Source organism: Hyla sarda, chromosome 2, assembly GCF_029499605.1.
Source record: "Hyla sarda isolate aHylSar1 chromosome 2, aHylSar1.hap1, whole genome shotgun sequence".
NCBI lineage: Eukaryota > Metazoa > Chordata > Amphibia > Anura > Hylidae > Hyla > Hyla sarda.
The window spans coordinates 427,813,458-427,957,636 of NC_079190.1; the positions used below are offsets into that span (position 1 = coordinate 427,813,458).

At 43.7% G+C, this 144,179-nt stretch overlaps 2 protein-coding genes across 12 annotated transcripts; one reads left to right on the plus strand and one right to left on the minus strand.

Moving 5' to 3' along the window:
- Nucleotides 1–33,945: 33,945 nt before the first annotated feature.
- Nucleotides 33,946–100,015, minus strand: CRYBA1 (crystallin beta A1). 8 transcript variants are annotated; one of them, XM_056559036.1, is made up of 7 exons: nt 58,240–58,254; nt 39,604–39,747; nt 37,445–37,509; nt 35,627–35,745; nt 34,682–34,823; nt 34,365–34,507; nt 33,946–34,279 (listed from the first exon to the last, which is right to left on the minus strand). In XM_056559036.1, exons 3-7 carry the CDS (start codon nt 37,487–37,489, stop codon nt 34,132–34,134), a joined length of 597 nt encoding a protein of 198 aa, XP_056415011.1. In that variant the 5' UTR covers nt 37,490–37,509; nt 39,604–39,747; nt 58,240–58,254; the 3' UTR covers nt 33,946–34,131. The 8 variants fall into 8 exon arrangements, with proteins under 8 accessions (XP_056415011.1, XP_056415014.1, XP_056415013.1 ...); XM_056559039.1 differs by lacking the exons at nt 39,604–39,747; nt 58,240–58,254 and adding an exon at nt 99,935–100,015; XM_056559038.1 differs by lacking the exons at nt 39,604–39,747; nt 58,240–58,254 and adding an exon at nt 76,708–76,739.
- On the plus strand, nt 37,013–120,601 carry LOC130356901 (beta-crystallin B1-like). Of its 4 annotated transcripts, XM_056559042.1 has the most exons (7): nt 72,760–72,827; nt 98,435–98,474; nt 113,852–113,937; nt 114,285–114,403; nt 115,298–115,430; nt 117,013–117,155; nt 119,533–120,601. In XM_056559042.1, exons 3-7 carry the CDS (start codon nt 113,872–113,874, stop codon nt 119,699–119,701), a joined length of 630 nt encoding a protein of 209 aa, XP_056415017.1. In that variant the 5' UTR covers nt 72,760–72,827; nt 98,435–98,474; nt 113,852–113,871; the 3' UTR covers nt 119,702–120,601. The 4 variants fall into 4 exon arrangements, with proteins under 4 accessions (XP_056415016.1, XP_056415015.1, XP_056415017.1 ...); XM_056559041.1 differs by lacking the exons at nt 72,760–72,827; nt 98,435–98,474 and adding an exon at nt 37,013–37,036; XM_056559040.1 differs by lacking the exons at nt 72,760–72,827; nt 98,435–98,474 and adding an exon at nt 52,068–52,118.
- The last annotated feature ends 23,578 nt before the right edge of the window (nt 120,602–144,179 follow it).

Genomic DNA, 144,179 nt, shown 5'->3' on the forward strand with positions numbered 1-144,179 from the left:
GAATATCAACAGATTGCACATGACCGTCGTGTTGAAAACCTCCATGGCTCTCACAGGGGTCTGATTACATATATATATATTTTTAAGTGTATGCTTCTAAAAATCTCTATGAATCTTTTTATAATTTTGAGTGCCCTTTTTGTATGAAGGACATTACTGGAAGCAGGACTTAAGCAATAAAGGTATTGACCCTTTCCATTAAGAGAGCGGCCTGCATTCCATTGGAAGCTACTGGGAGATTAGGTGCAGTATATGCACATGTTGGGAGTGCTACTCCTCAGTTGCTCACTGTCTTTTTGTCTTCAAGCAATGTCCTCCATGCTTGTTTGCTTTGTTACCTATATCACTCGTACAGAGCACACAGCATTGGGCTTCTATGCAGCCAACAGTGGTGAGTGCCTGTGCAACAAAACAACTGTTATTTAGAATCGAATGGTGCTATAAATATATATATATTTAGAAATCACATTGTTTTATCATGTTGCGGGCCCCTTCAATGTTTGATATCTAAGTTTCAAAAGGTCCTCTCAATAAGACCCCACATCTAGAGATAATTTAACCATTGGTTTCTGGCACGATCAGCAAGCAGAATGGACTTTACATATCCAACTAAAGACATTTCATTAGAAAGGCTATTTGTTTAATTTGTTGCCAGAATTTTTTTTTTTTTTCTAAATGTTTAAATAATACATATCAACCCATTCTCACATGGAATTTATTTATTTTACTGCAGGACGTATGTACAAAATGCTACACAGTTGAGAATATAGTTTAACTTTTTCTCCTTCACAATGTTGTTTTTTTTCTTTTTATATATTTCTTTTTGCCTCTGTGGATACATACCAGATGCAGAAAAACTACCAAGCACCAACTGTTTAGGTTGCCTAAAGTTTATGATTACATGATTTTTTATTTTGTGACTTTATCTTAGTGGTATGGTATTGCACTGTGAATGGCCACATACAGGTATTCTACTTCTGTTATAAAATATACCACCTTTTATTTTGTTGTTCTGTTGTGCAATCTGTATATTTGTCTAACATGATCCTAGAATTTAAAATACAGCATTGAAGGGGTACTCCACTGCTCAGCATTTGGAACAAACGCTGGAGCCGGCGCCGGGAGCTTGTGATGTCATATCCCCGTCCCCTCATGACGTCACACCTGATCCCTCGATGCAAGTCCATGGGAGGGGGCGTGACAGCTATCACGCCCCCTCCCATAGGCTTGCATTGAGGAGGCAGGCCTTACGTCATGAGGGGGTGGGGCTATGACATCACAAGCTCCTGGCTCCAGCGTTCGGAACAGTTTGTTCCAAAAGTTGAGCAGCGAAGTACCCCTTTTAAGACTAGGTTTACACATTGCGTAAATTATAATAAAACTTCCTTTTCGAGGGAACCTTTGTCCTCTTGGCTCATCCACTTTGGATTTGCAAAAATAACTTAAGCAAAAAAAAAAAAATGTTTAGAATTAATTCATATGGAAAAAAAATGCCCTGCAAAAATATGCACAACAATATTGTACGGCAAGCGGATATTTTTTATATTTTTTACACAGTTAACATATGGAAATATATATATATATATTGTTTTTTTTACTCTGTCAACTGCTATCTCTCCCCGTAAACATAAATGTTCGACACAGGTATAGAAGTAAATTATATACGGAAGAACAGAGAAAAAGCAAACTACTGCATAAAATACTTCCATTTTATTTAAATTATGAAGTAAAATCACGGAGGAACACGGAAAAATCATGCCAGTGTTCAGAAAGATAATCAAATGCTGACCTATGACCTGTCCAATGTAAATCATACAGTATCTCATCCTATCTGGGTAGCTAACATTAAAATACAGGGTCTGGGGAGGGAAACACTCCATGTACTAAAGAGCACAAAGTTTGCTGTAAAAAGGCACTTTGGCCATCCCTACCACTGATTTTGGCTACGGAATACGTAGGCTCAATTCCCCCAAATTAAGACCCCCTCACTTGAGAACATGTTGCTCACCCATTTTGTCACCTATCCTGCCAGCCCCGTCAGACGGTCTGTAGAAAAACTTTATCCAGTTAGCTACCCAGATAGGATGAGCTCCTGTGTGATTTAACATTGCACATGTCATAGGTCAGCATTTTATGTGACTATCTTTCTGAATACCGGCACCTGATTTTTCTGTGTTTCTTTGTAAGTTAAATAAAAAGGAATAATTTTTATGCAGTGGTTATGCTTTTTCGCTGTTCTTCTGTACATAACATTTTGTGAGCTACACTGCTTAGTATAGTATGGAGTCTAGGGGACCTCTATCTGATACTGGTGCTGCATGTAAGATGGAATAGGGGTCTATGGGAACTTTTGTTGATAATAAGGTATAGAAGTAAAGCAGTATTTTCCAACTAGTTTGCCTACAGCTCCCAGCAAGGCTATACAGGGCATGCTGGTAGTTGTAGTTTTGCAACAGCTGAAGGCACAATGGTTGGACCTTGTCTTAAGGGGACCCAAGAACTTCAGAAACGCAATGTGTAAATCTGGCCTTCAGGTTATCTGCCTTTATGTGCAGCTTGTTGATGCAGGCTCCTGAGGCCTTAGACTCTGTTACCACTGTTTTATGAACAGGATTTGGACACATTTGCATGAAAGCCAAACCACTACCATATATTCAGAGCAGTGTGATATGTACATACTAAAGTTTAGTGCATTTTTTTTTTTTTTTTTTTTTTGTTTCTTGAAATTATTTTTTTTTTTTTTGAAAAAACAGCTCATGCTTATTTAATGTATTAAATGAGATTTTGTATGCTGCAAATTTTATCCCATTAAAGTCTACCTGTCATTATAAACTTTTCACATGTTACATCTTTTTCAGTCGGGGTCTGAATTTTCACTCAGACAGCAACCGAACCCTACCCAGTAGAACAAACAGGGAGAGAAGAATGTCTGTGTCAGCAGGATGGATCCATAGACATATATATTGTGACCATCCTGGTTACCTGACAGAGCAGGAAAGAATGATTTAAGCGTGCTTCTTCCAGCTCATTCTACGGATCGGTTTGGGGTCTGAACATTTAGAAAAAAAATTCTGATGAAAACTTATGGTCTCTGACACAGTGTTACTCAACCAGGGTGCCTCCAGATGTTGCAAAACTACAACTCCCAGCATGCCTGGACAGCCTTTGGCTGTCCAGGCATGCTGGGAGTTGTAGTTTTGCAACATCTGGAGGCACCCTGGTTGGGAAACACTGCTCTGACATATGGAATGTCTTTTATAATGATGGGTACACTTTACAGGGGTAATATGGCAATTTAATTATTATAATTTTTTTTTATTTTTTTTTTATCATGTGCTTACAATGTCACGTCTCAGCCAGTGAGTTGGCTGTATTACTGTGATGTACTGTCTGCAGCTCCTGAAAATGTAATAAGTAATCTTTCTCTGGATAACCTCTTTTAAGGTCAGTTGAGCATAAAGAAAAATATACATTGTAAATGCTGTGATAAAAAAAAAAAAAAGAGAAAGGCCTCAAGCTGTAACTGCATTGTAACATCAGTGCTGTCTGAATCTGTGATCACTGTATGTGCCCATTGTACTGTGAAGCACTGCATCAACAATATGCCCATCAGGTCAGCCAAAGATTCATTTTAATAGTCCTAAAAGGAAAAAATACACCAAAATCTAAAAAAACTGCCTAAATAAATTACGAGTTTGTGGCTTAGAAAACAGACGTTAGATACCCTTCCTTATACTTCTCTTTCTGGCCACTTATTCGAAGTAATAAACATTTCCTTGGATGAATGAAGTTTAGATTTGGGTGAATTTTACTTAAGTCACTAAACCTTAAACACATGTTGCTGAAAATTTATTTTAAGAAATGTAATTACACAGTGCAGTTTTGATGCAGTGTTTGGTGTCCCACCTCCGTTTCTACTAGTCGTTTTTTCATTTTATTTTATTTTTTTCATTTAAGGACATTGGTCAATGAAGTTTAGTGCTCAAGCTATGGTGAAGTATGGGTATGTTCACACTAGGGAGATTCTGTCTGGCGGCCACTGCTGAAAGGCTTCGGTGTTAGGACTGCACTGACATGTGACGTCACCATTGGTGGCAATGCAGTCCGCGTGTAATTCCTCCAAAAGAATAAACATAGGCAGATCTGTTTCAGCAGCGGAATTCACCACCGTTAAGTATGAATAGGTCCGCAGAAGGCCCATTCACACCAGTGTTAAGGGTTAAGGGTCACACAGCAAAATTCCTGAGCACAATGACAAATTCTGTAGTGTGAACATACCCTAAGTGTTCAAGGTTGATTCTGGTTCTCATTGAAGAGATACAGCTGGTGTATATAGATTTGCAGGCATTGCTCCTTGTGAAAAAAGAATTTGTATAGTCTTAGGAGCTCTTATTTTGCCACATACCATATATTGGTTCATATCTGATGAAAAGGCTTTGTTAGTAGTCTGTCACATATTCCTTGTGACAGGAAAAGTGGTGCATGCAGCCAAAAATGGACACCACAGTGGAACCCAGCAAAAAGTCAGTAAAGGTTATTAGGCAAAGCTGGTGTGGTATGGTATTATAAACCAAGGCCCTACTGATAAACTCATTGTAGACTATAAAACAATGGGCCCTGAAACACAGCCATGTTTTAGACATCATGGTTTACAGTTCTGTAATGGGAAATTTGAAAACTTTCAAGATATATAATTGGCACCATACAATGCATTAATTTCTGATATGTACATAGCTGGTTTTTCTACTTTCTTTTCAAAAATGTGTTACTTGATCCAGACTGTATCTATAGATATGTACATGTAGATGAACTTAAGTTACATAAGCAGAAGTGCCATATGCGAAAAACTGCTAGCACAGGCAATAGAATTATTGATAACTGCACTGATGTTGCAGAATTAAAAAAATTAAAAATAATTTTAGGGTAGGGTAACACGTGCTTTTTTTGCCTTTTATTTGCTGTTGCGGATTCTTTTACCCGTTGAAGTCAGTGGGTAGCAAAATCAGCTGCAGAAAATATGATGAAAAATACGGCACGTCTGACCCTACACTTAAAGTGCTATGCTGCTCAGCGTTTAGAACAAACTGTTCCGAATGCTGGAGCCAGCATCGGGAGCTCGTGACGTCATAGCCCCGCCACCCCCTCAATGCAAGTCTATGGGAGGGGACATGACAGCTATGATGTCACGAGCTGCCGGCTCCAGCATTCGGAACAGTTTGTTCCAAACACTGAGCAGCGGAGTACCCCTTTAAGCAATTCTAGAAAGCAACCTTAGAATTATTTCAATAGACTATGACATGTCCAGAGCTGAGTTTTCAGAGCTGTCTCAATAGTTGTACAGACTGATTTGAATTCTTGGAGATGGTTATTCCAGGCGTTGTAATCTAAGAGATTTACACTTACCCTGCAGCTCAGCTCTGCTCACATCCCTATTTTTTTATTCAAAATATATTTAGTGTTAACACTATGTAAGCTCTAAAGGACACGCTAAACTTGCCCATAGGCTTCCATTGTCACACTGAGGTCTGAAGTGTCCTTTAAAGGGGTATTCCAGGCCAAAACTTTTTTTTTATATATATCAACTGGCTCTGGAAAGTTAAACAGATTTGTAAATTACTTCTATTAAAAAATCTTAATCCTTCCAATAGTCATTAGCTTCTGAAGTTGAGTTGTTTTTTTCTGTCTAACTGCTCTCTGATGACTCTCATCCCGTGAGCTGTGCAGTTCCTATGGGGATATTGTCCCATCATGCACAGCTCCCGGGACGTGACATCATCATTGAGCAGTTAGACAGAAAACTTCAGAAGTTAATAACTTTTGGAAGGATTAAGATTTTTTAATAGAAGTAATTTACAAATCTGTTTAACTTTCCAGAGCCAGTTGAGATTATATATATATATATATATATATATATATATATATATATATATATATATATATATATATATATATATATATATATATATATTTTATATATATTTTTTATATATATTTTTTATATATATTTTTTATATATATTTTATATATATATTTTATATATATATTTTATATATATATATATAAAAGGTTTTGCCTGGAATACCCCTTTTAAGCCTCAGAGTAGCCGGTATGCAAGTATACTAACAACTAGAGATGAGCGAACTTACAGTAAATTTGATTCGTCACGAACTTCTCGGCTCGGCAGTTGATGACTTATCCTGCATAAATGAGTTCAGCTTTCAGGTGCTCCCGTGGGCTGGAAAAGGTGGATACAGTCCTAGGAGACTCTTTCCTAGGACTGTATCCATCTTTTCCAGCCCACCGGAGCACCTGAAAGCTGAACTAATTTATGCAGGATAAGTCATCAACTGCCGAGCCGAGAAGTTCGTGACTAATCGAATTTACTGTAAGTTCGGTCATCTCTACTAACAACAAAAAAATAATAATGGAATAATGTTGATTATGATTTTATAAAATGGTTATCTACTTAAAAAGTATACACAAGCTGTTAGTATTTTCATTCCTCCAAAGATGATTACTGATTCCAGTGACAACTAGCATAGTTGTGAATATTTGTTGATGCAATAAAACATACTAAAACTCAAATGATTAAAATAATTGTGTATCTACACAATGTACTTTATTACAACAATATTTCCATATTTTCCATCTGTATCTGGACACAATGGTGTGACTCTTACTGGTCTACTAAATTAAACTGGGTTCATAGTATGGATCTTTTGGATCTATGTTTAATTCAGTAGAGCTGAAGAATGTTTATGCCATTACACTGATGCTAAAATTTGACCATGTTGCAATTTATTTTTTTATTTTTTTTGATTTGTTGAAAATGCCACTGCGAAAATTCAAAATTCTGGACTCCACCGAAAGAATAAACATGTTTTATTCTTTCAGTGGAATCTGCTCGGATATGCATTGCTGTCAATGGTGACGACGCATGTCCTATTGCTCCTAGCACCTGAATCAGCCGGTGCTTGCTGTGCATGGAATGTCCATCCCGAATATTAGATTCTACTTAAGATGTGGTGACTGTGTCTAATCTGTCTGCTCGGCCATTCAGTAGCCTTGGCCAGTTACCACGTGACAGGAAGAAGTCAAGAGCTAGTAGGAATGCAGGGAATCAGAATATGGAGCATGCTTTCATATATATATACATATATATATATATATATATATATATTCATTCTTTTCATCCCCATACAACCCCATTTTGCGGCATTGAAGTCGAATATATACATATATCCTTTTAAATGTAAGTCTTGAGCACCAATAGGTTAACAAGTCAAGTCTTCATAGTAATTCTTCTTATAGGTCCAAATTCCTTACACAGACAGTTAAATGATAGATTTGTCCTCATGCACCAGTGCATAGTGTTTATACATGAAGATCAATAATGCTACAGCATGCAGTACGCTCCCCATATTGATGGCTGCAGGCAGACAATACTTTATCATTTAACTCTGTGTATGAAATTTGGTGCTTTGCATCAGAAAAAACTGAGCTCTTGTTAAGATGTATTAAGAAATCAGTCTGCTCCAATGGATGGACCTAAAAGCCGTCATTGTATTCAAAGCTGGATATTCACTGTAAGCCTGATTTTGTCTTTAAAGGGAAACTGACAGCAGGGTCATCCTCATTAAACTGAATATACAGGTAGATGACCCTGTCTCTATCGTGCGGTGACCCCGTCTCTAACGTGTCTTACCGGGTGAAAATTTGTGCAGCCGTTCAGAAGATCTTGTTGCTAGTATGATATTTTCTTAACAGCAATGGAGGCGGGCTGCTGTTCTAATGTACAATCCTTCCTCCCACCCTCTCTGGCCAATAACCCCTTCCCTGACCTGAGGAAAAAGGAATGAATATTTATAGATGGGGGCAGGGTTATCAGCTAGAGTGGGCGAGAGAAAGCTTTGCACATATATTAGCAGCTGCCTCCAGTGCAGCGTTTAATATACCTGTATATTAAAGGGGTACTCCGCTGCCCCAGCATTCAGAACATTTAGTTCCAAATGCTGGGTGGGGGTCGTGACGTCTTGGCCACGCCCCCTCTATGCAAGTCTATGGGAGGGGGTGATGCAGCCACAATGCCCCCTCCCATAGACTTGCTTTGAGGGAGCGTGGGCGTGACATCATGACCCCCGCACCCAGCGTTCGGAACTAAATGTTTGGAACGCTGGGGCAGCGGAGTACCCCTTTAAGGTTAGTGTGGGGACTCTACTGTCAGTTTCCCCTTTTAAGTGTTCCTGTAATGTAAAGTTTTCCTATAGTCAGATTTCTCTTCTGTTTCTCACCCACAAAGGGTGTTCATTTTCAAACATTGCATCTCTAATGACTGTGCGGAAATTATAAACTGCAAAAAAAAAAAAATTGTCATAATTCTGCTGTGAGTGATGTCTAATACTTTTATATGGCAGCATGTGTTTTGGTTTAGTGGTCTTTTAAAAGGCCAGTAACACAGTTGTTGGGCATCTGAAACCAGTTCATATCTGTAAAACAATGTAGTGTAGTATTTCACACGTTCTTAGGTTTATCCAATCAGGGAGAAATATTTGGGTAGACAATTGCTTCTGTCAACAAGTCTTAAGTTGCCAAAAAATTCATGACCATGTTTTATTTGATGACTAGGAACGTTCTGTATTATGTGGTTACTTGGCCTTTTAATGCAGGAAATGTTTTATTGTTTTTCTCACAACCCTTATGTTAGATCACTCAGCTGCAGTGATGTCACTTTTTTTTTCTTTCAGTTTGTTAATATGAGGTTTATACATCACACTTTGTACATCCTGTCCAGTATTATTCTTTAATTCGATAACTTGTTAATAAAACATTTCTCTGCAGTTGAATGAACATGATTTCGTATTGTCGCAGCTGTTGAATTGTACCACAAAGCAGGTTTTTGGGCTTACATTTGGTGGGTAAAATGTTCAACATAAAGTCCTCATTATTGTGCCATTGAAATGAGGTTTTGTGATAAAGAGCACCTCTCATCAAACCTATATTTTCTAAACTAACTCTGATTATATTCCCTAACTACTCCTAACACTCCTCCTGCCCTTAAAACATTTTTCCGAGCTTAAAAAAAGCTGTGTATCATACCTTTCCCCTTGCTCACATTGTGTGAGCTCCCGGCAGGAGAAAGTGGGCGTTTCGTCACTGAATCCTGCGAGGGCTGTGCCTCACCTGCACGCACTTCCTGAGTTTGGTCCTGCCAAGACGGGAGGAGACCAAACTAACTGTTAGACGTACCGCAGGGAACAGAACAGAGCCACCTAGTGGCTGTCTTTTCAATCACATTAAAAACATATAAAGTTTAAGAATTTTAACAGCAAGTAAATAGTAAAGTGTCTTTTAATTTACATAAGGAACAATATATTAAAAGTTTAGTTTGGTGACGGGTACTCTTTAAAAATTGCCAGTGCCACTCAGGGTTTTATTGATTTTAAATAAATAAGCTAATAAATAAACTTGGTGTTCACACTTGTCAGAGCTCAGATATCAACAATTAGCATAATATGTGTATCTTCATGTACCCAAGTTGGTTGTATCTTCATGTACCCAAGCCGTAGCTCTACTTCTGGCTCTTTGCATTCTGTCTGCAGGAGCAGCCTGGAGGATTACTAGCAATTGCACATCCCACTAGATGGTTGCAATTTTTCTACTGTCAACGAAAAGTATCTCTAGATTGCTACTATTGAGTGGCACAGGCACAATATAGTAAAGGTATCACATCTTTGCAAAAATTAAAAAGACAGATTTTTGACTTTGACTTCCCTAAATGTAAAATGTAGCTTCTTTAAATCACATACTAGTTGATGGACTTATCCTTTTTTTAAATGGTCACTATATTTTCAACAAACCTAAATAAATGAATAGTATACAAAAATACAAGAAACTTTGTAATATCTTATTAGAGAAAAATAACTACTTCCTAGGCTGCTTTCTTCCTTCCTTTTACTCCTAAACTAATCATTCATTCTGAAAAACTGCTGAAAGGTTGGTAAAAAAAAAAACTCTGTGGCCCAGATTTATCAAATTGTGTGAGAGTAAAACTGGAGTGATTTTACCATAACAACCAATCTCAGCTCAGCTAATGAGCTCTGGTAAAGTGAAAGCTGAGCTATGTTTGGTTGCTGTGGGAAAATGACTCCACTTTTACTCTCACACAGTTTGATAAATCTGGGCCAGTGTATGCGGCCCATAGTAGTCTATAGGGACTGTGAGGAGGAGTTTGCTGCAAATTGATAGAGGGGGCAATTGAAAGCTCTAATAAGTGTTATATCACCCTTCAGTTCCAGACTCAAGCTTACACTGCTCAATATTGCTGTCACTTTGGAGGGTGTACTAATATATAGATATAGGGGAGCAATTAATCACATTTTTCTGTGTGTATGAGACATCATAGCAGCTGGTCTTCACACAATAGTGCAGGGACAAATAAAATTACTGATGAAGCTCACAGAAAGGGAAAAACTTCTAAAAATGTTATATAATAGCCAGACTTAGTGCTATTCGTGTATACACACTATAGGTTATCCCGAAAACTTTGATGTGCTATTAGACCAAATGGCACAGAATAGGGAAAAAGAAACAGATCAGTGAGGGTCCAACTGATGGGACCCGTGCTGATTATGAGTGGGGGCAGAATTGTCCCCAGAATCAATGGAGCAGACTGCATGTGTGGCCACGGTTCCATTTATTCTCTGCACTTATTTCAGAGTTCAAACTTTCAGCAGCCTCATAAACAGTAGAGCTGTGCCTGCTAAGGGGCAATCCACATCATTGTTTCTGGGTAAAATTATGGCCTGTCCCCACAGCTATAAGATTAAACACCGCAGACTCCTAATATTGATGTTTATAATAAGGGGTACTCTGGTGGAAAACTTACTATTTTTTTTTTTTTTTTAATCAACTGGTGCCAGAGAGTTAGATTTGTAAATTACTTCTATAAAAAAAATAAAATCTTAATCCTTCTAGTACTTATTAGATTCTGAATACTACAGAGGAAATTCTTTTCTTTTTGGAACACAGAGCTCTCTACTGACATCATGACCATCATGCGCTCTGCTGACATCTCTGTCCATTTTGGGAACTGTCCAGAGTAGAAGAAAATCCCCATAGCAAACATATGCTGCTCTGGACAGTTCCTAAAAAGAAAGAAAGGAATTTCCTCTGTAGTATTAAGCAGCTAATAAGTAGTAGAAGGATTAGGATTTTTTTAATTGAAGTGATTTACAAATCTGTTTAACTTTCTGGCACCAGTTGATTAAAAAAAAAAAATTTAAAAAAGTTTTCCACCTGAGTACCCCTTTAACCCCTTAAGGACCAGGCCATTTTATACCTTAAGGACCGGAGCGTTTTTTGCAATTCTGACCACTGTCACTTTAAACATTAATAACTCTGGAATGCTTTTAGTTATCATTCTGATTCCGAGATTGTTTTTTCGTGACATATTCTACTTTAACTTAGTGGTAAAATTTTATGGTAACTTGCATCCTTTCTTGGTGAAAAATCCCAAAATTTGATGAAAAAAATGAAAATTTTGCATTTTTCTAACTTTGAAGCTTTCTGCTTGTAAGGAAAATGGATATTCAAAATATATTTTTTTGGGTTCACATATACAATATGTCTACTTTATGTTTGCATCATAAAATTTATGAGTTTTTACTTTTGGAAGACTCCAGAGGGCTTCAAAGTTCAGCAGCAATTTTGAAATTTTTCACAAAATTTTCAAACTCACTATTTTTCAGGGACCAGTTCAGTTTTGAAGTGGATTTGAAGGGTCTTCATATTAGAAATACCCCATAAAAGACCCCATTATAAAAACTACACCCCCTAAAGTATTCAAAAAAACATTCAGTAAGTATATTAACCCTTTAGGTGTTTCACAGGAATAGCAGCAAAGTGAAGGAGAAAATTCAAAATCTTCATTTTTTACACTCGCATGTTCTTGTAGACCCAATTTTTGCATTTTTGCAAGGGATAAAAAGGAGAAAATTTTTACTTGTATTTGAAACCCAATTTCTCTCGAGTAAGCACATACCTCATATGTCTATGTTAATTGTTCGGCGGGCGCAGTAGAGGGCTCAGAAGGGAAGGAGCGACAAATGGTTTTTGGGGGGCATGCCGCATTTAGGAAGCCTCTATGGTGTCAGGACAGCAAAAAAAAACACATGGCATACCATTTTGGAAACTAGACCCCTCAGGGAACGTAACAAGGGGTAAAGTGAACCTTAATACCCTACAGGTGATTCCCGACTTTTGCATATGTAAAAAAAATATATATTTTTTTTACCTAAAATGCTTGGTTTCCCAAAAATTTTACATTTTTAAAAAGGGTAATAGCAGAAAATACCCCCCACAATTTGAAGCCCAATTTCTCCCGATACAGAAAACACCTCGCATGGGGGTGAAAAGTGCTCTGCTGGCGCACTACAGGTCTCAGAAGAGAAGGAGTCACATTTGGCTTTTTGAAAGCAAATTTTGCTCTGGGGGCATGCCGCATTTAGGAAGCCCCTATAGTGCCAGAACAGCAAAAAAAAAAAAAAAAAAAACATGGCATACCATTTTGGAAACTAGACCCCTCGGGGAACGTAACAAGGGGTAAAGTGAACCTTAATACCCTACAGGTGATTCACGACTTTTGCATATGTAAAAAAAATATATATTTTTTTTACCTAAAATGTTTGGTTTCCCAAAAATTTTACATTTTTAAAAAGGGTAATAGCAGAAAATACCCCCCACAATTTGAAGCCCAATTTCTCCCGATACAGAAAACACCTCGCATGGGGGTGAAAAGTGCTCTGCTGGCGCACTACAGGTCTCAGAAGAGAAGGAGTCACATTTGGCTTTTTGAAAGCGAATTTTGCTCTGGGGGCATGCCGCATTTAGGAAGCCCCTATGGTGCCAGGACAGCAAAAAAAAAAAACATGGCATACCATTTTGGAAACTAGACCCCTCGGGGAACGTAACAAGGGGTAATTTGAACCTTAATACCCTACAGGTGTTTCACGACTTTTGCATATGTAAAAAAATATATTTTTTTTTTACCTAAAATGCTTGTTTTCCCAAAAATTTTACATTTTTTAAAAGGGTAATAGCAGAAAATACCCCCCAAAATTTGAAGCCCAATTTCTCCCGAGTACGGCGATACCCCATATGTGGCCCTAAACTGTTGCCTTGAAATACGACAGGGCTCCAAAGTGAGAGCGCCATGCGCATTTGAGGCCTAAATTAGGGACTTGCATAGGGGTGGACATAGGGGTATTCTACGCCAGTGATTCCCAAACAGTGTGCCTCCAGCTGTTGTAAAACTCCCAGCATGCCTGGACAGTCAACGGCTATCTGGCAATACTGGGAGTAGTTGTTTTGCAACAACTGGAGGCTCCGTTTTGGAAACAGTGGCGTACCAGACGTTTTTCATTTTTATTGGGGAGGGGGGTTGTATAGGGGTATGTGTATATGTAGTGTTTTTTACTTTTTATTTTATTTTGTGTTAGTGTAGTGTAGTGTTTTTAGGGTACAGTCGCACGGGCGGGGGTTCACAGTAGTTTCTCGCTGGCAGTTTGAGCTACGGCAGAAAATTTGACGCAGCTCAAACTTGCAGCCGGATACTTACTGTAATCCTCCGCCCATGTGAGTGTACCCTGTACGTTCACTTTTGGGGGGGGGGTGGGAAATCCAGCTGTTGCAAAACTACAACTCCCAGCATGTACGGTCTATCAGTGTATGCTGGGAGTTGTAGTTTTGCAACCGCTGGAGGCTCCGTTTTGGAAACAGTGGCGTACCAGACGTTTTTCATTTTTATTGGGGAGGGGAGGGGGGCTGTGTAGGGGTATGTGTATATGTAGTGTTTTTTACTTTTTATTTTATTTTGTGGTAGTGTAGTGTAGTGTTTTTAGGGTACAGTCACACGGGCGGGGGTTCACAGTAGTTTCTCGCTGGCAGTTTGAGCTGCGGCAGAAATTTTGCCGCACCTCAAACTTGCAGCCGGATACTTACTGTAATCCTCCGCCCATGTGAGTGTACCCTGTACGTTCACATTGGGGGGGGGGAACATCCAGCTGTTGCAAAACTACAACTCCCAGCATGTACGGTCTATCAGTGCATGCTGGGAGTTGTAGTTTTGCAACAGCTGGAGGCACACTGGTTGTGAAACACAGAGTTTGGTAACAAACTCAGTGTTTTGCAACCAGTGTGCCTTCAGCTGTTGCAAAAGCTACAACAACCCCCAGCATGTACGGACAGCGGAAGGGCATGCTGGGTGTTGTAGTTATGCAACAGCTGGAGGCATACTACTTTGGCTGGGGATGCTGGGGATTGTAGTTATGCAACAGCTGGAGACACACTGGTTTGCTACTTAACTCAGTGTGCCTTCAGCTGTTGCAAAACTACAACTCTCAGCAGTCACCGACAGCCAACAGGCATGCTGGGAGTTGTAGTTATGCAACCACCAGATGCACCACTACAACTCCCAGCATGCACTTTAGCTGATTGTGCAAGCTGGGAGTTGTAGTTACACAACAGCTGAAGGTACACTTTTCCATAGAAAGAATGTGCCTCCAGCTGTTGCAAAACTACAAGTCCCAGCATGCCCATAAGGGCATGCTGGGAGTTGTGGTGGTCTGCCTCCTGCTGTTGCATAACTACAGCTCCCAGCATGCCCTTTTTGCATGCTGGGAGCTGTTGCTAAGCAACAGCAGGAGGCTGTCACTCACCTCCAACGATCCTTGCTGCACCAGGTCAGTCCCTCGTCGTCTCCGCCGCTGCTCCTGGGGCCCCGATCCCAACAGGGGCGCCGGGGATCGGGGTCCCCAGCACCCGGGGTGCACGTCCCGCACCCGCTCACGTCCTCCGGAAGAGGGGCGGAGCGGCTTGCGGGACTGACACCCGCAGCAGGCGCCCTGATTGGTCGGCCGGTAATCCGGCCGACGAATCAGGGCGATCGTGAGGTGGCACCAGTGCCACCTCACCCCTGCTGGCTCTGGCTGTTCGGGGCCGTCTCTGACGGCCCCGATCAGCCAGTAATTCCGGGTCATCGGGTCACTGGAGACCCGATTGACCCGGAATCCGCCGCAGATCGCTGGACTGAATTGTCCAGCGATCTGCGGCCATCGCCGACATGGGGGGGCATAATGACCCCCCTGGGCGATATGCCCCGATGCCTGCTGAACGATTTCAGCAGGCATCGGGGACCGGCTCCGCTCCAGATGGTTGCGGGGGGCCGGTAAAACACATGACGTTCTCATACGTCATGTGTCCTTAAGGACTCGGGAATGGAGACGTATGAGAACGTCATGTGTCCTTAAGGGGTTAAAACACCCCTTAAGGACCCAGCCATTTTGCACCTTAGGACCCGGCCATTTTTTTGCACATCTGACCACTGTCACTTTAAACATTAATAACTCTGGAATGCTTTTAGTTATCATTCTGATTCTGAGATAGTTTTTTCGTGACATATTCTACTTTTAACATAGTGGTAAATTTTTGTGGTAACTTGCATCCTTTCTTGGTGAAAAAATCCCAAAATTTGATGAAAAATTTGAAAAATTAGCATTTTTCTAACTTTGAAGCTCTCTGCTTGTAAGGAAAATGGATATTCCAAATACATTTTTTAATTCACATATACAATATGTCTACTTTATGTTTGCATCATAAAATTGACATGTTTTTACTTTTGGAAGACACCAGAGGGCTTCAAAGTTCAGCAGCAATTGTTCACAAAATTTTCAAACTCATTATTTTTCAGGAACCAGTTCAGGTTTGAAGTGGATTTGAAGGTTCTTCATCTTAGAAATACCCCACAAATGACCCCATTATAAAAACTGCACCCCCCAAAGTATTCAAAATGACATCGTTAGCGTTTTAACCCTTTAGTTGTTTCACATGAATAGCAGCAAAGTGAAGGAGAAAATTCACAATCTTCATTTTTTACATTCGCTCTTGTAGACCCAATTTTTGAATTTTTACAAGGGGTAAAAGGAGAAAATGTATACTTATATTTGTAGCCCAATTTCTCTCGAGTAAGCACATACCTGATATGTCTATGTAAATTGTTCGGTGGGCGCAGTAGAGGGCTCAGAAGGGAAGGAGCGACATTCAGAGTACATTTTTCTGAAATGGTTTTTGGGGGGCATGTTGCATTTAGGAAGCTCCTATGGTGCCAGAACAGCAAAAAAAAAACAACCTACATGGCATACCATTTTGGAAACTAGACCCCTTGAGGAACGTAACAAGGAATAAAGTGAGCCTTATTACCCCCACAGGGGTTTCACGACTTTTGCATATGTAAAAAAAAATAGCAGAAAAGAACCCACCAAAATTTGTAACCCCATCTCTTCTGAGTATGGAGGCTCCCCATAAGTGGACCTGAAGCGCACTACGGGCGAACTACAATGCTCAGAAGAGAAGGAGTCACATATGGCTTTTGGAGAGCAAATTTTGCTCGGAAGGCATGTCGCATTTAGGAAGACCCTATGGTGCTAGGACAGCAAAATAACCCCCACATGGCATACCATTTTGGAAACTAGACCCCTTGAGGAACATAACAAGGGGTACAGTGAGCATTTATCCCCCACTGGTGTCTGTCAGATCTTTGGAACAGTTGGCTGTACAACATTTTTAATTTGCACAGCCCACTGTTCCAAAGATCCGTCAGACACCTGTGGGGTGTAAATTCTCACTGCACCCCTCATTACATTCCGTGAGGGGTGTAGTTTCCGAAATGGGGTCACATGTGGTTTTTTTTTTTGCGTTTGTCAAAACCGCTGTAACAATCAGCCACCCCTGTGCAAATCACCTCAAATGTACATGGTGCACTCTCCCTTCCGGGCCTTGTTGTGCGCCCCAGAGCACTTTGCCCCCACATATGGAGTATCTCCATAGTCGGGAGAAATTGCATTACAAATTTTGGGGGGCTTTTTTTCCCTTTTACCTCTTGTCAAAATGAAAAGTATAGGGCAACACCAGCATGTTAGTGTAAAAAATAAATTTTTTTTACACTAACATGCTGGTGTAGACCCCAACTTCACCTTTTCATAAGGGGTGAAAGGAGAAAAAGCCCCACAAAATTTGTTAGGCAATTTCTCCCGAGTACGGCGATACCCCATATGTGGCCCTAAACTGTTGCCTTGAAATACGACAGGGCTCCAAAGTGAGAGAGCGCCATGTGCATTTGAGACCTGAATTAGGGATTTACATAGGGGTATTCTACGCCAGTGATTCCCAAACAGGGCGCCTCCAGCTGTTGCAAAACTCCCAGCATGCTTGGACAGTCAACGGCTGTCCGGCAATACTGGGAATTGTTGTTTTGCAACAGCTGGAGGCTCCATTTTGGAAACAGTGGTGTACCAGACATATTTTTAATTTTTATTGGGGAGGGGGAGGGGTATGTGTATGTTTTTTTTTTTTTTTTACTTTTTATTTTATTTTGTGTTAGTGTAGTGTTTTTAGGGTACAGTCACACGGGCGGGGGATTAAACGAAGTTTCCCGCAGCGACTTTGAGCTGCTGCGCAAAATTTGCTGCATCGCAAATATGCAGCCTGATACTCACTGTAAGCCCCCTGCCCATGTGAATGTACACAAAACTACAACTCCCATCATGCACGGTCTATCAGTGCATGCTGTTATAGTTTTGCAACAGCTGGAGGCACACGGGTTGGGAAACACTTAGGAAACAGACAAAGTTTCCCAATCAGTGTGCCTCAAGTTGTTGCAAAACCACAACTCCCAGCATGCCCAGACAGCCGAAGGGCCTAATTGGGAGTAGTAGTTATGCAACAGCTGGAGTAGAACCGTTTGGGGACCACTGTGTAGTGGTGTCCAAGCTGTAGCCCTCCAGATGTTGCAAAACTACAACTCCCAGTATGCCAAAACTGTCCAGGCATGCTGGGAGTTGTAGTTCTGCAACATCTGAAGGGCCAGATGTTACAGAACTACAACTCCCAGTATGCCTGGACAGTAAGGGCATGCTGAGGATGTGTAGTTTTGCAACATCTGGAAGGGCACAGTGGTCTCCAAACTGTGGACCTCCAGATGTTGCAAAACTGCAACTCCCAGCATGCCCAGACGCCAAGGGCTGTCTGGGCATGCTGGGATTGTAGTGTAAGGGGACCAGATGGAGCAGTCCAGATCGCTTTACGGTGGTCTGGACTGCTGCAAAGGTCCTGCGCCGCCGCCGTCTCCGCCGCCGGGATCTGGGTCTTCAGGGATGAGGTAAGTACCGGGGCCGGGGCCGGGCCCCAGCACTCCCCTGTCCCCCGCCGCGTCCTCCGGTCTTCCTCCCGTTCTCTCCAGAATTCCAGGGGCAGGGCGGGAGGAAGTAACCGCCCCCACCTCTGCGATTGGTGGTTAGTTCTAACCGAGGAATCGCAGGGGAGAGGAGGAGGTGTCAGGCTTGCCACCTCGCTCCTATACTTCAGCATGGTCCTGGCTTTCTGTGACAACCGGGATCATGCAAAATTACCGGGCGGTCGGGTCCTGGAGACCCGATCAGCCCGGTATCGCCGCAGATCGCAGGGGTGATTTTCCTCGCGATCTGCGGACATGGCCCCCCTCTGCGTTTGCCCTGGATGCTTGCTGAAGCATTTCAGCAGGCATCCGCTTTCGATCTCTGCCCAGTGCGCGGCAGGGACTGGAAAACGCCAGGACGTCCTGGGTCCTTTAAAGCCCAGGGTGCCAGGACTTCCTGGGTCCTTAAGGGGTTAATGGTTGTTCATTTGTTCCACTCATGTTTTGCAGTGTCTGACAGGTTTGATGTCTTTTGATTTGGCATTTCCCCAAGAAAGCTGTCTGCTTGGTAACAGCACTAAGGTCACAATTCTTATCCCAGTTAGTCATAACAGAAATAGATCTTTTCTTTACCTCTTCCCATCTTTCCTTATCATCTATTTCAATGTTTTTTGCCCTTCACCTTGTTTTACTTGGGTATTCTGAGTTTAGGGATGTAAGAAGATGTGCTAAACTAATGTAAGCACTGAGATGTTGACAATGACATGTCATGTTTTCTCATGTATATGCTGCCAAAGCAAAGGTATTCAATAAATATATATGTAAAAACAATAGGGTTAAAACTAAACATATTCAATGTTTCAATTACTAACTTGTTTTTTAAGTAACCATTAACTTCTCACATCATGATCGTCCTCATTTGTTTTCTTGCAAAGGATTTCTGAAATTCACAGTGAACCTGACACTTATACAAATTGAATGTTGATATTGGTACTAATGTGCTCTGAACAGCATGAACTACTTAGTCCCAAAAATACTATTCTGGATTAAAATGTGGGGACTTTGGAGGCCAGAAAATAAGGAAAACTTGCTGTCCTATTCCTGGAAATAAATGTTGACTACACGACTCTTGTAGCATGGTGCATTGTTCTGCTAAAAGTGTCCTCCCATAGGGTGAATAGACATCGGACCTTGCAGGTGTCTTCTGGCCTGGAGGGAAAGTGTACGTTTGCTGTTTTTTTTTTTTTGTGAGTGCTTACTCTTTTTCTTGCACTTGGGTGATGGAGAGCACATTTCTCAGTTCTTAATAGAATTTGAAAGGATGATCCTCAGTGAAAATGCTTAGATAAACCCTAATGTTCAGAGCCATCCACAAGTATAAGAGGACCCAGCTTGTGCTAATAACACATTTTCCATACTATTATATAATTTCTAGCATCTTACACTGTTGACATATACAGTGGGGATCAAGAGTTTGGGCACCCCAGGTTAAAATTTGTATTAATGTGCATAAAGAAGACAAGGAAAGATGGAAAAATCTCCAAAAGGCATCAAATTACAGATTAGACATTCTTATAATATGTCAACAAAAGTTAGATTTTATTTCCATCATTTACACTTTCAAAATAACAGAAAACAAAAAAGTTATGTCTGCAAAAGTTTGGACACCCTGCAGAATTGATAGCATGCACTGCCCCCTTTGCAAAGCTGAGACCTGCCAGTGTCATGGATTGTTCTCAATCATCATCTGGGAAGACCAGGTGATGTCAATCTCAAAGGTTTTAAATGCCCAGACTCATCTGACCTTGCCCCAACAATCAGTACTATGCAGTTGTCTAGAAATCTGAAACTGAAAATAGTTGGCGCTCGCAAAGCTTGAGAACAGTGGAAGTTAAAGCAAGATCTGGAAGACCAAGAAAAATATCAGACAGAACAGCTCGCAGGATTGTGAGAAAAACAATTCAAAACCCACGTTTGACTGCACAATCCCTCCAGAAAGATCTGGCAGACACTGGAGTTGTAGTACACTATTCCACTATAAAGAGATACTTGTACAAATAGGGTCTTCATGGAAGAGTCACCAGACGAAAACCTCTTCTACGTCCTCACCACAAAAATCAGCGTTTGAACTTTGCAAATGAACATATAGACAAGCCTGATTCATTTTGGAAACAAGTTCTGTGGACCGATGAGGTTAAAATTGAACTTTTTGACCGGAATGAGCAAAGGTACGTTTTGGAGAAGAAGGGGAACAGAATTTAATGAAAAGAACCTCTGTCCAACTGTTAAGCATGGGTGTGGATCAATCATGCTTTGGGGTTGTATTGCAGCCAGTGGCACATGGAACATCTCACGAGTAGAAGGGAAAATGGATTCAATAAAATTTCAGCAAATTTTGGTTGACTTCTACAAATGGATAATGATCCTAAACACACCTCAAAATCCAAGGGGAATTACATCAAGAGGCGTAAACTGAAGGTTTTGCCATGGCCTTCACAATCTCCTGACCTCAACATAATTGAAAATCTATGGATAGACCTTAAAAGAGCAGTGCATGACAGACAGCCCAGAAATCTCAAAGAACTGGAAGATGTTTGTAAGGAAGAATGGGCAAAGATACCTCAAACAAGAATTGAAAGACTCTTGGCTGGCTACAAAAAGCGTTTACAAGCTGTGATACCTGCCAAAGGGGGCAGTACAAGATATTTACTCTGCAGGGTGCCCAAACTTTTGCAGACGACCATTTTTTTGTTTTCGGTTATTTTGAAAGTGTAAATGATGGAAATAAAATCTAACTTTTGTTGACATATTATAAGAATGTCTAATCTGTAATTTGATGCCTTTTTGGAGATTTTTCCATCTTTCCTTGGCTTCTTTATGCACATTAATACAACTTTTTACCTGGGGTGCCCAAACTTTTGATCCCCACTGTATCAGTAGAGTGTTTATCGATTCATGCAGCTTATGCATACTTCAGACCTTCCCATAAGCATGGTACAACAGCTGACCTGGCAATACTTTCCACCACTTGGAAAAATAGCTCAAAAATGGATCTTTCTAATTTGGATTTTTTTTTTGTTTCCCTTAGACAACAATAACATGTGAACTGGTGTTCTGCTGTTATAGCTCTTCTGTGACAAGTTGTACATTCAGACATATTACTTAGAGCATCTATGTTGGATTCAGCTGCATATTACTTAGAGCATCTATGTTGGATTCAGCTGCTCGATCTCCACATTCTCTATGTACTCTCCACGCTATATACTCTGTCAAAGAACACCCTGCAAGGTTGGCAATTGTTAAAACCCTGACCCTGGTGAGTTTAGCACCAGTGACCAACCTTTACTCAAAGTCACTTAGAATAGATGACTAGTTTTAGTTTTTTTTCACCTATGTCGATTCACACCAAAACTAGTCTATGGAAAACGTAATAATTTGATTCACGCTGCATGCTGGGTTTATGTGTCTAATTTCGTTAAAGGTAAGTTGAAATCCTGAAAGGGCAGGTGCCTTTAATAAACTGACTATTTAGTATCACTGCATATCATATTGTAATAGACACTTGACTGTCTATCCCACCCACGGCAATGTGCACTCTACACTTTTCCTCTGTTCCCGTCAGAAGTGCCTAGCAGTGGGTTGTCTTTAACTCTTATTTGACATAAATTCAAGTGCTCAACAAAATGCAGCGCTGTTCACCCTGTGTTTGGAGTGTTTAGAGGAAGTACATGTTTTTGTTATAAGACATAAATGGAGAAGACCTGGTCGAAATCTACATCGTGCACAAAGATCCTGTGCTCATCGTGTTTGTGTGTGTTTTTAAATATATATATAATGCACACAGATTGTTAGTGTACATTATAATTATAATGTGCTAGCCCCATCATGGCCATCTAGCGGGTTTCCTAACATAACATGGCGTGGCTCTATGAGGTGAGCACCACAAAGCCAGTGTCTATGAACCGCCCAGTGGCAGAGCAGCCCCATTGCTGCCTGATCTAGCCCCAGCCTTTGGGTCGCTTCCAAACCCCCCGCATCCCTTCTCCCAGGCGCGGCATCTTAGCTGCAGTGATTGCCACACAGCGCCACACCAGTGCTCAGCGCCAATGAGCCATTTTATGTTAGGAACACGCCCCCACAGTTAAGCATTTTATTGAAACAAAAACCACTGTTCATAGTCTACTGAATCTGAAGTAGTCCTCCGCATTCACGTAACAGAAACAAGAATAAAAGAAAAACTAAAAATGGGTTAGTACATTTTGGGTGCTCACATTTTACGTTTTTTATATGCCTTTGACAAAAAGGCATGCTAAAAACACAATGGCCAACATTTATCATTGTCTTTAGACTGTTTTTTTTTTTTTTGTGTGTAGAAAAGGCGCAAAAACACATTTCTGATGATTTTTGAGTTGCAATCCACTGATTTTGGCAATACAAATGATATGGAAGGGTTTTATGAACTGCATTCTCTAAAACTACACCAGCCCAGACTTAGCTTTTTGGTGTATGTGAAGAGAGAAATTTCAGAAAATGTGACCTGCACAAAATTTATCAAATGCTCTGAGACCATTTAAGAAATTTGGTTCTCCTACACATTATCAGCAAACAAAAAAAGGTGTAGAAAAATGCCTCACTTACACTACAATGATAAATGACGGCCAATATGTGAACAAAGCCTGACTCACCACCCTAATGTCTGTCTCTCATTTTTCTTTGTAGTCCTTGTCCTAGTGACACCAGAACTAAAGGCAGGTCTACACAGCAACAGGTCGGAGCCATCTTTATACCAATCCCCCCCCCCCCCCCCCCCCCCCCCCCAAGGAGTTAACCAGTGAGATTTTAAATTTTTACTACTGGGTTGGTGCGGAGCACTTAGCCCAACAAGGAGTTACACTAAACCAGCACTCTATACAGATTGGTACTTTACTCTATTCTGGCCAGCCTGATAAACTTTGTATAGACGTTTGCTTTGCTAAAGTTGCACATAGGGATAAGATATTGAAGGCTTATGCTGATCCAGTCCCTAAGTCTCCCAACTAGGGTTTGTATTATCTTCAATCCTGGCACTCCTACAATACCAATAAGACCTGCTTCTGTTCACACCTTCACCTAAACTTTTTTAATTACTCTATACCTCTGACACAACCCCCACTAAATTGGTATTCATCATGTCCCTGAGCCTCTGTTCTCTGATTACTTAGGCCGGTATCACACAAGCGGAACTTGTCCAGAATGTTCTCACAAGTATTCCACACAGACATTCCGCTGCAGCAGAGTCCCATTGATTTCAATGGGATTTTGCTGCACTGTTCACACAGCAGAGTTTTGGAAATTCAGATTCCAGCGTAGAAAGAATAATCATGTCTATGCTGTCTGCAGCTTCCGCAAGGAAATGCATTGCTGTCTGAGACAGCACATTTCCGAACGGTCCTAGCGCCTGCCGGTTAGTCTAATGTGCGGAATGTCCGCCTTTATTTTCTAGGTGGACATTCTGTACAGAATTTGCTGTGTGAACATGGCCTAAGTTGGAGCAACAGTTTTTTTCTGTCTGTACTCCACAACCAAAAACAAAAATTTTTTTTTTTCTGTACATCATGGGGAATTCATCAAAAGTTGGCCATAACAACCAACCAATTGTTTTTTTTTAAATATACTGTGTGTGTGTATATATATATATATATATATATATATATATATATATATATATAATATCTTATATGCTTAAAAGTGGTGCAACTTAAAAGAAAATAAACTTGTCCGCCCAAAACCATCCAAAAATACAGCATTGTCTAAAAAGCAAAAATAACTTGGCCGCCTCAAGGCCCAAAATAGCTGCTGTGTCATGGAGTTAATGTGCTGTGATTTTGTCCTATTTTCTGATTAATTTAAACACTATAAACCACCTAAGGTGGTCAATAAATCCTTATTTACCAACCGTTACTAAAATATACATCTATTTAGATATCTTTATTGAAAAATCAAAAAAAGGGAGAAGACATGACACACTCTTTGAAAACCGTGCAATGTGGCTATTCCCTCATCTATTGTTGACTGGAGAATAATCTGTGTAGCTGTATTAGGCTACTCATGAGAACTACCGTGTATCCCTGAAAATAAGACATACCCATAAAATAAGCCATACTAGGAGTTCTATGTATTTTCTCAATATAAGCCATACCCCTGAAAATAAGCCATAGTGGTAGTCGTGGCTTATTGAAGGTAATGAAGACGGTCAGCCCTTCTCATCTGCCCCATCTTGACAGGTACCGTAGGGATGTCCAGATCCCATGTCCCAGCTGATCAGTGTGGGGACACAACATTTGTGCGGCGTCGGCTCCCAAGTCCCTGCAGTTGCCTAGCACTGGGAGGAAGTTAAAGCCACTTCCTCCCAGTACTTTATGGTGCATCCGCATGGGAAGGAGAGCAGGCCAGGTGGGTATGGTCCATGAAATGGGGAAGAAATTCAGTGAACATAAACTAAGGGGTGGGGAATGGGCATTTGAGGAGGAATAAAAATGAGAGGACTGGGCATATAACAGTATTTCCAAACCAGTGTGACTCAAGCTGTTGCATAAAAAGAAAAAAAAAAGACATCCCCTGAAAATAAGCCATAGTGTGTCTTCTTGAGGAAAAAATAAACATGACAGTGTTCTATTTTCGGGGAAGCACAGTAGGTGTGCACTGTACATGACCCCTCTGCAGTAGGTGCCTGTATATAGGGGGAGATTTATCAATAGCAGTGCAAAGGAAAAGTTGCCCATAGCAACCAATCAGATCGCTTCAAGGCCTTGTTAAAAATGAAAGAAGTGAGCTGATTGGTTGCTCTTGGCAACTTTGCCTCTGGGTAGGTTTTGATAAATCTCCCCCATAGTCCTTACCATACTACTGCATTAAAAACACACACAACACAAAGCCCTCACCTCCACGTTCCACCACATCTGTGGCTTTGTCAAGAGGTAATCGGGCTGTGATGTGGTGAAATGTCAAGGAGAGGGCAATGGATACAGACCTGTTGCACACCTCGGGTATGTCCACACGGTTCTGCCTTAATTTGCGGTGTTCATGATTTAAATGGGATTCCACAGTCCAATTCAGACAGCAGGATTTCTGCGGCGGGCATTCCTCCGCTGAAATTCTGATTTTGGCATTCCACAAAGATACACAGAAATCAATGGGGCTTGAATTACTGTGGAATTCTGTGTTCTTAGAACACAGAAATTCTGCCACAATTCCATTGCAATTCCAGAGGAAATCCGCAATTCCTTTTCAGCAAGCTTTGCTAAATGGAATTTCCACGGAATTGCAAAACTTCCACCCTGTGAACATACCCCATACACTGACTGCTGTATGGATAGAACACATGGGATATGTCCCTATAGATGAACTTACAACCCCATCTATATGGGGCAAATACTATTATGAATTGTTAGATATTCAGATTTACATAATCTAGTACAATGTTTCCCAACCAGTGTGGCTCTAGTGTTTCCCAACCAGTGTGGCTCCAGACAGCTGCCCAGGCATGCTGGGAGTTGTAGTTTTGCAACAGCTGGAGGCGCACTGGTTGGGAAACACTGATCTAGTAGAAAGGTCTGTCCTTTAGTTGCCTGCAAATTCCTGGCAAGGGAAAAGGAAAGTGAGAAGGCATATTTTAAATTTTTGTTTTTTGTTTTACCATCCTACACAAGGGTTAATATTTCAAAGAGCCAAAATTGTTTTCCCGTTTGACCTGTGTCATTGACATCCGCTGTTTTTCTCTAGAGAAAAAGAAAATCGTAATTTTGCTTACAAATCAGTTATTTTATTTTCAAGCAGGGTTTTTAAGTGTCAGCGAATATGGTTTTAACCCCTTCAGGGACACACATTTTTTATATGTTATTTTTTCTCTTGCTGCTTTCAGAAAGCCATAACATCAGTGTATAGTTACCATGGCTCGTGTTTTGTGTGTATTTTTTTTTCTTTTTTCTTTTTTCCCATTTCCCTTTCCATGGCATCCTTTTGGGATACATACAATGCACTAAAAAACAACAATTATGGTTTGTGATTTTGTTGTTTTTATTTTTATACAACCTTTGCCATTCCTGTTAAATAACATGATGCTTTTTTTTATGTTGGTCATTACAGACACAGCAATATCAAATATGTATGTAGTTATTTAATTTTTTTAATTTTATATATGATAAAGAAATGTGTAGGGGGCAAAACAATAAAGTTTTTTTATATTATTTATAGTTTTTAAAATTTATATTAACTTCCTTTCATATGCCCACATGCAATGCCCAATTAGGGCACACTGTTGCCGCAATATCAGCAACATCTTGGGTCACTGCATATGGATGTGTTTTAGTGATGATCCCTATATGGCACAGACTCCACCCTGTCTCCGAAGTTAGGCTATGTTCACACGGCGGAATTTCCACAATTTTGCACAAGCTCCATTCAGCAGAGCGGAATTCTGGAGGAATTAAGGCAGAATTTCTGTGTTCTCAGAACACAGAATTCCGCCGAAATTCAAGTCCCATTGAGTTCAATGGGATTCCAATACAGAATTCTGCAAAATGTAAGACTGGTATTGTGGCAAAATACCTGCCACAAGAAATTCACAGGATAGGAGATAAGTGTCTGATCACCAGGGGCAAAACGCTGGGACCCCCCCGCAATCTCCTGTGCGGCGCCCTGGCTCTACCGTGGCTCTGTCTGTGTAGGAGGCGTGTCGGCCACAGCATGAGACCGCAGACGTCACACCCCCTTCCATGTATCTCTATGGGAGGGGCGGAGATGCAGCATTCGTGCATCCCCACCTCGCCCATAGAGCTGAATGGAGGGAGCATGTCTGTCAACCTCTTAATGAGGTCAACGACACGTGAATTAGCCACGCAGAGCCACGGCAGCTACGGGGCCCCATACAGGAGATCGCGGGGGTCCCAGCGGTCAAACTGCTGCAATCAGACACTTATCCCCTATCCTGCAGCTAGAGGATAAGTTGTCTATGGCTGCAGTACTCCTTAAATCAGCTTTGTGTTGGTGCTACCTCTTTTATGCTCCAAGTTGGATTCATTTCTTTCTATGGCGACATTAATTTCTTAGTTGGTGTTCCTCTAGAGAACATGGCAGTAATATCTTATCGCCCTTTAGGGGAAAGAAGACTGTTATCTTTGTTTAGGGATGGGACAGATGAGAGAGGTTTTTCCATCTGAGACATTTATAACACATCCATAGGCCAGTTTATGTAACTACCATAGAGGTTACTGGGAGTAGCGTAAACAGAATTGCACCATGAGCTTTGTTGTTTCTATAACTTGGAAATTACAAAAATAGCCTAGCTCTCAGCAGGGCTGCCATCAAAAATTTTGGGGCCCCTTACACAGCTCAAAGCCTGGGCCTCCGACCACCCAACCTTTTGTAGCCGCCCCCAGGCCACTACTGCCATCTTCCTCATCATCCATAAATTTTTTTTAAACATACCATCATACTGTTACTGACCAAATCCTGTATACTACAGAACTTAAGCCCTTAAAGACAAGGACATAAATATTCATCCTTGAGCAGAGGTACTTCTACATCAGGACATACATTTACGTCCTGTGTATGACCGCAAGCATCGGAGCGGTGCTCGCAGCATACACAGCAGGTCCCGTCTGCTAGATGTCTGTCAATAACCACATCAGATCAGCTAAGATGGCAGACAGAGGTTCCCTCACCTGCCTCTGCTGCCTTCCAGGGGTCTTCTGCACTGATCTGCCTTCCAGCAGGCCAGTGCAGAAGATCGCCGATAATACTGATCAATGCTATGCATATGCATAGCACTGAACAGTATTGGCAAGCTAATGATTGCCATGAGTAGTCCTTTATGGGGACATAATAAGTAAAAAAAAAGTTAATTAAAAAATAAAAATAAAAAGTGAAAAATCCCCCCCCCCCCTATCAACTTTCCCCAATTTTACCCCTAAAAAGCATAAAAAATCATAATTATTAAACATATTTGGTATAGAAGCTTGCGTAAATGTTTGATCAATCAAAATATAATTTTAATGATGACGTACAGTGAACGGCGTAAACGTTATAAAAAAAAGTCCAAAATGGCTGCTTTTTAGTCACTTCACATAAAAAAATTTTTTTATAAAAAGTGACCCACAGAATAAAGAAAACATGACATTTTTACCATAAAGTGCACAGTTTGAAAACGGAACCATCCAAAATATTCAAAATTGTGGTTTTTATTAAAATGTCCTCGCTTAAAAAAATGTTTGGGTTCTTTGTACATTTTATGGTAAAATGAGAGCTATCAATACAAAGTACAATTGGTCACGCAAAAAACAAGCCCTCACATGGGTCTGTGGATGGAAATATAACAGAGTTATGTGCTTTAGAAGGCAAGGAGGGAAATACTAAAACGTAAAAATTAAATTGGCCTGGTCCTTAAAGAGGTACTCCGGCTCAAAATATGTCCTCCCCTATCAAAAGGATAGGGGATAAGATGTTAGATCGTGGGGATCCCACCACTGGGCGGGACCCCCCCCGACCCCCCCATAATTTAACATCTTATCCCCAATTCTTTTGATAGGTGATAAGACGTTTTGCACTGGAGTACCCCCAGTAAAGGGGTACTCCCCTACCCTACTTCTTATCCCTATACACAGGATATAGATCATAGTGTCCCACAATCGCAATGCCTGTTTTATACTGGGCGTGGTTTGGCAGCCAAAAACTGATTACAGGTTCCCTTCAACTGTAAGAAACTATATTAAAAAAATTCTTAAAATACAATAAACAACTTAAATAAAAAAAAAAAAAGAGAAACAAAGTGCCCCCTCCCTCACACAGTAGTAACAGCAGATCTTCACTCCAAAGACCCCCCCCCCTATAGCAGGTCTCCCTTCTCCAGCCCCCCCCCCCCCTCCACTCACACATAGCAGGACTCTAAGCTCCCCACATAAGAGCCCACCCCATTCAGTTCCCCTTCACACATAGCAGGACTCTAAGCCCCCCTTTCCTCCACACAAGAGCCCCCCTGTCCAGTCCCCACCTAACACATAACAGGACTCTTATGCCCCCTTCCTCACATAGTCATGAGGTCAGGTTCTTCTCTTACCCAGTGTAGCAGATCTTCCCCTGAGTAGCTCCTGTTCCTGTGTGCTGTCAGCAGGAGGAGCCAGAACCAGTGAGGAGGAGGCAGACAGTAGAGGCAGCAGTGAGCGTCCTGTCTCTACAGTATTTAGTACAGACGTTGTAGCCTCCAGACCTCTGCTCACTGTGCCAGCCTGTCAGTCTCAGGCAGGACCAGGGCCGTTTAAAGGAATTTGGGGGCCCCAAGCAAAATGGACATGGAGGCCCCCGACACACGTCACGCTCTAGGGCCGGCCCTTGAATTCTGGGAGCGCAACGTGAGCAAACGTCGATACGAGGCCCCCACATTAGGTGCAGCAGTGTTCCCCCCCCCAGATTAGGTGCAGCAGAGTTCCCCCCACACTAGGTAGGATGTGTTCCCCCCACATTAGGTGCAGCATAGTTCTCCCCACATTAGGATGGCAGTGTCCCCCCCCACATTAGGTGCAGCATAGTTCCCCCCACATAAGGTGCAGCAGTGTTCCCCCACATTAGGTGCAGCATAGTTCTCCCCACATTAGGTCGGCAGTGTTCCCCCCACATTAATTCGGCAGTGTTCCCCCCACATTAAGCAGGCAGTGTTCCCCCCACATTAGGTGCAGCAGTGTTCGCCCCACATTAGGTGCAGCGATTTACCCCCCACATTAGGTGCAGCGGTGTTCCCCCCACATTAGGTGCAGCAGTGTTCCCCCCACATTAGGTGCAGCAGTGTTCCCCCCCCACATTAGGTGCAGCAGTGTTCCCCCCACATTAGATGCAGCAATGTTCCCCCCACATTTGGTGCAGCAGTGTTCCCTACCCATACCCCCTGTCCAGACCCCCCCCCCCCCAGGGACATGTTTTTGGTGGGGGTCTGACTGCTGAGACCCCCACCGATCACCTCGGTTGAAGTGGTTCTCCAGCTGTTGAATAGCTAAAACTCCTATCATGTCTGAAGAGCCTCTTGCAATGGGAGTTGTAGTTTTGTAACAGCTGAAGAAACACAGATTGGACACAGTTTTACCCATCATCACTGCAGAACTTAGAAGTGACTACAGCTCTGATGGGACAGTCAGGAGAATACACAATGATATCAGTGACCTGAGTGACGTCTTCTGACGAGTGATATCTTCTCTGTTATCTTTTCTTCTTCATCTGGTCCAGGGACCAGGTCTTCCAGGTCCAGCTCCATCTTCTCTGCAGAGTCTGACATCCAGACATCATTGGCTCCTCACTATGTCAGCAAATCCTCATCTTCTGCATGAAGACAGTAATCATTATAACCTTGCTAGAAAGTGTAACCTAAATAAAATACTGCCCCGCACTGTACCCTAAATAAAATACTGATATACACTGTACCCATTAAATATAATCCTGCCACACACTGTACCCTGAATATAATGCTGCCACACACTGTACCCACTAAATATAATATTGCCATACACTGTACCCTGAATATAATACTGCTATACAGTGTACCCACTAAATATAATACTGTCACACACTGTAACCTGAATATAATACTGCCACACACTGTAACCACTAAATATAATACTGCCATACACTGTACCCTGAATACTGCCCCACACTGTATCCACTGAATATAATACTGCTATACACTGTACCCACTAAATATAATACTGCCACACACTGTACCCTGTATATAATACTGCCACACACTGTACCCACTAAATATAATCCTGCCACACACTGAAACCTGAATATAATACTGCCACACACTGTACCCTCTAAATATAATACTGCCACACACTGTACCCTGAATATAATACTGCCACACACTGTACCCACTAAATATAATCCTGCCACACACTGTAACCTGAATATAATACTGCCACACACTGTACCCACTAAATATAATACTGCCACACACTGTACCCACTAAATATAATCCTGCCACTCACTGTACCCCTGAATACTGCCCAACACTGTATCCACTGAATATAATACTGCTATACACTGTACCCACTAAATATAATACTGCTATACACTGTACCCTGAATATAATGCTGCTCCACACTGTATCCACTGAATACAATACTGCCACACATGCATCCACATCATACATACATATACACCCCCTCTTATCCTCTGTGTCCTCATCACCCCCATAACCCCCTGCCAAATCTCTCCTCATCATTACTATAACTCCCCCCCCCCCTCTCCTAATCACTACTATAACCAGGGGGGGTTATGGGGAGTGATGAGGAGCGGTGCGGGGGGGGGGGCACCTCTCGTCATCACCCCCATAACCCCCCCGCAGCACCTCTCATCACCCCCATAACACCCCCCTTTACCTCTCATCACCCCCCATAACACCCCCTTGAACCTCTTGTCACCCCCATAACACTCCTGCACCTCTCATGACCCCCATAACACCCCTGCACCTCTCATCACCCCCATAACACCCCCCTGCACCTCTCATCACCCCCATAACATCCCGCCTGCACCTCTTATCACCCCCATAACTCCCCCTGCACCTCTTATCCCCCCCCATAACACCCCCTGCACCTCTCTTCACCCCCATAACCCCCCATAACACCCCTGCACCTCTTATCACCCCAATAACACCCCTGCACCTCTCATGACCCCCATAACACCCCCTGCACCTCTCATGACCCCCATAACACCCCCTGCACCTCTCATGACCCCCATAACACCCCCCTGCACCTCTCTTGACCCCCATAAAAAAACTGCACCTCTCATGACCCCCATAACACCCCCCTGCACCTCTTATGACCCCCATAACATCCCCCCCTGCACCTCTCATCACCCCCATAACACCCCCCTGCACCTCTCATCACCCCCATAACACCCCCCATAACCCCCCTGCACCTCTCATGGCCCCCATAACACCCCCCTGCACCTCTCATAACACCCCCCCCTCACACACACACACACACCTCTCATCACCATTGTAGTCCCCTAACCACCATACAACCCCCCCGGGCCCGCCGCCCGCCAGGCCCCCCGTGCCAGTTTACTTACCCTGCTGGGGATCGATGCCATGACGTGAGGCTGCTGCTCCTAGTCCTGTCGCTGCATATGGAAGATGCTGGAGAACGCGCGGGGACGTAGGCAGGGGCAGGTCAGGTGATTGGAGTAGACGCGCGTGCCTGCGCGGGGCACGTGACGTCTCTACTCCCATCAGCCCCTGACCTGTCCGGCCCTGCTTTGTTTCTTAAGGGGCCCGCCCCCTACAAAAAGGTAATCTAATTGAAATGTGCGGCCTCCCGGACTATGAGGCCCGGTCATAGTCCTGGGGGCACCCAGCGGTCAGTGAGTGACAGTCACAGTCACTCACTGACAAGCAGGGCCGCCATCAGGGGGGTACAAGTGACAAGCCATTAAAAAAAAAAAAAAAAAGTCCAGGGACGTCTGGGCCCCCCTGAAGCTCCGGGCCCCATACAGGTGTATGGGTTGTACCCCCCCCCTGATGGCGGCTCTTGGGGGAAGTGCTCCGTCGCTACAGGATGGACAAGCACCGGCTCTGCTCGGGGCCCCCCAGCCTGCTCGGGGCCCCAAGCAATTGCTTGGTTTGCCTGTCCTGTAGCGATGAGCCTGGGCAGGACCTGTGTGTGCTGCTGTAGCTGTGGTCCTGAGTTCGCAGGCTGACACATTGACTGATCTTTTTTGTCGGAACTCCTAGCCTCCAGCCACTGCCAATGTTCTGACCCTTGCTGCTGCTGGGGGCGTGCCCCCCTGACGGTGGCCCTGGCTCTCAGTGTTATGCGGTTTACGAAACTCAAACATTACCCAATAATATCAAAAGGAATTAAAGGAGTATTTTTTTCTTGTATGACTATGCTACAAGGGCTGTAAAGTTAGTGTAGTTCATAATAAAGTGTATGTACCTGTGTTTGATGGCTGGTCTCCAATTCTTATTTTTAGCATCATCAAAATGAGCATTGTCTCCCAGCTTTTCCCAGGTTTCAGTGTGGCCTGAGACATTAAATCACTAGTCAGGTGTTCAGAGAGAGCCTGTCTGCTTCAATGGGTGGAGCTTGGTGGGAGGGAGATCATCCTCCAGAAGCTGGGAATTGTAGTGCAAGGTAGCTCAGCTGTGCTGCAATATGTGGGGTGGCTGATGTGTGGGAGGTAGAAAAGTAATCTCACATTTTACAAACAAGGTATCAAGGGACTTGTAGTTGGAGCAAGGGAACCCAAAAAGGAAATAGCCATTTCACAAAAAAAAAAAAGCAGCAGCTTTACGGTGGACACATAATGCAGCCATTTAGCCCCCAAGACAAGCTTGGATCCTTCCTAAGCTTGTCTATTGCTGTCTGGCAGGTAAGTATTAAAGTCACCTTATTTCGGATAACCCCTTTAAGAAAACTATGTAAAACAGCCAGATCAGCTGTTTTTAACTACCCAACCACCTCGGGAATAGGGGATAAGATGTCTAGGGGTGGAATACCCCTTTAATCATTATTTTATTCAGACCCGATAATTCATTCCAGTAAGAAAATCCCGGCATTTGACAATGTCACCCAGCATGTGCTGCACATTTTAAAATTCCCATTTCTCATGCACAAAATACACTTTGTTTTTGCACAATTCTAACAAATAAATGAAAAGAGAGCTGATGTCTTCATTGTTTTTTTTCTGAAGTACATTTAATTTTCATTTTCGCAGTTGGTACAATTAATAAGTAATTTTCCCAACATGCGTTCACAGTACAATAAAAGTTTTCTGTATCCTCTAGAATAGCGTTAAAAGAGAATGGTAGCACCACAGAAAGCCTGTGAACGGTGACCTCTCGCAAACACGGCAAGGGTAAGTGACAGGAGAGGCTTGGTCCTTTACTGCTGGATGCGTCGGATTGACTGGATCTGGAAGGTCTGGGCGTGAGATCCCCATTCTCTCCAGTGCTTGTATTCACCTCCATGGTGGTCGCTTTCCAAAATGTATTGGTAGCCACGGTAACCAGGATATTGGTAGCATACCCAACTGCAAGAAGAAGGCAATTGTAAGAAGATCACAGTCCAAAGCCAGCTGACAATACTTATATGTAGTGCTATTTCACAATACTTACGCGCCACATTGAACCTTCATGGATCCAACTTCATTGTTGCCCCAACCCATTGCTTGTAGGGAAGGATAGTCATCGCACATCTCCCACTGGCGTCCAATAAAGTTCTCTTTCTCAAAGATGACCAGTTTGGATTCCTTTTGATTCTGCAAGGGAAATGATGAATGTAAAGTGCAGAAATCGATAATTCTACCAAAAGTTTGCATACACTAGTAATCTCTAGCAGAAATTTGTTATGGCATACCATGTATTCTCAACATACAAATTCTTTTCTTGACAACATGTCTATTTAGACAATTCACCTATGTTTGTTCACTTACGGCAGAACAGATTGGTCGGAAAGACATCAGGCGCTCAATGTGATAGGCATTGCTGCCACTCCAAGCGTCCCAGCGGGGGTACTCTCCTCTCTCTAGAACAAACTGCTGACCACAGAAACTTGTGTGTTCATATCCAATCCATCTGCATAAATATAAATAAACATATTAGTAAGCTATAGTCTACTATACAAGCTATATAGCTGGTTAAAACTCACCCCAAGATTAATAGTTTATTCATATATTACTGAACTGGCTTCAGTATACTTTTGCTTGATTTACCCCAGGAAGTTGTGTAGTCCTCTCATTGTAAGTGTGATGTGGTCTCAGCAGCTCCCCAGCTCCTCCCTCTCTCCCAAGAGAACCCATCATCCTCCTGTCTCAGAAGGCATGGTTGGATCTTGCCTCAGAGCTCTAGCCCTGCCCCATAAGTGATGTCATCACCTCTGACCAGCTCCTACAGCCTACATCACCATCTCCCTGTCATTTACATATATATCTTTATTGGAACATTTAGGGAAGAATGAGGTGTGTTTACAGCATGCTGCCTTGTGCTAAACAATGCTACAGGCAGAGTAGCAGACAGGGAATGAATACAGCAGCTTATCCAGACTTTCTGTGTGGAAAAAGAAGTCTGCTGTGTAGAGCAATGTTCTGCAGCAGAAAACTTGCAGGAGTGCTGCAAGAGGAAAGTAGGCAGGGTGGGAGGACTGTAATAAAGAGCTGAGGGAAAGCAATGCATTCTGGAGATTGTGTTACTGAGTAACTGGCATAGAAAGGGATACACAGGCACACAATACAAATATATTTTTGATGTTTTCAGAACTGGGACAGACAGGTAAGCATGTTATATGCTACTGCAGCATTTCAATGTTTTTAGCTGATGTCGGAATACCCCTTTAATCCTCCTGAGACATCTTAATATCTAAATCATATCACCATACTTACGCTCCGCATTCCACCTTTATAGACCTAATATTGTCAAAGCCGCACTCCATGATGTTTGCACAGGAAGAACTGAATTCCATCCTCTTTCCTTGGAAATTTTCTTGATCATATACAGTGATCTGTAAGAAAAATGTGACTTATATACAGCATAGGTAGGATTTAATTGGTTCTGAATTCAGGGCCATTGCTCATAGCCTTATACTCCACTGGGATATATCTGTTTGTCCATAGATATGTTCGTTGTACATAGAGTCGGAGATATTTCTTTGCATTGTGTTAAAGGGGCACTTCTGTGGAAAACTAATTTTTTCAATTCAACTGGTGGCAAAAAGTTAAAGAGATTTGTAAATTCCTTCTATTTAAAAATCTCAAGCCTTCCAGTACTTATCAGCTGCTGTATGCTCCAGAAGAAGTTGTATAGTTATTTTCTGTCTGACCACAGTGCTCTCTGCTGACAAATCCCCATCGCAAATCTATCCTGCTCTGCACAGTTCCTGATATGGACAGAGGTGTCAGCAGAGAGCACTGTGGTCAGACAGAAAAAAACAACTCTACTTCTTCTGTAGCAAACAGCAGCTGATAAGTACTGGAAGGCTTGAGATTTTTAAATAGAAGGAATTTACAAATCTGTTTACCTTTTTGCCACCAGTTGAATTGAAAAAAAAAAAAAATGTTTTCCACAGGAGTACCCCTTTAAGTGTTACTAATAAGGCTACTTCCTTCCAAAAACAGTTCCACATCTGTCCACCAGTTTTCTAGGCTATTGCAGCTCAGCCCCATTTAGTTCAATGGTCTTTGTCTGCAGTGTCAGACACAGTTAAAGGACAGGTGTTGCACTGTTTCTGAAAGAGAGCTACCATGTTTTTCTAAGTGGATACAACTCTTTCAGACAGAGCCTCCATGAAACTTAATATGACTTAAAGGGTACCTCTCATCAAATAAACTTTTGATATATTTTAGATTAATGAATGTTGAATAACTTTCCAATAGCATGTTAATGAAAAATATGCTTCTTTCTATTGTATTTTTCCCAATCAGTCCTGTCAGCAAGCATTTCTGACTCATGCTGGAGTCCTAAACACTCAGAGCTACCAGCCTGCTTTGTTCACAGCCAAACAGGCTGTGAACAAAGCAGGCTGTCAGCTCTGAGTGTTCTCCTTTGTGAACAAAGCAGACTGGCAGCTCGTAGTGTTTAGGACTCAAGCATGAGTCTGAAATGCTTGCTGCCAGGACTGGTAGGGAGACCCCTAGTGGTAATTTCTTCAAAGTGGAAAATTAAATAGAAAGAAGCATATTTTTTAATAACCTGCAATTGTAAAGTTATTCTGCATACATTAATCTATAATATATCAAAAGTTTTTTTTTGATGAGAGGTACCCTTTAAGTGTACAAATCTAATGTTCCTGTTGGGTAAGCCTTGCTATTGCCTTATTATATTAATGCAGATATGTGATTTGTGAATATTATACCATTCTGAATATCAACCATTTCTTTGTTGTTCTTTCCTACTTAAGTCAGATAAGGATGATGAATGGTTATTTTGTTTCACTAGTCTCATGGTTTCTTGTTCTTGGTGCCAAACATAAGAAACTGCTTGAGTCACTGACAAGAAATACAAGAAATAAACACAAGTCCCTCTTTTTAGTCATTTTTGGTAATGCTTTTCTATAACATGATCTCCTCATTGGAACGTGTTCAGGACAAAAGACAGATACTGAGGCGTAGGATCTACATGAAGTCTCGGCATTGTATTTTCTTCTACATAACTATGTTATTTTTATCTCGCCTAACAATCCCATGTAAGCAATCACTGGATACCTTCCAGGGTCCCAGAGGAGCAGGAAGAGGGTTGGTCTGGGCCATTTTTTCAGAGGTGATGTCTTCTACAAAAAAAACAAAAAAACATAATTTAAACAATGGAATAGTTCGTCAATCACTATGCTTCCACTCCTAGATCAGATGGGCAGTGAACTCAAGGCAACCTCAAATGACCTGGGTAACATAATAAAAATTATGGAACAAAGGGAAACGTTTCAGAATGCAAATAAATGGTTTGCCAGGCAAATGGCTCCAGTCTTCAAGAAAGTCTCGTTGCTCTTGACAGGTGACCTACATGCATTGTCATAAGACCTGAATACGCACACAACTACCAACCTTTCCAACATACAACCAGCATTATCATAAGTAAAAGATCTAAGTCTATCTTCTTTATAACAGTATGCATATATTATGCATCTAAAAAGAAATCCTTATTGGAAAGAGGCTGCTGTCTCAAAACTACTAGCTACCGTATTTTTCGCCCTGTAGATCGCACCGGCATATAAGATGCACCCTATTTTAAAGGTGCAAAATCTAGAAAAAAAAGATTCTGCACCCAACAGTGATCTTCAACCTGCGGACCTCCAGATGTTGCAAAACTACAACTCCTAGCATGCCCGTGTGATGTCCCCGACGCTCCGGACGTCTTCTTCCCCGGGATCCACGCTCTCCGTCGCCGTCATCATGTCGCTACGCACGCCGCTCCTATTGGATGACGGGACGGGGTGCGCGACGACGTGATGATGTCGAAGGAGAGCGCCAGCCATGCAGGGGATCCCGGTACGGAGCAGACACCAAGGAGGCAGGTAAGGTCCCTCCCGGTGTCCTGTAAGCTGTTCAGGACGCCGCGATTTCACCGCGGCGGTCCCGAACAGCCCGACTGAACAGCCGGGTTAGTGTTATTTTTGCTTCAGACGCGGCGGTCAGCTTTGATTGCCGTGTCTGAAGGGTTAATACAAAGCATCACCGCGATCGGTGATGTCCTGTATTAGCCGTGGGTCCCGGCTGTTGATGGCCGCAGGTATTCGCCGTATAAGACGCACCAACTTTCCCCCCCCCCAGTTTTGGGGAAGAAAAAGTGCGTCTTATAAGGCCAAAAATCTGGTATCTACCATTGACTCAAACATCACAGACCTTCGAAATTTAGTTTAAATAATAGTTTTGGATATTATTTATATCTAAAAAAGATTTTTACATCATCTAACCACTAACACACACTTTTAATCAGAACATTTGCTAAATTGTCCCCATATTGACCTATTGTATCTATTGGACAGTAGGCTTGGAATTTAAACGTAACCCATGATTACTGTTACCTTCGCTTTTCAAAATATAGCAATATGTCTGTCTCTCCATACGTTATGTCTCTCCATACAATATGGTACATAACTAGGACTATAGAAAGGGTGTAGAGTCTACAGTGGCACTCCAGTCCCAAAACAGGAAGCCAAGTAAAAGGCCTATTACCGATTTTGCAAGTTGCTCTTTGTCCACAGCTGTACGTCCTTGTAGCCATCTTTTGGTAGAGCAATCATTTTCTCGTATAGAGCACCGAATATCTCATGTTCAGACATTTTCGTTATAGCCAACCATCAGCTAAGTGTTAACTTATACTCGGCTACACTATCTTTTATGAAAAGCACGCTGAGAACTGGATCTGCGGCATAGACTCACCTCGCTCAGTCTGAACTGGTGGGATCTCCATCTGGCACTAGCCTACTGCAAATGACCCAGCTACAGGGTTTATATAGGAAGCTACACCACAGGTCTTAATGCCAGCTTTTTGCCCAGTGTCAGCAGGATAATGTCATTTCTATTGTCCCCTCTGATCCCAGCCCTCTTGTCTGAGTCTCTTTGTCCGGCACAATGTACATTTCTGTCTGCGTGACTGAGCCTACTAGCCATGACTTCACTCTGTTAATTTGCCTTTCTGCCTGGGTCATTGAGAGAATATATGTACATTAAATAAGGAATACATTATTTACTGTTTCTTGAATAATTGCTTTTAATAATTATCGGTAGATACATGGGGAAATAAAAGCTTGACAGGAAATATATAGCAGGTGACCTATTTAGCACAATATATTATCTACTTTGGCATATGTTTCAAAACAGCTCTATTAAGATGCTAATGTGAACAGGAACTAACGGAAACTAACATTTAATCCGGGAGAAAATACGTTTTAAAGTTGTCCTGCATTGTGGCCTTCTACTTGACCTTCTTCTTCCTGAGGTAGTCATTCCGGTATAGCTGTCCCCATTACAATGTACAAAAAATGTAATTTTCTGTCGGAAAATAGAAACTGATAATAAACAAAGAGCAAGTTTTAGTATTTGACTCAGTTTCTAATCAGTTAACAGAAATCTAGGTAACATATTTCCTTTAAAATAGCCCAAAATAATGATTCTTTCTCAGATGTTGAAGATTTAAATCAAGCATGCACAGACATCGGCTGATGACTGGCTATCCACCTTTATGTGTACAACCCTATCTATATATATATATATAAAACTCAATGTGTCGCACGGATTGTGTCGCACGGGTTAGAAATTGTGTCGCACGGTAAATTGTATATATGCCCCCGGCACAGCGCAATCCTATGCCCCCAGCAGCACATGTATGTATATATATATATATATATATATATATATATATATATACACAGGGCCGGTTTTAGGCTTAGCGTGGCCCTGGGCAAAATCAAAAGAGGGGCCCCAAAAGTCGTAATAGTGCACTAACCAGATTTGCACATTTTTGGTCACTTCAAATACCATACAAGATATCTAAAAAAGCAATTGAAAAGTCCCATCAAAACAAAAATGGTACCGATAAAAACTACAAATCACAGCGCAAAAAATGACCTCATACATCCCCATATACAGAAAAATAAAAGAGTTATAGGGATCAGAATAGTACAATTTTATATTTTTGTATAGTTCCCCCACATTAGGTTGGCAGTATAGTTCCCCCACATTAGATAGGCAGTATAGTTCCCCCACATTAGGTTGGCAGTGTAGTTTCCCCCACATTAGATAGGCAGTATAGTTCCCCCTCACATTAGGTTGGCAGTATAGTTCCCCCACATTAGGTTGGCAGTATATTTCCCCCACATTGGGTTGGCAGTATAGTTCTCCCCACATTAGGTTGGCAGTATAGTTCCCCCACATCAGGTTGGCAGTATAGTTCCCTCCACATTAGGTTGGCAGTATAGTTCCCCCACATTAGGTTGGCAGTATAGTTCCCCCACATTAGATAGGCAGTATAGTTCCCCCACATTAGGTTGGCAGTATATTTCCCCCACATTGGGTTGGCAGTATAGTTCTCCCCACATTAGGTTGGCAGTATAGTTCCCCCACATCAGGTTGGCAGTATAGTTCCCTCCACATTAGGTTGGCAGTATAGTTCCCCCACATTAGGTTGGCAGTATAGTTCCCCCACATTAGATAGGCAGTATAGTTCCCCCACATTAGGTTGGCAGTATAGTTCCCCCCACATTAGGTTTGCAGTATAGTTCCCCCCACATTAGGTTGGCAGTATAGTTCCCCCACATTAGGTTGGCAGTATAGTTCCCCCACATTAGGTTGTAGTTCCCCCACATTAGGTTGGCAGTATGTCCCCACACATTAGGTTGTAGTTCCCCCACATTAGGTAGACAGTATAGTTCCCCCACATTAGGTGCAGTATGTTCCCCCACATTAGGTTGCAGTCCCCCCCCCCATTAGGTTGGCAGCAAGTTCCCCCCACATTAGGTTGCAGCCCCCCCCCATTAGGTTGGCAGTATGTTCCCCCACATTAGCCTGCAGTCCCTCCCCCCATTAGGTTTGCAGTATGTTCCCCCCCATTAAGTTGCAGTCCCCCCCCCATTAGGTTGGCAGTATGTTCCCCACATTAGGTTGGCAGTATGTCCCCCCCCATTAGGTTGCAGTCCCCCCCCCCATTAGGTTGGCAGTATAGTTCCCCTCTTCCCCCCCCCCCCCTTACTTTTTCTTTTTTTCACATTTCCTTACCTGGCCGCGCTCCGCAGACTCAGGTAATGTGGCGGGTCTTGTGGGCTGTGTGGATAATATGACGAGTGACGTGTCCTGCCGGGTCCTCTATGCTGCGTCAGGGACGTCACTCCTCATTTCCTGCAGCCGGACACAGAACGCTTCACGACACAGTTTTTTTCACTACACTGGCGCTGCAGGAAATGAGGAGGGACGTCCCTGACGCCGCATAGAGGACCCGGCAGGACACGTCACTCGTCATATTATTCACATAGCCCGCAAACCCGCCGTTTTAAAGGGACCGCGGCCGGGTTGCTTATCCTTAACAAGCAGCCGGCGCTGCGGACACTTTAAAACAGTTGCCCCCCCCACTGAGCAGCCAGCAGGGGGCCCCCTGGGGGATGGGGGCCCTAGGCAATTGCCTGGGTTACCCCCCCCCCCAACGCCGGCCCTGTATATATATATATGCCCCCCGCACAGCGCAAACATATGCCCCCAGCAGCGCATGTATATACAATATATATGCCCCCGGCACAGCGCAATCATATGCCTCCAGCAGCACATGTATATTTATATATATATGTATATATATATATGCCCCCCGCACAGCGTAAACATATGCCCCCAGCAGCGCATGTATATACAGTATATATGCCCCCCGCACAGCGCAATCATAAGCTCCCGGCGCATCTATATACATGTGCCTCAAGCGCTATCAAGGACAAGTATTCTTTTAGCAGAGCATTTCTCCGGGAAGCCACTGTCCAATGCTCTAATAATGCTCCGCCTATCAATCATAGCGCTTCAGAGGCATATGTGTATAGAAGCGAAGTGGGGAGCAGACATATAGCGTTATCTGGTCCCCACTTCGCTTCTATACACAATTCTCCTCAGTCCAACCAACACAGCTGCCCCATCACCTCCCCCATCCCCGTTGTTATAATTACCTGTTCCCGAGGTCCGTGCTTCTTCTTGCTTCGGTGCTGGCAACAGCGCCGAAGCCAGAAGAAGCACGGACCTCGGGAACAGGTAATGTTTGCGCTGTGCGGGGGGGGGGGGGGGGGCATATGTTTGCGCTGTGCGGGGGGCATATATATACATGCGCTGCTGGGGTCATATGATTGCGCTGTGCCGGGGGCATATATATATCTTAACATAAAAAACTACTTTGTACAAACGTGAACATGTTTTTTTACTACAGCTTGCAGCTGTCGGGAAAAAAAAAGGACAAGACCCGAGTAATGTGGTCAGGAAAATTGTTAAATCTGTGTGAAAGTAAGGTTTTGGTCGGGAAACGCTCCTTTTTAGGCTTTTCAGCAAGCCGAGTCGGGTGGTTCGGGAATTAGTGTCGCAACATGTTGCACAGTGTCTGCGCCATGGCGCAGACAATGTGTGACAACATAAACCCGACAAATGCTGTCGGTTTGGTGATAGTAAATGAGGGCCAATGTGTGCATGTGTGTATGTGTGTATGTATGTGTGTATGTGTGTATGTATGTGTGTATGTGTGTATGTGTGTGTGTATGTTCCAGCATCACGTCCAAACCGCTGAAGATATTAACATGAAACTTTGCACACATGTTAATTATATGTCAACAACAAACATAGGATAGGTGATTTAACCCTTACTCACCCCTATTTGCCAGGGTCTGGGTTTTTATTTAAAGTCCTATACAAGTCTATGGGAAATATATGTTACTGCATAACTTCCAAACGGCTGGAGATATTTCGATAATACTTGGTCACATATTACTTATATGTCCACTTAAAATATAGGATAGTTAATTTAGCCCTTAACTACCCCCATTTGTGAGGGTCGGGGTTTTTGTTTAAACCCTTAACGACGAAGGACGTATATTTACGTCCTCCGCCGGCTCCCGCGATATGCCGCGGGGTCACGTGGTGTCCCCGCGTTATATTGGGTCAGTCCCGGTGGCTATCAACGGCCGGGACCCGCGGCTAATACAGGACATCACCAATCGCGGTGATGCCCTGTATTAACCCTTCATACGCGGCGATCAAAGCTGACCTCCTCGTCTGAAGTGAAAATGAAAGTATCCCGAACAGCTTACAGGACACGAGGAGGGCCCTTTCCTGCCTCCTCAGTGTCCGATCGGCGAATGACTGCTCCATGCCTGAGATCCAGACAGGAGCAGTCAAGCGCCGATAACACTGATCACAGGCGTGTTAATACACGCCAGTGATCTGTGTAAAAGATCAGTGTGTGCAGTGTTATAGGTCCCTATGGGAGCTATAACACTGCGAAAAAAAAGTTAAAAAAAAGTGTTAATAAAGATCATTTAACCCCTTCCCTAATAAAAGTTTGAATCACCCCCCTTTTCCCATAAAAATGAAACTGTGTAAATAAAAATAAACATATGTGGTATCGCCCCGTGTGTAAATGTCCGAACTATAAAAATATATCATTAATTAAACCGCACGGTCAATGGCGTACACGTAAAAAAATTCCAAAGTCCAAAAAAGCTTATTTTTGGTCACTTTTTATACAACTAAAAAATTAATTAAAAGTGACCAAAAAGTCAGATCAAAACAAAAATGATACCGATAAAAACTTCAGATCACGGCGCAAAAAATTAGCCCTCATACCACCCTGTACGTGGAAAAATAAAAAAGTTATAGGGGTCAGAATAGGACATTTTTAAACGTATACATTTTCCTGCATGTAGTTATGATTTTTTCCAGAAGTACGACAAAATCAAACCTATATAAGTAGGGTATCAGTTTAACCATATGGACCTACAGAATAATTATAAGGTGTCATTTTTACCGAAATATGCACTGTGTAGAAACGGAAGCCCCCAAAAGTTACAAAATGGCGATTTTTCTTCGATTTTGTCGCACAATTATTTTTTTTTCTGTTTCGCCGTGGATTTTTGGGTAAAATTACTAATGTCACAGCAAAATAGAATTGGTGACGCAAAAAATAAGCCATAATATGGATTTTTAGGTGGAAAATTGAAAGCGTTATGATTTTTAAAATGTAAGGAGGAAAAAAACGAAAATGCAAAAACGGAAAAACCCTGCATCCTTAAGGGGTTAAAGTCCCATGCAAATCAATGGGAAATGTATGTTCCCACATAACTTCCGTACGGCTGGAGATATTTCAATAATACATGGTACACATTACTTATATGTCAAATAAAAAGATATGAAAGTTAAATTAACCCTTATCTACACCCTTATATAAATTATGGGTTTTTGTTTCAAGTCCCATGCAAGTATATGGGACTTCCGTTACCTTACTCCACAAGCTCCGCTCTGCATCTCCTTGTGAATGTGTCACACCCCATCTCACAAAGATACGCCCACATTTAAGCCCCAACCCCTTTATTATCTACCCTTTTTGTGCATCAGTCTGGCTTGCAAATCACGCCCAGTCCCACAAAGCCACACCCCCTTCTATTTCCAGCTTACAGTATTTTCATCACAAATCAGTCCCACTTGAGGACAGGATATGAGGTTGGGACATAAGGAGAGGAAATTAGGTCGGGATATGAGGTTGGGATGTGAGAACAGGATATGATGATGGAATATGAGGATGGGATATGAGGACGGGATATGAGGACGGGATATGAGGACATGATAGGAGGTCGAGATACGAGGACTGGAAATGAGGTCGAGATAGGAGGACGGGATAGGAGGTCAGGATAGGAGGTCGGGATAGGAGGACGGGATATGAGGTTGAGATATGATGACGGGATATGAAGTTGGGGTATGGGGATGGGATATGACAACAATATATGAGTACGAGATATGAAGTCAAAAGCTTCCTCCTTTGTTGATTTTCCTCCCTAACAAAGATTAGGAAGGAAAAACCGGGCAACGCCGTGTACTCAGCTATTTTTTGTATAAAACATGACTGGGCCATTGTACAAGTCAAGCACAAGATGATGAATTACAAATTAGAAATGGTTTTGATATGGAGGTTTCTCTTATGGAGCCAGTATCATGACTTGGAAGAAGTCTGGAATTGCCAAATTACTGAAAGAAATTGTTGTTCCATATATCTTTGCCATATTTTTGCATTAAGAATATTTAAATCGCTGAAGCTGTATTATTTCATCTCAGAATTGACATGGTAAGCAGATGAACATAAACGAAGCAAGTTTTTTGGCAAGGTTAATCAGTCACTGTGACCTAGTGATGTCTACCACCCTCAGGATAGATAGTTCTGTGAAAAATTCTATGGATTCAAGACATTCCTTAAAGAGCACCTGTGGTGACCCTCAAGTTAGTAAGGGTCACTCATAGTCAGTCTCTGAACACAGCCCCTATTATAGTAAAGTCCCCACCCGCGGGGGCGGGGCTATGACATCACGAGCTCCTGACGCCGGCTCCAGCGTTCGGAGCAGTTTGTTCAGAACGCTGAGTACCCCTTTAAGGACCAGGCCATTTTTTGCAAATCTGACCTCTGACACTTTAAGCAATAATAACTCTGGGATGCTTTGACCCATGAATTTGATTCCGAGATTGTTTTTTCGTGATATATTCTACATAATTTCTTTGTGAAAAATTCCAAAATTTCATGAAAATTTTACATTTTCCTAATTTTGAAACTCTCTGCTTGTAAGGAAAATGGTCATTCATAATAAATTATATATTGATTCACATATACAATATGTCTGCTTTATGTTGGCATCAATAAATCTTCAGTTCCAAACAGCAAAAAAAAAAAACACATGGCACATTATTTGGAAAACTACACCCCTCAAGGAATGTTACAAGGGGTATAGTGAACCTTAACACGCCACAGGTGATTGATGATTCTTCAGAAAAGTTGGATGTGAAAATTAGATTTTTAATACTAAAATGCTGGTGTTACCCCAAATTTTTCATTTTCCCAAAGGTTAATATGAGAAAATGCCCACCAAAGTTTAAAACCTAATTTCTTAGAAATAACCCATGTGTGAATGTAAAGTGCTCTGCAGGCGCACTACAATGCTCAGAAGAGAAGGAGGAAAATTTGGCTTTTGGAGAGCGAATTTTGCTGAAATGGTTTTTGGGGGACATGTCGCATTAAGAAGCCCCCATGGTGCCAGAACAGCAAAAAAAAAAAAACAAACAGACAAACACATGGCACACAAATTTGAAAACTATGCCCCTCAAGGAACATAATAAGGGGTACAGTGAGTTTTTTGGAACAGTGGGTTGTAAAAATGAAAAAAAAAATTTTTAACACTAAAAAGCTGGTGATACCCCAACTTTTGACATTTTGATGTTGACGTAAAGTGCTCTATGGGCGCACTATAGGTCTCAGAAGAGAAGGAGCACCATTGGCCTTTTGGAGAGAGAATTTGACTGGAATTGAAGTTGGGGGCCAGGTGCATTTACAAAGCCCCTATGGTGGCGGAACCGCAGAACCCCCCCCCCCTCTGTGCCATCCTTTTAGAAACTACACCCCTCAAGGAACGTAACAAGAGGTACAGTGAGTATTTACACCTTACAGGTTTTTTGAACAGTGGGCCATAAAAATGAAAACTTTGATTTCTAACACTGAATTGCTGGTTTAAGCCCAATTTTTCATTTTCAACAGGGATTATAGGAGGAAAAGCCCCACAAAATTTGGAGCCCAATTTCTCCTGAGTAAGGAAATATCAAATATGTGGCTTTAACGTGCTGTGCAGGTGCACAACAGGGCTAAGGAGTGAGAGAGCATAGAGCACATTCGAGGTGATTTGCACTGTAATGGTAGAGATTTTGACATAAAATCTACAAAAAACAACAACCTGGCAAGTGACTTCCATTTTGAAACTACACCCCTTAAGGAACGTAACAAGGGGTACAGTGAGTATTTACACATCACCGCTTTTTTGAACAGTGGGCTGTAAAAATTTTGCTATTTCACAAAGGCTAATAGGAGAAAAAGTCCCAAAAATATTTTAGCCCAATTTATCAAGAGTAAAGAAATACCCTATATGTGGATGTAACGTGCTGTGTGGGCACATAACGGGGCCCAAGACTCATAAAGCTATATTCACATTGGGGGAGATTTATCAAAACCTGTGCAAAAGAAAAGTTGGCCAGTTGCCCATAGCAACCAATCAGATCCCTTCTTTCATTTTGAAGAGGCCTTGTTGAAAATGAAAGAAGCGATCTGATTGGTTACTATGGGCAACTGGACAACTTTTCCTCTGCACAGGTTTTGATAAATCTCCCCCATCGAGCCAGGTTCACAGGCCTATGACATTTAAGTAGCTGACGGTTAGATACATTTAGAGGAAAATTTAAGAAACACCCACATGTGACCCCATTACGGGCATAACACTACCCGAGATATCTGTATGAGGGTGAAGTGGACATTTGGAACAGATGGGTGTTTCTGAAATTTATTTTCCTGGAATGGTTGACATGTAGTTTATGAAAAATGAAAATTGCAATTTTCCAACTGATATGCCAACTTTGTCCGCTTAGAACCCTATGCTCTGCTTCATCCTTCTGGGAATGTTTTTTGTGTGGCCACCCCTAAACTGTTACCTGAAAATGCGCACACTGCTCAGGTGGGGAGAGAGCGCTGCGCATTTGAGGATTCTGTTTCTTACTGACCTATCAGTAGCTGACAGTTTCATACATTTAGATGGGGGAAAAAAAAAACAAAAACACCCACATGTGAGCCTATTGCAGACTGTACACCCCCTGGGGAAGGTGTATAGGGGGAAGTGGACATTTGGAATGGACGGTTGTTTCTGAAATGTATTTTCCAGGAATGGATGAAGGGTAGTATGTGAAAAATGAAAATTGTATTGCTTTTTTCCTACTAATATGCAAATTAGGTACCCAGAATGATGACCTAGGGCATAGCCAAAAGTAAAAATTATGCCCGCCCCAAACCCTATGCTCTGCTTCATCATTCTGAAAATGTTTTGTGTGTGGCCATCCCTAAATTGTTGCCTCAAATATGCACCCCTAATGCAAGTGACTCGGTGACACATGACCCAATACCCCCAAGAAGTGTTATTAGGGGTATTATGTTAAGGTTTTTTGGGGGGTTTTGGGGTTTAAAATTTGGAAGACAATGTACTGAGGACAGGTACATTCAAGGGAATCAAGGTAAAATCAAGGGAAATTAAAATGGGGTAAGAGGATTTAAAAATTTAGTACTCCATGGAAGTGTGATACTCCCTGAAGCAATCTTGAATGCAGAGGCCTGGATGATCCTCCTCATGCAACACACTCTGCATTTTTTCTGGGGCTGTCCCTTCTTTCCAGTGTAGGGGACTTCAACTGGAAAGTGTTGGCCTGGGACGATCCGGGCACCTACTGTTCCGGAAGTGCTGGTACCGTTCCCCCTTATCTCCAAAGATCAGGGTCTTTATGAGCACCTCCTGGAACTGAAGAAATCTCCCTGTGTTGCCAGTGCAAATGCGTTGTACATGGCAACCTGGACCATGTAGACCACAACTTTTTTGTACCATGCCAGGGTTTTGCGCATGGCGTTATCTGGCTTGAGGACTTGATCAGAGAGATCAACTTCCCCCATATACTGATTGTTGTCCACGATACAATCAGGCTTGAGGATCGGTGCTGCGGTACCTCTCACAGGGACAGGGGTGCTGCCGTTACCATGAATTGTGGTCAGCAACATCCCTCTTGTCCTTATATCTGACCAGCAACAGGTTTTCACTGGTAAGGACCCTGTCTCACCCCTGGGGATTGATGCCTGGAGGGGATAGGTCGGGAGGGGTCTCTGATTTTTTCGCATGGTCCCACAAGCGGACGTAGATCTAACAGCGATTTGAACAGAGGGATACTGATATAAAAGTTTTCCCCAAAAAGGTGGTAACCCTTATCCAGTAGTGGGTGTAAAAGGTCCCACAAGATCTTCCTGTTGACACCCAGAATGGGGGGACATTCTGGGGGTTCAATACGGGAATCTCGACCCTCGTACACAAACATAAGTGTACCCTGAGGTATTCTCACAGAGTTTATAGAGTTTCACGCCATTCCTCACAGCTTAGTGGGAATATATTGGCGGAAAATGAGTCTCCTCTTAAACCTAAAGAGGGATTCATCAATAGAGACCTCCCTTTGGGCCTCCAAAAATTTGTCCCTGAAGTGATCGGTGACCAGCCTGACATCCCCACTCCAGTATTGCCTGTTTTTTGACTAGGCCCATATGCAGCAAGAGGCCCCAATATGTCCTCATTTTGGCTGTATTGATGGCGTACCATCCATTGGGTCTATCCAAAATGGAGCCAAGGTGCGTGACGACAAACTGTTGGGTGTACAGGTTTGTCTGCGCCACCATCATATTGACAAAGACGTCACTGAAAAAATAACTAAAAAAGTTAATTTCAGTGAAACCGGCAATGTCAAGCTTGATTCCTGAGTTACCAACAAACTCAGGAATCACAGGCTCGAAGTTCTCTGGGGAAATTCAGACAGGTTCACCGGTAAAGGGTACATGCATGGTGGGCCAGCATATTAGTAAGTGTGGCAGGGTCGTTTGTACTAGTTTGGGGCCTCAAAACTTCCCCGTGTCATGGCCATACTGTAGAGAGGGGTCTGGTAGAGGACGTCCCCTTTCTAGTATTGCCTGACACTGTTTTTTTTGACTAGGCCCATATGCAGCACGAGGCCCCAATATGTCCTCATTTCGGCTGTATTGACAGCGTACCATCCATTAGGCCTATCCAAAATGGAGCCAAGGTGCGTGGTGACAAACTGTTGGGTGTACAGGTTTGTCTGCGCCACCATCATATTGACAAAATCGTCACTGAAAAAATAACTAAAAAAGTAAATTTCAGTGAAAACGGCAATGTCAAGCTTGATTCCTCAGTTGCCAACAAACTCAGGAATCACAGGCTCGAAGTTCTCTGGGGAAATCCAGACAGGTTCACCGGTAAAGGGTACTTGCCTGGTGGGCCAGCATATTAGTAAGGGTGGCAGGGTCACTTGTACTAGTTTGGGGCATGGGGTCAGTTGCATGGGAGGTTTCTGGCCTCGCATGGCGGTGTCTCCGCTGCCTTGGGGGCTCATCATCACTAGATGATGAGGAGAGCGAGGAAGACAACAGGTAAGTGGGGTCTTCCTCGCCCTCACTGGCGCTTTTGGTGTCGGAGGTAAGACATATGCCTCCTCCGCCGAAAACGCCCTGCGAGCCATTTTCTAACTTTTATGAGAGTGTGTGTGTTTGAAACTTTGTGTTTATGTGTGGGGTGCTTCTACTGTATTCCTAATCCACCCCCTAACAAAGAACAAAAAATTAAGGGTGTACTTCTAGCGCAAAAAACCCTGCGCCAAAGAGCGGATACCTAATAAGTTGTGTGGGCCACTGATTAGAGCTCAGTGGCGACAGGGAGCACAGAACACACAAAAAAGGGGGGAGAAATAAAAAAGCACCTGCCTGAACCCTAAAAAAAAAACGCTGATCAGTGATATATTACTGTCAGTTGTCAGGGCAATCGCACACAGGGGTACGGTGGCTGGCACCAGGGACGTGAACAGGTTGACTAGAAAGGGGGCTTGAGCCCCTGCCCTTTTGATGTTCCTCAGTGATGTGCTGTGATGCCTGCTGAATGATTTCCGCATCCCGTTCTGATCACCGCCTGGCGAGCGGCGGTGATCGGAAATACCAAGGGCATACAGATACACCCTTGGTCCTCAAGTACCGGGACGCAAGGGCGTGCCTGTACACCATTGGTCCCCAACAGGTTAAAGAAAGTGTATATTTATCTCCCACTTACTATCTGTTATAGTTAAAAAAAAGGCACCCATGATTGTACTCAGGGCTGCCATCAGAAATGTTGGTGCCCCTTACACAGCTTCAGGCATGTGCCCCCATCAGGTAGGTAATGCCCCCAGTTGAGTAATAATGCCCCCAGTTAGGTAATAATGCCCCCACATAGGCAATGCCCCCAGTTAGGTAATAATGCCCCCACATAAGTAATGCCCCCAGTTAGGTAATAATGCCCCCCACATAGATAATGACCCCATTTAGGTAATAATGCCCCCAGTTATGTAATAATGCCCCAACATGAGTAATGCCCCCAGTTATGTAACAATGCTCCTCACATAGCTAATGCCTGCAGGTTTGTAATAATGTGTTATTTGATTCTGTACACTAGGTATTGTTTTTTTCTGCCACATATATGGTTGGGGCTCTTGACGGACTGAGCAGTATTATCTGCCTACCATTTATATCCATGTGCCCTCTTGAGGGTGGTTATATCCTCCCCTCATGTTTTTGTAGGAGGTTGCTCTGGTTAGAGCAGTTTTAATTGTTTTTAATTGTCTTTTTGTATCTATGTATTTTTTTTATATCATTTGCAAATAAAGATTCATATTTTATACAGAATATTGTTGTTACTGATACCGTGCTTCCCCGAAAAAAAGACATACCCATAAAATAAGCCATACCAGGAGTTCTATGTATTGGCTCAATATAAGCCATACCCCCGAAAATAAGCCATAGTGGTAGTCGTGGCCTATTGAAGGTAATGAAGACGGTCATCCCTTCTCATCTGCCCCATCTTGACAGGTACTGTATGGATGTCCAGGTACCGTGCAGTGGCGGCTGGTCCCGTGTCCCAGCCGATCAGCGTGGGGACGCGACTTTTGTGCGGTGTCGGCTCCCAAGTGCCTGCAGTTGCCTAGCACTGGGAGGAAGTTAAAGCAACTTCCTCCCAATACTCTATGGTGCATCCGCATGGGAAGGAGAGCAGGCCAGGTGGGTATGGTTCAAGAAATGGAGGAGAAATTCAGTAAATTTCTCTCCATTTCATGTTCAAACAGTGACGTAAAATAAGGGGTGGGGAATGGGCATAAGAAGGAAGAAATTGGGCATATGATTTCCCAACCAGTGTGCCTCCAGCTGTTGCAAAAACAAAAAAAAGACATCCCCTGAAAATAAGCCATAGTGTGTCTTCTTGAGCAAAAATAAAAAATAAGACAGTGTCTTATTTTCGGGGAAACACGGTAGGTGTGCACTGCATTTTAAAGGGGTATTCCGGGCAAAATCATGTTATACCCTATCGAAAGTATAGGGGATAAGATGTCTTATCGAGGCAGCAGATCTCCCTGCAGCAGCCCGCATTCTATGCGTAGCTGCGTCTGAAGTTTCGGAAACCTCCGGGCTTATGAGGCGGGAACGTGATGTCACACCAAGCCCCCTTCATTCATGTCTATGGGAGGGGGCATTGCGTCCGTTACGCCCCCTCCCATAAAAATTAATGGAGGGGGCGTGGCGTGACGTCACGTCCCCGTCTCGGAAGCCCGGAGGTTTCCCAAACTTCAGACGCAGCTACGCATAGAATGTGGGCTGCTGCAGGGAGATTGCGGGAGGTCCTTATCCCCTGTCCAAAAAAAGTTACGTTTTCATTAAAGGGGGTACTCTGGTGCTTACACATCTTTTCCCCTATCCAAAGGATAGGGGATAAGATGCCTGATCGCGGGAGTCCCGCTGCTGGGGACCCCCGGGATCATGCACGCGGCACCCCGTTTGTAATCAGTCCCCGGAGCGTGTTCGCTCCGGGACTGATTCCAGGCGACCACCGGGCCGGCAGCGTGTGACGTCACGCCTCCGCCCCCGTGTGATGTCACGCTCCGCCCCTCCATGCAAGCCTACGGGAGGGGGCGTGACAGCTATTGAGGGGCGGAGCGTGACGTCACACGGGGGCGGAGGCGTGACGTCACACGCCGCTGGCCCGGTGGTCGCCTGGAATCAGTCCCGGAGCAAACGCGCTCTGGGGACTGATTACAAACGGGGTGCCGCGTCCATGATCCCGGGGGTCCCCAGCGGCGGGACTCCCGCGATCAGGCAACTTATCCCCTATTCTTTGGATAGGGGAAAAGATGTGTAAGCACCGGAGAACCCCTTTAAACATTTACAAAAAGTTGTCTCTAAAGTCGACATGAGAATTTACATAATCAGGAAAGAAGAGTGCAAAGTATCTGTTCTTGTAAGTTATAGGTTATTGGATCAGTTGTTGGATGAATATACCTTGCGCTCATCTAAATTACTGTAGTTTTGGCAAAGCACTTATTTTAATTTATCTACCCCATTATGTCTTGGATTTAGATTTTCCTGTGCCTTACTTTGTGGGGGGTTATCTCCATATCGGTTTCTCTTTTTACCTCATGACAATATATATCAGTTGACACAGATTTATTGTGATCCCTTTGGTTGCGGAGGGACAACTTTGAACTCGGTAGACTACAGCTACAACAGATCTATATATTTCCCGATAGATATAGCATACATAAGGGGCTACCTTGAGAAAAACCACGGCTCATATTGTTAATCTTAACGGTGTTTAGTGACCTGACATAAAACCGAGCCAAAGCTGAATTGTTCTGAACTACTGAGTCATAAAGAGAATAGACAATATATGGCCTGAATGTGGGAGGTCACAGCAGAAAGAACTGCAACAGATCAAAGGGCGAAGAGACAGAGGCGTCACCACCAAAACCATGAATATGGCAGCATTTTAGTTTTTTGTTAACACCATGACCTCAATGCTGCTTTACTGACCTCTCAGGCAGCACACAGTTAAATGCTTCCACCTTTTCTTGAATGTTTTGCTGACCTTAAAATGTCATAGCCAAATTTTCCAGAGTCATGTGTATGTCTGCAACACTTCTGATCTGGTCATTCTGAGTTGGCAGAATATGGGCTGCCATGCACAGCATTGTGCTTCCAATTTTGGGGTACATTCATTTTACACCATCTCCACCTGGAAATATTCCGGGTGGAGAATACATCTGCTGCGGACACCATCCAAATCAGTCAGTGCTAGGACCACTCGGACATGTGCTGTCTCCATAGACAGCAACGCATATCCAAACAGATTCTGCCAAAACAATGAACATTACCTTTCTTTTGGCAGAGTCCGGAATTTGAATTTCTGCAGCAAAATTGTCCACAGTGGAACCCCAGTTAAAACAATAGGAGGCTGCTGCATGGGAATTTCCAAGCAGAATTTCTCAGCTCCAAAGTGTGAACCTGCCTTTATAGGGCAACAGAGGTGCATATGATACATTTGATGTCCCTCTATCACCTAAAGGCTGCTCTAAGTAAGGACAACCTATTATAGAGATAGATCTGCACTCCTGTGGATAGGTGATTCATTGCAATTTTTGGAGAATTCCTTTAAATGTTTTTCTTGTGCACAAGTAGTAAAACATAAAAAGCTATATAGATTTGGTATTGCTGTGGTCAGATTGACCTGCAAAATATAGGTAACATTACCCATATCTCACAATTGTCAGGATCCGGATACTGTGAGGATACTGGTGGTGGATCCTCTGTGTCAGTGGGGTAATGACGTGGGCCGTACCAGGGGAACGGAGTCTAAGGGGTTACTGGTTTTCACCAGAGCCCGCCGCAAAGCGGGATGGACTTGCAGTGGCAGGTAACCCCCAGGTCGTTCCACCCGATAGCGACTCAACCCCAACTGACGACTGAGACAGGCGTGGTACAAGGGATTAGGCAAGAGCAAGGTCGGACGTAGCAGAAGGTCTGGGCAGGCAGCAAGGATCGTAGTCAGGGGCAACGGCAGAGGGTCTGGAACACTGGCTTGGGACATACAGGGAACGCTTTCACTGGCACAAGGCAACAAGATCCGGCAATACTGGGAAGGGGAAGTGAGGTTATAGAGAGAGGGCAAAGGTGTGAGCACTAATTGGGCCAGGCGCCAATCAGTGGCGCACTGGCCATTTAAATCGCAGAGGGGCCGCGCGCGCCGGGACTGAGCCGTCGGGGAGCAGGACGGGTGAGGAGACGGGGATGCGAGCCGCAAGCGGGCGCGTCCCGCTACGCGAGTCGCATCCCCGCCGGTAACATTAATGCAGCGCTCCCGGTCAGCGGGCCTGACCGGGGCGCTGCAAGAAGGTGAACGCCGCGAGCGCTCCGGGGAGGAGCAGGGACCCGGAGCGCTCGGCGTAACAACAATCAGTATTGTAAAAACAAAACCTAAAACATTAGCTTGTAAACCCCTCTCCCTCACCAAATAAAAATATTAATACAATTTTCCAATTTAAGTAAACAAGTCCTTATAAGGCTGAATTGATAGAAATAAAATGCCACCTTTGGGGGTTAAAAGACTCCATACACTTAAGGGGAGGATTTTCCAAAATTGCAATCACTTATCCAGGGTTCCACTTTACTGGTATCTTAGGGTTCTGTAAGTGCAACATGATGCCAGTCAACCATTTTGGCAAAATCTGCATTGAAATACCAAATGGCTCTCCTTCCACTATGAGCCCTGCTGTGTGCCCAAACAGCACTTTATGACACATATAAGCTTTTACCATATTCAAGGAGCAATTTGTTTGCAACCAATTACCAACATTTCTTTGAAAATCAGATTTTTTTTGCTAAAACTACATACAGTATAATTGAACAAAGTAACTTTTTATTTTCATGGCCCAATATAAATACATTTTATGAAACACTTGTGAGGTCAACATGATTTGTACATTCCTAGATGACATTTCTGAGAGGTCTAGTTTCCAAAATGAGGTAATATTGGGGATTTTTTTTAAATTTTTTGGCTGCTTTTCTGAAAACTTGGAATGGTGACTGAAAACAAACTATATTGTGAAAATATGTGTATGCCATGATGAACTTACCTGAGACAGTGCTCCAGTGCTGTCTTCATTTTTCATTCCGCACAGTCAGCAGTTTCTTCCGTTGTCCTGACAATTGCCCTGCATGGGCATTTAACCCCTTAAAGATACCACAGATTTTGGCCTTGTGGACAGTCAATCTTCATTTTTAGATGATCATTTTTTTTTTTACTTTTAAGAGCCATAACTCTGTTATTTTTCCATCCGCAGTCATACACAGTCTTGTTTTTTGTGCAACCAATTGTACTTTTTAATAGCACCTTTCAATTTGCCAAAAATGTATGGCAAAACCCCAAAAATTTTATTTGTGGGGAGAAATTGAAAAAAAAATACAAATTTTGGAGGTTTTCCCCCAAACTGACACAATTTCTTTATATTGTGGGTAATTTTGATTAAAGAAATACCAATATTTATATAGTTTTTTCTCTTATTGCGCTACTTTAAAAAAACTTTTTTGGGTAGTAAATCAAGTGTCCCCAAAAAAAGCTGAAAAATATAACATGTCATCACAACAAGTACACATTTAAAAGGAATGAAACAGCAGTGGAGCAGGGAATCCACTAAACCTGTGTGGATGATGGCATGGGCCGTACCAGGGAGTGGAGTCTACGGTGCCGCTGGTTTTCACCAGAGCCCGACGCAAAGCGGTATGGACTTGCTGCGCCAGGCGGCACCCAGGTCGCTACCCCTGATACGACTCGTCCACACAGGCTGCTGAGGTGTTACGTGGCACAGGTAAGATGAGGCAAACTCGTAGTCTATGTATGCAAGAGGTCAGGGCAGGCGGCACAGGAGTGTGGTCAGGAACAAAGCTAGGAGGTCAGAGGGTAGGCGGCACAGGAGCAAGGTCAGGTCACAGAGCAAGAGGTCAGGAACACTGTTAGACAACACCCAACTGGAACGCTTTCTCTAGGGCTAGTGAGCACATAGATCCGGCAAGGACAGAAAGGAAGTGTGGGGTTAAATAGACACAGGACCAACCAAGCACCAATAAATGGTGCACTGGCCCTTTAAATCTGAGGAAGCTGGTGCATGCTCTAGGAGGCGGGGGCGCATGCGCCAACAGCAGGGAACAGTGGAGGGGACAGAGATGCGGAGAGGAGAGTGAGAGTCCTGCATTCCATTGCGGGCGTGTCCCGCAACGTGAACGGTGGCAGAAGCAGCACATGAGTACAGAGCCGAAGCGCACTCGCAGCCAGCACGTCTGGCTGCGGCGCTTCTTGTGACAAGGAAAAAGGTGCATAATGCTATTGTATGGCACATATACAATAAAATTGTCACTGAAAGACAAAACAAGGCATTCCGCAAGGGACCGATAAGGCCAACTGTAAGGCTTAGGGTGGGTTCACACTACATTTGTAGTGTACAGGTGCTGGATCCAGTTGGGAGGAGCGAAAACTGGACACTCCCGTACCCCAGCCGGATACGGAAAGAACCCCATTCATTTCAGTGAACCGACCGAAGTCAAACGCTGACTCCGGTCGGCTCATTTTATATATTTTTACTTATAAATATATGCTGACTCCGGTCGGCTCATTTATATACGGTCGACTCCCCGTATACGGTTTTCCCACCGGATCTAAAACCGTGTATACCACGGTCATAGGTCCGGTGAGAGAACCGTATACGGGGCAAAAAAATTAGCCGACTGGAGTCAGCGTTTGACTCCGGTCGGCTCATTGAAATGAATGGGAGTCAGAAAAACTCTTCTCCAGAGATCAGTTAACTCCCGATATCGTCAAGGCAATAGGTTTATTAAATATATCGATGTATGGGCGATCCTTACATAGAAAACGTCAAGTAAAGAATCCCCTGAGCTAAGGCATTCACCAACTTTTATCAAAGCAAGTAAGCAGTTACATCATAACTGATATGCTCACTGGTCAAGAACTTTACTGTCTGCTCAGCAAACCAGTACATTCAAGCTTCAGTACCTTGGAGGCCACTAGTTTGTTTCGATTCTAGCAGGGCATGCTACAAGAAGCAGGCGCCATATTGTGATTTATAACTAAGCAGTGAGAAAATAGAAACTTAAAACTAATAAAAGTTGATACATTTCATTCTACTACCCAGAGGTCCGTTGCCTAGTTTCAAGTATCACTGGGTGCTGGCCAGAACTAAGATGAAAGTTAACAGAAGCTAGGAAGATATATATATATATATATATATATATATATATATATATAAATACAGAGAACATAGATATCAAAATATAATTTTACCAACAATGGGGTTCCGGACGGATCCGGCTGGGGTATGGGGGAAGCCGGTTTTCACTCCTCCCAACCTGATCCGACACCCATACACTACAAACATAGTGTGAACCGGCCCTAAGAAAAAGTAAGGACATATTGTGAGAAAGAGAACAGAACAGTTAAATAGAGGAACAAAAAAAGAGAAAAAACTAAAAAGGACAAGGAAAACAAGAGAACATAGGGGAGGGAGGAAAATATACCCCAGTACATCTCTGAGGTACACCAATGGGTAGACATGCATTAGGATTAATCACCAGAATCACAAAAGGTCTCCCAATAAATTTATCTCTAGAAACACCGTCAAGGGTAGCTTCATATGCGTGATGGAATGTAAGCAATTCAGATAGTTACCATCTGACAGAGTACGTGTAAGCTTCCATTAATGGGGAATAATAATATGTGCAGCATGGAGGAAATGGCAAAGGAAACCATTCTTTATAAGATGCAGTTAAGCCCTAGGACAGAGACAAGAGTGCTAGTTGTAGAGAAGGTTGAAACGACTCTGAACATACCTTATTGTACAGAGCAAAGACACTATCCCAGTGGATCTGGATACAACACCAAGGCCACCAAATATGTTCCATTGAACCTTTCTCCTTTTTACAGCACCAACAAAGTTATCAGACCACCGGGAACATCTTATGGAGCTTCACAGTATTATAATACCAATTTTGTAATTTTTCTCCTGGGGGGAAACTCGCCATAGAATTGTCAGAACCTATAGGGCTAAAAGGTTCTGACAGGTTCTTTGTTATTTCTTGCTGCTGGGTTGCGCCCGTCTGTCTGTACAGGTCAGCTCACCTTAATTGGAGAACCTGTTCTGGCTCTATATAAGCTGGCAGTCTACTCCCAATCCTTGCCTGCTATAGAGCTCTGTGTACTCCTAGCTAGCATTTATACTGAATCTGTTATATATGGCATTTTGACCCTTTGGCTCCGCTCTCTGACTCTTCTCATGGCTTTGCGTATTGGCTTATCTGTAACCTCTTGGTATTGACTCATTGCTTATGTGCACAGCGACTTATTGTGTGTATGTTTAGTTATTTTTGTTAGTCTGAGTTATTCCATTATTTGTCCCGACCTCCGTCTGCATTATAGTTTATAATTTTGACTGGACTGCCCTCACTTATTGAAAGTAGGGACCATCACCGTGATTACGGACCCGCTACCTACGGCTGGTACGTAACTAGGCAGCGGTGGGGGTGGGGGGTTTGGGTGGGCGAGAAGAGTATGCACTCCTTCCCTGCCCAGATGTGACAAGAATATTTATGTGCATAAACACCAATCCTCTCCTGAGCTTCTGGAGATTTCCTCTCCCACTTGACAATAAACAGAACATCAATCCCTTCAAGAATAGAAGACTAATACATATTGTATGTCACGACTCGGCTGGCAGGAGGTGGATCCTCTGTGCCAGAGAGGGATTGGCGTGGACTGTGCTGGTGGACCGGTTCTAAGTTGCTACTGGTATTCACCAGAGCCCGCGGCAAAGCGGGATGGTCTTGCAGCGGCGGTAGCAACCAGGTCGTATCCACCAGCAACGGCTCAACCTCTCTGACTGCTGAAGATAGGCGCGGTACAAGGGAGTAGACAAGAGCAAGGTCGGACGTAGCAGAAGGTCGGGGCAGGCAGCAAGGATCGTAGTCAGGGGCAACGGCAGGAGGTCTGGAACACAGGCTAGGAACACACAAGGAAACGCTTTCACTGGCACGATGGCAACAAGATCCGGCGAGGGAGTGCAGGGGAAGTGAGGTATAAATAGGGAGTGCACATGTGAACACACTAATTAAGCCAACTGCGCCAATCAGTGGCGCAGTGGCCCTTTAAATCGCAGAGACCCGGCGCGCGCGCGCCCTAAGGAGCGGGGCCGCGCGCGCCGGGACAAGACCGACGGAGAGCGAGTCAGGTACGGGAGCCGGGGTGCGCATCGCGAGCGGGCGCCACCCGCATCGCGAATCGCATCCCGGCTGGGAGAGGTATCGCAGCGCACCCGGTCAGCAGGTCTGACCGGGGCGCTGCAATTGCGAGGATGTTGCGAGCGCTCCGGGGAGGAGCGGTGACCCGGAGCGCTCGGCGTAACAGTACCCCCCCCTTGGGTCTCCCCCTCTTCTTGGAGCCTGAGAACCTGAGGACCAGACTTTTGTCTAGGATGTTGTCCTCAGGTTCCCAGGATCTCTCTTCTGGACCACAGCCCTCCCAATCTACCAAGAAAAATCTTTTTCCTCTGACCGTCTTGGAGGCCAGTATCTCCTTCACGGAGAAGATGTCAGAAGAACCGGAAACAGGAGTGGGAGAAACAAGTTTGGGAGAGAAACGGTTGATGATGAGTGGTTTAAGGAGAGAGACATGGAAGGCATTGGGAATACGGAGAGAAGGAGGAAGAAGGAGTTTGTAAGAGACAGGATTAATCTGGCACAAGACTTTGAAAGGACCAAGATAGCGTGGTCTCAGTTTGTAACTGGGGACACGAAAGCGGACATATTTAGCCAGAGCCATACCTTGTCTCTGGGAGCAAAAATGGGGGGAGTTCTTCTTTTCTTATCGGCAAACCTTTTCATGCGGGATGAAGCCTGTAAAAGAGAATTTTGGGTCTCTTTCCATATGGTGGAAAGATCACGAGTCACTTCATCCACAGCGGGCAAACCAGAGGGCAAGGGAGTAGGGAGGGGGGGAAGAGGGTGACGGCCGTACACCACGAAAAATGGGGACTTAGCAGAAGATTCAGAGACTCTGAAGTTGTATGAGAATTCGGCCCATGGTAGAAGATCTGCCCAGTCATCCTGGCGGGAGGAAACAAAATGCCGTAAATAGTCACCCAGGACCTGGTTAATTCTTTCTACTTGCCCATTGGATTGGGGATGATAAGAAGAAGAGAAGTTTAATTTAATCTTGAGCTGTTTACAGAGGGCCCTCCAGAATTTAGACACGAATTGGACGCCTCTATCCGAGACGATCTGTGTGGGCAAACCGTGAAGACGAAAAATGTGTACAAAAAATTGTTTTGCCAACTGAGGCGCTGAAGGAAGACCAGGAAGAGGAATAAAATGTGCCATCTTGGAAAATCGATCAACGACCACCCAAACAACAGTGTTGCCACGGGATGGGGGTAAGTCTGTAATAAAGTCCATACCAATCAGTGACCAAGGCTGTTCGGGGACAGGCAGAGGATGAAGGAGACCAGCAGGCTTCTGGCGAGGAGTCTTATCCCGGGCACAGACAGTACAGGCCTGCACAAAATCAACAACATCCGTCTCCAGAGTCGGCCACCAATAGAAACGAGAGATGAGTTGCAAGGACTTTTTGATGCCCGCATGGCCTGCGAGGTGGGAGGAGTGACCCCATTTGAGAATCCCGAGACGTTGGCGTGGAGAAACGAAGGTCTTCCCTGGAGGAGTTTGCCTGATGGAGGCTGGAGAAGTGGAGATCAGACAGTCAGGAGGAATGATGTGTTGCGGAGAGACCTCTACTTCCGAGGCATCCGAGGAACGAGAGAGGGCATCGGCCTTAATGTTCTTGTCGGCAGGGCGAAAATGAATTTCAAAGTTAAAACGGGCAAAGAACAACGACCACCTGGCCTGGCGAGGGTTCAGCCGTTGGGCAGACTGGAGATAGGAGAGATTCTTGTGATCGGTGTAAATGATAACTGGAAATTTTGATCCCTCCAGCAGATGCCTCCATTCCTCAAGTGCCAATTTAATGGCCAGTAGTTCTCGATCCCCGATGGAGTAGTTTCTCTCCGCCGGAGAGAAGGTCCTAGAAAAAAAACCACAAGTAACAGCATGCCCGGAAGAATTTTTTTGTAGAAGGACCGCTCCAGCTCCCACTGAGGAGGCATCTACCTCCAATAGGAAGGGTTTAGATGGGTCAGGTCTGGAGAGCACGGGAGCAGAAGAAAAGGCAGACTTGAGCCGTTTAAATGCGTCTTCCGCTTGGGGAGACCAGGACTTGGGATTGGCATTTTTCTTGGTTAAAGCCACGATAGGAGCCACAATAGTGGAAAAGTGTGGAATAAATTGTCTGTAATAATTGGCGAACCCCAAAAAACGTTGGATAGCACGGAGTCCGGAGGGGCGTGGCCAATCTAAGACGGCAGAGAGTTTATCCGGGTCCATTTGTAATCCCTTGCCAGAGACCAAGTATCCTAGGAAAGGAAGAGATTGACATTCAAACAGACATTTCTCCATTTTGGCATAAAGTTGATTGTCTCGAAGTCTCTGAAGAACCATGCGGACATGCTGGCGGTGTTCTTCTAAGTTGGCAGAAAAAATCAGAATATCGTCCAGATAAACAACAACACAGGAATATAAGAGATCACGAAAAATTTCATTAACAAAGTCTTGGAAGACGGCAGGGGCGTTGCACAGGCCAAAGGGCATGACCAGATACTCAAAGTGTCCATCTCTGGTGTTAAATGCAGTCTTCCATTCGTCCCCCTCCCTGATGCGGATGAGATTATAAGCACCTCTTAAGTCCAGTTTGGTAAAGATGTGGGCACCTTGAAGGCGATCAAAGAGTTCTGAGATAAGAGGTAGGGGGTAGCGGTTCTTTACCGTGATTTTATTAAGTCCGCGGTAATCAATGCAAGGACGTAGGGAGCCATCTTTTTTGGACACAAAAAAAAATCCAGCTCCGGCAGGAGAGGAGGATTTGCGGATAAACCCCTTTTTTAAATTTTCCTGGACGTATTCAGACATAGCAAGAGTCTCTGGAGCGGACAGAGGATAAATTCTGCCCCGGGGTGGAGTAGTACCCGGGAGGAGGTCAATAGGACAGTCATAAGGCCTGTGAGGAGGTAAAGTCTCAGCTTGCTTTTTGCAAAACACGTCAGCATAGTCCATATAAGCCTTAGGAAGACCGGTTACAGTGGGAACCACAGGGTCACGGCAGGGAGTACTGGGAACCGGTTTAAGACAGTCCTTGAAACAAGAAGTACCCCAGCTCTTGATTTCTCCTGTGGACCAATCAAGGGTTGGGGAATGGCGTTGAAGCCACGGTAATCCAAGAAGAATTTCGGAAGTGCAATTGGAGAGGACCAAAAACTCAATTTTTTCGTGATGAGGTCCGATGCACATTAGGAGGGGTTCCGTGCGGTAACGCACGGTACAGTCCAATCTTTCATTGTTAACACAATTGATGTAGAGGGGTCTGGCGAGACCTGTTGATGAGAGAGGCCAAAATAAAATTTCCTGCAGATCCGGAATCCAAGAAGGCCATAGTAGAGAAGGAGAAGGTAGAGGAAGATATCCGCACAGGCACAGTAAGGCGTGGAGAAGCAGAGTTGACATCAAGAACAGTCCCACCTTTGTGCGGAGTCAGCGTACGTCTTTCCAGGCGGGGAGGACGGATAGGACAATCCTTCAGGAAGTGTTCGGTACCGGCACAGTACAGGCACAGATTCTCCATGCGGCGTCGTGTCCTCTCTTGAGGTGTCAAGCGAGACCGGTCAACTTGCATAGCCTCCACGGCGGGAGGCACAGGAACGGATTGCAGAGGACCAGAGGAGAGAGGAGCCGGGGAGAAAAAACGCCTCGTGCGAACAAAGTCCATATCCTGGCGGAGCTCCTGACGCCTTTCGGAAAAACGCATGTCAATGCGAGTGGCCAGATGAATAAGTTCATGCAGGTTAGCAGGAATTTCTCGTACGGCCAGAACATCTTTAATGTTGCTGGATAGGCCTTTTTTAAAGGTCGCGCAGAGGGCCTAATTATTCCAGGATAATTCGGAGGCAAGAGTACGGAATTGGATGGCGCACTCGCCAACGGAAGAATTACCCTGGACCAGGTTCAGCAGGGCAGTCTCAGCAGAAGAGGCTCGGGCAGGTTCCTCAAAGACACTTCGAATCTCCGTGAAGAAGGAGTGTACAGAGGCAGTGACGGGGTCATTGCGGTCCCAGAGCGGTGTGGCCCATGACAGAGCTTTCCCAGACAGAAGGCTGACTACGAAAGCCACCTTAGACCTTTCAGTAGGAAACTGGTCCGACATCATCTCCAAGTGCAGGGAACATTGTGAAAGAAAGCCACGGCAAAACTTAGAGTCCCCATCAAATTTATCCGGCAAGGATAGTCGTAGGCCGGATGCGGCCACTCGCTGCGGAGGAGGTGCAGGAGCTGGCGGAGGAGATGATTGCTGAAGCTGTGGTAGTAGCTGCTGTAGCATCACGTTCAGTTGAGACAGCTGTTGGCCTTGTTGCGCTATCTGTTGCGACTGCTGGGCGACCACCATGGTGAGGTCGGCGACAACTGGCAGTGGAACTTCAGCGGGATCCATGGCCGGATCTACTGTCACGACTCAGCTGGCAGGAGGTGGATCCTCTGTGCCAGAGAGGGATTGGCGTGGACCGTGCTGGTGGACCGGTTCTAAGTTGCTACTGGTATTCACCAGAGCCCGCCGCAAAGCGGGATGGTCTTGCAGCGGCGGTAGCAACCAGGTCGTATCCACCAGCAACGGCTCAACCTCTCTGACTGCTGAAGATAGGCGCGGTACAAGGGAGTAGACAAGAGCAAGGTCGGACGTAGCAGAAGGTCGGGGCAGGCAGCAAGGATCGTAGTCAGGGGCAACGGCAGGAGGTCTGGAACACAGGCTAGGAACACACAAGGAAACGCTTTCACTGGCACGATGGCAACAAGATCCGGCGAGGGAGTGCAGGGGAAGTGAGGTATAAATAGGGAGTGCACAGGTGAACACACTAATTAAGCCAACTGCGCCAATCAGTGGCACAGTGGCCCTTTAAATCGCAGAGACCCGGCGCGCGCCCGCCCTAAGGAGCGGGGCCGCGCGCGCCGGGACAAGACCGACAGAGAGCGAGTCAGGTACGGGAGCCGGGGTGCGCATCGCGAGCGGGCGCCACCCGCATCGCAAATCGCATCCCGGCTGGGAGAGGTATCGCAGCGCACCCCGTCAGCAGGTCTGACCGGGGCGCTGCAATTGCGAGGATGTTGCGAGCGCTCCGGGGAGGAGCGGGGACCCGGAGCGCTCGGCGTAACATTGTAAAGTAAGGAAACAGTGTGCCCAGGATGTGATGACAGAGTACAGACTTATTGAAATAGAGTCAAAGATCAAAACAAAAGTAAGTTTATTAGTAAGGCATAAAGGAACCAGTCTCTAGGCAAAAGAAAGGTATCATCCACTAAAATAGAAAAGGGTCATATACCACAAGAATTAAAGAAATGCCCAAATTTTGGGCAACAAGCACATAGGGGTGAAAAGAAAGGCAACCCCCCTACCCAGAGGAAAGGAAGGGTGATCAATAAGAAGGGTGAGTGGACCAGGTTAAGAGGAGAGCAGAAGGGCATGCAACAGTGATGACACAGAGGGGGCATGAATCTACCCTGCGGAGGGCGCCACTTTATATAGATAGAATGTTAGGGAGACATGTCATAGAGCAAGTCATCCCATCTCTTGGCCGGCCTATTAAGAAAGAGATCTAAAATACAAGGTAGGGAAAGAGACCTATGCTTCTGGAGGAAAGACCCCAACGGAACCTTTGGAACACTCTGATATTAATAGAGAACCTGGGGAGGATATCAATTTTCAAGGCGCGGCACACCACAGCCAGGAGAGTTTAAGGTCGCCCCAAGGAATGAGAATTAGCATTGTACAGATCAGAGGGATCAGCAGGATGGGGAGGGAGCCCACCGGGAGGGAGCCAACCGGGAGGGAGCCAACCGGGAGGGGGAGGGAGCGGGAGGGAGCCCACCCATCAGAAATATAAGAACTGAGACCTGAGGGGGTGAAATTTATCAGAGAGCAGAAACACATTGAGCATTTCAGAGTTGTGGAAGTTGATTTAATGGTTACTGAGGTTCCCATATCTCCCCAATTCAGCTAAAATATTGGGCAAGCCAACCCTGGGATGAGACACACAGAGGAGAAGATAATGAGCAAATAAGGCCAGTTTGTGAGATGAAGATGTAAGCTCCAACTCTCGAGGTATTGTCCTGCAAGGCTGCTGACAGGTATTCCCTAACCAACACATCTAACCTGGGAAATAAAGGGCACCATAATAGCTTTGCACAAAAGTGGACCCATGCCGACTTTCTCAAGAGCTGTCAAAAGAAACCCCCAGTGCAGCCTATGGAAAACCTTTTCGATGTTAGGGTACAGGACGCACATGGGGACTCCCGAGCATCTCGAGAAAGTTGTTGCGGTGGTTGCGGTTTTTCATATCTTCATGGAATGCCTGATGGTCCTCAATCTTGGCAGATTGGCAGTGAATAACTGTCTGGTCATCCGAGAGTTGGCGTGGCACTGCATTTTGATCTTTTTCCATTGCTCTCAAAGTCCTGGCGAGTAGGCAAGTTTTTTTAGATATCTTCCAAGGTCTCTAAGGAGCTAGTCTACATCATCTGGGGGAGCTGGCAAGCAGAGATTATCAGCAGCCGGCTCCAGAGTAGAGGAAGATGGCTGAGGAAGCATACGTTGGTGCCATCTTGGATTGGAAGCCCGAGTCCACTCTCTGAGATCCCCAAAGAATTGCTGTATGCTAGGAGTCTCTGGTTCTGGAGGTGCCGAAGCTTTTGTAGAGCACTTCCACTGTTAGCTATAGCCAATGGAAATATAAGGAGTTGGTCTGGATTGGCAAGGAGGGAGGTACAGCCGGGAGCGGAGCGTGCAAGCCATTCTCCCCAAGTCAAACTTTTTTTTTCCTGATCAGCTCCACTGAGCTACTGGCACTTGATTTTAGACATTTTAGTTGCCGCAATAAACTTTGATCTAAAGGGTTAATGCCAATGTAGTGAAGAAAACTCTTTTCTTGCAGCAGAATGTGACCACACAGCTAGGAAAGCTTCTGAGTCACCTAAGGGTTAGTGATTGGCTGAGATGCGCACACCCGCCCCTGCTTTTTGTTGGGAGGGGGAGGGGGGGTGCACGTCTCAGCTGATCCACCGCCCGACACAGTTTTCTTCACATCGGTTCTTATAGTGACCAATCCCCATGCTCTCACGGCGGTATGTAAACAACTTGTGTCCCTGCTTTGAAAGTGGAGAGTTCGGAGCAGGGTATCCCCGCTGCCAGTTACGTCAAGCCACCCCCCTCCCAAATCAAAATGTGTCTATCCCTGCAGCTACTATGTCCTATGCTGCAACGCTGTGTCCAAGCACAGCGGGGATGTAGTAAAGTGTGCCCCGCAGCGCTATCTCCTGCTTCTCTGTTCCTCGACCTGTACGTTCTCACAGCGGGGATACAGTTTTCTTCATCCCGCTGTGGGAGCGTGGAGATCGGGGAACACAGCAGCAGGGAGAATGTAGAGACTTGTGTAATATAGAAGCATAGAATGTGTCGGCAGATATGAACCATTTGGCCCATCTAGTCTGCCCAATAATCTGAATCCTATCAATAGTCCCTCGCCCTATCTTATTTGAAGGATAGCCTTATGCCTATACCATGCATGTTTAAACTCCTTCACTCCCAGGACCGAATAATTGAAACTTCAACATATAGAAAACCTATAATGCGATGCGGTCCTGAGAGCTGACAGCAATCACTCCATTCATATTGTACATGCGATCCCAGTTGGGGAATTGACCAGGCTAAAACTAAATTGTACAAATCTGGAAGTATATAATACACAAGCTAGTGAATTAAAACAAAGATTAAAACAGAGGGGGTACTCTTCATATACTCTTAAAAAAGCCGAACAAAAAGTATCTAAAAAAGAAAGAATTCATTTACTAAACCCAAATAATATCAATCAGGCGGTAACTAAAGTCAATAAACCCGTTCTTGCCATTACCTACTCGCCTACTCAAAAGCATAGTGCAGAGACACATGCAATATTTAAAACAGGATGAAACCCTGGCAAAAATATTGGGAGCAGGATGGCAAATAGTCTCTAAGCGGGCACCCACACTTGGGAATAAATTATCTCCAAGTGTAGTTGTTTCACAAAACAGGAAAAACTGCAATTGGCTAGAGAGAAAAGGTTTCTTCATGTGTGGGCATAAGGTATGCCGCACATGTCAGTATGTTAAACAGACTACCCAGTTTGAAAGTTCTGACGGCACAAAAAGGTATCCTAACAATAATTACATAAACTGTAATTACAGCAATGTAGTTTATATGATCGAATACACAGAGGGCAATTTAAAATATGTGGGTTATACCACAAGAAAACTAAAAATTAGAGCACTTGAGCACCTAAACGATAGCACACTTACCGCAGTGAGACAACGATCCGCGGCATCTGTACACTTCCATTCCGTACATGCTGGTAAATGAAATACCTTTAGAATTTTCGCCATTGAGCATGTTAAAATGGGAACGAGAGGGGGTTGCATTAGGAAAAAAAACTTGCAGATCGTGAGGCTTATTGGCAGTTCACATTGGGGACTTGCTTCCTGATGGGACTTAATGGGGGAGATTTATCAAAGGATTTAGACTGGTTTTTCCTGTCTAAATTTGTCGCACAGAAAGTCGCAGTCTAAATATGTGCGACTTTTCTGCGACTTTTGCTCTAGAGAATTTTTAGAATGTGATGCATGCTAGTCTATTTTAGACAGAAATGCATTGGAAAATGCATTGGTGCTGAATTTATCAAAAGCGACTTTTCAGCGACAAGTCGCATTGGCTGAAAGTACACCGAAATGTCAGCAGGTTTAAATACAGTCTAAAGCATAGTACCATAAGTCTGTGCACAGAATTTATCAAGAGGAGATCCAGCACTATATGAGTGGATCTAACAAACAGGAACAGAGATGCGGCTCACCCACAAAAATGCTTACTCACCCACATAATGTCTGTCCTGGTACCACCTGAAAAACTACTTGTTTAGAAAATGTATACAGTGATATCTCAACTTACAATGGCCTCAACATACAATAGTTTCAACATACAATGGTCTTTTCTGGACCATTGTAACTTGAAACCAGACTTAACATACAATGTACAGACAGTCCAGATCTGTGAAATGTGTCACAACTGGAAGAACTGACCAATCAGAATGGGCATTTTACTGGTAAATCACCTCTATTACTGAAGTACATGCACTGAATGGTAGCACCTCCTACAGTACAGGGAGGTATTACATGTTCCGTACTCTTTACCTGTGCAAGGGTTAGCTGCTCCTTTGGACACCAAGTAAGGGCGGCTCCATTTGGGACACTGTGTGTACTGTACAGGACCCTGAAGAAGCTCCTGTCCTCTACATAAACCATTGTTTCCCAACCAGGGAAAACTAGCGGCTGTCCGGGCATGCTGGGAGTTGCAGTTTTGCAACAGCTGGAGGCACCCTGGTTGGGAAACACTGACATAGACAGTGATTTCCAGCTCCCAGCAGATCTTTCTTACTTTTATATGGAAGGATTTGCTTTATCTGTATTAGTTATCTACTTATTTTTCTTTAATCCTCACCTTTTCCTATTTTTGGATGACATTTTGGTGGCTTCAGAACCAATTACCAGGTTTCCATAGAGTTATGGTCTCAACATACAATGGTTTCAACATACAATAGTCATCCTGGAACCAATTAATATTGTAACTTGAGGGACCACTGTATACTGTATTAATTAGGACGACGCCTCAAAGCCCACAACTTATAAATGACATGTAATGATGGTTAATAGTTAGACTGGAGAGAGTCAAAGAATTTAAAAAGGACATATCCCAAAGGTGGTAAAAAATTCTAAGAAAACGTATATGACATAGGCGTGCGCAGCCTATTGCATTAGGGTGTGCACCCTAAAGCACAAACTCACGCCGCACGCGTATATGTCCGCCATTACTGGCGGGTCCCTGGCTGCGATCAACAGCCGGGACCTGCCGCACATGATCAGGGCATTGCTCCGATGCCCGTGGTTATGCTTAGGACGTAAATGTACGTCCTGGTGCGTCAAGTACCACGTCATCAGGACGTACATTTACGTCCTTCATCGTTAAGGGGTTAAATGGAACTTAATAAAAGGTATATTTTATCATATGGAAGGTCCCTATTCAAATCAGTGCCTATAAGGTATGTAGGTTGGTTTTTAGCTAGCTAGGTCAGTTGGTAGCTAGGTGGATTGGTAGTTGATAGCTAGGTAGATAGCATGTGGGCAAAGTCAGATCACAATACAGTGTTACTTCACACTTTGTATGTTTAGTTCACAAATAGAGCAACTGATACAGTCACTTCATACAATCATAGATGCAGAGCCTCTAGTGTTATTCAAAGTGCATATATAATTAGGTGTTACTGTTTCACATTTTGTGTAAACTGCACAAACCCTTCTTGTATAATTGCACAAAGTCCTGTGTATTACATTGGGTCCCTATATTAGCACCAGGTAATGTATTCACTGTCCACGTCCCAACACTGCGCTATTGCATTAGTGCCCGTCACTGGCGGCCCGTGAAGCGATATTAGAAGAATACACGCTACAACGTGATCCCTGATTAATTAAAGCGGATGAAACATGTAGGATCACCTATGGCAATGTGAACGGAGCCCAAATACTTGAAACCAGCTACCACTACCTAAGAAACAGCGAAGTGCAATGGCATAGTGTTATCCAATCTGCAGCCAATGCATAACAAAGGAAGCTGTGTACATGTGTGGATTAGGAAATGGAGTGACGGGCACTAGTGCAATAGCGCAGTGTTGGGACATCTGCAATAAAGTGAACAGTGAATACATAACCTGGTGCTAATATAGGGACCCGATGTAATACACAGGACTTTGTGCAATTATACAAGAAGGGTCCTGACATCAAGGCAAAGTTATGCATCTTATGTTTATGAATGTGCAGTTTACACAAAAAAAAAAAAACAGTAACACCTAATTATATATGCACTTTGAATAACACTAGAGCAGTGGTCTTCAACCTACGGACCTCCAGATGTTGCAAAACTACAACTCCCAGCATGCCCTGACAGCCGTTTGCTGTCCGGGCATAATAGGAGTTGTAGTTTTGCAACATCTGAAGGTCCGCAGATTGGAGACCACTGCACTAGAGGCTCTGCATCTATGATTGTATGAAGTGCACTCAATCAGTTGCTCTATTTGTGAACTAAACATACAAAGAACATTAAATAACATATAATTGGACTGCAAAATAAAGAGCAGTAATAAAAATTCATAGAAGTAACTGCATAATAGCGTGTCTATGTGAAAAGGGTCCAGTAGAGCAGTGTTTCCCAACCAGGGTGCCTCCAGGTGTTGCAAAACTACAACTCCCAGCATGCCTGGACAGCCAAAGGCTGTCCAGGCATGCTGGGAGTTGTAGTTTTGCAACATCTGGAGGCACCCTGGTTGGGAAAAACTGCAGTAGAGTAAGTGTGAAGTAACACTGTGTATTATGACTAAAAGCCCCCCCCCCCCCCCCACCGGGTCACCACCCCACACGATTCCCCATCCCAAAGTACCAAAGAAAATAACAAAAAAAACTCACCTAGTCCCACGCAGCGATCTCCTGAAGAGCCATGCCGCGTTCTCTCTTCTCCACAGTGCAGGCGCCGATGATTGACGTCATCAGCGCCTGCGTCTGGGAAGAGGTCACGGCCTTCTCTGAACTGTGTGCGCACACAGTTCAGAAGCTGCGGCAGTGAGTGACCAGCTATGAATGCCTCCCTGGGTTAAATAGACCCAGGGAGCATATAATACAGCAAAGTCTGCGGGCAGAACTGGGGAGGATTACCCCATGATCTGTCCCCCTGCATGATTTTCTGGGGGGATGTGTCCCCCCCGATTCCTACGCTCCCTGGATTTCCCGAATTTGACAGGAGCCTGGGCTTGATTAGGGTGTGCCCAGGCACACCCGGCACACCCCGTGCGCACGCCTATGGTATATGATATATATTATCTATAGCTATGTGATAGACTGGGGGAGTAGGGTATATGGGGATGTAGCTGTGCGGTTACTAAGGGTGCTTGCTTAACCCTTTCTATTTGTGATGCCAGGGTGAGGGCTATTCTCTGTATGCTTGTCCTACCACCACCCTTCCCAAGAGCGATAGAGAGATAGGAAATAATTGATTGTCCACAACTGGAGATTTGCAGAAACTTGTCAGAACTTTTACTGAAGATTTTAGGCAATGATGAACAGGAACAGTCCATACAACAAAGTCTATAAGAGCTTGACAAGTGGTTGGGACCTCGTGAGTCTATTGAGCTTAAGAAGGTAATTGTTGAGGTGATCCACTGGATTTAGGGGATTAGATTCGGTCCAGTAATCACGCTAGTTTTAGCCAGGATGGAGATGTTAATTTATGGTTTAGTTTAGGCTGAGGCTGGCAGGTTTTCTGGCCTAGCTTGTCTTTGAAAGTTGTGCAGATCCGTCCTGTTAGTCCGGCATCCACGAGAGCAGCAACCCAAGAGAGCGATAATTTGCTACAGCTCCCTTATATGGGTTACCATGTGACCCAAGGACCTCCAAAGGTCCTCCAACATACCATAGAGGAAGTAACATAGTCACATGACCGAAGGTCCTGCGACACTATCAAGGTAAATACTCTTATATACATTATATTAAATATATACATTTGAACATTATAGAGTTAGAGAAGGAGGTGACTAGGGGCTGTCCCACCTGGGGGACCCTACCTGAACGTTGTGACTCTGACTTTGGGGACCACCATACAAGGTATGGTATGCAATACGGTATCGGGACACTACATATATAAAACTCAATGGGGGAGATTTATCAAAACCTGTCCAGAGGAAAAGTTGCTGAGTTGCCCATAGCAACCAATCAGATTGCTTCTTTCCTTTTTGAAAAGGCATCTGTAAAATGAAAGAAGAGATCTGATTGGTTTCTATGGGCAACTCAGCAACTTTTCCTCTGGACAGGTTTTGATAAATCTCCCCCAATATGTGTATGTGTGTGTGTATGTTCCAGCATCATGTCCAAACGACTAAAGATATTAACATGAAACTTGGCACACATGTTACTTATATGTCAACAACAAACACAGGATAGGTTATTTAACCCTTACTTACCCCCATTTGTACTGGATAGGAGGATGAGATAGGAGGTCAGGGTAGGAGGTAGAGGTAGGAGGTCGGGGTAGGAGGTCGGGATAGGAGGTCGAGATAGGATATCGAGATAGGAGGTCGAGATAGGAGGTCAAGATAGGAGGACGGGATAGGAGGATGGGATAGGAGGTCGGCATAGGAGGTCGAGATAGGAGGTCGAGATAAGAGGATGAGATATGAGGTCGGGATAGGAGGTCGGGATAGGAGGTCGGGATAGAAGGTCGGGATAGGAGGTCGGGATAGGAGGTCCAGATAGGAGGTCAAGATAGGAGGACGGGATTGGAGGATGGGATAGGAGGTCGGCATAGGAGGTCGAGATAGGAGGATGAGACATGAGGACGGGATAGGAGGTCGGGATAGGAGGTCGGGATAGGAGATCCAGATAGGAGGATGGGATAGGAGGATGGGATAGGAGGTCGGCATTGGAGGTTGAGATAGGAGGATGAGATATGAGGACGGGATAGGAGGTCGGGATAGAAGGTTAGGATAGGCGGTCGGGATAGGAGGTCCAGATAGGAGGTCGAGATAGAAGGACGGGATAGGAGGTCAGGATAGGAGGTCGGGATTGGAGATCGGGATAGGAGGTCGGGATATGAGGATGGGATATGAGGTCGAGATATGATGACAGGATAGGAGGTCGGGATATGAGGACTTGATATGGGGTTGGGATATGACAACAATATATGAGGACAGGATATGAAGTCAAAAGCTTCCTCCTTTGTTTATTTTCCTCCCCAACAAGGATTAGGAAGGAAAAACCGGGCAACACCGGGTACTCCGCTAGTAATAGATAATAATGGTATATATTATACATTATATTTTTTACCATATACTTTTTCTTATCATTTTTTACCACCTTTGTAATACTTCCTTTTTAAATTTTTTGACTCTCTCCAGTCTAACTATTAACAATAATTACATGTTATTTACAAGTTGTGGGCTTTGTGTCATCGTCCTGATTAATATACAGAGATTCCTGAATGTTAACCTGGCCTAACTCTTTGATTTATGGTTGGAGGTCCTATTATGAGCCCCCACAGCTGACATACTACTGCTGGTTTCTACACACGCACAAATATATATATATATATATATATATATATATATACTGTTACGCTGAGCGCTCCGGGCCCTCTGCTGGCCTCGGAGTGCTCACAGCGTGTGTCCCCAGGCAGCGCTCTGGCGTCTCGGCGTGTGCGTCCCCGCTCTCTAGGGCACGTGCGTGCCGGGACTCTTAGATTTAAAGGGCCAGTGCACTAGTGATTGGTTCCTGGCCCAAAGTGGTTATTAAGGGTTAAGGTTTGTGAGAGGCAGTGCGACTTAATTAGGCATTCACCTGTGCACTGCCTATAAATACCTTCTCCTCCCACAGCTTTGCGGCGGGCTCTGGTGAAAACCAGTAATCCATCTCGCTTTGCGGCGGGCTCTGGTGAAAACCAGTAATCCTTTAGACTCCGTTCCCCTGGTACGGCCCACGCCATCTCTCCTCTGGTCCAGTGGATCCACCTCCTGCCATCTGACCGGACCGTGACAGTAAGATCCGGCCATGGATTCTGCTGAGGTACCTGATCCTAAGGTTCTGCCTATGGTCGTTGCCATGCAGGCCCGCCAGCTCCAGCAGATGTCCGCCATGTTGCAGCAGATCATCTCTACCCAGCAGCAGCCTACTCCGCCGCCTGTTCCTGCTCCTCTGCCAGCAACTGTTTCCAGAGTACTCCTGTCCCTGCCTGAGAAGTATGTTGGAGATCCGAAACAGTGCCGTGATTTCCTTACCCAGTGTTCTCTGCACCTCGAGATGTCGGCCGACTTATTTCCTTCTGAGCGTGCTAAGGTGGCATTCATACTCTGTCTGCTCACGGGAAGGCCCTGGCCTGGACTACACCATTATGGGACCACTCTGATCCTGCCACAACCTCCGTCCAACGCTTTTGTCGGGAGTTTCGGAGTGTATTCGAGGAACCCGCCCGGGTATCCTCTGCAGAGACAGATTTGCTAAATTTGACCCAAGGAGGCGCTTCTGTGGGTGATTACTCCATCCAATTCCGTACTCTCGCCTCAAAGTTGAATTGGAACAATGAAGCCCTATGTACTAAGTTCAAGAAGGGACTAAGCAGTGAGATTAAGGACGTTCTAGCTGCATGTGAGATACCTGCTACCTTTGGTGACCTCATTCTCCTCAGTCCACGTCTACAGATGGACATTGGCTTTCTGCATACTGAAAGTTTGGAGTTCTTTGTCCTACCCTTTTGCTCCTCTGAACTCCTCCTTGGTTTGCCCTGGCTTCAGCGCCATTGTCCCGTCCTGGATTGGACCACCGGAGAAATCCAGAGTTGGGGGTCCTCTTGCTTCCGCCGCTGCCTCAAGACTGTACCCTTCAAGCAAGACCCTGTTGCTTCTCCGCCACCAGGCCTTCCAGAACCCTACCACAGTTTTGCCGACATCTTTTGTAAGAAGCAAGCCGAAGTTCTTCCACCTCATAGACCCTATGATTGTCCGATCGATCTGATGCCAGGGACAACTTTTCCTCGGGGTCGTATCTATCCACTCTCTCCACCAGAGACTCTTGCCATGTCGGAGTACATCCGAGAAAACCTGCAGAGGGGTTTCATAAGGAAGTCCTCTTCTCCAGCTGGAGCCGGTTTTTTCTTTGTTACTAAAAAGGACGGCTCTCTCCGCCCATGCATAGATTACAGAGGACTTAACAAGATCACAGTTAAGAGACTCGTACTGCCCTTCTACAAGCCTCTGCCCGCATGAAGTCCCAAGCGGATAAAAAATGCAGAGCTCCTCCGTTTTTTTCCCCTGGAGACAGAGTGTGGGTCTCAGCCAAGTATGTTCATTTTAGGGTCCCAAGCTACAAACTGGGTCCTCACTACTTGGGACCCTACAAGATTAAGAAGAGGATAAATCCTGTGGCTTATCAGCTCCATCTCCCTTCCTCCCTTAGGATCCCTAATTCGTTTCACGTCTCCCTCCTTAAGCCTGCCATCTTTAACCGCTTCTCCCCTAAAATCACCACTCCCACTCCTGTGGCTGGCACATCTGATGTCTTCTCCGTCAAGGAGATTTTGGCATCCAAAGTGGTTAGAGGAAGAAAATTCTTTCTGGTCGAATGGGAGGGCTGCGGTCCTGAAGAGAGATCTTGGGAGCCGGAGGAGAACATCCTGGACCGCAGCCTCATCCTCAAGTTCTTCGGTACCAAAAAGAGGGGGAGACCAAAGGGGGGGTGGGTACTGTTACGCTGAGCGCTCCGGGCCCCCTGCTGGCCTCGGAGCGCTCACAGCGTGTGTCCCCAGGCAGCGCTCCGGCGTCTCGGCATGTGCATCCACGCTCTCTAGGGCGCGCTCGTGCCGGGACTCTTAGATTTAAAGGGCCAGTGCACTAGTGATTGGTGCCTGGCCCAAAGTGGTTATTAAGGGTTAAGGTTTGTGAGAGGCAGTGCTGGTTGGACTTAATTAGGCATTCACCTGTGCACTGCCTATAAATACCTTCTCCTCCCACAGCCTCCTGCCGGATCTTTGTGCTTTGTGCCTTGTGAAAGCGTTCCCTGTTGTTCCAGTGTTACCCTGCCTGTTGCCGACCTGTTGCCCGTGACTACCGCCTTAGAACCTGTGCTGCCTGCCCTGACCATTGCTACGTCTGACTACACTTCTGCCTATCCCTCCTGTACCACGTCTATCTCAGCAACCAGAGGAGTTGAGTCGCTACCGGGTGGAACGACCTGGGGATTACCACCGCAGCAAGACCATACCGCTTTGCGGCGGGCTCTGGTGAAAACCAGTAATCCCTTAGACTCCGTTCCCCTGGTACGGCCCACGCCATCTCTCCTCTGGTCCAGTGGATCCACCTCCTGCCATCTGACCGGACCGTGACATGTACTGTATGTGACGATACATGTACTGTATGTGACTGCATTTTGTCCACTTTGTTTTATTTTAGTTTATGTTCAGATTTTGTTAAATAAACTTTAAATACAAATATTAAAAATTTTTATCTCTATAATTTTTTTATATTTGTATTTAAAGTTTATTTAATAAAAACTGCACAAATACTAGAATAAAACACAGTGGACAGGATGTGGACATATACAGTACATGCACAATCATATCAACAGCATTTACATAATAGAAATGGTTTCAATTAAGTACATCAAAGCCTAATTTGGCCTTTTTATCTAGTTTCCAAGCAACAAAAAGGAAAGGTAAATGCGCACAGATTTTGTCTTATAAATTTGAAATTGGAATTGACCATGGCACAATTCCCAATCACTTATTGAGGTCATTATTAATCTTAGGATGTACCATCTTCAAAATGAAGGATCATGGGGGGCTTGGTTTAAACCAAAGCACTGAAGCCTAACAGGAATGAATGAATGAAGCTCCTTAGGGGTAATCGAGCGGTCATACTCTAAAATGGCCCAAAGTACAGCTGACTGCTTTATGTATGCAGCCCCAGTTTGTGATGTCTTAAATTTTGAGTTCAGGGGAAAATGTGGCCCCAGCACTCTGGGCAGCAGTGGGGTTCTGTGGAAAGGCAAATGTTTTATTACATAAAGGACTGGAACACTGTTAACACTAGTGATAATGTGATGAAGCCTGGAGGCACTGTGGGCACTGGACTGTCATGCCACCATTCTCTGTACACCATAAACTCCTACAAAACAGTTTTTGTAAGCAAAGTATACAGTATCTCTCTTAGGTGAGTAAAACAGTTAATATATGTTTTCATGTGATAACACTGAAGATAGTGTCAATATTTTGTGTGATCACCATTATTTTCAAGCACTGCCTTAAAGGGGTACTCCACTGGCCAGCGTTTGGAAGTAAATGTTTCTGTCACGATTCGGCTTCCAGGTAGTGGATCCTCTGTGTCAGCGAGGGATTGGCGTGGACCGTGCTAGTGGACCGGTTCTAAGAGGCTACTGGTTTTCACCAGAGCCCGCCGCAAAGCGGGATGGTCTTGCTGCGGCAGTAGCAACCAGGTCGTATCCACTAGCAACGGCTCTACCTCGCTGACTGCTGAGAAGGCGTGGGACAGAAGGACTAGGCAGAGGCAAGGTCAGACGTAGCAGAAGGTCGGGGGCAGGCGGCAAGGTTCGTAGTCAGGAAGGGTAGCAGAAGTTCAGGTACACAGGCTTTGGACAACACTAAACGCTTTCACTGGCACAAGGCAACAAGATCCGGCAAGGGAGTGCAAGGGAGGAGACTAGATATAGCCAGGGAACAGGTGGGAACCAATAAAGCTAATTGGGCCAGGCACCAATCATTGGTGCACTGGCCCTTTAAGTCTCAGAGAGCTGGCGCGCGCGCGCCCTAGAGAGCGGAGCCGCGCGCGCCAGCACATGACAGCAGGGGACCGGGACGGGTAAGTGACCTGGGATGCGATTCGCGAGCGGGCGCGTCCCGCTGTGCGAATCGCATCCCCAACGGCCAAGACAGTGCAGCGCTCCCGGTCAGCGGGACTGACCGGGGCGCTGCAGGGAGAAAGACGCCGTGAGCGCTCCGGGGAGGAGCGGGGACCCGGAGCGCTAGGCGTAACAGTACCCCCCCCCTTAGGTCTCCCCTTCTCTTTGTCCGGTAACTGCCTCCCCTGGGATGAGGACACCTGGAAAGAATGGAGGGTTTCCTCAACGGCAGGCAGTACAGCAGGAGTGGGAATGGGGAGGGAGGGCAGAGGGCGAGGCCTGGCACGGAGCAGTGTGACACCAGGACGGGGACCATGAGGAGGCACAGAGGCTTGCCTGACGGGACTGGGAGGGGGGGAGAGGCACTTCCTGTGGCAGGCAGAGTCCCAATTCCTGATCTCCCCGGTGGTCCAATCAATGGTGGGGGAATGAAGCCGGAGCCAAGGCAGACCGAGGAGGACCTCAGAGGTACAGTTGGGGAGAATGAAGAACTCAATCCTCTCAAGGTGGGGTCCAATAGACATGAGGAGGGGCTCTGCGCGGTAACGCACGGTGCAGTCCAATCTGGCTCCGTTGACCGCGGAAATGTAGAGCGGCTTGACGAGACGGGTCACCGGGATGCTGAATTTATTAACAAACGACTCCAAAATAAAATTTCCAGAGGCACCGGAGTCCAAGCAGGCCACGGCTGAGAGGGAGGAGTTGGCTGAAGAAGAAATCCGCACGGGTACCGTGAGACGTGGATGAGCAGACTTGGAACCAAGAGACGCCACACCCACGTGAGCTGGGTGCGTGCGTGCGTTTCCCAGGCGTGGAGGACGGATAGGGCAATCCACCAAGAAATGCTCGGTACTGGCACAGTAAAGACAGAGATTTTCTTCCCTACGGCGATTCCTCTCTTCCTGGGTCAGGCGAGACTTATCCACTTGCATGGCCTCCTCGGCGGGAGGCCCAGGCGTAGATTGCAACGGATACTGTGGGAGAGGTGCCCAGAAATCTAAGTCTTTTTCCTGGCGGAGCTCTTGGTGTCGCTCAGAAAAACGCATGTCAATGCGGGTAGCTAGATGGATGAGTTCTTGCAGATTGGCAGGAATCTCTCGTGCGGCCAGCACATCCTTGATGCGACTGGATAGGCCTTTTTTAAAGGTCGCGCAGAGAGCCTCGTTATTCCAGGATAATTCTGAAGCAAGAGTACGGAATTGTACGGCATACTCGCCAACGGAAGAATTACCCTGGACCAGGTTCAACAGGGCAGTCTCGGCAGAAGAAGCTCGGGCTGGCTCCTCGAAGACACTCCGGAGTTCAGTGAAGAAGGCCTGGACTGTGGCTGTGGCAGGATCATTGCGGTCCCAGAGCGGTGTGGCCCAAGACAAGGCCTTTCCTGAGAGAAGGCTTACTACGAACGCCACCTTAGACCGTTCTGAAGGAAACAAGTCCGACATCATCTCCATATGCAGGGAACACTGAGACAAAAATCCACGGCAGAGTCTGGAGTCCCCATCAAATTTGTCCGGCAGGGACAAGCGGAGGCTAGGAGCGGCCACTCGCTGCGGAGGAGGTGCAGGAGCTGGCGGAGGAGATGGTTGCTGCTGTAGCAGAGGCAGAAGTTGCTGTAACGTGGCGGTCAACTGCGACAGCTGCTGTCCTTGTTGGGCAATCTGCTGCGATTGCTGAGCGACCACCGTGGTAAGGTCAGCGAGACTTGGCAGCGGCACCTCAGCGGGATCCATGGCCGGATCTACTGTCACGATTCGGCTTCCAGGTAGTGGATCCTCTGTGTCAGCGAGGGATTGGCGTGGACCGTGCTAGTGGACCGGTTCTAAGAGGCTACTGGTTTTCACCAGAGCCCGCCGCAAAGCGGGATGGTCTTGCTGCGGCAGTAGCAACCAGGTCGTATCCACTAGCAACGGCTCTACCTCGCTGACTGCTGAGAAGGCGTGGGACAGAAGGACTAGGCAGAGGCAAGGTCAGACGTAGCAGAAGGTCGGGGGCAGGCGGCAAGGTTCGTAGTCAGGAAGGGTAGCAGAAGTTCAGGTACACAGGCTTTGGACAACACTAAACGCTTTCACTGTCACGATTCGGCTTCCAGGTAGTGGATCCTCTGTGTCAGCGAGGGATTGGCGTGGACCGTGCTAGTGGACCGGTTCTAAGAGGCTACTGGTTTTCACCAGAGCCCACCGCAAAGCGGGATGGTCTTGCTGCGGCAGTAGCAACCAGGTCGTATCCACTAGCAACGGCTCTACCTCGCTGACTGCTGAGAAGGCGTGGGACAGAAGGACTAGGCAGAGGCAAGGTCAGACGTAGCAGAAGGTCGGGGGCAGGCGGCAAGGTTCGTAGTCAGGAAGGGTAGCAGAAGTTCAGGTACACAGGCTTTGGACAACACTAAACGCTTTCACTGGCACAAGGCAACAAGATCCGGCAAGGGAGTGCAAGGGAGGAGACTAGATATAGCCAGGGAACAGGTGGGAACCAATAAAGCTAATTGGGCCAGGCACCAATCATTGGTGCACTGGCCCTTTAAGTCTCAGAGAGCTGGCGCGCGCGCGCCCTAGAGAGCGGAGCCGCGCGCGCCAGCACATGACAGCAGGGGACCGGGACGGGTAAGTGACCTGGGATGCGATTCGCGAGCGGGCGCGTCCCGCTGTGCGAATCGCATCCCCAACGGCCAAGACAGTGCAGCGCTCCCGGTCAGCGGGACTGACCGGGGCGCTGCAGGGAGAAAGACGCCGTGAGCGCTCCGGGGAGGAGCGGGGACCCGGAGCGCTAGGCGTAACAGTTTCAAAGACTGTTTTCGCGCTGCAGGGGGTTGGTCACCCACCACACGACTACCTTCCCCCCCCCCCCCCCCCCCCCCGGGGACATCATGCCCATGAGATGAAGACGAGATTGAAAGAAAGAGGATGGAATATTGTTTACAGGGCTAAAGTGCAACATTTGGAAGAAAATGAGCAATGCAGTAGATATTTTTTTTTTAAACGTTTTTTAAGCCATCACGGCCATGCCCCCCTCAATGCAAGTCTATGGCAGGGGGCATGATGGCCGTCATGCCCCCTCCCATTGACTTGCATTGAAGGGGCATGACCATGACATAGTGAGCGGCGTGGCCGACCCCCGCAGCGCAAAAACAGCGTTTGGAACATTTACTTCCGAATGCTGGCCAGTGGCTTCACAGGCTACCACTGGAGTCATCTTCCACTCCTCTATGATGACATTAGGAGCTGGTGGATGTTAGAGACCCTGCGCTCGCACACCTTTCATATGAAGATGCCCCACAGATGCTCAATAGGGTTTAGGTCTGGAGACATGCTTGGTCAGTCCATCATCTTTACCCTTAGCTTGTTTAGCATAGCAGTGGTCACCTTGGAGATGTGTTTGGGGTTGTTATCATGTTGGAATACTGCGCTGCGGACCAGTCTCTGAAGGGAGGGTTTATTCTCTGCTTCAGTCTGTCACAGTACATTTAGCATTCATGGTTCCATTGATGAACTGTAGCCCCCCCAGTGCCAGCAGCTCTCATGCAGACAATTACACTTCGACCTCCCTGCTTGACTGTAGGTAAGATACATTTTTGTACTCCTCACTTGGTTGCTGCAACACACGCTTGACACCATCTGAACCAAATAAGTTTATCTTGGTCTCATTGGACCACAGAACATGGTTTCAGTAATCCCTGTCCTTACTCTGCTTATCTTCAGCAAACTGTTTGTGCTTTCATGTGCTTCATCTTCAGAATAGGCTTCCTTTTTAGACAACAGACATGCAAACCAACTTGATGTAGTGTGCGGCATATGGTCTGAGCACTGACAGGCTGACCCCCACCTCTTCAACCTCTGCAGCAATGCTGGCATACCTAATACCTCAATTTCCCAAAGACAACCTCTGGATATCATGCTGAGTATGTGCACTTAACGTCTTTGGTTGACCATGGCGAGGCCTGTTCTAAGATGAACCTGTCCTGTAAAACCGCTGTATGGTCTTGCCCACCGTGCTGCAACTCAGTTTCAGGGATTTGGCAATATTCCTATAGACTAGGCCATCTTTATGTAGAGCAACAACTCTTTTTTCTGATCCTTCAAGTAACCAGTATTAGAGAGTGTGAGAGCGATAACACCAAATTTAAGACATTTAGAGGTGTACTCCTTATGTTTGCAAGGGTTAGACATTAATAGCTGTGTTTTAAGTTATTTTGAGGGAACATAACAAACGCTGTTATACAGGATGTGCTCCCATTGCTTTACATTATAGCAGAGTGTCATTTCTTCAGTCTTAACATGTAAGGTATAATAAAACATTTACAAAAATGTGATGAGTGGGCTCACTTATGTGAGATACTGTATGTTCAGTTTATTCTATTATCTCAAAATGGAAAATCTTTTCCTAAAAAGGCCGTAACATGTCATGATGTCTCTTAGGTAGTTTAATCCATAGAAGAGTGTTTCCCAACCAGGGTGCCTTCAGCCGTTGCAAAACTACAACTCCCAGAATGCCTGGACAGCCGAAGGCTGTCCAGGCATGCTGGGAGTTGTAGTTTTGCAACAGCTGGAGGCACCCTGGTTGGGAAATACTGCCATAGAATTTGCACATTTTAGTTTTTCTTTCAGAATATACAATCTCAGCACATAGCTGTTAAGGTCATTTTGACATAAGAACAGTGTTTGGTCTAAATATTATCTGTTCTGGAGTGGATTATAATTATTATTATCATTCAGTGCATATTATTCATTCAGGTTTATTTTACATGGTCATTAACAAAACCCACAAAAATATACTTTTTTTTATTCTTAATTTCTTTAAAAAAAAAAAAAAAATACCTAAGATTGTAAACTGCATATATTAGTTACCCTTTCATAAACAATTAGACAGAATCCATAAAAATGCAGAGTACATGTGTCCATAATATACAACACTACACAAAGAAATAAATTCTACATTTTCCCATAGTCTCAGACTTTATGGCACTTCCAAATCATATGGAGAAAATCTGCCCCTCATACATCTCATTTTGGGAAGTTATCCTCTTACTAAATTCCCATTCTAAAGAGGCTATTTGGCAAATTTTACAATTGATGCATAATTCTAAACTGGATCAATCTATGATTTTCACAATAGAGAGAATGTCTACATCCCTTTAGTATGATCCTCCCTTCCGCCTGTCAGGATCCGGACTGGCAGGAAGGAAGTAGCAGTAGCTGGTGGTGGATCCGCTGTGCCAGAGAGGTGATGACGTGGGCCGTACCAGGGGAACGGAGTCTAAGGGGTTACTGGTTTTCACCAGAGCCCCCTACAAAGCGGGATGGTCTTGCTGCGGTAGGTAACCCCCAGGTCATTCCACCCAGTAGCGAATCAACCTCTCTGGCTGCTGAGATAAGCCAAAGTACAAGAGGATCAGGCACAGGCGAAGTCAGATGTAGCAAATGGTCAGGGCAGGCAGCAACGGTTCACAGGTGCTAGCCAGTAGCAACGGGTTCGGCAACAGGCAGGGCAACACAGGAACAAGGACCGCTTTCACTCAGGCACAAGGCAACAAAGATCCGGCAGGAGGCTGTGGGAGGAGTTGGTACTTATAGGCAGTGCACAGGTGAAGGCCTAATTAAGTCAAAGCAAAAACCTTTAACCCTAAATAAACCAGTTTGGACCAGGCACCAATCACTGGTGCACTGGCCCTTTAAATTTAAGAGTCCCGGCACACGCATGCCCTATAGAGCGGGGATGCGCCCGCCGAGACCGTGTGACCGGAGCGCTGCCTGGGGACATACGCTGTGAGCGCACCGAGGCAAGCAGGGTGCCCGGAGCGATCAGCGTAACAGTACACCGCCCTTAGGTCTCCCCCTCTTTTTGGTACCCAAGAACATGAGGACGAGACTGCAGTCCAGGATGTTCTCCTCCGGCTCCCAAGATCTCTCTTCAGGACCGCAGCCCTCCCAGTTGACCAGAAATAATTTTTTTCCCCTGACCGACTTAGAGGACAGGATCTCCCGCACAGAAAAGATATCAGAAGTGCCAGACACAGGGGTAGGAACGACATATCTTTGGGAGAAGCGGTTAAATATTGCCGGCTTCAGGAGGGAGATGTGAAAGCAGTTGGGAATTCTGAAAGTGGAAGGTAGGTGGAGCTGGTAGCAAACTAGATTGATCCTCTTTTTGACTCGGTAGGGTCTCAAATAGCGAGGACCCAGTTTATAACTTGGGACCCTGAAACGGATGTACCTCGAAGATAGCCAGACCTTGTCTCCGGGGGTAAAGACTGGAGGAGCCCAACGTTTTTTATCCGCCTGGACCTTCATGCGGGATGAGGCATGTTGGAAAGAAAGACGTGTCTCGCGCCAGATGGAAGCAAAGTCCCGTACTAGGTCGTCTACTGCAGGTACATCGGAGGTGGAAGACAAGGGCAGAGGCTGCAGAGGATGACGGCCGTAAACCACAAAGAAGGGAGACTTCAGGTTTCAAACACACTCCGAAATTCCTGGCAGAAGGACTGGATGGAGGAAGTGGCTGGATCCATGCGGTCCCACAATGGTGTAGCCCAGGCCAGGGCCTTCCCGGTTAGCAAACTAACTGTAAAGGCCACCTTGGCGCGTTCAGACGGGAACTGGTCGGCCATAAGCTCCAGATGCAGGGAGCATTGAGACAGGAAGCCGCAACACTGCTTGGAGTCACCGTCATATTTTTCTGGCAAGGACAGGCGGACTCTGGAACTGCAGGAAGCGGCAGCAGGCTGTGGAGGTGACACTGGAGCTGGCGGTGGCGACGGTTGCTGCTGGGCAGACAGGAGTTGCTGCAACAAGACGGACAACTGATTCATTTGTTGTCCCTGCTGCGCAATTTGCTGCGACTGCTGGAGCACCATAGCCGAGAGGTCAGAGATGCTTGGCAGAGGTACCTCAGCGGGATCCATGGCCGGATCTTACTGTCAGGATCCGGACTGGCAGGAAGTAGCAGTAGCTGGTGGTGGATCCGCTGTGCCAGAGAGGTGATGACGTGGGCCGTACCAGGGGAACGGAGTCTAAGGGGTTACTGGTTTCCACCAGAGCTCGCCTGTCAGGCCCAAGGCCTGATTATTAAAATCCTATAATATATGTGTATTATAAATTATAACTGTGTGTGATGGATCATCCAAGACATGGGTGAGAGGTCATTCAGACTGTGGGTTTGTGTATTGCATTTTATTGGGGGTCTGGCTGTTTGTTTACATCTCCTTTGAAGTCAAAGGCTCTTTTGAAGCAGCAGGAAGACATGCACTCTGGTCCCATCATATAATCAACCAGATAAGAGGGCAAGGAACAGAGATTCCCCCTGGTGGGATCAGTGGGGAGGGGGGAATGGAGTCTCCCTTCCAAAGAGGCAGATATATAATATTTAACAATGCTAGACTCAGGGTGTTCAATGCTGTGCAACAAGCTGACAAGACCATCCTAAGAACAGCTGGAACTCACTCTCATGGACTGCTATATCATCATGCTGTAAGAACTTCATCTTTTGTTTTCTGAACTTGTCTTGCTAAACTCTTTTATGTATATTTTTATACCTTCATGTCATTTGTTTTTGTATATATATATCAATAATAAGCAGCACATCAGGTAAAAAAGTCCCAGGGGTGCACGCCAATTGGATCTCGGTGCTCCGATCCCACTTTAGATAGAGATGATAATAGGCAGCACACCAAAATTAGTGAAAAAGAAAGTGTTCTTTATTCCATATACGAGACAACGTTTCAGCGATCTCTCATCGCCACTTGAAAATGGCGATGAGAGATCACTGAAACGTTGTCTCGTAAATGGAATAAAGAACACTTTCTTTTGCACAAATTTTGGTGTGCTGCCTATTATCATCTATATATATATATATATATATATATATATATATATATATGTATATATATATATATATATATAGAACTGTGATACCTTTTATCAGATTAAATGTTTAATTGATCAGCTCTGGTCTATGATCTCTAAATATATGAGCTCACCTTTCTGAAGGCAGCTCTGATGGAAACACGTTTATCTAAGGGTTCATTTGGTGACTTGCTGGGACTAGTAGTGTATACCCAGAGGTATGGTGGCCTTAACTCTTGCACCATCACACTCTCTCTAGCGTCTTAGCTGGATAGGGTGTGATCGTGACAACTGGTGGTAGCGTCGGGATATATTTAGAGATTTTTAGTGCTTGCTGGATTTTACCTGTAGGGAAATTTTAGCACTAAAAAGAAATTGCATACATATTCTTGTGTGTAAATTCCAAATACAGAGCTCAGTGCTGGTTTAAAAGAGTGAAAGACAGTTCTGTCCTCCCCATCTCCTGTTTTATCTCCTCTGTCTCATCTCGGAAATATGGAGGCATATCGCAAGCAGTCCAAGCCTGCACTGGAGCTAATGTGCCAAGAAAAGGACATCCCTACTGCAGGAAAGAACAAGTAACAACTTATTGCTGATCTTGTGGAGTATGATGCACGTTCAGAAGAGCTGAGTGACATGAGACAAAGTCCTACAGCTGGAACTGCCATCCAAGGACTGATATCTCCTGGGGAATACAACACTACTCCCCATCAGGACAGTACTCCACATGAGGCCTTGGACTCTTATATGTGGACTGCCTTACAACACCTTGGGAATGTGGATGCCAAAATGAAACTCCAACTGCTTCTCCAGTACCAAACTGCAGAGAGAGAGAGAGGCACAGGCACAGGCTGCAGAGAGAGAGGCGGCAGAAAGAGAGGCCCAGCTGAGGCATGAATTGGAGGTTCTGAGGCTGAGAGGGGATGCTTTATCAGCATGGAGTGATGTGCAGGATCAAGGAGACCACAAACCCTGCTTGGAATATTTCCCCATGTTGGAGAAAGATGGTGATCTGGATGTGTTCCTGAGGGGATTTGAAAAGGTTTGCCGGCAGTTCCATCTAGGAACAGTGGGGACGATATCTAACCCCACGGTTGCGAGGGAAAGCTCTGGATGTGTTTGCTTCGCTTCCCTCTGAAATTGACCAGGATTATGAGGCAATAAAATCTGCCCTGTTAAAAAGTTTTAATCTGACTCCAGAGGCTTATCGGAAAAGATTTAGGACTTTGCAACAAAGCACCACAGAAAGCTGCACTGAACATGCAGGTCAGCTAAGGAATGCATTCAGGCAATGGACTGGGGGCCTACAAGTCACTACCTATGAGGCCCTGGAGGACTTGATGGTCCTGGATCAGTTTCTCCAAACACGGAGCTTTAAAGCCAGAGAGTGGATTTTGGACCGCAATCTCAAGACCGCCATGGAAGCAGCAGAACTAGGAGATGACTTTGCCAACAACTGGGCGCCAGCAGCAAAGCGGGGCTCTACACAAGCTGGAGCAAGTACCTGGAGGGGAGCCACACAACCACAAAGCACCACCAGGTCAGCCTGGAAATTCTTGCCATCATTCCCAAAAGCAACAGGAGCCACATTGGGTCAGGGGGACACCCGCCGATGTTACAGATGCAACAATATTGGGCACCTGACTGCCACTTGCCCCAACAAAAAGAATTCTCCACCAGTAGCTGGAGGACACACAGCCGTTCTTCTGGTGTCCGGAGCGGTGGAGAAAAGAGCGGATAACCTGCAGAGTGTAACTGTGGGTGACCGGGTGACAGTGGGTTTGCGAGATTCTGGAGCCTCCTTTACCTTGGTGCGGCCTGAAGTGGTGGATACAGAGGACATCATCCCTGGAAGAACCATGGCTTTAAAAGGAATTGGAGGTGTGCGGCCTGCTGTGCCCATGGCCCGTGTGTACCTGGATTGGGGTACAGGCAAAGGTTTGCGGGAGGTGGGGGGTCTCTGAGGACATCCCTGTTAATGTTCTGCTGGGGAATGATTTGGGTCGGAAGCTCTGTCATTATGCTCCAGAGGACACTACCTACACACCGAATGGGCTAGGAGAGAGCCCTGTTCATTCTGAGGTACTGTGCGAGACTTTGGGAGACACTGCGAGATGTGAAAACTGGGAGGGAGTGCAGGGGATTGATAAATGTTTTCCTGTGACTTAACCAGTAATGTTTTCCAAAAGTGAAATGGGGTGTATTGTAACATGTGGTGACATTGCATTGCCAATGCCAAAACCTAGTGGAGATGGGCTAGGGGGAGGGGTTGGTGTGCCCCTGGTGACATTTAAGGATGAGGGACCAGCAGCTATGTCCCAATCCTGTGAGCCTAAGGGGGAGGGAAGGAGTGATAGCCCTGTATATGATGCCTGTAACATTGTTTTGTCTGGAACTGAGGGGGAGGAAGGTAAACCCCAGGGAGGCATACCAATGGTGGCAGTTGTAACGCGTCAGCAGCATGCCAGGGCTGCAGCCTTAAAAGGAAGGGAGGATGGTGATGTAAGGGGCAAGCTGTGGGACTTGCAAGCCCCAGCAGAGGAAGGTGGAGATGCTAGTGCACCTGGGGGAAATGTGCTCCCTGATACCACGAGATGGGGGGAGGGAAATGAGCATTTCCGGGAAGCTCTGTGCAGTGACCCTTCCCTTGAAGGGCTGAGACAACGTGCTGAACATACAGGTGTTGACACAGATGGGCATCGGGTATATTGGAAAAATTATATCTTGCACTGGGAGTCCCTTTCCAAAGGCATGCTAGGGCCCAGGAGAGATAAAGGCAGTTAGTGGTTCCTAGGCAGTACAGGAAAGAGCTGCTGAGGTTGTCCCATGAGACCCCCCTGGCAGGACATTTGGGAGTGGCCTACGCGGTCATAGAGAAGAAATGTTTAGCTGTGGTATCGGCTTTGCAAAAATTACAGCCATACCTGTATGGCAGGGATTTTACTGTCATAACTGATCACAACCCTCTACATTGGTTCGACAGAGTGTCCGGTAACAATGGCACCTTGAAACAAATGCTAAAAACATTTGTAGAATTGGAGGGCAGAGACTGGGAAAAGTATTTACCCCATCTGTTATTTGCTTACAGGGAGGTACCCCAAGAGCCTACAGGTTTCTCGCCCTTTGAGTTATTATATGGTCACAAAGTGTGGGGACCCCGAGATTTAGTTAGGGAAGAATGGGAAGGGGGGGCTACATGCCCCTGAGACTTCTGTGGTGGAGTATGTTCTGAGATTCAGGGACAAGAGGCAGGCATTGACTGGGCTGGTGCAGGACAACCTCATAGCAGCACAGTCCAGGCAGAAGTACTGGTATGATTACAATGCAAGGGACCGGGTCTATGAAGTGGGACAGAAGGAAATGGTTCTGAAGCCCATCAGACAGAATAAGTAGCAGACTGCCTGGGAGGGTCCCTTCCCCATTCTGCAGCGCCTAGAACCCATCACATATGTAGTTGCCCTTGATAAGAAAGGTCAGAGGCAGAGACAGTACCACATTCATATGGCAGATTATGACCCTGAGAAGGTGGTACTCAGTGTATGTAGTGCACCAGAGGAAGGGCTGGGTAGTGATCCCTGACTTGATCTAGTGGAGGAAGCTAAGAGCCAGGGATCCCTTCAGGATGTGGAGATCAGTCCACAGCTCTCAGATGAAAGGAGGAGGCAGCTTAATCAGGTACTAGGCCCCTTCAGTGCCATCTTTGCCTGGGAATGCAGGGCCTGTGGTGTCAAGAAAAGAAATAGACGGTTAATGGAGACAGATCTATCAGCCTGGCAAGGCAAGATCTCTCTGTCCCCATCTTAAGGGGGAGGTGTCAGGCCCAAGGCCTGATTATTAAAATCCTATATGTGTATTATAAATTATAACTGTGTGTGATGGATCATCCAAGTCATGGGTGAGAGGTCATTCAGACTGTAGGTTTGTGTATTGCATTTTATTGGGGGTCTGGCTGTTTGTTTACATCTCCTTTGAAGTCAAAGGCCCTTTTGAAGCAGCAGGAAGTCATGCACTCTGGTCCCATCATATAATCAACCAGATAAGAGGGCCAGGAACAGAGATGCCCCCCTGCTGGGATCAGAGGGGAGGGGGGAATGGAGTCTCCCTTCCAAAAAGGCAGATATATAATATTTAACAATGCTAGACTCAGGGTGTTGAATGCTGTGCAACAAGCTAACAACACCATCCTAAGAACAGCTGGAACTCACTCTCATGGACTGCTATATCATCATGCTGTAAGAACTTCATCTTTTGTTTTCTGAGCTTGTCTTGCTAAACTCTTTTATATATTTTTATACCTGTATGTCATTTGTTTCTGTATATATATATATATATATATATATATATATATATATATATATCTCAATCAAAGGCTGATTTGTGAGTCGCTCACCCCGTGCACGCCCACCTCGCCACCTGTGCCGTAGACCGGCCGGTACCGCCTCCGGCTACTCGCTTGTAGAGGAAAGAGCAAGGTCCGGCACTAGGTTGCAGGTAAAAACTTCTTATTTCTTTATTTGAAGATTCTGCAGTACAGGGTAGAAAGTCTGACGCGTTTCGCTAAAGAGCTTAATCGTAGACTGCCGTACAATCACAGAGGACAACTTAAAATACCGGAGGTATAGGTCACATGACTAACCTAGTCATTGTTAATAACATACATATAAAACCTGGAATTGGAATCCATTTAGAACATTACATGTGGTGTCTGTTCACACTCTTAAATTATCATGCATTGCGTTACAGACTATTTCATATTTATTATTCGCAATTTGCAAGACTAAGAGCTTCCATAGCAATAAATTATATTGTAAAATGGATTTTGACCTCTATTGATTCTATATTTTTAAGAACCGCAGTGCATGTAAATAGAGTGTGAACTAGACGTAAAAATTATCATGTATATAGGGAAACCACAATAAGAGGGAGGGGAGGAAAAGAACACGCGAGAGGGAAGAAATCGACTTGGCACGGGGAAGAAAAAAGATTGTTTACATATGTATTTATTATTATCAAACATACACGGGAAAGGCACACATTACGATTAGGGCGCAATGTTACACGCTACTGCATCTCATGTGAAAAAGGCATCAATATTTATGCGTGAATATTTATGCGTTAATAGGATGTAATAAAAGGAGACCTTTGTAACAATGAGCAATTTTCTGTAATTTTTTATATATATTGTTATTATTTTTTATTTTTATTATTTTTATTTTTATTGTTATTATTATTTGCTATTATTTATTGTTATGCCATAGTATCCTAGATAACATTAGAACTTTTTCTATTTCATTATTTTTATATTTTTTATTATTATTTTTATTATTATTATTTTGTTGTTTGTTTTATTATTATAATTATTATTTATTATTATTATTGTTATTTTTTGTTATTTATTTTTTATTTATTATTTTTTATTTTAGTCAAAACCCATCTTTTATATAAGGGTGGGGTTAATTTAACTATCATATCTTAACTATCCTGGCAAATGGGGGTGAGTAAGGGTTAAATTACCTATCCTATGTTTGTGGTTGAACTTGATGGACGTATGTCTTTTTTCGACCGTACTATGTAACGTGTGCCAAGTTTCATGTTAATATCTTAGACCGTTTGGACGTGATGCTGGAACATACACACACACATACACACATTGGCCCTCATTTACTAAGAGTGGATGGTGGTTTGTGTTTTTGCACGTCCTTTACTCCTTTTTTTTCTGATGCTATTTACTAATCTGTAGCCCAATTTCATTTTCTTTCTGTGGCAGGTTTTTTTTCTGTCGCACAAAATGTATTCTGTGCGACAGAAAAAAGTCTCTGCAAATTCTGACTACATTAGTGCTTGTACTACTACCCCCATCATGGAACAGGGTCTGTTCCATGTTGGGGGTAGTAGTAGAGGGGCTGAGGGATTGATCGCACCGGGTCTCACTTCTGAGACCCGATCCGATCAGATGTTATTAAGCAGGGGAGTGGGCGGTATGTTCCGATCCCCTGCAATCAAACCTGTTGCTACAGGACAGGCAAACCAAGCAATTGCTTGGGGCCCCGAGCTGGCTGGGGAGCCCCAAGCAGAGCCGGTGCTTGTCCATCCTGTAGCGACGGAGCACTTCCCCCAAGAGCAGCCATCAGGGGGGGTACAACCCATACACCTGTATGGGGCCCAGAGCTTCAGATGGCCCAGACGTCCCTGGACTTTTTTTTTTCTTTAATGGCTTGACTACCCCCCGATGGCGGCCCTGCTTGTCAGTGAGTGACTGCGACTGTCACTCACTGACCGCTGGGTTCCCCCAGGACTATGACCGGGCCTCATAGTCTGGGAGGCCGCACATTTCAATTAGATTACCTTTTTTTAGGGGGCGGGCCCCTTAAGAAACAAAGCAGGGCCGGACATGTCAGGGGCTGATGGGAGTAGAGACGTCACGTGCCCCGCGCAGGCACGCACGTCTACTCCAATCACCTGACCTGTCCCTGCTTACGTCCCCACGCGTTCTCCAGCATCTTTCATATGCAGTGACAGGACTAGGAGCAGCAGCCTCACGTCATGGCATCAATCCCTGGCAGGGTAAGTAAACTGGCGCTGGGGGCCTGGCGGGCGTCGGGCCCGGGGGGTTGTATGGTGGTTAGGGGACTACAATGGAGATGACAGGTGTGTGTGTGTGTGTGGGGGGGGGGGTGTTATGAGAGGTGCAGGGGGGTGTTATGGGGGTCATGAGAGGTGCAGGGGGGTTATGGGGGGTGTTATGGGGGTGATGAGAGGTGCAGGGGGGATGTTATGGGGGTGATGAGAGGTGCAGGGGAGGTGTTATGGGGGTCATGAGAGGTGCAGGGGGGTGTTATGGGGTCATGAGAGGTGCAGGGGGGTGTTATGGGGGTCATGAGAGGTTCAGGGTTGTTATGGGGGGTGTTATGGGGGGGTGTTATGGGGTGAAGAAAGGTGCTGGGGGGTGTTATGGGGGGATAAGAGGTGCAGGGGGTGTTATGGGGGTGATAAGAGGTGCAGGGGGGTGTTATGGGGGTGATGAGAAGTGCAGGGGGGTGTTATGGGGGTGATGAGAGGTGCAGGGGTGTTATGGGGGTGACAAGAAGTTCAAGGAGGTGTTATGGGGGTGATGAGAGGTACAGGGGTGTTATGGAGGTGATGAGAGGTGCAGGGGTGTTATGGGGGTGACAAGAGGTGCAGGGGGCGTGTTATGGGGGTGATGAGAGGTGCAGGGGGGTGTTATGGGGGGTGATGACGAGAGGTGCCCCCCCCTGCACCGCTCCTCATCACTCCCCATAACCCCCCCTGGTTATAGTAGTGATGAGGAGAGGGGGGGGGGGAGTTATAGTAATGATGAGGAGAGATTTGGCAGGGGGTTATGGGGGTGATGAGAACACAGAGGATAAGAGGGGGTGTATATGTATATATGATGTGGATGCATGTGTGGCAGTATTGTATTCAGTGGATACAGTGTGGAGCAGCATTATATTCAGGGTACAGTGTATAGCAGTATTATATTTAGTGGGTACAGTGTATAGCAGTATTATATTCAGTGGATACAGTGTTGGGCAGTATTCAGGGGTACAGTGAGTGGCAGGATTATATTTAGTGGGTACAGTGTGTGGCAGTATTATATTTAGTGGGTACAGTGTGTGGCAGTATTATATTCAGGTTACAGTGTGTGGCAGTATTATATTTAGTGGGTACAGTGTGTGGCAGTATTATATTCAGGGTACAGTGTGTGGCAGTATTATATTTAGTGGGTACAGTGTGTGGCATTATTATATTCAGGTTACAGTGTGTGGCAGGATTATATTTAGTGGGTACAGTGTATAGCAGTATTATATTCAGTGGATAAAGTGTGAGGCAGTATTCAGGGTACAGTGTATGGCAGTATTATATTTAGTGGGTACAGTGTGTGGCAGTATTATATTCAGGTTACAGTGTGTGGCAGTATTATATTTAGTGGGTACAGTGTATAGCAGCATTATATTCAGGGTACAGTGTATGGCAATATTATATTTAGTGAGTAAAGTGTGTGACAGTATTATATTCAGGGTACAGTGTGTGGCAGGATTATATTTAGTGGGTACAGTGTATAGCAGTATTTTATTTAGGGTACAGTGTGGGGCAGAGAAGATGGAGCTGGAGGAAAACCTGGTCTCCGGACCAGATGAAGAAGAAAAGATAACAGAGAAGATATCACTCAAGTCAGAAGACATCACTCAGGTCACTGACATCATTGTGTATTCTCCTGACTGTCCCATCAGAGCTGTAGTCACTTGTAAGTTCTGCAGTGATGATAGGTAAAACTGTGTCCAATTTGTGTCTCTTCAGCTGTTACAAAACTACAACTCCCATTGCAAGAGGCTCTTCAGACATGATGGGAGTTTTAGCTATTCAACAGCTGGAGAACCACTTCAACCGACGTGATCGGTGGGGGTCTCAGCAGTCAGACCCCCACCAAAAACATGGCCCTGAGGGGGGGGGGGTCTGGACAGGGGGTATGGGTAGGGAACACTGCTGCACCAAATGTGGGGGGAACACTGCTGCACCTAATGTGGGGGGTACACTGCTGCACCTAATGTGGGGGGAACACTGCTGCACCTAATGTGGGGGGAACACTGCTGCACCTAATGTGGGGGAAAACCGCTGCACCTAATGTGGGGGGGAAACCGCTGCACCCAATGTGGGGCGAACACTGCTGCACCTAATATGGGGGGAACACTGCTGCACCTAATGTGGGGGAAACACTGCCTGCTTAATGTGGGGGGAACACTGCCGACCTAATGTGGGGAGAACTATGCTGCACCTAATGTGGGGGGAACACTGCTACACCTAATGTGGGGGGAACACTGCTGCACCTAATGTGGGGGGAACACTGCTGCACCTAATGTGGGGGGAACTATGCTGCACCTAATGTGGGTGGAACACTGCCTGCCTAATGTGGGGGAACACTACCAACCTAATTTGGGGAGAACTATGCTGCACCTAATGTGGGGGGAACACTGCCTACCTAATGTGGGGAGAACTATGCTGCACCTAATGTGAGGGGGGAACACTGCTGCACCTAATGTGGGGGCCTCGTATCGACGTTTGTTCACGTTGCGCTCCCAGAATTCAAGGGACGGCGTTACTATGTCCTGAAATTCCTTCAAACGGCCCTGCCTGCTATGTACAGTAAACTTTCATTTTTAAATTCCCCACCGAGGAGCCAATCAGGGCTCCTGTCAGGGTTTTAATATAGAAATGCTGTGGTGGGCAAAGATGTATAGAATCGCTGGGGGGTATATATCTGGCCCCTCCAGCGTTTCTATATATCTTGAATAAATGTACTGCACCCCCCCAGCGCTATTATATATCTATACTGACCCCCGCTGCGCATATACTGACCCCCGCTGCGCATATTTATATATATACTGACCCCCCCCCCCCAAGCTGCGCATATTAGTATTCATGCTCTCCCTCCCCTGGATGCCAATAAATTAAAACTCTATTAGCGGAAGGCTGCTGCCCGCTCACGCTGCTAAGAGTTTGTCATTCCTAGCGGGCAGCAGCTGCATATCATGCTGTGGGGGTCAGACATATGGATATATGTCTGACCCTCACATCATATACAAATGCCGACTCACCGCTATGAATGACAAGTAAACCAGTGCAGGGAGGCTCGCGCTGCTGCTCCGAATAGCTTACTTGTCATTCATAGCGGTGAGCCGGCATTTGTATATGTATGATGTGAGGGTCAGACATATATCCATATGTCTGACCCCCACAGCATGATATGCAGCTGCTTCCGGCCGCTATGAATGACAAACTCTTAGCAGCATGAGCAGACAGCAGCCTTCCGCTCCGCCGCTAATAGAGTTCTCATTCATTGGCAGCCAGGGGAGGGAGAGCATGAATATTAATATGCGCAGCTGGGGGGGGGTATATGCGCAGCGGGGGTCAGCATAGATATATAATAGCGCTGGGGGGGGCAGTACATTTATTCAAGTGCAGCGGCCACTAAGTTTGATATAGTGCAGCAGGGGGGAAAGATATATAGAAACGCTGGAGGGGCCAGATATATACCCCCCCCCCCCAGCGATTCTATACATCTTTGCCCACCACAGCGCTTCTATATTAAAACCCTGACATGAGCCCTGATTGGCTCCTCGGTGGGGAATTTAAAAATGAAAGTTTACTGTACATTGCAGGGCATCGGAATCATGCAGCCCGCTCCCCTGCTTGATAACATCTGATCGGATCGGGTCTCAGAAGTGAGACCCGGTGCGATCAATCCCTCAGCCCCTCTACTACTACCCCCAACATGGAACAGACCCTGAGTCACTCCGTTTTGAGGAATTTACTGACAGGTTTTCCTGTGAGTTTTCTTCACACTCGGAGTGCTTTTTCTCTTTTTGTCGGGAACACGCCCCTCTTGTCGGGAAAAACACCCCTTTTGTTGTTTTTTTTTTTCCACTCTGATTGATTTTGATTTTGTCGGGTTGTGCGCCAGATTCTGGCGCAAATTCTGGTGCAAATTCTGGCGCAGACAGAATTCTGGCACAAAACCCGACAAAAAGTGTCGGGATCTTGTTAGTAAATGAGGGCCATTGAGTTTTTTATATATATATATAGATGTGAGACAAAGTAAAGTGATTTTCCCACAACAACCAATCACAGCTCAGCTTTCACTTTACCAGAGCACGTTAGCTGAGCTGTGATTGGTTGCTGGAGGAAAATGACTTAATTTTTTCTCGCACACAGTTTTATAAATCTGGGCCTATATCTTTAACCCCTTAAGGACCAAGGACGTACCGGTACGTCCTTGGTCCTGCTCTTCTGATATAACGCGGGGTTACACAGTAACCCCGTGTCATATCACGGCGGGCCTGGCGTCATAGTGAAGCCGGGACCCACCTCTAATAGCACGCAGCGCCGATCGTGGCGCCGCGCGCTATTAACCCTTTAGCCGCACGCTCAGAGCTGAGCCGCGCAGCTAAAAGTGAAAGTTCCCGGCTAGTTCAGTCGGGCTGTTTGGGATAGCCGCGGCTAATCGCGGCATCCCGAACAGCTGACAGGACAGCGGGAGGGCCCCTTCCTGCCTCCTCGCTGTCCGATCGCCAAATAACTGCTCAGTGCCTGAGATCCAGGCATGAGCAGTCATGCGGCAGAATCGTTGATCACTGGTTTCTTATGTAAATAAAAATAAAAATAAACATATATGGTTTCACCGCATGCGGAAATGTCCGAATTATAAAAATATATAATTAATTAAACCGCTCGGTCAATGACGTGCGCGCAAAAAAATTCCAAAGTCCAAAATAGTGCATTTTTGGTCACTTTTTATATAATTTAAAAATGAATAAAAAGCGATCAATAAGTCCTATCAATACAAAAATGGTACTGTTAAAAACTTCAGATCACGGCGCAAAAAATGAGCCCTCATACCGCCCCATACACGGAAAAATAAAAAAGTTATAGGGGTCAGAAGATGACAATTTTAAACGTATTAATTTTCCTGCATGTAGTTATGATTTTTTCCAGAAGTCCGACAAAATCAAACCTATATAAGTAGGGTATCATTTTAATCATAAGGACCTACAGAATAAATATCAGGTGTCATTTTTACCGAAAAATGTACTACGTAGAAACGGAAGCCCCCAAAAGTTACAAAACAGTGTTTTTTTTTCAATTTTGTCGCACAATGATTTTTTTCCCCGTTTCACCGTAGATTTTTGGGCAAAATGACTGACGTCATTACAAAGTAGAATTGGTGGCGCAATAAATAAGCCATCATATGGATTTTTAGGTGCAAAATTGAAAGAGTTATGATTTTTTAAAGGCAAGGAGCAAAAAACGAAAATGCAAAAACGGAAAAACCCCCGGTCCTTAAGGGGTTAAAGCAGTCAAGTCGTTCTCACTGTTAATATATAGCCTCTGAAGTATGGTGTTGAACATGACCAAAGCCATATCTGAGCATCTTTGTATATTTTCCCTTTGTTCACACAGGACTCCGCTGTTTGTGACTTTTTACTCTGACATTACAAATGTATGTATTTTTTAAAACCTGATTATACAAAATTGATGTATTTTTTTGGGACATGTGAGCCCAGGAGCACACATCTTCAACAATAGGCCCATGTGCAGGAACATCATATATGGGTTCCTTGATTTCCAAATGCCATTTTGATCTTACTAATACTATAAGAATCCTAAGCTTTCCCCCACTGACACAGTTGTAATGTCACAGCAGTTTTCAGAAACGCACTTATGATGTCATAGCCATTTACCTTATATTAGTAGACTTGTGATGTCACAGAAATGACTGTGATGTTACAATAGCTTACCTCCCTTAAGCTGTTGTGATTTATGTCACAGCTGCTACTTGTCGAAAAACACTTGTGACGTCACAGCAATTCACCTGACAAGAACACAGTTGTGATGACATTGCATCTTACCTGCATGAAACCCACTTGTATTGTCACAAAAGTGAACTGGACTATTAGGATCACCCTATTGCCAAGTTGTATGGATGCTGTTACAGCAGAACTGGTAATCTGTCTTAGTGGGCATATTCCTGTGGTTATGCTCTAGCATATAAGCAGCATATTTCATGCTGCACAAAATCTGAATATTTTCCTATGAGGAGACCAACACAGGGCAACCCGGTTGCAGCCCTGTATGTGGGATGAGGCTTGGAGGCAAGCCAATGCGCCATAGTCACGTCGACATGCGGGCCCGCCTCCAAACATCTAAACATTGCTGAACACACAGGGCTCCCACTAGTGGGAGTCTAGGGTCTGCCCCCCTATCCCCCCTATCCCCCCCCCCCGAACCCCCTTGCTGACCACAACTCAGAGAAAGCCTCTGCGCAGCGATTCACATGAGTGTGGTTTTTACCTATGTGAACATACTTTATTAAAGTCCTGTGCCCAATAACATATAACATACAAATACACAAAGGTTCTACACATCGCAGTCTAGGTGATGGGTGCCATAAAAGTCCATAGCACTCCAACACGGTTAACTTTTTTAAAATTTTACACTTCAATGTAAAGATAGAATAAAAGCATATGTAGCAACATACATATCCAGTGCTTATTCTAGTCCTTTTGTGACTGGACATAAGATAAATATGTGGTGAGGGTGTGATGAAGGGCAGATGTTATTACCCTAGAGGCAGAAGGCATTAACCCCTTGTGTTCATGACGCCAGGGCATGGTTATCCTCTACACCCGAGGTATGGCCGCTGGTTCCTGGGCTAGGCAACTGCCAAATAATCACTCCGATGCAAAGTTACGGAACAACGGCAGCTTTACTGATGCAGACAGATGGAATAGTCTTTACAGCTCAGTTAGGCCCAAGGAGATGACCAGTGACTTAAGGAGACTTGCGGGCTCGCTGGGACTTGTAGTGGATTTGAACTGAATTATGCAGACCCACGCTGACTTTAGCAGACTTGACTAACTTGACTATGACTGACTAGACTTCACCCCTGTTGTTGCTTACCAGGCTTTGACGTCCACCAGCGGGGCACTTGGTGATGGAAGTGTGGCTGCGTGACTAGGCCTTGGGTCTCCTCAGGACACCAGACACTCTCAGGTTTTGACTGTACCTCAGCATGCATAGAACTGACTAGCTAGCGCCTCCCTGGATTTCTAAGGGAGCAATTTGGAGTACTCCCATAGGTCACCACACAAGTCACCTGCTCACTGACACCTTCCCTGGTTACATGACTTGGTAACAACATTTAAAGGCATATGAACATTAGAAAGACAAATGAATAGATAACATAGGGCACTGTTAACCATTTAAGGTACACATAATGATGGTGGACACTGAAATAGAGTCCGCCACACAGAACAGAAAGGGTGTAGGAGAGCAACTCCTTTACTGGGCCACCACAAATATAAACGTAGTTCCAGATTTAAGGTTTGTGCTGCAATGTTTCGGTCTCGGACATTTAACAAGCCACATCTGCTGGTAGTTAGGCAGTAAAAGGGGCTTCACAGTCCGTCAGAAATAATATAAAAAACAACAACTAGTATCTACTTATCGATAGCTGCACCTATGTAAATATGACACAGATATGGAAATATGAGCTGGGGCCTGCTGACACCAATGCGGCGGTGTCACATGACTCTTAGTTTACTTAGCCCCTAAATCTCTTGAACAAGTGAGGTAATGAAGCTGCAGACACCACAGTTGATAGCGTCAGCAGTTTTGTTCCATTGACTCCCAAGGCAAAAAAATGTGTCGTTCATTGAGACCTTTGTTTTTTGCTGAGCTCTTGTGTTCACACAAAACAATAAGCAGCATCAGCTCATAAGCCCCTTTCTGCTCCCGGACCCTACATAAATTCTAATTTTCTATTGTACGTGATATGGGCCTCTGGGCTGATACTCTATGTATTCTCCATTCAAGTTAGACCACTCCTAAAAAAAAAAGCTTAAAAAAGAAAGTTTAGTGCAAGCAAATTTATGGAGTATATATTAGTGGGGAGGGGGTCTGGCTCAACACCAACCATCTGCTTCATTGGCTCAGTCACAGCGTTCCAGTGAGTAATACATGTGTGCTGCTTTTTATACTCCTTCTTCTTTAAATCAGGTATTATATGATGGTATATGTGTAGAATTGGATATATACATGCGTCACCATGTACTCCCATCCTTAAAGATGTATTGCAGTTTAAAGATGACCCCTTAGGTTTACCTACAGTCTCATGTGGGACCGAACTCTTATAGGACCTATGTCTTGTATTATAGAATTATTTCACTATCTGTGTTAGCCGAAATTTGTGACACTGTAATATTGTTTGTCTTATAAGTATAGCTGGTCCTTTGGGTTGTTTCACCTTAGGACAGATTATAAGACACACATGGGAGCAGAGAATTTGGTATAGAATATGGTACAGAATATGGTATAGGGGTCAGTGAATACAAAAAATATTTAATCAGTAAGATCAAAATCCTATGTGTTTTTACAACCTGTAATGATCAGTAGAGACAAAACCTGTAATGATCAGTAGAGACAAGGTTATCACTTATTAAGTCAATGTATATATATGGAAAATATTGCACTTTGATCTTTGAATATAATTAAGATGAGAAAGTAATATATTTATTAGAAATAGAGATGAGCGAACTTACAGCAAATTCGATTCGTCACGAACTTCTCGGCTCGGCAGTTGATGACTTATCCTGCATCAATGAGTTCAGCTTTCAGGTGCTCCGGTGGGCTGGAAAAGGTGGATACAGTCCTAGGAGAATCTTTCCTAGGACTGTATCCACCTTTTCCAGCCCACCGGAGCACCTGAAAGCTGAACTAATTTATGCAGGATAAGTCATCAACTGCCGAGCCGAGAAGTTCGTGACGAATCGAATTTACTGTAAGTTCGCTCATCTCTAATTAGAAGCTCACAATTCAATGCACATTCTATACTTATCACTGCAGACTCCATAATGTAGAATTTATGTAAACCTTGTTAGTCACATAAGGGTTTATTCACGACGGACATTGCCTTCTTTTTTTCTGGTGATCTTCTATTACTGTAGCTACATGACTGCTACATGACTGTAATGTTATAAAACATTTAACATGTTATAAGCCTGTCATAGCTTTTTATTGTCAGGGGGGGACTTAAAGGGGTACTCCGGTGGAAAACTTTTTTTTTTAATCAACTGGTGCCAGAAAGTTAAACAGATGTGTAAATGACTTCTTTCAAAAATTCTTAATCCTTACAGTACTTAAAGCGGCTGTATACTACAGAGGAAATTCTTTTCTTTTTTTTTAATTTCTTTTCTGTCACGACCACAGTGCTCTCTGCTGACACCTCTGTGCATTTTAGGATCTGTCCGGAGCAGGAGAGGTTTGCTAGGGGGATTTTCTCCTGCTCTGGACAGTTCCTGACATGGACAGAGGTGGCAGCAGAGAGCACTGAGGTCGTGACAGAAAAGAAATCCAAAAAGAAAAGAATCTCCTCTGTAGCGTTCAGCCGCTAATAAGTACTGGAAGGATTAAGATATTTTTTTTTTAAATAGAAGTCATTTACAAATCTGTTTAACTTTCTGGCATCAGTTGATTAAAAAAAAAAGTTTTCCACCGGAGTACCCCTTTAATCTGAGACTCCACTGATTATTAAAACAAAGAGGTACAATTGCTCTGCTAAGTGGTTTTCCCCCTTCAGATCTGCTTTTTAGCATTCTTCAGAGAACTGTATATTGGCTCTGTATTATGCTAAGTTTTTCTACTGCCTATAGTAGTTTTTCCCAACCAGTGTGCCTCCAGCTGTTGCAAAACTACAACTCCCAGCATGCCCGGACAGCCAACGGCTGTCCGGGCATGCTGGGAGTTGCAGTTTTGCAACAGCTGGAGGCACACTGGTTTGGGAACACTGGCCTATAGACATCTCTCACGAAAGAGCCAACAAATATTTGTTGACATGACAGCAACCTGATTCAACATTATTTATCATTTTGCAGCTATAGGATCTACATAAAAAGTGAAGTACTGCTGCACATATGGACTCTGCATTCTAGTTTCTTATGGTTCTAGTCTACGCCTTAGTTGAGGACCTTAAAGGGGTTATCCAGGAAAAAACTTTTTTTTTATATATCAACTGGCTCCAGAAAGTTAAACACATTTGTAAATTAAATCGAAAAAAATGGGGTATGTGCAGCTCACAATATAAATTAATCGAGGCTAATTGGAAAGTATTTACACCAAAAAATACTAGTACAAAATAATATATAAGGAAAAAAGGGGGGGTACCAAATGCCTCTAGATTAATACCATAAAATGGTACATGATGATAAAATTACAGAAAAAATAAATGATAAATCGGACTGTGCTTCACTTTAAATGATGTACAAATTTAATATAAAAAATACAAATAGGACATAAAATAAATAATACAAATGTATTACAAAAAATGCCTCCTACCACAGGGCCCTTGTGGGGAGGTGAGATAATTAAATACAAAACATATATTAAAAATATTTTTGTAAAAATTATAGCATGTAAATAACGCTCTACCGCTATCTCAATATATTGTAAACCGACATAGTATACTTTTGTGCGGTATACTCCGTTCCCATGTGATTTAGAACAGTTCACAAAGTGATATAGTTACCAACTCCTCAGGGTGGTTTTGGCTGGACGTCCGAGAGATAAATATATAAGAGCTGTATTCAGCGCTAGCGTGCGCTTACGGTGACGGGCCCGGATGCCACAGGCCAAAAAGGTCACCGGTCACGAAGTAATAGCAGGCTCGATGGCAGATGCAATGGAGGCTTTATCCAGCGCTGGCATGCGCTTGCGATGACGGGCCCGGTTGCCGCAGGCCAAGGAGAAGTCACCGATCACGGAGTGGCTCCGGAGATGTAGATATACTCGGAGATATGTGGATCTTGCTCCGGAAACAGGGAAAAGAAAGCCTCGTGGAAGATCTCTCGGCGTCTGGTGGAATGGCGGATAAGTTGTAGCCAGGTGTACAATCAGCAGGTGATGGAGTTGTATCGGAGATAGATGATTGCGGTTTGTAGATTGCGGTAGTCATGCAATAAGTATTTCTTTCTCTAGACGCGTTTCAGGGTACTTTATATATGACCCTTTCCTCAGTAGAGATATCTTTAACAGTGAAGCTCAAAGTCCTTTTATACATGTTACCTGTCTAATTGTTACAGGTGTGTTTCTGTTTAAATCTTCCGCAAATAGCGGAGTGGAATGGGAAAACATGGAGTTGTTTCATCTTAATAAAGCAGTGTTCACATTTAGAATCAGTATATATGCGTTCTTATTTAAATATAGTGTCGTATATATTGTAAACATTAGAACAATACATCTAACGTACAGTAAAGTGTACAGATAAAGTGTATAGTACTGAGATGGAAAACAAAAAGATAATAAAAATAAAAGTAAGAATAAAAATGAAAAAAATAATAATAAAACTAAAATAAAAATAAAAATAAAATAAATAAAAAGTAATAATTAAATGAATAAAGAAGAAAATAAAAATAAAAATAAAATAAAAATAAGAAAAAATAAATAAAAATAAAAATAAAAATAAAAAGATATAAAATAAATGTAAAATAGGTGTATAGATAAAATAAAGTGCTATAGAGTTACATGGAAGTAATTAGTGTATAAGAAGGTTGAAGGATGGCCAGTCACGCAGAGTAAAAATAGAGTGGGTCCGACCTCTCCATGGGGGCCCACATGTTTGAAAAAAAGGGGGGGCCTCCATGGGGAGAGCGGGACACACTCTACAGAAATCCAAAAAGTTCAAAATTCGAGTTAAGGCCATTCGGCTCTAGAGAATTAAATTCATAAATCTTCTGACTTTCAGCCTTAGACATTTTAACGATGAAGCTGCCTCCTCTCCAATCTTTCTTAATAGTTTGTAAGCCTGTATAGAAAAAAGTGGTGATTTCTTTATTGTGAAATTTTGCAAAATGGGCTGATAAAGGGTGTTTTAGGTTTCCATTTTTTATATTTGCTAGATGTTCAGCAATTCTAGTTTTTAATGGTCTTTTAGTTCTCCCAATGTATTGTTTCATACATCCACACTGTATCAAATATAGTACTCCACTTGTGTGGCACGAGATGTGTTCTTTAATGATCCATTTAAAGTCAGTAGTACATGATGAAATTTCTGTAGTTTTTTTAGGGCCCTTCACTTTCATACAATTGGGGCATATTCCACATCTGAAAAAGCCTTTTGTGTTTAGCCACGTCTCAGATATATTTTGAATTTTTATGGGTGGTTTTATACTTGGTGCAATCGTTATCCCCAAATTGGGGGCCTTTTTATATACAATGGGGGCTCGGTCTGGCAGCAATCCTCCTATATCTTTATCTTGTTTGACCATATGCCAGTGCTTATTGATAATTTGTTCAATTTTTTTATATTCATAATTATAAGGTAAAATTAATTTAATTGAATGTTCAGTGGATATAGTGTCTTTATCTTTTGGTGCAAAAAATGTGGTTCTATCTAGAAGTTTAACATGATTAAGGGACTGGGTTAGAAGTGTGTCCGGATAGTTTTTATCCTTGAAAAGAGAAGTCATATCTTCTGCTTCTTCCAAAAAAATATTGTTCGATGTACAGTTACGTTTTAAACGGCGAAACTGTCCTTTAGGGATATTTGTAAGCCAACTAGACAGATGGCAGCTTGTATAGTCTATGTAACTATTTTTCGTAGTAGGTTTCTTATAAGTATTGCAATTTAATCTAGTTTTATCCGGGCTCACTTTAATCTCTAAATCAAGGAAGGTGATGGATTGTGTACTAATGTGTGAAGTAAAATTTAGAAAGTGACTATTAGTGTTTAGATTGTTAATAAATAAATCTAAATCTGTGATAGACCCATCCCAAATTAAAATAATATCGTCAATGTAACGTCTCCAGAGCACCAGATTTGCGCCAAGGTGGGGGGTGATGGTGTCCTCTTCCCAAGATGCCATAAACAAATTAGCATAACTTGGCGCAAATCTGGTGCCCATCGCGGTACCGATTAACTGTAAATAATAATCACCATTAAAATAAAAATAATTGTGAGTAAGAATGAAATTAATAGCTGTGAGAATAAATTCAATCTGTGAAGGTTTGTGATTGTGTTTAAGTAAAAATTTCTGAGTTGCTGCCAGACCTAAATTGTGACGTATATTTGTGTAGAGGGATGATACATCCAAAGTGGCTAAAATATGATTGTCAGACCAGTTGAATGATTCAATAATTTCGACAATTTGGGTGGTATCTTTAATATAAGATTTGGTGCTTTGTACCATATCTTGTAAAAATTTGTCTACATATTGGGACAGGTTTGAAGTCATAGACCCGATCCCAGATATGATAGGTCTACCCGGAGGGCTAATTAAGCTCTTATGTGTCTTGGGTAGACAATAGAAAACAGGAAGTCTCTCATGAGTGCTCAAGATGAATTTATATTCGTTGTCATTGAGGATATCTTCCTCTAAAGCTTTTTTACAGATATTTAATAATTGAGCACTGTATTCTGCAGTGGGATCCTTTGTTAATTTTTTATATGTCATATCATCATTCAACTGTCTTTGACATTCATTTATATAGTCTTTTGTATTTAAAATCACAATACCTCCCCCCTTGTCGGCGGGACGTATTGTGATTTCGTTATTAGCCTGTAGTTCTTGAATTGCTTTCTTTTCTGCAGAATTGATATTAGATTTTTGTTTGTGGCTATATTTTAGTTGCCTAATATCTTTTTCTACTAGATTTTTGAAAGTCACAATATCTGGACCCATCATATTTTTTGGATAGAACCAAGATTGTGGTTTAAGATTCGTGTGTACAAATTCCGTAGGTTTGGGTTCATATTGAAAAGGGTGTTTGATAAAGTATTTTTTTAAACAAATAGTTCTAATAAATTTTTCAAGACCGACATATGTGTCGAATTTTTTTAAGGGATAAGATGGAGCAAATTTTAAGCCCTTATTCAACAATTTAGTCTGGGCAGGAGTTAAAGTATGATTGCTTAAATTGATAATGACATTGTCTATTGGTGTGGATGTGTCTTTCCTATTTTCTGAGGTGGTTGTGATAGATTTTCTATTTCTAAATTTTCTTCGTGTCCTCTTTTTTTGGGGGGGTTCGGTGTTGCAATTGGTTCTATGTGGTTTTTCCCAGGTATGGGATGCATCTCCACTGTTACAGTCTGTGTTCTCTGTGTTGGTCCTGTTGGTTGTGATCGGTGTGTTTGATACTGGTTGTGTCTGTATGGAGATTGTGGATATTTTCTCCACTTGGGGGAGTAGTGTTGTGTTTGGTATGTATAGTGAGATTGGTGATGATTGGTATAAGGAGGATATTTTTTCCTGGTGTATGGAGATGGGTTTTGTGTGTAATTGAGATTGGTCTGAGGGTGTTCTTCCCCAAAAAAATGTTTTTTATCTGTCAAGGGGGCATATCTATTCTGAGTATTGATATTATAAGTGGTTACTTTCTCAGATGTGGCTGATCTAGAAGGTTTAATCGTGGTTTGCCATAGGAGTTTTTTTGTTTTTCTGCTGATGATTTCTTCTTCTAATCTATCCAATTTTTTACATAAATGTTATATTATTTTGTACTAGTATTTTTTGGTGTAAATACTTTCCAATTAGCCTCGATTAATTTATATTGTGAGCTGCACATACCCCATTTTTTTCGATTTAATCTTATTACACCTTTGTGAACGTGCTCCACTATTTCATGATGAACATTTGGTCACATTTAGAGAATAAGAAAAAATCAATAGATAATTTTACATTTTCAAATATTGACAAAAATTCTATAAAACCAGATGAAGGTATAGATTTACAGACAATTCAAAATTTTAAAAGGTTGGAGAATGTCTTGTCACGCAGATTAAGAAACCAGTGGGAAATTAAAAGTTTGTCCCACTTACTAGAGATAGACCACATCCCAAAGGGTTTATATCTAAACAAAACCCCTGCGGGGGACCTAGAAAGCGAACAGTTTAATTCTAAATGGGATAAAACCCTCAAAGAGTATTCTAAGGGACTGGTCAGATTGGTCATAGAAAGAAGAAAAGAACTTATAGTTACCCAAGATAATGAAATCAATCAAATCAAAATACTACTAGACCAATATGACCAATCCCCGGAATATCTTAAACAACAAGAACATTTATGTAAAAAATTGGATAGATTAGAAGAAGAAATCATCAGCAGAAAAACAAAAAAACTCCTATGGCAAACCACGATTAAACCTTCTAGATCAGCCACATCTGAGAAAGTAACCACTTATAATATCAATACTCAGAATAGATATGCCCCCTTGACAGATAAAAAACATTTTTTTGGGGAAGAACACCCTCAGACCAATCTCAATTACACACAAAACCCATCTCCATACACCAGGAAAAAATATCCTCCTTATACCAATCATCACCAATCTCACTATACATACCAAACACAACACTACTCCCCCAAGTGGAGAAAATATCCACAATCTCCATACAGACACAACCAGTATCAAACACACCGATCACAACCAACAGGACCAACACAGAGAACACAGACTGTAACAGTGGAGATGCATCCCATACCTGGGAAAAACCACATAGAACCAATTGCAACACCGAACCCCCCCAAAAAAAGAGGACACGAAGAAAATTTTGAAATAGAAAATCTATCACAACCACCTCAGAAAATAGGAAAGACACATCCACACCAATAGACAATGTCATTATCAATTTAAGCAATCATACTTTAACTCCTGCCCAGACTAAATTGTTGAATAAGGGCTTAAAATTTGCTCCATCTTATCCCTTAAAAAAATTCGACACATATGTCGGTCTTGAAAAATTTATTAGAACTATTTGTTTAAAAAAATACTTTATCAAACACCCTTTTCAATATGAACCCAAACCTACGGAATTTGTACACACGAATCTTAAACCACAATCTTGGTTCTATCCAAAAAATATGATGGGTCCAGATATTGTGACTTTCAAAAATCTAGTAGAAAAAGATATTAGGCAACTAAAATATAGCCACAAACAAAAATCTAATATCAATTCTGCAGAAAAGAAAGCAATTCAAGAACTACAGGCTAATAACGAAATCACAATACGTCCCGCCGACAAGGGGGGAGGTATTGTGATTTTAAATACAAAAGACTATATAAATGAATGTCAAAGACAGTTGAATGATGATATGACATATAAAAAATTAACAAAGGATCCCACTGCAGAATACAGTGCTCAATTATTAAATATCTGTAAAAAAGCTTTAGAGGAAGATATCCTCAATGACAACGAATATAAATTCATCTTGAGCACTCATGAGAGACTTCCTGTTTTCTATTGTCTACCCAAGACACATAAGAGCTTAATTAGCCCTCCGGGTAGACCTATCATATCTGGGATCGGGTCTATGACTTCAAACCTGTCCCAATATGTAGACAAATTTTTACAAGATATGGTACAAAGCACCAAATCTTATATTAAAGATACCACCCAAATTGTCGAAATTATTGAATCATTCAACTGGTCTGACAATCATATTTTAGCCACTTTGGATGTATCATCCCTCTACACAAATATACGTCACAATTTAGGTCTGGCAGCAACTCAGAAATTTTTACTTAAACACAATCACAAACCTTCACAGATTGAATTTATTCTCACAGCTATTAATTTCATTCTTACTCACAATTATTTTTATTTTAATGGTGATTATTATTTACAGTTAATCGGTACCGCGATGGGCACCAGATTTGCGCCAAGTTATGCTAATTTGTTTATGGCATCTTGGGAAGAGGACACCATCACCCCCCACCTTGGCGCAAATCTGGTGCTCTGGAGACGTTACATTGACGATATTATTTTAATTTGGGATGGGTCTATCACAGATTTAGATTTATTTATTAACAATCTAAACACTAATAGTCACTTTCTAAATTTTACTTCACACATTAGTACACAATCCATCACCTTCCTTGATTTAGAGATTAAAGTGAGCCCGGATAAAACTAGATTAAATTGCAATACTTATAAGAAACCTACTACGAAAAATAGTTACATAGACTATACAAGCTGCCATCTGTCTAGTTGGCTTACAAATATCCCTAAAGGACAGTTTCGCCGTTTAAAACGTAACTGTACATCGAACAATATTTTTTTGGAAGAAGCAGAAGATATGACTTCTCTTTTCAAGGATAAAAACTATCCGGACACACTTCTAACCCAGTCCCTTAATCATGTTAAACTTCTAGATAGAACCACATTTTTTGCACCAAAAGATAAAGACACTATATCCACTGAACATTCAATTAAATTAATTTTACCTTATAATTATGAATATAAAAAAATTGAACAAATTATCAATAAGCACTGGCATATGGTCAAACAAGATAAAGATATAGGAGGATTGCTGCCAGACCGAGCCCCCATTGTATATAAAAAGGCCCCCAATTTGGGGATAACGATTGCACCAAGTATAAAACCACCCATAAAAATTCAAAATATATCTGAGACGTGGCTAAACACAAAAGGCTTTTTCAGATGTGGAATATGCCCCAATTGTATGAAAGTGAAGGGCCCTAAAAAAACTACAGAAATTTCATCATGTACTACTGACTTTAAATGGATCATTAAAGAACACATCTCGTGCCACACAAGTGGAGTACTATATTTGATACAGTGTGGATGTATGAAACAATACATTGGGAGAACTAAAAGACCATTAAAAACTAGAATTGCTGAACATCTAGCAAATATAAAAAATGGAAACCTAAAACACCTTTTATCAGCCCATTTTGCAAAATTTCACAATAAAGAAATCACCACTTTTTTCTATACAGGCTTACAAACTATTAAGAAAGATTGGAGAGGAGGCAGCTTCATCGTTAAAATGTCTAAGGCTGAAAGTCAGAAGATTTATGAATTTAATTCTCTAGAGCCGAATGGCCTTAACTCGAATTTTGAACTTTTTGGATTTCTGTAGAGTGTGTCCCGCTCTCCCCATGGAGGCCCCCCCTTTTTTTCAAACATGTGGGCCCCCATGGAGAGGTCGGACCCACTCTATTTTTACTCTGCGTGACTGGCCATCCTTCAACCTTCTTATACACTAATTACTTCCATGTAACTCTATAGCACTTTATTTTATCTATACACCTATTTTACATTTATTTTATATCTTTTTATTTTTATTTTTATTTTTATTTATTTTTTCTTATTTTTATTTTATTTTTATTTTTATTTTCTTTATTCATTTAATTATTACTTTTTATTTATTTTATTTTTATTTTTATTTTTATTTTAGTTTTATTATTATTTTTTTCATTTTTATTCTTACTTTTATTTTTATTATCTTTTTGTTTTCCATCTCAGTACTATACACTTTATCTGTACACTTTACTGTATGTTAGATGTATTGTTCTAATGTTTACAATATATACGACACTATATTTAAATAAGAACGCATATATACTGATTCTAAATGTGAACACTGCTTTATTAAGATGAAACAACTCCATGTTTTCCCATTCCACTCCGCTATTTGCGGAAGATTTAAACAGAAACACACCTGTAACAATTAGACAGGTAACATGTATAAAAGGACTTTGAGCTTCACTGTTAAAGATATCTCTACTGAGGAAAGGGTCATATATAAAGTACCCTGAAACGCGTCTAGAGAAAGAAATACTTATTGCATGACTACCGCAATCTACAAACCGCAATCATCTATCTCCGATACAACTCCATCACCTGCTGATTGTACACCTGGCTACAACTTATCCGCCATTCCACCAGACGCCGAGAGATCTTCCACGAGGCTTTCTTTTCCCTGTTTCCGGAGCAAGATCCACATATCTCCGAGTATATCTACATCTCCGGAGCCACTCCGTGATCGGTGACTTCTCCTTGGCCTGCGGCAACCGGGCCCGTCATCGCAAGCGCATGCCAGCGCTGGATAAAGCCTCCATTGCATCTGCCATCGAGCCTGCTATTACTTCGTGACCGGTGACCTTTTTGGCCTGTGGCATCCGGGCCCGTCACCGTAAGCGCACGCTAGCGCTGAATACAGCTCTTATATATTTATCTCTCGGACGTCCAGCCAAAACCACCCTGAGGAGTTGGTAACTATATCACTTTGTGAACTGTTCTAAATCACATGGGAACGGAGTATACCGCACAAAAGTATACTATGTCGGTTTACAATATATTGAGATAGCGGTAGAGCGTTATTTACATGCTATAATTTTTACAAAAATATTTTTAATATATGTTTTGTATTTAATTATCTCACCTCCCCACAAGGGCCCTGTGGTAGGAGGCATTTTTTGTAATACATTTGTATTATTTATTTTATGTCCTATTTGTATTTTTTATATTAAATTTGTACATCATTTAAAGTGAAGCACAGTCCGATTTATCATTTATTTTTTCTGTAATTTTATCATCATGTACCATTTTATGGTATTAATCTAGAGGCATTTGGTACCCCCCCTTTTTTCCTTATACATTTGTAAATTACTTCTATTAAAAAAAAATCTTAATCCTTTCAGTACTTATGAGCTTCTGAAGTTAAGGTTGTTCTTTTCTGTCTAAGTGCTCTCTGATGACACGTGTCTCGCTAACCGCCCAGTTTAGAAGCAAATCCCCATAGCAAACCTCTTCTAAACTGGGTGGTTCCCGAGACACATGTCATCAGAGAGCACTTAGACAGAAAAGAACAACCTTACCTTTAGAAGCTCATAAGTACTGAAAGGATTAAGATTTTTTAATAGAAGTAATTTACAAATCTGTTTAACTTTCTGGAGCCAGTTGATATATATATATATATATATATATATATATATATATAAAAGTTTTTTTCCTCGATAACCCCTTTAATGTTCTATACATTCTCAAATACAAATTGTCACGGCACAGACAGCGAACCCTCAGTGATTTCCACATAAAGGATCTTTAGCAGTGAAAGCTTTCAAAAAATAGGTAGTTGGGGAAATCCAAATGTAATTCTCCTGAATGGTTCTATTCAGAATCCATAGTCTGTCATTTATTTTCTGTTGCTCTTATAGCACCATCATAGCCCAGAGTGCTGTACAGAGATTGACACCAGTCTCTGTTCATAATCTACATAAGAAGCAGCATAAATTATCCAGATGTATTTGCAGCTCCACCGAAACCCTGCATTTCAGGGACATATAAAGTAACATTATATTTGCAATTGCTATTCATAATATACAACAAAGGAACATGAAGTCGCACTCACCGGGACAAATCTTCAGCGTGATGAAAGCTTTATTCCACAAGAAATGCTGCAGATACAGGAAAATTTGAATCCATGGCGGGCAGCGAGAGCCGGTGAGACTCTCAGACGCGGGGCATACCGCTGATAGGCTATCATGGTATGCCCCGCGTCTCACCGGCTCTCGCTCCCCGCCATGGATTCAAATTTTCCTGTATCTGCAGCATTTCTTGTGGAATAAAGCTTTCATCACGCTGAAGATTTGTCCGGGTGAGTGCGACTTCATGTTCCTTTGTTGTATGACATCTTTCTGAAGCTCTTTATACTTGGAAGTCAGCACCCTAGGATACAGCTAGCTGCTAATTTATACCTGTAGCCAACAATGGCCAATAGGAGCCAGCCTACGGGATTTTACGTGTTTGTAGAGCGGTGCCTGGTTTACTTCTTTACCGTTTATGCTATTCATAATACAGTCTCGACTGGACAACAAAACCTGCTTCTCTTTGTATAGCTGGTGTATATAGCTGGCCCAAATGGCACTTGTAAAGGGAATCGAAGAACATCCTAGAAATGAGCAGGATTTGGAGAATAAAAATAACCTTAGATATGATATCATAGAGTATGATATCAAATGTTACTACTTTTTCTTTTGTGTTCAAAGTTAAAAATTCTGATAATGGAATTATTACAGATTTCATAAAGATTTCCAAGATGTCTCACACCGGAGCTCAAGGAAGCATTGGTAGCCATTCATCTTTGGGGCTGCAGAATTACAAGGTATGTACAACAATATGGTATAGTATATAGCATTGCATTTCTGCATACATAATAACCTGTTACAGTCATTAATTAATTATTAGGTATATTTTTTCTGAATAAGAATAATGCATGCCGACCCTTAACCGACGATATAACACTAGTGCTATAGTAAAGATATTGCATAGTGGGGGAGCATAAGGTGCTGTCTGATTTATTTAACATGTTCTGGAAAGTTTCTTAAAAGTAAAATCTGCAGATTATAAAGACAAATGTTTCAACAAGACATATAGAGGCCAATAAATGTAGAACACAATATCCTTCTAAGTTCTTTTTCCGTCTTGTCTATTTTATTTTTTTATTTACAGCTGATTTGCTATGAATATGAAAATTTCCAAGGCCGCAAAGTGGAATTCAACAGCGAGTGCAGAAACTTGTGTGACCGAGGCTTCGACCATGTGAAGTCCATTCGAGTGGAAGCTGGGCCGTAAGTTTCAAATTCTTCAAACATATCTAATAGGGGAGGTTTAAATAAAAAATATGAAAAATGTAAGAAGATCAGAAAAAAATATGAAAAACGTAAGAAGATCAGTCAGCCTCATACATGTTTGTGTTTTCCTAAATGTTTGTATTCCCCATGAAATAACAATAACAATACCTCTACTTAAAGGAGAACTGTAGTGCAATATAATTTATCCCCTAATTTATCTCCGAAGGATAGGGGATAAGTTATAGATCGCGGGGGAGATCGCAGGGGGGTACGACCACTGGGACCCCCCACGATTTCCTGTACTGGGCCGCGGCAGTATGTTCCGGGGTGTTCCGTGTCTGCCGCAGCCTTCTGCTGGGGACGACACGGCGCTTCCTGCAGACTGCCGCAGCCCTGTACAGGTTATTCCTTATTTTTCTAACAGGATAACTTACATTGCACTACAGTTCTCCTTTAACAATACCTCTACTTCTTCCTTGAAATGTATAAATCAATTGACAACTGAGGGTTACCATTCCAGCCATCAATAAAGTAGGGTCTTACACAATCTTTCACTGTCAACAGTGATTGAACAGTATCAGGGTGTGCAGGGACCAGACACTTAGACTAGGAAAATGTTACCAACAAGTCGTCAGTTTATTTATGAATTTTCAGGAGAAATAGTAGATGTCTGACATATTACAAAGTAAGAAAGGTTGATTGAGATTTGTTGTTTTATGAGGAATCTGCATACACTGCAATCCATCCATCACTGTAAGGAGAGACAGGGCTTGTTACCTGGAGCACCTGCTACCTTCAGTTATTTTGGAGTAAACAGTCCATGCATCAATATCTGCAATATCACATAAATATTGGGTCAATATTATAACACATTATGGTTCAAATTTGCAGATGGGTCACTTTTGAACAGAAAGATTTCACTGGAGAGATGTTCATTCTGGAGAAAGGAGAATACCCCCGCTGGGACTCCTGGTCTAACTGCTTCCGTTCCGATAGGATCATGTCCTTGAGACCAGTCCGTATGGTAAGATCTTAACCCCAATTGAAGTCAATAAGAAATCATCTCGTAAAATATTCCTCATGCTTTTATTAATCAGATTGACATGAAATTTCCCCAAAGGGTCATTCTATCCTACAATTTTATCTTTCAGTATGTATATTTAGGGTTCAAGGTGTATGTACCATAGTGGCCCCATCCCCTTCTCCATGGGGGGGAAAGATAGGGGAAATATAAAGAGAAAAGGTGGAAATGTATTAAACATTTTGGAAAATGTGCAGTTGTCTATGGTCCTTTTATTTTTAATATTGTTCATTTTTTTTATTATGCATTAATATTTATTTTTATTATTTTATTTAAAAAAAAATTCCTCTGAAAAGTGAAAGCTGCAATCTGACAGGTTGCTATTGGCAACTTCTTCCCTGTTCTTTTGTTTGATAAATCTACAAGGGGTCGTGGGGAATGTCAATAAGTAGTGGCTCCTCTGTCCTAGGATATTGAGATATTAATGGGGCCACAATTTGGAGCTTTACTATGTGGTCCCAAATGATCACAGTGGTACACAATAAAAGGAAAAGACTGAATGGTTGCAATAGATTTCCATTAAATGATACATTTCTAAAAATGTGCTAAATGATCCTCAGTATATTGTTACAATAATATTAATATAATACATCATTACTGGTTTAGAGTTTTTTCTATCTATTATTTTTACTTTTAATTTCTTAGGTTGCATTCACATCACTATTCGGGAATATGGCCGCCAGATCCGATGGGACAATTTGGAAACCGGCTGTAGCCCTTGCCACCCCCCTTTTCATTTTAATGAGCCGAACGGAGTCAGCTAGTGACTCAGTTCGGCTCATTTTTTGGACTGTATCAGTTTTTGTTGGCCGACTGAAAACCGAGAAAAACAATTAACCGAACGGAGTCACTAGCGGACTCCGTTCGGCTCATTGAAATATATAGGGTGTGGCACGGGGATACGGAAGCAGCTGTTTAGAAAACACTGGACTAGGAGCATTGGTACGAAGGCAGAAAAATGCATAGCTGTGTTACTAAAAGGGTTATTCAGGATTAGAAGAACATGGTATAGATTGTGAGTGGTATTGCAGGAAAACCCCCTTAACCAGGCACAACTCACATGGTTGTTTTTGATACATGACAACTCCTTTCAGGCTGCTGTATCACCAAATTGTTATGTGAAAGGAGCCTGAAAGGAGTTGTCATGTATCAAAAACAACCAAGTGAGTTGTGCCTGGTTAAGGGGTTTTTCCTGCAATACCACTCACAATCTATACCATGTTCTTCTAATCCTGAATAACCCTTTAAGTAACACAGCTATGCATTTTTCTGCCTTCGTACCAATGCTCCTATTCCAGTGTTTTCTAAACAGCGTGTCTCCAGCTGTTGCAAAACTTCAACTCCCAGCGTGCCTTTGGCTGTCCGGGCATGCTGGGAGTTGTAGTTTTGCACCAGCTGGAGGCACGTTTTTCAGAAAACACTGTCCCAGTCTAATACAAGGCAAATGGTAAACTAAAACTCCTTATAATATAAATCATTTATTCTTGTATTGATTTATGTAACATGACAATCTCTTAAATTACAGGACACTCAGGATTATAAGATCTCCCTCTATGAATGTATCAATTTCGAGGGTAGGAAGATGGAGGTCTGTGATGAAGATATCCCCAGTTTGTGGTCCTATGGATTTCAGGATAGAGTCGCTAGTGTTCAGGTCCTTGGAGGAACGTAAGTGTTTAGAGATACACTAACTCCTGTACATTTATACACAACCGGACATGGTAAAGACTTATCTAAGGATTTCACATAGGGGGAGATTTATCAAAACCTGTTCAGAGGAAAAGTTGCTGAGTTGCCCATAGCAACCAATCAGATTACTACTTTCATTTTTGAAAAGGGCCTCTGAAAAATGAAAGTAGTAATCTGATTGGGTGCTATGCACAACTCAGTAACTTTTGCTCTGGACAGGTTTTGATAAATCTCCCCCTTAGGGTATGTTCAGACTACGGATTTGTAGCTGAATCTCCGCTCGCGGAATTCTGCGAGTGAAATTCCGCACAGTGAATGTTACTATCTGTGTGAATGGGTCTTCCACGAGACCCGTTCACACTGCGGGATTTCAGCGGTGGACAATTCCACCGCTGAAATTTTTCAGCGCAAAGAAAGAACATGTTCATTCTTTGCGCGGAAGTCCGCGAGCACTGCTAAGCCGTCAATGGTGACGGCGCAGTGCCGCGCGGTCCTACCACCACCGCTGGCTGCCAGACTGAATCTCCGCTCGCTGAATTCCGCGAGCGGAGATTCAGCCACAAATCCATAGTCTGAACATACCCATAGTCTTAAAAAAAAAAATTGTAATTAAATTCTCAATTGTACATGAAGACACAATGGAAGATCAGCTGAGTATTGGAGATATAGAACAATAACTATTAGTTCATTCATGACTTTTGCTGTAGTGCCATCTGGTGCATGTCTATAGATCAAACCATTTTAGGGTCCTTTTAGACAGGCTTCTCTATAGATTTTGGCACTCACCGTTCACTTGCTGAGCCATTATATGGCCCAAATAATCGTGTAGCCGGGTAGCACGAACGGTCGCTAGATTGTTAATGTGGCTCTTAAAGGGGGTACTTCAGTGGAAAACTTTTTTTTTTTTAATCAACTGGTGCCAGAAAATTAAACAGATTAGTAAATTACTTCTATTAAAAAATCTTAATCCTCCCAGTACTTATTAGCTGCTGAATACTACAGTGGAAATTATTTTCTTTTTGGAACACAGAGCTCTCTGCTGACATCATGACCACAGTGCTCTCTGCTGACATCTCTGTCCATTTTAAGAACTGTCCAGAGTAGGAGAAAATCCCCATGGCAAACATATGCTGCTCTGGACAGTTCCTAAAATGGACAGAAATGTCAGCAGAGAGCACTGTGGTCATGATGTCAGCAGAAAGCACTGTGTTCCAAAAAGAAATTAATTTCCTATAGTATTCAGCAGCTAATAAGTACAGGAAGGATTAAGATTTTTTAATAGAAGTAATTTTCACTTTATGGCACCAGTGGATTTAAAAAAAAATTTCCACAGGAGTACCCCTTTAAAGGGGTACTCAGGAGAAAAAAATTAATCAAATCAAATGGTGCCAGAAGATTATGCAGATTTGTAAATTCCTTCTATTTAAAAATCTTAATCCTTCCAGTGCTTATCAGCTGCTTTATGCTCCAGAGGAAGCTGTGTGGTTATTTCCAGTCTGACCACAGTGCTCTCTACTGACACCTCTGTCCGTGTCAGGAACTGTCCAGAGCAGGAGCAAACTCCATTGCAAACCTCTTCTGCTCTGGACAGTTCCTGACACGGACAGAGGTGTACAGGAAGGATTAAGATTTTTAAATAGAAGTAATTTACAAATCTGTATATCTTTCTGGCACCATTTTATTTGAAATTTTTTTTTTTACTCTGGAGTACCCCTTCAACTATAGATGCACATTCCCTGGTAACAATTATTTTATTGGATGCACAAAAGATGATCGTTTTCTCATTCTTCAACTAGCCCTTTTACACAATTGGCACAATTGGCCCAAAAGGGCCTTTATACCACCAGGCAATGCTACTCAAGCATTTGGTCAAATTGGTGGAGAGCTGTTCCAGAGCACCTTCTTCAGCATAAATCATAAGGGCTTACTACTAGGGTTGCCACCTGACCAGTATTTTACCGGTACAGCTGGTATTTTGACCACCCTGATGGTATTTTTGAATGAAATCCTCTAACTCCCGGAATGTTGCACCATAACCTATACCAGTGTTTCCCAACCAGAGCTCCTCCAGCTGTTGCAAAACTACCACTCCCAGCATTTTTTTTTTTACAAAAACCACGAAATATATCAATCAAAATTTACCACTAGTACAATATGTCACTAAAAACATTCTCAGAATTGTTTTCATAAGTGAAAGCGTTCTAAAGTTATTACCAAATAAGTGGACGCTTGTGAGATTTAGAAAATTTGCCTAGGTCATTAATGTCAAAACAGGCTGTTGAGTAAAGGGGTTAGGTCTATGGACTGTAATATTATAATGGATTAAATAACTGATTTTTTTTATGTGTTCATCTAGATGGGTTGGATACCAATATCCTGGTTACAGAGGTTATCAATACTTAATGGAATATGGACCATACAAGCACTGGAACAACTGGGGAGCCAATCAGCCCCAAATTCAGTCTATCCGCCGAGTAAAGGACATGCAGTGGTACAAGAGAGGAAATTTTGAAGTTGGAAACTAAGAAAGCATCGAGGAAAAGACACATAACCTGACTGACAGAAGAAAGGGACTTGTTTCTTTTTAATCTTTGAACCATTCTCTGTTTATTGGTGAGAGAGATACGATTCTTACTTTATTCATTCGTCCACAAAGTCATTTATATATTAAGGGTATTTTCTGGTTATGTAAGAGTTTAGGTTCTATCGGTAATAGAATATTTTTGCCTCTTCAGATCTTCACGTTCTTCTAGCTACTACTCCACCAGTTACCCCCTACTGCTGCTTCTACTGTATATAATGGGGTAACTTAGCAGGTTCATCCTTGTTTACATGGAATCATCCAAGGGGAATGAAGGGGATGTAGAATGTACCACCTTTATGCCTGAGAACTGGTTATATGATAGTAACTAAACTCATACATTTTAGACTCAGTATCATAAGTTTTTATGGATATTTTGCTCTGCCCCTGTGTGACTAGGTCATCTAGTCTGACAATATCTAGTGTCGGCTAAAATAAGGATATGCTAACAGAAGAAAGGTTGGGTCAGTTTCAGCATAACCCTATAGTCTATTTTATTACAAATATAGATTATTTCTCAGACTTCAGACTTAGTGAATAGCATTGTACAACACAGTGCACAATGTCCACAGCTGACTCAGCTATAGACTACAACAAGCCCTCTCTCTCCCCAATAATATGAAATATCCAGAAGATCTGCCTTTATCGAGGGTGGGAACATATGGGCACTGTCATCCTTCTCAGGGAGAAACAAGTCTTGTTTTTACTACACAAAAACCTCATCGAACAAATGCACAGCATTAAACTGTTCAGTGTTCCTTTCCAAAGCACTGTCCATCCAAACGCAGCTTTGCCAAACCACCAATACGTGTGTCAAACTCTTTGCAGTCTAACAAAAAATAAAGAATATATATAAGAAATGTGGCTGTTGTTGATGTTTATTTATATACAAATTGATTGAATTTACTGATTAATTTGTTCAAAGTGTTTTCTGTCATAAGGAAACTGTCTTTGTATCTACATAGTCATCTGTACTCAGCTGCCTCTCCTGTCAGGGGCTTAGCTATAGAGGTAGCAGAGGTAGCAGTCGCATCGGGGCCCTGGTGTCTAAGGGGGCCCCAAAGCACATCTGCCCCATAAGAGACCAGTATTATAATTGGCATATGGGCCCTGTTGCAGATACCGTATTTATCGGGGTATACCACGCACCGGCCTATAACACGCACCCTCATTTTACCAAGGATATTTGGGTAAAAATATCGAATTATCAGTGGTGCACACCTACAAGACGCAACCCTTTAAACCCAAAAATTTCAAGCTAGAGAATTAGTGAGAAGTTGAACATCCAACCTTCAGTCCTTAAGCCAATCTAGTTACTCTTCTAGGGTACCCAAGAAAAGCAACATTTACCCATATCTTGGTACTATGTTGTGTACTACTGAAAGAAGTAAATCTTTACCAGATCCAGGCACAGGTATAAAAAATACTTAAAGTTTATTTGCAGTGACTTCAGGGTCATGTTTTGTTTTGCAAAACGACTATTATAAATATGGAGGTACACATTGCCATAGCTGAAACACCAGCACAAAAACAAAGTTGCAGTAGCACACTGAAAGTACTAAGATATGTGTATTTAAATTGCAATATTGCCATAGAAAAAAGGAGGTTCTTAACATACCATATGATCAAATTGGTTGTATCATCCCACCACTGTAAGATGACCTCATTAGGATGGTCCCTACACTACAGATATGACCTGCCTTTGAGTTAGCATTAAGCCTACATATTACAGGCATGTAAGATCCAGTTATTCCCCGCTTAAAATCACCCAGGATGATGGGTGGAGTGTATGACCCAGATGGAGGCAGCAACTTTCTCCACATTAGTAACGGGTCACGGCAGGTGGTGGATCCTCTGGGCCTGTGTGGATGATGACGTGAGCCATGCCAGGGAGCGGAGTCTAAGGTGCTGTAGGTTTTCACCAGAGCCCGCCGCAAAGCGGGATGGTCTTGCTGTGCCAGGCGGCACCCAGGTCGCTACCCCCGGCACGACTCGTCCACACAGGTAGCTGGGAGGTGGCGTGGCACAGAAGGAGACTGGTAGGATGTGGCAAGAGGGCAGTAGGTCAGGACAGGTTAGGCTGGGTTCACATCATGTTTTCTCCCATACGGGAGCGCATATGGCAGGGAGGAGCTGAAACCTTGCACTCCCGTATTCCTTTCTATGCGCTCCTGTATGTAATTCATTTCAATGAACCAGCCGAAGTGAAAGTTCGGTCTGGTTGGCTCATTTTTGCACTGTATGCGCTTTTTCCCCGCACCTAAAACTTTTTCCCCGCACCACGGTTTTAGGTCCGGTTGTAAAAGCGCATACGGCGCAAAAATGAGCCGACCGGACTGAATGTTTCACTCCGACCAGCTCATTGAAATGAATTACATACGGTAGCGCATAGAAAGGCATACGGGAGTGCGAGGTTTCAGCTCCCCCCTGCTGTATGTGCTCCCGTATGGGAGAAAACGTGATGTGAACCCAGCCTAACACAGGTGCAGGGTAGGTAAGGTAGCAAGGAACAGGTACACGGTAATAGGGACACAGGACTTTCACTATGGTACTAGGCAACCAAATATCCGACAGGGAACAAAGGGAGGAGCTAATATTTAAGGACAGGGGGACAGGTGTAGACACTTGATTCATTGAGCACTGGCCCTTTAAGAGACAAGCTCCATGTGCGCACGCCCTAGGAGGGGGGGACACGCATGCTGGGGCTGCGAGGACATGGAGAGGCGGAAGATGAGGGAGGTGAGTGACGGGCTGTGATTCGCATATGGGCGTGTCCCGCAATGCGAATCCCAGCCCCGCCGGCAGTGGGGACAGAAGCAGAGAGAGGTCACGGCCGGCCGGAGCGCATGTCTTACAGTACCCCCCCCCCCTCTTTTGTCCCCCGCTCTTCTTTGGAGTTCAGAGAGTTCCGCACTACATGAGACCAGGGGGTTTCTGCGATGGGCAAAGGCTGTAAGGAACTTGCAGGCTTCTGTCGTGGAGTTTTCCGTCTTCTAAGGATACCAACTGACAAAGAAGAATGTCCCTAATTCAAGACTTTACGTTTGAGTTTAACAGGCACAGAAGATATCACAGGGGGAATAAGACAGTGATCTTGGCAATATTGTCCCCAACAAGTGATTTCACCAGATTTCCAGTCAAGTTGTGGAGAATGACGTTGAAGCCAAGGAAGACCAAGAAGAAGCTCCGAAGTACAATGTGGTAGCACAAATTTCCTACTTGCATGACAAGGGTTTCCGAGCGAAATTGCACCTTACAATTCAGATTTTGTCCATTAACAGAAGATAAGTATAAGGGCTTAGCAAGACGAGACACTGGAAGGCAATGTTTATGGACCTGGGAGGCACCAATGAAGTTACCAGCAGAACCAAAGTCCAAAAGAGCAGAAGCGATGAAAGATGTCTTGGCAGAGGAAAATACTTGAACCGGGGTGGTCAAGCGAGGAAAGGTGATATTAACATATAGGGAAGCCACTCCTAATTGTCCAAGTTGAGAGTGTTCTCCCAGAAACGGAGGACATATAGAACAGTTTTTGAGAAAGTGCTCCGGACCGACACAATATAGGCACAAATTCTCATTGCTTCAACAGGATTTTTCCTTCTGCTTTAAGTGAAAACGGTCCACTTCCATAGCCTCTTCGGCAAGAGGCTAAGTAGAGAGTAGGGGTGGATGTTGGAACACGAGCGCCATTTAATAAATTTGGTGCTCCCACACATTACCAACACACAAAAAAAAGGTGTAGAAAAATGCTTCACTTACACCTACAATGATAAATTCCGGCCACAGTGACCAATGGTCTGGGGCGTAGCCATAAACCACAGGGCCCTGATGCAAAAAATTGCCCTGGGCCCCCTACTAACCATAAAACTCCTGCACAGTTTGGAGATCACTGTGCAGTAGTATCTAAACTGTAGACCTCCAGATGTCGCAAAACTGTAAATCCCAGCATGGCCAAACAGCAAACAGCTGTCTCATCATGCTGGGAGTTGTAGCTGCATACCTCCAGCTGTTGCATATCTACATCTTCCAGCATGCCCTTCGGCGATCAGTACATGCTGGGAGTTGTAGTTTTGCAACAGCTGGAGGCACACTGGTTGGAAAATACTGAGTTAGGTAACAGAACCTAACTGAAGGTTTTCCAACCAGTGTGCCTCCAGCTGTTTCAAAAGTACAACTCCCAGCATGCTCGGTCTGTCAGTACATGCTGGGAGTTGAAGTTTTGAAACAGCTGGAGGTTTGATGTCCACACATGGGGTATTTCCATACTCAGAAGAAATGGGGTTACAAATTTTGGGGGTAATGTTCTTGTATTACCCCTTGTAAAAATGTAAAATTTGGGGAAAGGCTCACTGTACCCCTTGTTAAGGCTCACTGTACCCCTTATTATATTCCTTGAGGGGTGTAGTTTCCAAAATTGGATGCCATGTGTTTGTTTGTTTTTTGCTGCTCTGGCACAGTCATTGAGAAAGTGCTCCGGACTGGCTTCCTAAATGCGACATGCCCCCAAAAACCATTTCAGCAAAATTTGCTTTCCAAAAGCCAAATGTGACTCCTCCTCTTCTGAGCATTGTAGTTCACCCGCAGTGCATTGAACGTCCGAACATGGGGTATTTCCATACTCAGTAGAGATAGGCTTACAAATATTGGGGGGCATTTTCCCCCATTACCATTTGTAAAAATTGTAAATTTGGAGAAAAAAGCTGCACTTTAGTGAAATTTTTTTTTTCATTTACACATCCGACTTTAACGAAAAGTCATCAAACACCTGTTGGGTGTTAAGGCTCACTGGACCCTTTAGTATATGCCTTGAGGGGTGTAGTTTCCAAAATGGTATGCCATGTGGGGAGTTTTCTGCTGTTCTGGCACCATAAGGGCTTCCTAAATGCGACATGCCCCCCAAAAACCATTTCAGCAAAATTCACTCTCAAAAATCCCAGTGTTGCTCCTTCCCTTCTAATCCCTCTAATGCGCCCGCCGAGCACTTGACATGCAGAAAAATTTAAGATTTAGAATTTTCTCCTTATTAGAAAAATGCTAAATTTTCAATTTTTTCTTAAAATTTTGGAATGATGCAACTATCGACAAAAATTTACCTATAACATAAAGTGGAATATGTCACGAAAAAACATTCTCGGAGTCAGAATGAAAAGTAAAATCATTCCAGAGTTATTAATGCTTAAAGTGACAGTGGTCAGATGTGCAAAAAATGTCCGGGTCCATAAGGTGAAAATCTGCTGGATCCTTAAGGGGTTAATAGAAGTAACTTACAAATCTCTTTAACCCCTTAAGGACCCAGCCATTTTACACCTTAGGACCCGGCCATTTTTTGCACATCTGACCACTGTCACTTTAAACATTAATAACTCTGGAATGCTTTAAGTTATCATTCTGATTCTGAGATTGTTTTTTCGTGACATGTTCTACTTTAACTTAGTGGTAAATTTTAAGTAACTTGCATCCTTTCTTGGTGAAAAATCCCAAAATTTGATGAAAAATTTGAAAATTTTGCATTTTTCTAACTTTGAAGCTCTCTGCTTGTAAGGAAAATGGATATTCCAAATATTATTTTTTTTATTCACATATACAATATGTCTACTTTATATTTGCATCATAAAATTGACGAGTTTTTACCTTTGGAAGACACCAGAGGGCTTCAAAGTTCAGCAGCAATTTTCCAATTTTTCACAAAATTTCCATAATCACAATTTTTCAGGGACCAGTTCAGGTTTGAAGTGAATTTGAAGGGTCTTCATCTTAGAAATACTCCACAAATGACCCCATTATAAAAACTGCACCCCCCAAAGTATTCAAAATGACATTCAGTCAGCATTTTAACCCTTTAGGTGTTTCACAGGAATAGCAGCAAAGTGAAGGAGAAAATTCACAATCTTCACTTTTTACACTCGCATGTTCTTGTAGACCCAATTTTTTTTATTTTTACAAGGGGTAAAAGGAGAAAATGTATACTTATATTTGTAGCCCAATTGCTCTCGAGTAAGCACATACCTCATATGCCTATGTAAAGTGTTCGGCGGGCGCAGTAGAGGGCTCAGAAGGGAAGGAGCGACAAGGGGATTTTGGAGCGTACGTTTTTCTGAAATGGTTTTTGGGGGGCATGTTGCATTTAGGAAGCCCCTATGGTGCCAGAACAGGAAAAAAAAGCCCACATGGCATAACATTTTGGAAACTATACCAATTGAGGAACGTAACAAGGAATAAAGTGAGCCTTAATACCCCACAGGTGTTTCACGACTTTTGCATATGTAAAAAAATAAAAAATAAATTTCAATAAAATGTGTGTTTCCCCCCAAATTTCACATTTTTGCAAGGGTTAATAGCAGAAAATACCCCCCAAAATTTGTAACCCCATCTCTTCTGAGTATGGAGGTACCCCATAAGTTGACCTGAAGCGCACTACGGGCGAATTACAATGCTCAGAAGAGAAGGAGTTATATTTGGCTTTTTGAGAGCAAATTTTGCTCGGGGGCATGTCGCATTTAGGAAGCCCCTATGGTGCCAGGACAGCAAAAAATACCCACATGCCATACCATTTTGGAAACTAGACCCCTTGAGGAGCGTAACAAGGGGTACAGTGAGCATTTACCCCCCACTGGTGTCTGTCAGATCTTTGGAACAGTGGGCTGTACAAAATTTTTAATTTGCGCAGCCCACTGTTCCAAAGATCTGTCAGACACCAGTGGGGTGTAAATTCTCACTGCACCCCTCCTTACATTCCGTGAGGGGTATAGTTTCTGAAATGGGGTCACATGTGGGGTTTTGTTTTTTTGCGTTTGTCAAAACCGCTGTAACAATCAGCCACCCCTGTGCAAATCACCTCAAATGTACATGGTGCACTCTCCCTTCTGGGCCTTGTTGTGCGCCCCCAGAGCACTTTGCGCCCACATATGGGGTATCTCCGTAGTCGGGAGAAATTGCATTACAAATTTTGGGGGGCTTTTTTCCCTTTTACCTCTTGTCAAAATGAAACGTATAGGGCAACACCAGCATGTTAGTGTAAAAAATTTATTTTTTTACACTAACATGCTGGTGTAGACCCCAACTTCACCTTTTCATAAGGGGTGAAAGGAGAAAAATCCCCCCAAAATGTGTTAGGCAATTTCTCCCGAGTACGGCGATACCCCATATGTGTCCCTAAACTGTTGAAATACGACAGGGTTCCAAAGTGAGAGTGCCATGCACATTTGAGGCCTCAATTAGGGATTTGCATAGGGGTGGACATAGGGGTATTCTACGCCAGTGATTCCCAAACAGGGTGCCTCCAGCTGTTGCAAAACTCCCAGCATGCTTGGACAGTCGATGGCTGTCCGGCAATACTGGGAGTTGTTGTTTTGCAACAGCTGGAGGCTCCATTTTGAAAACATTGGCGCACCAGACGTTTTTCATTTTTATTGGGGAGGGGGGCTGTGTAGGGGTATGTGTATATGTAGTGTTACTTTTTATTTTATTTTGTGTTACTGTAATGTAGTGTTTTAGGGTACAGTAAGACTGGCAGGGGGGTTACAGCGATTTTCCCGCTGCGAGTTTGAGCTGCCGCGCAAAATTTGCTGCATCGCAAACTTGCAGCCTGATACTCACTGTAAGCCCCTGTCCATGTGAATGTATCCTGTACATTCACATGGGGGGGACCTCCAGCTGTTGCAAAACTACAACTCCCAGCATGCACAGTCTATCAGTGCATGCTGGTAGTTATAGTTTTGCAACAGGTGGAGGCACGCGGGTTGGGAAACACTGAGTTAGGAAACAGACAATGTTTCCCAACCAGTGTGCCTCCCGTTGTTGCAAAACCACAACTCCCAAACATTCTCAGGCATGCTGGGAGTAGTAGTTCGGCAACATCTTTAGAGCCAAATGTTGCCGAACTACAACTCCCAGCATGCTTGGAGTTGTAGTTTGCAACACCTGGAGGACTACAGTTTGCAGACCACTAATACAGTGGTTCCCAATCTGTGCCCTTCCAGATGTTGCAAAACTACAACTCCCAGTATGCCCAAACTGTCCAGGCATGCTGGGAGTTGTAGTTCTGCAACATCTGAAGGGCCAGATTTTACAGAACTACAACTCCCAGCATGCCTGGACAGTAAGGGCATGCTGAGGATGTGTAGTTTTGCAACATCTGGAAGGGCACAGTGGTCTCCAAACTGTGGACCTCCAGATGTTGCAAAACTACAACTCCCAGCATGCCCAGATGCCAAGGGCTGTCTGGGCATGCTGGGAGTTGTAGTATACAGGGTCTCAATACAGCAATGCATGTCGCTTTACAGCGACGTGCATTGCATTAAAGGGCCCGACCGCGGCTGAAGATCTACTCACCTGTCGCCGCCGCTGCCATCTTCCTCGCCGGGATCCGGGTCTTCAGGGACAAGGTAAGTACCGGGGCCGGTCCCCAGCACTCCCCCGTCCCCCGCCACGTCCTCCGGTCTTCCTCCCGTCCTCTCCGGACTTCCAGGGGCCGGGCAGGGCGGGAGAAAGTAACCGCCCCCCCCCCCCCCCCCTGCGATTGGTCGGTTAAGTAACCGAAGAATCGCAGGGGATCGGAGGAGGTGGCAGGCTTGCCACCTCGCTCCTATACTTCAGCATGGTCCTGGCTGTCTGTGACAGCCGGGATCATGCGAAATTACTGGGCGGTCGGGTCCCAGAGACCCGATCAGCCCGGTATCGCCGCAGATCGCAAGGGCGATTTCCCTACATGGCCCCCCTCGGCGTTTGCCCTGGATCCCTGCTGAAGGATTTCATCAGGGATCCGCTTCCGATCAGAAAAGACCATGACGTATGCATACGTCATGGGTCCTTAAGACCCAGGGTGTGATGACGTATGCATACGTCATGGGTCTTTAAGAGGTTAACTTTCTGGAGCCAGTTAATATATTAAAAGATTTTTATTTTTTCCTTTAATACCCCTTTAAGTGTTCCCTTTATGTTTTTTGAGCAGTGTAATTAAAAAATCAGTTTAACTTTCTGGCACCAGTTGATTTAAAAATAAAAATGTTTCCACCGGAGTACCCCTTTAAAGCATCCTTGAAGAGATATCACAGCACACATACCACATACAGACATACACTTTATGCATTGGTTCTATTACCGAACAATTCTGCCAGGCTTATATTACCCTGTACTGAATTTTGCTATTATACTAGTGGGTTGCTTTATACCAGTGGCGGGATCCTCGCGATCAGGCATCTTATCCCCTATCCTTTGGATAGGAGATAAGATGTCTAAGTGCCGGAGTACCCCTTTAAGGAGCTGCATGTTGTCAGTTCACAGAACCTTTCTGCTAGAGAAGGACGGTGTAGTGGGAGCATGGATGAGGAGATAAAAACAAAACTGTGATGTATATTGTTATGGGGCACTGTGGGCCTCTATGGCTAACACTTATTGGGAAACGTGTGTGCATGTTTTTTTATTTTTTTTAAATACATCAACATTATGGCCCTCATTTACTAAGAAAATTGGGTTGTAAGTCTATGTTGCTTTCTTACCCGACTGCTTTTTTCCCCTGGTATTTATTATTATGTCGCATCTTGTTTGTCGCACGTGGGTTTTGTAGGTTTTGGTTTCCAACTCCTCTGAGCTGTCGGGAAAAAATTCACAACAATTCAACAAATTCGGGTTGGAAACCTTAATAAATACGTGGGAAAGCTCAGAAATGTCGGGTAACGCCCCTTTTTCGGGTTTGGGAGAATCCACATCGGGTCTGTCGGGAAAAAATGTCGCATAGTGTCGCAGACTGGCGCACGATGTCTGCGACATGGCGCAGACAGAGATGCGACAAAAAAACCCGACAAAAGAGGTCGGGTTTAGAATAGTAAATGAGGGCCTATATGTGTGTGTGTCCATGTGTGCATCTATTTATGTAAATGTTATTTATATTTTCTATCTCTTTTTCTGTTTACAAAGAATACATTATAAAAATACAACAACATTTTGAACTCAAACCTATGAAAATACAAAAAGTAATAAAGTATAGTGCAGTTTCAAATTATAACAATAGATGGCGCAGAAGCATAGAGTGATGGTGCAAGATCTGCTGCCATTAGTATTATTTCCTTTCAAAAACTATTTGGGTGTTTTTTGAAGCCCCTTCCTGCTGCAGCAGTATTTGCTAATGGCATTCTCATTTATTTTCACCTCACTTTCTATAGAGCATATATATATATATATATATATATATATATATATATATATATATATATCATAGGGATATCACTGCAGCACACAGTCCATAAAGTGAAAAAAGTTGCGCCATTTATTCCATAAAACAAGTGTTACAAAAGAAAACACGTTTCAGCTGGCTCACCCAGCCATACTCAAGCGGTAAACAATGTGATCCAACACTCATATAAATAAGGGTACCAATTTGATACCAATTGTGTACAATTCATACAATTACATATAAAAAAAATATATATAAGTGCAAAATATATAATTTCATCAAAATCTGAAAATCTGAAATTCATATAATAAAGTGCATTAGTGCACTTTATGTAATATACATCGCCACGTTGGCATGGGCAACATTACACTGCGCATGTGCGCCCTCGTCTGGCGCACTCAGCGATAGAGGATATGTCTACCAATGAAATCAATTGCATCGAGGTTGTCATAGAAACCACGCACCACGTATCACGTCTCCACGCTCCAGGGGCAGTCTGTGCAGGCGCACCGATCGCTGGTGAAGACGTCATCAAGTGTGCGGAAACTACAACATCCACGTCGGGCCGCCCATCATTTTACTCATGCGCCCTATGCGTTAGTATAACCATGAAATAAACCATGATATAAAATTAAAATAAAGAAATATACATATTCTCATATCCCAGACCCTTTGACATGGGTACTAGGTAATTAGGTGTGTATATTTAATTATGTGACCACATATAGGCGAGAAAGGCCCCCAGAAATATGCTAATATCCCGGGGAGACAATCTCCTCAGGGCATAGAGGGACCTCTAGTCACTGGACCCTCTCGGTCCTGTATTACACACCCTATTGTGTCAACATGATAAAACAAATAATAAAAGAAATAAAATGAAAAAAATAATAGTAATAATGAAAAAAATAATAAAGTAGATAAAATATACCCAATAATATAATAATGAAAAAATATAAAGTGAAAAAAATTAATGAAAAAATGGAATGTATACCCATTACGTCTCTTTTATCATCCATAGTCGCCTAAATAGATTCCATAATATTTTAATATTAATACATGTATGTAACAAACATATATATCCCCTGTAACCAAAGCACCAATACAAAATTAAATTAATGATATATTTTATTAAAGTTGATATTCAAAACAAGTTGATATTCAAGATATAGCTGTAAAAATTCATCTGATGAGTCTTCACATAGAAATTTCACCTCTGTGTGTCTGCAATAAATGGATAAAAAACCACAAGAATAGATCCCAATAACAATTGTGCACAAATCATATCACTAAAATCAATAACCAGAATTCCAAAGAATCTACTACCTCACTGTTAATTATTCTGTTAGTTGCCTTAAACTCCACATTGAGTCCATGTGGTTTCAGTGTATTAAGCATAAAAATCCATTTAAATTCCCGTTTTTTCAAAAGGGCTTATCTATCACCCCCTCTTTTGACAGGAGGGATTTGGTCAATGATCATGAATCTCACATCTTGTTCCCGGTGTCCAAACTCTCCAAACTCGGGAGATCCATTTTTCCTTTCTGATAGAGTACTGATTCTGATTAAGCTGGGTTTTTAGTTCACATGTGGTCTCCCCCACATAGAGGAGGCCACACGGACACCACAGTATGTAAATCACAAAAGATGTATCACATGTCAAATAATGTTTAATTTGATAGCTTCTACCTGTTCGAACGTCCAGGAAGGAGCTATCCTTATTTATCAGAGAAAAAAAATCGCACATTTCCTGCATTTCCTTGTTCACAACCGTCAGATATCTTTGAGAACCTTCTTTTTCTGTCGACACATCAGACCTTACTAGTGTGTTTTTGATGTTGGATGTGCTTCTATAAGACATAAGGGGAAACATATTAAACTCTGGTACCTCAAAACCATCTCTGACCAAGTGCCAGTCTTTACATATAATACTTGAGACTTCACAAGATAAATCATTATATGTCATTACAAATGGAATTCTCTCTTTGTTGTCCCTTATTTTTACTCTGCTGTCATTTAGTTGTTTCACTCGTTCTCTCTGTTGTTTCACTAAACCACTAGGGTATCCTCTATTCTTAAAATTGTAAGTCATATGATCCAAAGCTTTTTCCAAATTAACATCATTATCCACTATCCTCTTAGCTCTCAACATCTGACTATATGGTAGTCATGCTCCTAGGATGACAGCTCTCATATCTCATGAGCATATTGCATATCGGTCCTCTTGGTGTACAGGTCAGTAGACAACCGATCGTCTTGAATGCTGACCTGCACATCCAGAAAGCTGATCATTTCATGTGAGTAGGTTAAAGTAAACTTAATACTGGAATCAATATTATTTAAGAATGTGTGAAACTCATAAATTGCTTCCTCACCCCCAATTCAAATCAAGAAGACATCATCTATGTATTGCCACCACTTCAGGACATGCCTGAAGTGGTGGGATACATAGACCGATGCCTCTTCCAATGATGCCATATATATATATTGGCATAGGTGGGCGCCACTTTGCTACCCATGGCCGTACCCTGTTGTTGAATGTAAAATTTATCATTGAATTGAAAATAATGATTCTCAAGTACCAACCGCAAAAGTGTAAAAAGAAAATCAATCTGAATCACAGAAAAGTTTGCTCCATTGAGAGCCCTGGTGACAGCCTCCACACCTCCATGGTGTTGTATGGAGGTGTAGAGGCTGACCACATCGAATGGTGAGTCTTGGAATCCCCTCCCCTAATCATGTAAAAAATTGTTTACATCTGTGTAATTATGGTTTGATTGTAATGTTTTTATTAATTCTTTCACTTTTGATATGCACTAATGCACTTTATTATATGAATATCACATGTGAGATTTTGATGAAATTATATATTTGCACTTATATATTTTTTTAAATCTGTAATTGTATGAATTGTACACAATTGGTATGAAATTGGTACCCTTATTTATATGAGTGTTGGATCACATTGTGCACTGTTTGAGAATGGCTGGGTGAGCCAGTTGAAATGTCGCTTTTTTTGTAACACTTGTTTTATGGAATAAGTTCACTTTTTTCACTTTATGGACTGTGTGCTGCAGTGATATCCCTATGCCGTATGAAGTTTTGGGTATATCTGGTCTATACCCTGAAAGCTGCTTTGCACCGGGCATCTTTTTCATATTTTTTGGATGTGCTGTTTTTCTACATTTTATATTGAAGGTCTATGAGCGTGCACCCACTGTTTATCCAGGATAATGGAACCTACTATGGGCATCTCTGCAACATTGCACAATACGGGTATGTAAATGAATTTATCTTCATATACTTCAAATACTTCATACACTGAAGTCGATGCTACCAGAATTTTGGGGAATATATCTGAGGATGCTTCTTTTCTGCATGCTCCATGTTTTATGGACATTCAGAGAAATCATGAAGCTGATACAAAAAAATTACTTAATTTACAACTACATTTAATTATAAGATGCATAGAATACCCAGAGCGATGAGAATACAACCCAATTACTGGTGATCACGGGGCTGGAGCATCCCGCCCCCGTGTGACGTCCCGCTCCGTCCCCTCAATGCAAGCCTATGGGAGGGGGCATGACAGCTGGCCACACCTCCGATCATCCTGAGGCATAGGAGCGAGGTGGCAGGGGTGCCACCTCCTCCTATCCCCTGCCATTGGTCGGTTAGGACTAGCCAACCAATGGCAGTTGAAATCCCAGCTCTGTCTGCCCCTGGATGTTGGGGCAAAGCGGGGAGAAAATGGCGGCGGGTACCGGAGCAGTTGGGAATGGCGGCGGGGCCGGCGATCGTGGCGGAACCGGTGGCAGGTGGCAGCAGGGAGGAGTCGGCGGCAGAGCAGCGGTGAAGGCAGCAGTGAAGATCAGTGGTAAGTGATCTTCACTGCTACCTTCTAGGAGTTGCCCAACTACAACTCCCAGAATGCCCAGACAGCCAAAGGCTGTCTGGGCATGCTTGGAGTTGTAGTTTTGCAACATCTGGAGTGCCACAGTTTGGAGACCACTATACAATGGTGCCCAAGCTGTAGCCCTACAGATATTGCAAAACTATAACTCCTAGCATGCCCAGACTGCCCAGGCATGCTGGGAGTTGTAGTTCTGTAACATCTGGCCCTTCAGAAGTTGCAGAACTAAAACTCCCAGCATGCCTGGACAGTCTCAGCATGCCAGGAGTTGTGGTTTTTAAACATCTGGAAGAGAACAGTTTGGAGACCACTACACAGTGATGTCCAAACTGTAGCGCTCCAGATGTTGCAAAACTACAACTCCAAGCATGCCCAGACATGCTGGGAGTTCTAGTTTGGCAACATGTGGCCCTACAGATGTTGCAGAACTACAACTCCCAGCATGCCTCCCAACATCTGTAGGGCTGCAGCTTGGACACTACTACACAGTGGTCTCCAAACTGTTCTCCTACAGTTGTTGCATGACTACAACTCCGAACATGCCCTTTGGCCATCTGGGCATGCTGGGAGCTGTAGTTTTGCAACAACTGGAAGCACACTGGTTGGGAAACATTGACTGTTTCCCAACCAGTGTTCCTCCAGCTGTTGCAAAACTGTAACTCCCAGCATGCACTGACATACCATGCATGCTGCGAGTGGTAGTTTTGCAACAGCTGGAGGCACACAGTTTGGGAAACACTGAGTTAAGTAACAAAGTCTCAGTGTTTTGCAACCAGTGTGCCTCCAGCTGTTGCATAACTACAACCCCCAGCATGTACAGCCAGCCAAAGGTCATGCTGGAAGCTGTAGTAGTATGCCTCCAGCTGTTGCATAACTACAAGTACCAGCATGCCCTTCTGCTGTCCGTGCATGCTAGGGGTTGTAGTTTTTGCAACAGCTGAAGGCACACTGGTTGTGAAACACTAAGAGTTTGTTACCTAACTCAGTGTTTTGCAACCAGTGTGCCTCCAGATGTTGCACAACTACAACCCCCAGCATGCACGGACAACCAAAGGTCATGCTGGAAGTTGTAGTAGTATGCCTCCAGCTGTTGCATAACTACAAGTTCCAGCATACCCTTCTGCTGTCTGTGCATGCTGGGAGTTATAGTTTTTGCAACAGTTGAAGGCACACTGGTTGCGAAACACAGAGTTTGTTACCTAACTCAGTGTTTTGCAACCAGTGTTCCTCCAGCTGCTGGATAACTGCAACCCCCAGCATGCACGCACAGCCAAATGGCATGCTGGGAGTTGTAGTTTTGCAACAACTGGAGGTTTCCCCCCCCCTCCCCCCTCCCCATGTGAATGTACAGGGTATATTCACACGGTAGGGTTTATAGTTAGTTTCTCGCTGCAAGTTTGAGATACAGCTAATTTTCGGCTGCAGCTCAAACTCCCAGCGAGAAACGCACTGTGAACCCCGCCAGTGTGATTGTACCCTAAACACATTACACTACACCTACACAAAATAAAGGGTAAAACACTACATATACACAAATCCCTACACATTTCCCCCCCCCCCCCCCCTCCCTCATAAAAAATGAGAAATGTCTGGTACGGCACGGTTTCTAAAACGGAGCCTCCAGCTGTTGCAAAACAATAACTCCCAGTGTTGCCGGACGGCCATTGACTGTACAGGCATGCTGGGAGTTTTGCAACAGCTGGAGGCACCCTGTTTAGGAAACTGCCGTAGGGTAATTTTGGTTTCGGAGGCAAGTCTAATGTCCCTATGCAAATACCTAATTTAGGCCTCAAATGCGCATGGTGGTCTCTCCTTTCTGAGCCCTGTCGTATTTCAAGGCAACAGTTTAGGGCCACATATGGGGTATTTCCGTACTCAGGAGAAATTGCCTAACAAATTTTGGGGGCTTTTTCTCCTTTTACCCTTATGAAAATGTAAAGTTGGGGGTCTACACTAGCATGTTATTGTAATTAAAATTTTTACACTAACATGTTGGTGTTACCCCATACGTTTCATTTTCACAAGATGTAAAACGAAAAAAATACCCCCAAAATTTGTAGCGCAATTTCTACTGAGTATGGAAATACCCCATATGTGGACATAAAATGCTCTGCGGGCGCACAACAAGGCTCAGAAATGAGAGTGCCATGTACATTTGAGGTGATTTGCACAGGGGTGGCTGATTGTTACAGCGGTTCTGATATGTAAATGCAAAAAAAAAAAAACCACATGTGACCCCTCAGGGGGAACATAACAAGGGGTATAGTGAGCCTTAACACCCCACAGGTGTTTGAAGAATTTTCGTCAAATTTTGACGTGAAAAGGAAATGTTTTTTTTCACAAAAATGCTGGTGGTATCCCAAATTTTTTATTTTCACAAGGGGTAATAGGAAAAAATCCCCCCAAAATTTGTAACCCCATTTCTTCTGAGTATGGAAATGCCCTATATGTGGATGTAAAGTGCTCTGCGGGTGAACTACAATGCTCAGAAGAGAAGGAGCGACATTGGGCTTTTGGAGAGAGAATGTGTCTGGAATTGAAGGCCATGTGTGTTTACAAAGCCCCCCGTGGTGCCAGAGCAGTGGACCCCCCCCCCCCACATGTGACCCCATTTTGGAAACTACACACCTCACGGAATGTAATAAGGGGTACAGTGAGCATTTACACCCCACAGGTGTCTGACAGATTTTTGGAACAGTGGTCAGTGAAAATGAAAAATTTAATTTTCTGGCATCATGGGAGGTATGTAAATGCACAGGGCCCCCGACTTCAATTTCAGCAAAATTCTCTCTCCAAAAGTCCAATGGCGCTCTGTCTCTGTTCTGAGACCTGTGGTGTGCCAGCAGAGCACTTAACGTCCACATATGGGGCGTTTTCTTAATCGGGAGAAATTGGGCTTAAAATTTTGGAATCCATTTTCTCCAATTACCCCTTGTGAAAAAGAAAGATTTGGGATAACACCATCATTTTAGTGTTAAAAATCTAATTTTCCATTTTCAGGTCCAACTTCAACGCAAAGTCGTCAAACACCTGTGAGGTGTTAAAGCTCACTATACCCCTTGTTATGTTCCTTGAGGGGTGAAGTTTCCAAAATAGTATGCCATGTGTTTTTTTTTTAGTTTTGTTTTTTTGCTGCTCTGGCACCATGGGGGCTTCCTAACTGCTAATTGCCCCAAAAAAATATTTCAGCAAAATTCTCTTTCAAAAAGCCAAATTTTGCTCCCTCTCTTCTGAGCACTGTAGTGCGCCAGCAGAGCACTTAATGTCCACATATGGGTGTTTTCTTAATCAGGAGAAATTGGGCTTCAAATTTTGGAATCCATTTTCTCCTATTACCCCTTGTGAAAAAGAAAAATTTGGGGTAACACCATCATTTTAGTGTTAAAAATAAAATGTTCAATTTTCACGTCCAACTTCAACGCAAAGTCGCCAAACACCTGTGAGGTGCTAAGGCTCACTATACCCCTTGTTATGTTCCTAGAGGGGTGTAGTTTCCAAAATAGTATGCCATATGTTTGTTTTTGTTTTTTTGCTGTTCTGGCACCTTGAGGGCTTCCTAAATGCAACATGGCCCCCAAAAACCATGACAGCAAAATTTGTTTTAAAAAATCCCACAGTTTCTCTTTCCCTCTTGAGCCATGTTATACTACATATAATACTGCACACTGTACCCTCTGAATATAATACTGCCACACACTGAGCCCCTGGTATGTTACTGCCACACACTGTGCCCCTAGACTATTACTCTCACACTGTACCCCTGAATATAGAACTGCCACACATTGTGCCCCTAGTATATTACTGCCACACACTGTACCCCTGAATATAAAACTGCCACACACTGTGCCCATAAATATAAAACTGCCACACATTGTGCCTCTAGTATATTACTGCCACATATTGTACCCCTGAATATAAAACTGCCACACATTTGTGCCCCTAGTATATTACTGCCACACACTATTGCCCTGAATATAAAATTGCCACACATTGTGCCCCTAGTATATTACTGCCACATACTGTACCCCTGAATATAAAACTGCCACACATTTGTGCCCCTAGTATATTACTGCCACACACTATTCCTCTGAATATAAAACTGTCACACTGTTACACCGAGCGCTCCGGGTGCCTCCCCTCCCCCGGAGCGCTCACGGCATTCTGATCCCTGTGCTCCAGTCAGACTAGCTGACCGGAGGTGCTGTGTCTCCGGCGGGGATGCGATCCGCCTGGCGGGACATGCCCGCCCGCAAGTTGCATCCCGTTCCACTCACCTGTCCCATCCTCCTTCAGTCCTGTCCCGGCGCGCGCGGCCCTGCTCTATAGGGCGCACGCGCGCTGACTCTATGAAATTTAAAGGGCCAGTGCACCATTAATCTGTGCCTGGCCCAATTAGTTTAATCACTCCTATTTCCCATATAAACCCACTTCCTCTTCCTGTCCTTGCCGGATCTTGTTGCCTTGTGCCCTGAGAAATCGTTTCTGTGTGTTCCCTAGCCTGTGTATCCAGACCCCTTGCCGTTGCCCCTGACTACGAACCTTGCCGCCTGCATTGACCTTCTGCTACGTCTGACCTCGCCTTGCCTTGTCCTTGTGTACAGCGCCTGTCTCAGCTGTCGCTATCGGGTGGAACGTCCTGGGGGTTACCTGCCGCAGCAAGTCCATCCCACTTTGCGGCGGGCTCTGGTGAAAACCAGTACCCTCTTAGATTCCGTTCCCCTGGTACGGCCCACGCCATCGCCTCACTGACACAGAGGATCCACTCCAGTGTCCTTCCTGCATACCAGTCCGGATCCTGACACACACATTGTGCCCCTAGTATAATAATATTACACTGTACCCCTGAATATAATACTGTCACCCACTGTGCCCCTGAATATAATTCTGCCACACACTGTACCCCTGAATATAAAACTGTATTCACCGCGAACAGAGGTGTATCTAGTGTACCATAGAAAACAAATCACTGAAAAATCACTAAAACTTTACATTTAATTTACCTATTAAAAAGGATCCACAAACAGTCCTATTGCCATAAAATGACACATAACAGAAATTAGTGCACAGAAACCATGGTCAGAATCCAGTTTGCAGACTTATTATAAATCCACCACTTTGCCAGTACAAAGCAAAAAAACACGAGGAGCACTAGTTTAATGACAACTCCTATCTAACGGAGGGATGTAGGTAAGGAGAAATGGGGGGAAGGGTCCTATGGGGGGGTAATAGGCCTCTATCTCACAATAGCCCTACCAGGCTCTACCAGGCCAGGCTCTACCAGGCCATTTTACACCTTAAGGACCAGAGCATTTTTTGCAATTCTGACCACTTTCAGTTTAAACATTAATAACTCTGGAATGCTTTTACTTATCATTCTGATTCTGAGATAGTTTTTTCGTGACATATTCCACTTTAACATAGTGGTAAATTTTTGGTGGTACCTTGCATCCTTTCTTGGTGAAAAATTCCCAAATTTGATGGAAAAAAAATGAAAATTTTGCATTTTTCTAACTTTGAAGCACTCTGCTTCTAAGGAAAATGGATATTCAAAATAAAAAAAAATTTGGTTCACATGTAAAATATGTCCACTTTATGTTTGCATCATAAAATTTCTGAGTTTTTACTTTTGGAAGACACCAGAGGGCTTCAAAGTTCAGCAGCAATTTTTACATTTTTCACAAAATTTTCAAACTCACTATTTTTCAGGGACCAGTTCAGGTTTGAAGTGGATTTGAAGGGTCTTCATATTAGAAATACCCCACAAATGACCCCATTATAAAAACTGCACCCCCCAAAGTATTCAAAATGAAATTCAGTAAGTGTTTTAACCCTTTAGTTGTTTCACAGGAATAGCAGCAAAGTGAAGGAGAAAATTCAAAATCTTCATTTTTTACACTCAAATGTTCTTGTAGACCCAATTTTTGAATTTTTACAAGGGGAAAAAGGAGAAAATTTTTACTTGTATTTGAAACCCAATATCTCTCGAGTAAGCACATACCTCATATGTCTATGTAAAGTGTTCGGCGGGCGCAGTAAAGGGCTCAGAAGGGAAGGAGCGACAAATGGTTTGGTGCCAGAACAGCAAACAAAAACCACATGGCATACCATTTTGGAAACTAGACCCCTCGGGGAACATAACAAGGGGTGAATTTTACATTTTTAAAAAGGGTAATAGCAGAAAATACCCCTCAAAATTTGAATCCCAATTCCTCCCGATTCAGAAAACACCCCATATGGGGGTGAAAAGTGCTCTGCTGGCGCACTACAGGTCTCAGAAGAGAAGGAGTCACATTTGGCTTTTTGAAAGCATATTTTGCTCTGGGGGCATGCCGCATTTAGGAAGCCCCTATGGTGCCAGAACAGCAAAAAAGCCCACATGGCATACTATTTTGGAAACTAGACCCCTTGGGGAACGTAACAACGGGTAATGTGAACATTTATACCCGACAGGTGTTTCACGACTTTTGCATATGTAAAAAAAAAATATATATATTTTTTTTTACCTAAAATGCTTGCTTTCCCAAAAATTTTACATTATTAAAAAGGGTAATAGCAGAAAATACCCCCTAAAATTTGTAACACAATTTCTCCCGAGTACGGCGATACCCCATATTTGACTCTAAACTGTTACCTTGAAATATGACAGGGCTCCAAAGTGAAAGACCGCCATGCGCATTTGAGGCCTTAACTAGGGACTTGCATAGGGGTGGACATAGGGGTATTCTACGCCAGTGATTCCCAAACAGGGTGCCTCCAGCTGTTGTAAAACTCCTAGCATGCCTGGACAGTCAGTGGCTATCTGGCAATACTGGTTGTAGTTGTTTTGCAACAGCTGGTGGCTCCATTTTGGAAACAGTGGCGTACCAGACGTTTGTCATTTTTATTGGGGAGGGGGGCTGTGTGGGGGTATGTGTATATGTAGTGTTTTTTACTTCTTGATTTATTTTGTGTTAGTGTAGTGTAGTGTTTATAGGGTACAGTCGCATGGGCGGGGGTTCACAGTGGTTTCTCGCTGGCAGTTTGAGCTGCGGCAGAAAATTTTCCACAGCTCAAACTTGCAGCCGGATACTTACTATAAACCTCCGCCCATGTGAGTGTACCCTGTACATTCACATTGGGGGGGGGGGGGGAGAAACAGCAACAGCTGGAGGCATACTACTTTGGCTGGGGATTGTAGTTATGCAACAGCTGGAGACACACTGGTTTGCTACTTAACTCAGTGTTTCACAACCAGTGTGCCTTCAGCTGTTGCAAAACTACAAGCAGTAGTCACTGACAGCCAACGGGCATGCTGGGAGTTGTAGTTATGCAACCAGCAGATGCACCACTACAACTCCCAGCATCCACTTTAGCTGATTGCGCAAGCTGGGAGTTGTAGTTATACAACAGCTGAAGGTACACTTTTCCATAGAAAAAATGTGCCTCCAGCTGTTGCAAAACTATAAGTCCCAGCATGCCCATAAGGGAATGCTGGGAGTTGTGGTGGTCTGCCTCCTGCTGTTGCATAACTACAGCTCCCAGCATGCCCTTTTTGCATGCTGTGAGCTCTTGCTAAGCAACAGCAGAAGGCTGTCACTCACGTCAAACTGCTGATCCACGCTGCAGGTCAGTCCCTCGCCGCCGCCGCCACCGCTCCTGGGGCCCCGATCCCAACAGGGATGCCGGGGATCGGGGTCCCCAGCTGCCGGGGTCCTCTTCCCGCACTCGATCACGTCCTCCGGAAGAGGGGCGGAGCGGGTTGTGGGAGTGACACCCGCAGCAGGTGCCCTGATTGGTCGGCCGGTAAACCGGCCGACGAATCAGGGCGATCGTGAGGTGGCAATAGTGCCACCTCACCCCTGCTGGTTATTGGCCCCGATAAGCCAGTAATTCCGGGTCACCGAGTAACTGGAGACCCGATTGACCCGGAATCCGCCGCAGATCGCTGGCTGAGTTGTTCAGCGATCTGCGGCCATCGCCGACATGGGGGTACATCATGACCCCCTGGGCGATATGCGGCGATGCCTGCTGATCGATATCAGCAGTTATCGGGCACCAGCTCCGCTCCAGCTGGCTGCGGGGGGCCGGGAATGGACAGGACGTACTCGGTCCTTAAGACCTCGGAAACGGGGGCGTAGGAGTACGTCCATTGTCCTTAAGGGGTTAAATATTGGCCCCACATTTGCCATGCGCCAGTCCTGGGGAACAGTCCCTGTCACTATAGAGTCCCTAAATATTAAAAATAGTGGTCTGTCTATTACATTACTTAATTCCTTTAGAACATGGGGGTGAATGCCATCTGGACCTGGTGATTTGTCTATTTTGATTTTTTGTAGGTGGCACTGTACTTCTTCCTGGGTTAGACAGGTGACCTGTACTGGGGAGTTTACCTTATCACACTGTATTTCACCTGACATTTCATTTTCCTCGGTGAATACAGTGGAGAAGAATTTGTTTAGTATATTTGCTTTTTGACCTTTTTACTATATATATATATATATATATATATATATATATATATAAATAAAAAACATTTTGGGGTTAGTTATACTCTCTTTGGCAATGAGTCTTTCTGTCTCTATTTTTGCGGCTTTTATCTGTTTTTTTTACATATTTCACATTTTTCTCTATAGCTTTTTAATGCTTCTTCACTGCTGTCCTGTTTTAGTAATTGAAATGCTTTATTTTTGTCATTTATTGCCCCCTTAACATTTTTATTCATCCATATTGGTTTTCTTTTATTTCTGACCCTTTTATTCCCATAAAGTATATACATCTTACAGTGAAAATGTAAGATATTTTTAAGTCTCCCATTTAGTGTCAGTATTGTTCTTTTTGAGGACATTATCCCATTTTATATTGTTATGGGCTTCTCTGAGTTGATCAAACTTTGCCTTCCGAAAGTTCATTGTTTTTGTGGCCCTTCAAGAGATTCCCTTATCGAAGAACAAGTTATAATGTATTAAATTATGATCACTATTTCCTAGGTGTCCATCTACTTGCACATTAATTACTCTGTCAGGTACGTTGGTAAATATTAAGTCTAGTAGGGCGCCCCCTCTGGTCGGGCCCTGCACCATTTGGGACAGATAATTGTCTTTAGCTATAGTCAGAAACCTGTTTCCTTTAAAGTCGAAGTCGGCCCAGTTCCCCATGAACCCAAACCCCTCCTTCCTACACCAGCTTCTGAGCCACTTGTTTACCTCCCTAATCTCCTGCTGCCGCTCTGGTGTGGCTCGTGGTACAGGTAATATTTTAGAAAATACTACCTTGGAGGTCCTTGCCTTAAGCTTGCAGCCTAAGTCCCTGAAATCATTTTTAAGGACACTCCATCTACCTCTTACTTTGTCATTGGTGCCAATATGTACCATGACTTCTGGGTCTTCTCCAGCCCCACCCAGCAGCCTGTCAACCCGATCCACTATGTGCCGAACTCGAGCGCCAGGAAGACAACACACTGTTCAGCGATCCTGGTCTTTGTGACAGATCGCCCTGTCTGTCCCCCTAATAATTGAGTCCCCCACTTCCAGTACCTGTCTGGTCTGCCCTGCTCTCCTCCCTCCCTCCTTACTGGAGCAGACACCCCCCTGGCGGTCAGAGGTAGAGTCCTGCTGCAGTACCGCTAGCTCTGAAATGGCATCCCCTCATCTGCCAACCGGGCAAACTTGTTGGGGTGTGCCAGTTCAGGACTAGCTTCCCTGACGCTTTTCCCTCTACCCTGTTTTCTAACTGTAACCCAGCTAACTGCCTGACTGTCCTGCCCCTCCGTCCCACTATCCTCCCCCACCTCTACCCCAGAGAGTACCTCTCCGGGTTGTCAATGCATCTCAGTGTTGCCAGTTGCTCCTCTAGATCCAGGATCTAGGCTTCCAAATGAGCAACTCGCACACATCTTGCACAACAATATGCACCCTCAAACTGTTGATCAAGGATTGCATACATTGTGCAAGATGCACACTGGACTGCCTTTTCCAACATGGAGGTCATACTAGATTTGGGGATAGCAAAAATTAACAGAAAAGAAAAAAAAAAAAAATTTCAATTTAAACTTCCTGAATTTAAAGTCCCTTAATTTTAAGTCCCCTCACTTTTATACTCACTCACTTGTATGCTTCACACTCTTGTATACAGACAAACAATCGCTAGCTCAACATAGTGTACTTGCTTTATATTTATCACAACCACAACCACCTCTCTTGGAATTTATTTATTTGGAATGTCTGTTTTTGTTACAAGCAGAGAGCTTCAAACTTTGAAAAATGCTAAATTTTCAATTTTTTTAATCAAATTTTGGAATTTTTCAGCAAGAAATGATGCAAGCCTTGACAAAAATTTACCACTAACATGAAGTAGAATATGTCA

Excerpts from the sequence above, each read along its gene's own strand:
- CRYBA1 (XM_056559031.1), bottom strand. The coding sequence starts at position 58,333 with ATGTTTGTAGTGTATGGGTGTCGGATCAGGTTGGGAGGAGTGAAAACC. Across the intron at positions 37,510-58,239 it reads CGTCCGGAACCCCATTGTTG|AAGACATCACCTCTGAAAAA; the intron begins GTAAAATTATAT and ends TTTTTTTTGTAG. Across the intron at positions 34,280-34,364 it reads ATGAAGGTTCAATGTGGCGC|TTGGGTATGCTACCAATATC; the intron begins GTAAGTATTGTG and ends TTCTTCTTGCAG.
- LOC130356901 (XM_056559040.1), top strand. The coding sequence starts at position 52,085 with ATGGTGCATCCGCATGGGAAGGAGAGCAGGCCAG. Across the intron at positions 113,938-114,284 it reads TGGGGCTGCAGAATTACAAG|CTGATTTGCTATGAATATGA; the intron begins GTATGTACAACA and ends TTTTATTTACAG. Across the intron at positions 115,431-117,012 it reads CCTTGAGACCAGTCCGTATG|GACACTCAGGATTATAAGAT; the intron begins GTAAGATCTTAA and ends CTTAAATTACAG.